The sequence below is a fragment of the Aquarana catesbeiana genome, linkage group LG03 (genome assembly GCF_042186555.1).
Source record: "Aquarana catesbeiana isolate 2022-GZ linkage group LG03, ASM4218655v1, whole genome shotgun sequence".
Classification (NCBI taxonomy): domain Eukaryota; kingdom Metazoa; phylum Chordata; class Amphibia; order Anura; family Ranidae; genus Aquarana; species Aquarana catesbeiana.
Genome location: NC_133326.1, coordinates 607,881,530 through 608,025,708, shown reverse-complemented (window position 1 = coordinate 608,025,708; position 144,179 = coordinate 607,881,530). Strand labels below are relative to the sequence as shown.

Sequence of the window (144,179 nt, the reverse complement as noted above, 5' to 3'; positions counted from 1 at the left end):
GTGCACTTGCAGGATGGTAAAAAAAAGTCCTGCATCTTTGCAGCGCTGTATACACCGCTCCTAAATCGCCCCCTGCCCATTGAAAGCAATGGGGCAGTGCCACCAAACCGCCGACAAAGTGCCGCTGCAGTGGCGCTTTGCGGGCGGGCTTAACTCTTTTTCTGCCGATAGCAGGGGTTAAAACCGCCCCGCTTGCAACCGAATAGCGCCGCTAAAACGACGGTAAAGCGGCACTAAAAAAAGCGCCACTTTACCGCCCCAGTCTGAAAGTAGCCATAGGCTGGTAGAGCATGCTGGGGCGTGTAGTGCACCACAATAGGGAAACCCCAGTGGGCTGCTGTGTTGGTTGAGGGTCTCTGGAGGGGACAACACACTCAGTCCCATCAATGACTGACCCTCCTGTGTGCTGCTTTCTTTTCAGTCACTGAGAAGTTTCATTAGGAAGCAAGGCGATTGGCTGACCTGGAGAGCTGTGGATCCTCTGTGGAGGATTGCAGCATCCATAGTACAAGCTGGCCTTTCCTCCACTATCTACCTGCAGGCTGCTGGAGTTTCTCTTTGCGAAGCATGGAGCTGCGGAGGATTGGAATGTGGGTGGGGCCACGGGGACACACACGAGGGGGGTGGGGGGAGAAGATCCTGCTCTCTGTATCTCTTTCCTCTCCTGTCCGACTTTGTGCGAGGAAGGGGGGCGGGGAGGCCTGTCAGCGCGGGATCCGAGCAGTGTGACAGAGAGTGTAATAGACTCTCTCTGTTTATAACTGCAGCCAGCAACCCCAGAGCCACATCCCGGGCTCTTGGGCCCCCCCCCCCCACATGGGCAAAACTCCAGGGCCAAGTCACAAGTGCGACTGCTGCGACCCTGGTAATTCCGCCACTGACCAGTGCCACTACAGTGCTCATCTTTGCCATCAGTGCCAATACAGTGCACATCTGCCTTACAGTGCCACTACAGTGCTTTTCTGTACCATCAGTGCCACTACAGTGCTCATTCAGTGCCACTACAGTGCCCAATAGTGCACATCAGTGGTCATAAGTGAGTGCTCATTAGTGCCACCCTATCAGTGGATCCTGGCTACTTGCATGTTGGGCATCTGTATGTGGCCAGGCTGTGTAAAAGTCTCACATGTGGTATCGCCATACTCAGGAAGAGTAGCAGAATATATTTTGGGGTGTAATTTGTGGTATGCTTATGCTGTGTGTTAAAAATATCTTATAAATGGACAACTTTGTGTAAAAAAAAAAATGCGTTTTCATTTTCTTTTCACATTTTCCAAATACCTGTAGAAAAAAATGACATTTTCAAAAGACTCATTATGCCTCATAGAATGTAGGTTGGAGTGTTTGCTTTCCAAAATGGAGTCATTTTGTGGGCGTTTCCACTGTCCTGGTGCTCCAGAGCCTTCAAAAGTGTGATAGGTTGTCAGGAAATCATATGTGTAATTTATGCTTGTAGAACACCTGGAGGTGCTACTTGCATGTTGGGCTCTGTGTGTGGCCAGGCAGTGTAAAAGTCTCACACATGTGGTATTGTCATACTCAGGAGAAGTAGCAGAACGTATTTTGGGGTGTAATTTGTGGTATGCACATGCCATGTGAGAGAAATAACTTGACATATTTTGTGGAAATTAAAAAAAAACTTTATTTTGCAAAGAATTGTGGGAAAAAATGACAACTTCAAAAAACTCACCATGCCTCTAAATACATTGAAAAGTCTACTTTCCAAAAAAGGGGTCATTTGGTTGGTATTTGTACTGTCCTGGCTTGTTAGGGCTTCAAGAAATAAGATAGGCCGCTAGTACTTCAGGTGTGATCAATTTTCAGTGATTGCCACCATAGCTTGTAGACTCTATAACTTTCAGAAAGACCAAATAATAGACACTTATTAGGGTTATTTTTACCAAAGATATGTAGTAGTATAACTTTTGACGAAAATTTATGAAGAAAATTTACTAATTTGCAAAATTTTATAACAGAAAGAAAGAAAAGTGCATTTTTTTTTACAAAATTTTAGTCTTTTTTCATTTATAGCGCAAAAAAATAAAAAAACATGTGGTGATTAAATACCACCAAAAGAAAGCTCTATTTGTGTGAAAAAAAGTACAAGAATGTCATATGGGTACAGTGTTGCATGACTGAGTAATTGTCATTCAAAATGTGAAAGTGCTGAAAGCTGAAAATTGCTCTGGTTAGGAAGGGGATTTAAGTGCCCAGTGGGCAAGTGGTTAAAGTAGGTCATTTGCATATGTTTTAAAATATATATATATCTATCAGTCCTATACACTAATTGTTACAAACAATCTCTTGCTGTATCTATCCACCTATCAAAAAATAAAATTAGTAGATACAACGCTTTACCTTACATTAACCATTTCATGGTATACAGCTCCTTAGCTCTCCCCAGATTTGTATGACAGCCAGGCAACTATCATTTCAAGAACTCAATCACCAATAGTTACTTTTACCACAGTCCACAAAATCCCTTTCTCTGGCGCAGTGCGTGTTATCAAGTTTAATCTGACGCTGTCTATGATCTAGTAAAGATAAACAGGACATGACAGTGTGGCATTAGCTTGTGGTTTATTGAATCATTTCTGATGATAATGAAGCGATTGCCAACATCACATCTTCTTTCATGGTTGTTACATGGCAGGAAGTCAGAGAAACTCTCACCAACAGCAACACATACAGAAAAATGAAACCTAAGAGGGCTTTAACTGTTCCCCACTCCCAAAACAAAAGGCTACATTCCCATAGGCAGCCAAGGTGAATAATCTGCTACATTCAGAGGCACTAAACACTGCATTTGGACACAGCAACACCCTGAACCCTGAACGCACACTGGCTTCATCCAGGGTCGGTCAAAGGCTTTTTTCGCACGTCGCCAGGTGAGCATAAAAATGGAAAGAACGCACTCTCCCGACTAGCTTGTGTAGCATAAAATTAATGGGCGGCCAAAGCCTATGTGTCCCTGCCAAAAACCATGCCCTCTGATGCTTACGTCCCCCTTCCTGCCCACTGTGGCTTAGTCATAAGGACCCTAGAACCCTATGACTAAGCCCTGATGGGCAGGGCGAAACATGTCGGTTAGTGTGGTTTTGGTGGACACATATAGGCTGAGGCCACTCCTTTCTTTTATGCTGCACAGGCTGGTCGGTAGAGTGGCGTTTTTTCCATTTATATGTACGTTACTGTCTGGATGAGTACATCTGCGTGCCTGCACCCCTTTTTTGTGGATCATGGAAATAGAGACTGTTCATCTTTAAGTGGCTCGCCAAGTCTTTACTGAGGTTTCAGTTAGGTGAGCTGTTGCACATGAACAGCATCATCACAGCCAGTGTATGTATGCAATGTTTACAAGCTCCAGAATCTACTGATTCTTGTTGGTAGCCGCCCCTGACTGCAGATATTGGGCCTCATGAATGTAGCCATTTAACTCTACATTAACCCCTTGGTGCCAGCTCCCGCCGGCCCTTTAAGGGGATTGGAATGCCAGGGGGCGGGGCTTGTGACCATGTGACCACTGTGATTGGCTGTCATGGCGGTCACATGATCGGAAAACTCCTGATCGAAAGTACCGATCGGATGCTTTCCGTGAGCTGCCGGTCACTGTGGCGGGAGCATGCAGGGTGAATGCTCTCGGCACAGCACTGAGGGCGCTATTTCACACAAATATGCGGTCGCTCTGCGCCAAGGCCTGGGCCCCAAGAGGCCACATATTTGCATGCGCTTGGCACCAAGGTGTTAACATACAACATTTTTTTTCATATGTTAACGTGATACTAAACACACACTGTTTAATTTACATTGTCCCTTCTATTTCTGTATGTGAATGATGGCACTGTAATTATTTTAATAAAAAAAAATCTAAGTACCTTTTCCTAATCTATATGCCGCTGTCACATCACCCAGATCTTTCCCAGCCTGTCTGCAGGGAAACATAAGCAGGAGGAGCTTCTAGTCATTTGCTGCTGGTCACATGTTCAAAATAGAAAAAAACAGCCTTTAGAATACAGAGTAAAAATAAATAAATATTATCAATAAACTGTTTTAAATTGGCATACAAATATATATTTGAAATATTTTTTTTTTAGTTTTGTGGAAATAACATGGTGTGGGTGGATTTCTCCCAGTCACAGGCTCTATCATGCCCCTCCAGCCTGTGTCTTAGAATAAAAGGGAAGTGAAGCCTCCATCAATCTACATGTAATATCCCGTCCCATTGTGTTTAGCTGGTTGGTGGTCACGGAAGAGGAGGGAGGGAGTGGCCTGTCATTTATTACTGTGTATACTCCCACATGTGTGACTCTATAGTCATATGGGCTGCTCAGATGTGATAGGGAGGAAATGCTCAGCAAAGAAACTCACTGAAAACTGAGCATGTGCAGAGTTGCGACCATAGCTGCAAAATCCCTAGATGAATTGGGGACATGGACAGATGGGGGAGATAAAGAGCCTCAGGATCAACCAGTTTTTTTGCAGAATACAGAGTGAGTATGAACAGCATGTAATACACCATTTATTGATAGCTTTTTATGATGTGGTTTTAGTGACACTTTAATGCCCCGTACACACGGTCGGATTTTCCGATGGACAATGTCCGATCGGAGCGTGTTGTCGGAAATTCCGACCGTGTGTGGGCGCCATCGGACATTTTCCATCGGATTTTCCGACACACAAAGTTGGACAGCAGGAGATAAAATTTTCCGACAACAAAAACCGATCGCGTCAATTCCGACCGTGTGTGGCCTGTTCCGACGCACAAAGTGCCACGCATGCTCAGAAGAAATTCCGACACGGGACAGCTCGTTCTGGTAAACTTAGCGTTCGCAATGGATACAGCACTTTCGTCACGCTGCAATGTAAAAAATGGTTTAATACAGCGCACTCTCTTCTTCTTTATAATGTGACAAGAATTAAGTAGTTTTGCTGCTCATATTCACACACACTTCTCACAAACTTTTATTTGTGTTTTTTTAGTGGGATTCCCTCAATATATTGTTATTAGTTGTCACATCTGACAGTTTTATATTTTTTATGTTTTTTTTATTTTGTTTTTAAGCCTTTTTTTTTCTTTAATGTTTGGATTTTTTCCAAGGCTGATCTTTGTTCAATGTTATTTTTATTTTTACTCCAGAATATTTTTGTGTGTGTTTTGTGTGGCAGGAGATTGTTTGTTGTTGGTGTCCCTTGTTCATTTCACATTGTATATTAGAAATGTACCTCAATCCTCACAAACAAACTGTCATTTTTGAAGTAAAACACATAGGAGAGTATAATTCAAAACAAAAATCCTTTATTAAGGGATCAGAACCAAACAAAGAGGAAGGCAACACTGGATCAACAGGAGAAATTAGCGAAGCCTGGGACCCCCACGGCAGACATCAATTCTTCAACATCAAAATTGGTGGCCTGAGGAGTCCATATGTAAGGGAGTGCAGTCTGGTCTGGGATTCGTAGAGATCCGGATAGCAGCAGATGACATCTGTGTCCCCAGGCTGTGGTACCACAAGAGGCTGCATTTTTTGGCCGACCAGACTGGACCCAGGGCAATCACTGTCTGGTCTTCCTTTCACACTTCCTTCCGGGCTGTGGCTGTGCAGTTGGAGATGTGGCAGGAGGAGGAGTAGGACCTGGAGGAGGAGGAGGACTGGGGGGACCTGGAGGAGGACTGGGAGGACCTGGAGGAGGACTGGGAGGACCTGGAGGAGAGGGAGGAGGAGGAGGACCATCCCAAAGCTGTGTGTGAGGTGTAATTTGGCCCCTCATACCTTTCTCCAGAGCCTCTGATATGAGGGCCTCACACATGGCTTTTTGGCCCTCCTCCATCCTCTGCATTTTATATGCTATGAAGGCAGCAATGTTCTCCTGCCTGGTGTGGGGTGCTCCCAGGACCTCTGTAGCCCTCCAAAAGAATCTGATAGCCGCCTCCTCTAGGGCACTCGTCCTACTGCCACTTTCTCTTTTCAGGGGGGGTGGAGGGACCTGCAGATCAGCCAGCCGGCTCGGCCCGGCCACCTCCTGGCTGAGACTTCCCTGTGTATGAAAAAGGGACATAGTTGTAATGTTTTGCATCATCAATCACAATCCTAAATTAGTACTCCAAACTAACATCTAGTTAACATCATTGATTGGACAAGCAGAAATATTTAGAGGAATGCTATACCTGGCTCAATCTGGGCTCCTCCACATGCGGCCTGGAAGGCCCAGGTTGGGCGTCAGAAGCCTCAGCCAGGGGGGAAGGAAGCGTGGAAGGAAGACTGGAGAGTGATGACCTGGGTTCAGTCTGGCCTGCCAGAAAGTGCAGCCTGTCGTAGTACAACATCCTGGGGACATAGATGTCATCTGCTGCTCCGGATCTCTGTGAATCCAGGACTTTCTTGCGCTCCCTCAGATATGTGCTCCTCAGGCCACCAATGAAAATCTTTAAATAAGTGATGTCTGCCGTGGGGATCACCTGCTTCACAATTTCACACAATTGCTCCAGTGCTGCCTTCCTCTTTGCTTGGTTCTTGAAATGGGGGTGGGTAATCTCCCACAGACAGGGCAGCTCACTTAGCATATCAATGAATAGTGACATGAAGTCAGTATCTCTCATTAAGATATCCATGTTCACTGCAAGACACAACACAAGACAAAGCCTAATATCAGACAAAACTCTCCTAATCTTGTTACAATATAGGCCTCAATCTAGAAGCAGTATAGGCACAAGTTTGTCTCTTACCTTCGTTCTTACGATCGGCGCGTCCAATGCTCCTTCCTCCGCTCACAGATCGTACGTAATACGCACGCGTGTTACGCTTTATACACACTGCGCATGCGTGTAACTCCGCCCGCCCCTGACGTTCTTTCTAGTGTATTCCCCGCCCCTTTTCATTCGGCGCAGTGGGTGAAGAGCATGATGGCAGAGTTACAGCAGGTGCATGCTAATTATAGCAACGAGGAGGAGGAGGATGAAAGGCCGGATCCAGGCACGTCCCGATCCAGAAGGAGACGTTTTAAGGCCACAAATATGTCGTTTGGGGAGATGTTGGAGATGGTACACATCATGAGGAAGTCCGACTATGACGGAAAATATGGGCCTTACCCCAACCCCAACATCCGAAAGGCAAAAATCATTGGTAAAGTGGTCAGGAGTCTAGAGCGGAATTTCGGGGTACGAAGGTCTAAAGATCAGCTCAGGAAGCGGTGGTCGGACCTGAAGTTGAGAGAGCCAGAGCAGTACCGAAAGATCCGGAGAGTGCTGCAAAAAAGTAAGTAGTTGTGCTGTGTTCCTATTCTTTCTGTCTTTATTACGTTCGTTCTGCTCCATATGCTTTTATTAATTGTAACGTTTAAAAGGGCAACTTTAATGTTCATGGGCCCATTATTCGTTCGTATCAAACATTTTTATTTCGGCCTCTAGAACACCATTGTTTAGGCCATATGCATTTCCACACATTTTTTGGGGCCTACTTGGATGCCAAAGATTTGTTTGTGTAGATGGGTTTGTTACTAGAATGAAATGACAACTAGATTGTGTGTAAAGAGAGGACACTGAGCAGCTGTTTTCACATCTGGACACTGGAGCACTAGTGTGGGACCCCAGAACACCATTTTTATTAGGGGGGCACACAGGTGCTCCAGTGTATACTATAGGGGGGGCTACATCTGTGAAGCTTGTACCAAACATGTAAAGTATTGCAGCTTGACAAAGGGCAATAAAAAAAATATACATCTTGGAACTCGGCTAAAATAGACAATTGTACCCCACTTCCAAGCAATGTTTCCTATTTCTAGTTCTGCCATCAAATATCTGTGTGCTAATTATACCATTTTTGTTTTACATAGGGGAGAAAAGACTCGGAGGACAGCCCTCATCCGAGGAGACCACAGACCCCCCACCTATGGAAGAAGGTGAAATACCCCCAAACGAAGAAGAAGAGCAGGAGGAAGAAGAAGACGTGGTGGAGATTGGCACCACAACAGGTGAGTGTCTGCGACCACAGGCTCAGGTAAAAGAGATGGATGGTGGCAGATTTTTGAGACCTTTTTTTTGTTCTTTATCTCTTTTTAGGTGATCGTGATGTGAGGGATCCTGAACGCTTTACTTCAGAAAGTGCCCAGATACTTATCGGGGAGATCATGGGGTGTAATCTCCAATTGCAAAACATCCAGAACCAAATCAGTGATGTTATTAAAAAAAATAATAACATCATTGATGTTTTGGGGCGAATTTAAACCCCACAAAATCACCTGTTTTATTAATGTGGTCCAATCTTCCAAAAATTTTTAAAATGTTTAGAAAAGCCAAATTTGGAGGATGCACACAGTGTGCCAACATGTGCTATCTGCCATCACGGGAGATCAATGGACGCGTTTTGGGGGTGCAACACCTTCCTCAATTATAAAGTCGCATTGAGGAAAGGCTTTCTCCCCCAAAACACGTCCCTTGATCCCCCCTGATGGCAGATAGCACATGTTGCCATTCCTAAATTGGTGTGCATCTTCCAAATTTGGCTTTTCCAGGGGTGATTTCCCCCCATCTGAACGCTAGATCAAACCCAGTTCCTAAATACTGATGTCTGATCTAGCCTTCAGGTTTTACCTAATGTGAACTTTGTAAGTTCAAGTTTTTTGGCTTTCTTGTTGGTTTTACACAGGCCTGTTTTATCTGAAATGGATATTTTGATTTTTCATAATGCTACTGCAAACATTGTTATACAACAAACATGTTGGTTTGTTTTAAAAACCTTTGGTAAATGCGCATGTGATTGTGCAGGTATAAAAAAGTGCCTTACTCAAGAATGTGTGGATTATTGTCTCAACACTACAACACTTTTGGGGTGATGTAATTGTTGTTTTATGCACAAATGGGGGTTATTTCCTAAGGGCAAATCCTCTTTGCACTACAAGTGCAGGTTCAGTGCAGTTGCAAGTGCACTTGTAGTGAAATGTGTTTTTGCATTTAGGAAGTACCAGCCAACACTGTTTTTTATAAGGTTACCCAATCACGACATTTTCTGCACTCAACACATTTCTGTCAGGGTCAGCTAAAACAAACACAAGCAGTAAATGTCCACCAAGAATTTCTTTTGGTTGTTTTTTATTTGAAAAAGGTGTCACAGATTGTCTGGCATATTGATAGCCCCCCTACCCGCAAAGAACTCCAGGTATCGTAACCGGACATCACGGGCATTCCGGGGTGAGGGTCCTCATCGGGAATGGCCGCATCAGGTGGTCCCCCAGCGCAAATGCTTCATCAGCAACGAACACAAATGGGAGACCTTCAACATTGTCCTCTGGAGGTGGCAAGTCCAAGCTGCCATTCTGGAGACGCCTGTAGAACTCCGTCTGGGCGATGACTCCACCATCGGACATCCGGCCATTCTTCCCCACGTCCACATACAAGAAGTCGTAATTAGCCGACACCACCGCCAACATCACTATACTATTAAACCCCTTGTAATTATAATAGTACGACCCCGAGTTGGGTGGTGGGACGATGTGGACGTGTTTCCCATCAATTCCCCCTCCGCAGTTAGGAAAGTCCCACCGCTGGGCAAAGTGGGAGGCCACAGTCTGCCATTCCTGTGGCGTGGAAGGAAACTGTTGAGGGAAAAAACAATAAACATTACTATTTTTTCACAGAAACCTGGCAAGCAGATTAGACACAAACATTATGGGTCAACCTCCAGATAGCATTTATTAAGGGGAATTTAACAACAACAAAGTATAAGGTACACCTATCATATTCCCCCTCCCCCCCTCATGGGCCATTTCTAACATTATAGGGGGGGGAACTCTTGGACAGGTAACCCTCTTCACTTCATTGAGAGATGAATGCCTAAATACAGGGTATTACTTGGAACAGCCCCTCCTTAGTTACACTATTGGCAGCCCACTGGACAGGTAAGAAGTGTCATAATACAAAGATATAAATACACACTGTACACATTTGAGCACATTTGGACATTCTGCTATTACCTATCAAGATCATAATAGGATACAAGAACTTTAAACAGTACCATTGGAAAGTATACAGGCAGGCCCTTGCACTACATGCTTTGGGGAATTAATCCATAAATCTGAGCACTAAAGAGATGGGTATAGTGTGTATGGGTTTGGCAAAGTCAGCAGATAGATGATTGAAGATAGAGAATTGGGATCAGCTGACTTAGCAGTTGGGGGAGGGAGGGTTACAAAAAATTTGGGGACACCACAAAAAAAAGCCTCTGCCACTCTGCCTGAATTTAAATCAAAAATAACATTTCCAAACATTTTAGGGGGTGTTTGGGGTAAAGCACTACTATGGAGCTGATAAAATACATTGTTAAGTGACTACATGAGGTGAATATAGGGCAGGAGACACCATGCTGGGGAGGTTATTGAAGGGCAAATATGTATGAAGGACCTAAAATAATAATTACATAAAAATCCAGCATGCATGAGGACAAAGGGGACATTCACAGCATATTACAATCATGGTAATTATGGAATGAGGGAAGAAATACAATATATTATCAAACATTCAATACAATAAAATGTGATATAAAAGGATAAAAATCTTACCTTCATATACTCCTTCTGTAGGACCTGGATGATGGCAGAACAGGTCTCTGGGATAATGATCCCCAGAGCCTGGGGGGAGATGCCTGTCGAGAACTTCAAGTCCTGCAGACTTCTCCCTGTGGCCAAATACCGCAAGGTAGCGACCAGCCTCTGCTCCAGGGTGATGGCTTGCCTCATGCAGGTATCCTGCCTGCTAATATAGGGGGTCAGCGAAGCCAACAAACGGTGAAATACGGGGTCCGTCATCCGGAGAAAGTTCCTGAAATCATCAGGATTATTCTCACGGATCTCACGGAGCAAAGGCATATGACAGAACTGGTCACGCTGAAGCAACCAATTCTTGGTCCATGAACTCCTCCCCACCCTGTTCATGGACTGGACTTGTGTCAAGGCCAGGACCCCAACACCAAGCCCCCGCACAGCACGAACTCTACGAGGAGTACGCATACGAAACATGGCTAGAAAAAGGTTGGCTGCTCAGAACGAAGTAACAGAACGCACTGAAGAACAGCAAGGCCTGTGAAGAGCGACCTGAAAAACAGCAACGAGCAGACAAGATCGCACAGAAAACTCCAATACGAACTGACTGCACGCACTGAAGAGCAGATACAAACCCACAAGCACAAACTGAACGGCAGAAAACGATCTGAAAGCCACGAGTCTGAAAAAGCGCGAATCATCTCTCACCAAACTTTTACTAACACGAGATTAGCAAAAGGAGCCCAAAGGGTGCCGCGCTTGGTTCTGAACTGGCCTTTTCTAGTCTCGTCGTACGTGCTTGACGTCACCGCGTTCTTGGCGATCGGAAATTCCGACAACTTTGTGCGACCGTGTGTAGGCAAAACAAGTTTGAGCCAACATCCGTCGGAAAAAATCAGAGGATTTTGTTGTCGGAATGTCCGAACAAAGTCCGACCGTGTGTACGGGGCATAAGTGTTGTTTTTCAAACATGATACGTCTCCCTGCATGCTGTAATATTTAGAAGCAACTTCTAAATGTACAAAATTCAGGGACGTATATAGTTCTAAGTAGCCACTGTAGATGTCTCCCTCTGGCAGGTTTTTCCAGGTTTGACATGTAGGAGTTTTTAACTTTACATACTGTAAATGATTATTTGCTTTTCTTAAGCTATTTTGCTCTATGGATTTTTTTCTGGTCAATAACAAGGTGCGGCCTTTTGTGTTATGCAATGCCGTATGTCACCATGACCAACGTCACATAGAGCTTTAACTCCTTCACATTTTCTAAAATGGCCAAATGTCCCCATGAGGGTACATGAGAGCATTACAGGTGCTGCTTGTGTCCTAATACAAGGGTGACAGTAACTATATTGTATATGTCAAATTGTTCATTCATGAAAAGCTAACATGGCTGCAGCTGCTCTAAGCAAGTTCTATATTTTGCTTTACATTTGCAGGCCTGGACTGACAATCTGGAATGTCTGAAAAATATCAAAAGGGCCAGTATGTCTGACAATAACTGAAGCCCTATAGGAGCTTGCACACCTCTCCTTAAATCTCGCTCTAATATAAACCATCACTGCAGTTTGGGAATGTGAATTCTCTCTACATTCTATACTTACTGGCCCATTTTCCCACCAGCAGCCTAAAATTTTAAAGTGGAAGTAAACCCTTTTTTGGGACGTGTACCTAGAGGTAAGCCTATGATAAGGCTTACCTCTAGGTACTATGAACATCTCCTAGACCTGCACAGTTTAGGAGATATTCACAATGTATGCAGCCGGTGACATCACCGGCGGATGTGTTCTGAAGGGACAGTATACCCGTGCTGTCCCTTCAGAGCTCTGTGCCACGGTCTGTGACTCCTGTGCGGATGTCATTGCGACTCGGCCAATCAAACAAGGGGAGGACGCGAAACCCAGAAGGAAGACCGGGTGAAGATGGAAGCACCTGTCAGCGGTGACAGCACGGCACTGGAGGGCTTCATTCTAAGGTAAGAATTTCATAGTATGCAAGTATGCGATGCATAATAGCACATTATGCCTTTACCTTGCAGGGTTTAAAAAAAAAAATTGGAGCGGTTCACTATTGCTTTAATAAGTAACATACATTAAAGTGCTTGTGAACCCAAAAGTGTAAAGCTGTGCCAGCCCCTCTATTATAGTTAGGCATAGCACACTGTATAAGTCTTTAAAAAAAAAATAGGCTTGTTAATACCGATTTAGGGCGATCTTCAGACCGGTCACATGACTCGCGGCCGCTGTATACCTCCGATACATGGCTTCTGCAGGAGGGGCCGAGATCTCCCTCTGACATCAGCCAGGGAGATCACATTGCTGCTCAGCCCCTCCTGCAGTAGCCCTGGAAACTGGCCGAAAGTCACGTGACTGGCCTGAAGATCGCGCTGAACCAGTATTTACAAGCCTCATTTTTATAAAAGATGTATACAGTGTGCTTTGCCTAACTATAATACAGGGGCTGGCAGTGACCATATATAAACTTTTATTTCTACTAATGGCGGCTGGGATGGGGGAGGGGGGAGACAGAGACACAGACATAGAGCTGAAAGGCAGGGAGGAGGGGGTGAGGGGGAGAGCTGAGAGCAGAGCTGTGTATGACGGAGGGGCATACACTGACAGCAGCCCTGATTTTCGTGGTCAGCACAGAGAGGAGGATACAGGAAGTGCAGGATCAGGGAGGATTTTACAGTTTAGAGAAGGGCAGATTACACAGCAAAAACTTTAACAAACACTTTAACATGTCCTTGTCAACTCACTCAATTATATATTCATCATTTTATTATAAAAAAATCAGTACTGCATAACACATTTCCATGCATATAGATGCCTACAACTGCCCAAAAGGCAAATCTATTTATTTAAGGATAAGTGCACTGTATCCTTTTTGAATTAATCAATTTCATTCAGTAAAACACTTGCTTATAGCAATGAAATTATTTTTTAAATCAGATTTATTTTTTTTTGGGAATTTTTATAACAAATATAAAATAAAAAAAATAGAAGGAGACCGCATAACATAAAAATCAACAAATCAAACAATAGCGTTGGTGGAACTTTTAGTTCATGTATCGTCTAACCCTCCAGAACTATATAGGAGAGAAAGAAGGAAAGGAAGAGAGAGAAGAGAGACAGGAGAGAAAAACAAAATGTGAAATTCACTGCTATAAACAATCATAATGTGTAAAAAAAAGTATTATGGTAACATTATATATCAAACATGGGGAGATTATATATATATATATATATTTTTTTTTATCTAATGTACCAACTTTCCTAGAATGTTTAGATTTCTCTCTATAGAGTGAACTGTAGCGCTTTAGGTATTAAACATCTGTCGGATATCTAAAATACCTACCCACTGAACTGGCCGCCACGCTTTTCAGGCCAAGTCACGTGAAATAAATTTGCTACAGAATTGATTTTTTATATATCATGCACACTGTGTTTTTGTAATCTTCATTTCTAGTTTTAATACTTTATGTTAATAAAAATATTTTTGATTTTACTTTGAGTATATTGTGTTTCTCTTGGCACCGCCATAATCCCTCTACTCCCTCCCTTTGGCTTGATTCTCAAATTATTGGGATGAGGTGCCGTATTACAATGAGGGCCGCCCAGCCACATTTAAATTATTGTTCTAGTCACAGTGTGTGAAAAAAAAATCATAAAAAAAGAAAAGAAAAGTAATTAAAAAAAAAATGAAATAAAATGATTCATCTTTTTATTTATTTTTATATACTGTCACCAGTCACTGTCCCTGATCACCGCCACACTATATAATGACGCTGTCCTGCACTGGTGACATGGGGGGGGGGGGGTTTACAAAATCCACTTTGCACTACAAGTGCACTGAGAGCGCACTTGGAAGTGCAGTCACTGTAGATCTGAGGAGAAGATCTGAAATGAGTGGAAGCTCTGCTGATTTTATCATCCAATCATGTGCAAGTTAAAATGCTGTTTTTTATTTTCTTTGTATGTCCCCCCTCGGATCTACAGCGACTGCACTCTCAAGTACACTTACAGAAATGTAGCAGAATACACGTTGGCCTAAATATATAAAGAACATACATTTGCAAAATAACATAACAGAAAAAAAAAAACTTTTTTTTCAAAATCTTCAGCCTTTTTTTGTTTATTTAGTAAAAAAAAACCCAGTGGTGATTAAATACCACCAAAAAAAAACTCTATTTGTATGAAAAAATGATAAAAACTTTGTTTGGATACAGTGACCGCGCAATTTTCATTCAATGTGTGACAGCGCTGAAAGGTGAAAACTGGCCTGAGCAGGAAGGGGGTAAAAATGCCTGGTATTAAAGTGGTTAAGTAGCACAGCCATTTACAAAGCGGTGGACACTAACATAAAAGCTGATTAATTTATATCGTTTTGGTACAATTAATTATAAAGGTTTATATATCAGACCTATATATGAATAACTATGGAGGGAGACAGGGCAGAAAGAATTCTGTTGTAAACTATGAAAGGGACATTTGGTCTATGAGAGTGACAATCTACTATCACCCCAGCTATACAGATACACTATGAGCACAGCATAGGTGGTGTTTTCCTAGGGATGAACTACAATGACATCTTGTGGTTAGAATGGTGAACTGCATGTTAACACATCAAATGAGAAAGAGCATTATATAATCCCATCACTTAATATTTAGTGCAGCTTAGAGCACATGATACACAAACCTTAAAATAATAATGAAAACTATGCCATTTTCAGCCATGTTTTGAAATTGCATATATGCCATGATAAAGAGACACATTGCTATGTTTACTCAATTTCCTTCTGAGACTTATTTCCTGGAGATGAGCCAGAGTAAAAATCCTGTTTATACACGTACATTCCCAGGCTTCTCCATAACAAAAATAAATAGAAGAATAATGATTTAAATGTTTTAAAGCTGCTACTGTTTTACCAAGCACAATGTGTGGACCATAAACTTTTGTGGAGAAATTTTTGAACAGGTCACATGACGAAAGAAATATTAACTTACACTATCAGATCACAAAATATCCTTTCAAAGGAAGCCTAGACTTAAAGCGTTTGTAACCCTAAAAACAAAACAAAAAAATGGATCCTGTTCCTTCAAAGCATGTTATACAGCACAGTGCTTGTGCTGTGTCATTTGGCCCCCTGTATCCCCTGAAATACCTGGCTGATCCTGCCTGGTTCTGCCCTCCCCTCTGTAAACTAACCAAAGTTTATCATGGCTGCTGAGCCCTGACACCATGGTCAGTTTACGTGCTTCTGTCATCTGCTGCTCTCTTCTGTCCTCTCCATCCTCCCCTCCCTGCCTGTCAGTGCCGTCCACTCCCCAGCCCTCCCTGTTTGCTGCTATCATAACTGTGTTTTCTTAGACCCCTTTCACACTGGGGCACTTTGCAGGAGCTACAGCGCTAAAAATAGTGCCTGCAAAGCGCCCTGAAAGATCTGCTGCTGCGTCTCCAACTGAAAGCCCCGAGGGCTTTCACACTGGAGAGGTGCGCTGGCAGGATGGTAAAAAAAGTCCTGCTAGCAGCATCTTTGGAGTGATGAAGGAGCGGTGTATACACCGCTCCTGCCCATTGAAATCAATGGGGCAGCGCGGCTATACCGCTGGCATAGCGCTGCTGCAGCAGCACTTTGCAGTGATTTTAACCCTTTCTAGGCCGCTAGCAGGGGGGTAAAACCGCCCCCGCTAGCAGCCAAATACCACCGCTAAAATGACAGTAAAGTGGCGCTAAAAATAGCGCCATTTTACCCCCGCCCCAGTGTGAAAGGGGCCTAACTATAGTTCCCTCTGTTAGATAATGTGATGCTCCCCAGTGTGATTTATAAAAATATGCTGCCTAATACCTTATTTCAGAGCACCAACTCCTCCTCTCCTCTCCTCTTCCTGGCTGACATCAGCGGGGGAACTCAGCACCTCCCCCTGCAGCTGTTAGATCGGGAAAGGAGACCGGCGGGCAGTCATGTGAGCGCCGAGCAGGGCTCTCAAATAAGGTATTAGGCAGCATATTTTTTATAAATCACATACACTGGGGAACATAATTGAAATCCATGCGTCCTGCACCCTGCATGGAGATTAGGGGCCGTGCGCATGGATTAGGGGGGTGGAGCCCCTGCGCCCGTTATGAGCGGCCGCCACCGGTTAGGCTCCTGATTTTATCAGTCACAATTATTTTTACATTATGTTTTATTGTAGCCTTGATGACCCCCCCCCCCCAAAAAAATAGTAGGATGTCTCTTAACACAACATCAATAAATTAACTTGGACACTTATTTTTTTAGTCTGAACTATGGAATAGATTGCCAAAATTACAACAGAAATTGCCCATACTACAACAGAGACTGCCTGAACTGCAACAGAAACTGCCTGAACTGCGTCAGAACTGTCAGAGCTGGAACAAAACTGTCTGAACTACGACAGAGACTGCTTGAACTACGACAGAGACTGCCCAAAATACGACAGGACAGCCTGAACTGTGACCTGACTGTCTGAACTGACAGAGACTGCCTGAACTGCGATAGAACTGTCTGAACTACAAAAGAGACTGCAGAACCTCCAACAGAGACTGTCTGAACTGTGACAGGAGTGCCTGAGCTGACAGAGAATGCTTCCACTATGACAGGGACAGTGATTGTTAATATAATCCAGTGTAATCAACATTGACCTGATACACACCTTCGGTATAGACATAAAAGTATTCAGCTGGGTTCACACCGCAGCATGGAGCGGCTCACAGCTGGGGTCCGGTGCGTCCCTTTTCAGCGTTTCAACCCAAATTTTTGGCTGAATTTGGACCTGAAACGGACCATAAGACACACAGGAGTCCTGTGCAACTCACTTCACAGCCACTCCAGAGATGTGTGAACCGGCTCCATAGAGAAACAGAACAAGGGCGCACACACCGCTTCAGGCAAAAAATGGACACACCTGGTCCAAGGTGCTAATCCCGGCTCATCACCGTAGGCAATATCAAGAAGAGAAGAAAAGATTGATTGCACACTTGAATCCAAAAGATACTGTAGAAATGTCTTTATTGTCATGAGCCAGACAAAATTGCAATGATGATCAGTTGACGCGTTTCACACAAAAAGAACCGTGCTTGTTCACAACAACTGAAATGCTTACAATACAAGCTATTTAAAGGCGTATATCAAATCAAACACCTAACACAAAACACTTGTAGTTAAAGAGCAATCAACACATAAAAACATTTCTTAAATGCTAAAACATCTGATCATAAAATGGTCAAAACAAAAAATAGATAATGTAAACATGTAAGCAAGAAATGTATTAAAAACAAAAATAGAAAAATTAGTGAAAAAACATGTATATATTATATACCAATATAAATCACATATATCACTGTGTAACAAATTGAGTCTGATTGTGTGATTACCATAGAGAGCCGGTCACAATGTCCTGACATGCAAATTGGATGCGGGGAAAGCTGCATCCAATTCACAATAGTGTGAACCCAATACAACAATGGGTAAAAGTGAGCGCTGGGCCCAACACAGTTGTAAATTTAAAAAACAATTAGTAAATAATTGTATATTAAAAATAAGAGTAAAAGCGATATCAATAATAATACTGATAGAAAAGTTATAAAATGGATGAACACTAATTTATTAGAAGGAAAATAATATTATACTGTAATGTCCATGTAGGCTGAAGGTTAGTCCATATATTAGGTAGAGTACTGACCACATTAGAAGGCTGCCTTGTTTTAGGAAAAGAAGCGATCCTCTGGGTCCCTGTAGCATCTCTTATGCGCTTAATGCGGTTGTCCATGTCACTTCCCTATTTATCTACATTATCCATTATTATCCACATTGTTTTTATACAATCTTCTTTTTAAAATTGGTTTTATATGTATTGTTATATTTTAGTAATTTCAGCAGTTGTCTAATGTATCTATACCAGCTAGCTATAATGTCAGCCTGAGCGATTGCAGCAAAATCCAGAGAGCTTTTTCCACCAATCAGCGTCCTCCATTAGCCTCTATATTCCAGCCCAATCACATTACACGTTAGGCCTGAGGAAGGAGCTTAGCTCCGCAAACGCGTCGCCTACACGTCCCGTTACCCGGAAGTGACCTCATCTCACTGGCTCCCTGGTTCTCAGCGTGCGTTCCAGCGGCAGGAAGCGACGGCTTTCACCGCCGAGCCTATCCATCGGATACCAACGCCATCCAGACCGGGACCATACAGACTCCAGGACACTCCGGCCATACTGCAAACATGCTTTTAATCATGTACCTTTGTGAGTACCATCTTTCCTAGTTTTGTAAAATAAACTTTACGGTATCTCTGCACTTAGAGCGGCGCCTTGTGTTTTTCATTTACAATAGAGTGAACCCAGCCTTAGACTTTTGATGGTCATGTGCATACCTCCCAACTTTCTGAAATGAGAATGAGGGACACCTATTAGCAAAAGTATGTAGGCATAGGACACACCCCCTCATGCCCCCTTAAAGAAGAATTGTACAAAAAAAATGATTAGTTAAACTCACTACTGTTCCTTTATACTGACTTATGGAGTTAACAAATAGAGCCATTTAAAAATTGGATGAAAGGTTTAGCACCGGGAAATACTTTTTGATAGATAAGTAAGTCGTACATTTTATATACAACTATATAGATCAGACCAAAATAAGGGACAAATGAGGAGGAACAAGGGACAGAGGGACTTGTTCCGAATGAGGGACATTCCTTCGAAAACAGGGACAGTTGGGAGTAATGTCGTTTGCCCAGAGAAAAGTCAATATCTGAGCCATGTATGGTAATGTTGTTCTGTTCAATCATTTTTGTTGAGTTTTAAGAACAAGATTACCATTATGCCCTGTACACATGACCGGACTCTCCATCAGAATAGACTCCGTCGGTCTTTTCGATGGTGTTCCGACGGAGTTCCACTGAAACGGACTTGCCTACACACAATCACACCAAAGTCCGTTCGTTTAGAATGCGATGACGTACGACGGGACTAGAAAAAGGAAGTTCAATAGCCAGTAGCTAATAGCTGCCCTTGCGTCGTTTTTGGTCCGTCGGACTAGCATACAGACAAATGGTTTTCCCGATAGGATTTGAGTCCGTCGGAAAGATTTGAAACATGTTCTATTTCTAGGTCCGTCAGAATTTTAGAAATAAAAAGTCAGATGAAGCCCACACACGATCGGAATGTCCAACGGAATGATTCCGTCTGACCTTTTCTACCGGAAAGTCCGGTCGTGTGTACACGGCATAAGACATCAAGGATGGGTGACCCATCAAAGTGAACACATTGTTATAGGAAAAAGGTTGCCAGATCTGCATACAGTTAAGTATAGTAAAATGTGAACATGTCCATAGATTGGGTTGCTAAGACAAAGACAATATTTTCCAAGAAATGTATTCATAAGAGGCTGAGTTGCACAAATGTGAAGGGCCTAAAGCAGAGGTTAAAGGACAGGTAAAAAGGAAAGGGGGTAATTTCATTTTTTTTTACTACACCAAAATAGTTAAATGGAAAATGTAGTAACCCAGAGTAATTGGTCAGCAATTATCTGTGTTCTGATGGCACTAAACTGAAGGGAGAAATGTGATCACTAGTTTGTAGCAGTTACTTTCCCCACCAAATTTGCTCTTCCCACTTTGTGTTATTGAATTAAATCAAATTGTTCACTTCCTCCCTAATTCTGATGTTAATGGTAGCAGCACTACACCCACGCTATGTCATGGGTTGTTTTACCCATCAGCCTGCAGTGAGCATGTAATTATCTGGCAAAATGTCTTGTTTGAATTGTAACTAGAGGTGGAAGAGAACAAGCAGGACTAATTAATAACAGCCACTTACAATGTTCTGGTCTCCAGGGGTCAGAGAGGCTAAACAGACCTCCTGCATGAGCTTCTGGAACTAATGGCTTGCAGTTTAAATACACTAACTGACTACTTTTATTACACACTTTCTGGTACGCATTAAAAGCTCCATAAAGGTAGCTGTAGAACAGATTTAGGATATAATGTAAGCGATGTAGAAATGTAACCTGTAAGCGGATATAGCATATAGCTGTAAACCAATTGTTTTCATAGTTTGACTACCACCACCCTCGTGAACCCACTGCTGTCTTGCTGGGGCACACTACAACTTGAAGTCACGATCATATCAGTGCATTTTTTGATGCAGTTGAATGCATGTACAACTTCACAAAAATGCATGATTAGATTTGCATACCTCCCAACTATCCTTCATTTAGAAGGACTGTACCTCATTTGGAACCAAATCCCTCTGACCCACTTTTCTCCTTAGTTGTCTCTGTGTTTGGTCTGATGTACAGATATCTATGAAAATGATAAAACAACAAAAAAAATTTTTAAAAATACTCTGCGCTCACCCTAATTGTTTTTACAAAAATATATCTGTAAAGCCTCGTACACACGCTTAGATTTTCGGACAACCAAACGTCTGTTTTTTGTGGCATGCTAGTCTCATGTCGAAAGTGAAGAGGTTACTCACAATACGAACATTTTTGTACGGCAGAATACAACATCTGAAGTGATGTAATGTGTTGAATAGTTTTGTATGTAATCTTTCGTTTTTGAGCATGCATAGTCTTGCTCTTACGATTTTTTTTTTTTGTACAAAAACCGTACTAATGAAAGGAAAATCAGACGTTGAGTTTACATCCAACAAAAATGTTATAGTCTGCACATCCAGCTTTTGTCTGACGAAAAAAGCGAAATTGGCTGTCGAAAGCACCGTACTAACGATCCGAAAATCGCGACAGTTCGTCGCACAAATTTTTCATGAGTTTTTCATATTGTGTGTATAGGCCTTTAAGGTGCTGCTACTTACTGTATATACACAACTTGCAAATATATATAAAAGAAATAAGTGTGCAACCTGTTATTCAATAATTGTATTATAGTGAATAGCATAAAGTAATGAACCCTCTAGATTCTGAATGCCAAAACAATATAAATTATATAATCAATACAAACACATTCAGTCCACAGTAAAAGCGGTGAAAGTCCAATTGATTTATCCATGCTCTTAAATGAACAGTACGTCATAGACAAGTTCTCAGCTAGGTGCTTTCCCCACATATACGCACGCCTCTTACCAGAAGGATGCTATTATGGGGAAACACGTTGGGTGAAGCCGGTTTGTGTGACGTCACTACGCACGAGCCTGCTGGCAAGGTCCGCAGCTGTGTTGGATATTTGTTTGTATTGCTTCTGATCCATTTGTAACATGTAAGTGCAATGATACTTTTTAAATAAATGATGTTTTTACATACTGCACTATGAAGCTTCTTCTACCTGTTATCCACTATGCATGAGAGAATCTATAACGGCATGCTTTGCTTTAGTCCGGTGGATACTTGGGATACATTGTAACTGTGGAGTTGTGATCATACACAGAGGGAGTATTTTTAAAGTGGCCAAGGAGTGGAATATCTCTGGAGGTTGAAACCAGTTGGAGTGAGTTAGATCTCTATAATTTGAGATCCAATCCTTCTGGTAAGAAGCGTGTGTATATGTGGGGAAGGCAATTGAAAATTCTAGCTTGTATCACCACAGGGTGGTACTGTGGATACAAAAATAGTGCATGTGCCACATCCTAATTATTTGGAGATTATTGAGAGAACATAGAACTTGACTTTTTAGGCACACCAGTACACAATTGTTTAAAAATAAATTACCTTTAATATATCATATAAAAAGTAACAAACAATTGGCTTAAAATTCACGCTAATGTATACTGGCTGTATAATAAAGTATTCACCACTCATACATAAATTATTGCACTACATACAAAATACAAACAACCTATACGATATGATTATTTTCAGAGTGCTTGATGTACTGTAAAGTTGGGGCGTAAAGTATCTTGGCTCGCTCTACATGTTGCGCGCCGAGCGCTTCTTCAGGAGCTTAAGGCAATGTATAGTCATAATGTCGGCAGTTAATAAAAACAAGTAGGGCAAGGCGGCCCTTCAAGCTCCAGAAAAAAAACCTTCAGGAGGTGTGTGCTGGTAAAGAATTCTAGCTATAGGGCCAATAATATCTATGAGATGAAGTATAAAGGGATATTGGTAATCAAAACGCATCCAAATGATGACCAGGGGAATCAATCACATAAACTTCCCATCATCAGTAATAGTGAGAAGCAAAAAGCACAGAGTACATAGAGACAAAACAAACAGCCGCCGCTCAAATGCCTTCTCTGAGTGGCATTTGAGCGGCGGCTGTTTGTTTTGAGGGGAATTTGATTGATTCCCCTGGTCATCATTTATGTATGAGTGGTGAATACTTTATTATACGGGCAGTTTACATAAGCGTGAATTTTAAGCCAATTGTTTGTTACTTTATTATGATGTATTAAAGATAATTTAATTTTAACATTGTGTACTGGTGTGCCTAAGAAGTCCAAGTTCTATATTCTCTCATTAATCTCCTATGTGGGGAAGGCACCTTGCTGAGCACTTGTCTATTAAGCACTGTTCATTGAAGAGCATGAATAAATCAATTGGACTTTCACCTTTTTCACTGTGGACTGAATGTGTTTGTATTTATTTTATAATTTATATTGTTTTGGCATTCTGCACTAAAAACCAACGTACCTGCCAGTTCTTAATCATCTTTTAAATGTTCACTGAGCTGCGCGTGCACAGTGCAGTGTATTATCTCACCAGTTATCAAATATCCGTAATCATAAATCATGTCCACTCAGTGTGCTGGGAGATATAGTTCATCTAATAAACAATTTGTTTGCCTTTTAGACTTTTATGCCAAAAAGACTGAGGCCCTACAACTAACATCCTCCAAACCCACAAGAAGAAGAGGTTGTGACCCAAGTACTTCTCCTATACAAACTAACATACGAGGCTAAAGGCTTCCTCACTAAATCAATGTACTATGTTAATTGATAAATTTTTTTGTGACTGTGAGGTCCATTGTACTCTGTATGCTCTTTTTTAAAGCATTGTAAACTGTGATATATGTGTGTAATGCCCCGTACACACGGTGTGTCGGAAAATCCGATGGAAAATGTCCGATCGGAGCGTGTTGTCGGAAATTCCGACCGTGTGTGGGCTCCATCGGACATTTTCCATCGGATTTTCCGACACACAAAGTTGGAGAGCAGGAGAAAAAATTTTCCGACAAAATCCGTTGTCGGAAATTCCGATCGTGTGTACACAAATCCGACGGACAAAGTGCAAGGCATGCTCAGAATAAATAAAGAGATGAAAGCTATTGGCCACTGCCCCGTTTATAGTCCCGACGTACGTGTTTTACGTCACCGCGTTCAGAACGATCGGATTTTCCGACAACTTTGTGTGACCGTGTGTATGCAAGACAAGTTTGAGCCAACATCCGTCGGAACAAAATCCTAGGATTTTGTTGTCGGAATGTTCATCGGGAGGATATCTATGATGGAATCAAACAGATAATATAATAATCGCAAGGCAAAAAAGTAAAAAGTAACTAAGTAATAGCTTGTAATGCAGCATCATGATTAGAGAAATAATGATAGGGATAAAAGGGGGGAAAGGAGCGAGGCTGCTTACCCATGTCCCCACAGCCACTAGACGCAGAGTGCCACCACCAAAGGATGGTCTCCCGCGGCGACTCGGGGGAGCCACAAATAATGACAACCGGAATCTGAATAAATAAGGTAAAGGCATGGATATGCTGGCAACTTGCTAAACCATGATTATGGGTCAGTGATAAAGTGAGTGAGTGTGGGATTGACATGAAAAAATTATATAAAAAGTGATGAGATAAGGTGAGATGTGCAGAGTATGCATTGAAGCCACGTGAAAAAAATGTGAAAGAAAGGAACATCAAATGGTGAGTGTGAAACCCAGGTGAAAGATAAAAAAGTGTGAAATGGAACATACAGTTGATTGGATGTAAGGTACATGGGGGTAAGAAAGTGAAGGAGTAGTACATTGGTGTGAGTGAGTGTGAAACAAAGGGGGAGAAATAAATGGGATAAAAAGGAAAAGTGAAACAGGATCAAAGAAAAGGGGTAAAAGGAGGAAAGGAAAAGGAAGAGTGAAGAACCAGAGAAACACCAAGAGGGAGGGAAAGGGGGAGGGGGGAAAAAAAGAGAGGTGAGAGAGGGGAGAAAAGGAAGAAAAAGGGCAGGGTGACAAAAGTAATAAAACAGGGGAAAGGGGGAGTGAAAAACGGTGCAATTTAGGTGAATAGGGGGAGCAGCATATACCTGATGGTGATGTAGAAAAATATGTATAAGGGTCCCGGGAGAGGCAAACCCACTGGGGGGGTTTTACCAATATGTGGCCACAGTCTAAAGCACTAATAAATCTTAGGCAAGGGGTGGAGGCATGATAGGGCTGTCCACCAGTGCCAGAGTGATCTATAAAAAAAGGGAAAAGGTATCATAGTTAAACCAGCAAGTGTCGGTGCCTGAAGGATAGGGGGCTTCGCGACATGGCTATAATGAAATTTTGTGGTTAAAATAAATTACTGAAGACTGACTGAGGCAAAAGAGATCCCGGGTGACCGATTCCAGAACATCTGTATACAGGCTGAGGCCTGTTATTTGTAGCTCCCAACCCTGTGACGTAACAACACACGCCGGAGACGCCGGCCCGTGAAGTCGCAGGGTCAGAGCTCCCGCACAGGACACGCGCGAGGCAATCGCGTGCGCGCATGTGCACCAGCCCTATAGCCCAGGGCCAGAGCTCCAGCGCACGCGCGAGGTAGTCGCGTGCGCGTATGCGCACCAGCCCCATGGCCTGGGGACGAAGTCCTTGACAGGGCCAGTACAAGAGGAGGTGGCAGGCCCAAGTAAGGGACCGGCCCATCCACCAGGGAGCTCACCAAGCCACCGCGGAAGGACACAGGCGGAGCGTCCTGCGCCAGCGCCTAACATGGGGCAGGAAGAGGGGAGGGAAGGAGGGAGGGGAAGGGAGGGGAGGGAAGGAGGGAGGGGAAGGGAGGAAAAGGGAGGGGGGAAAAAGGGGAGGGAGGGAAAGGGAGGGAGGGAAAAGGGAAGGAGGGAAAAGGGAGGGGGACGGGGGAGGGAAAGCAGCAAGGCTCAATAATACATATGAGGAAGGGGGTAATAAACAAAATAGAGAAAATAATTAAACCTAATTGAAGGGAAGTAAAATTAAAATGTAGCGAAAAGTAAATATGGAAAAAAGAAGACTTTAAATAAAGGAATTGTCAAAAACTGTCTCTTGTCATTTTTAACATTTTTGACAGTTTTTTTGTGAAATACCATTTCACACAGGGGGGGCCGGGATCTGGGGGCCCCCTTGTTAAAGTGGGCTTCCAGATTCCGATAAGCCCCCCGCCCGCAGACCCCCACAACCACCTGCCAAGGGTTGTGGGGATGAGGCCCTTGTCCTCATCAACATGGGGACAAGGTGCTTTGGGGTTGCTACCCCAAAGCACCCTCCCAATGTTGAGGGCATGTGGCCTGGTACGGTTCAGGAGGGGGGTGCTCTCTCGTCCCCCCCTCTTTTCCCGCGGCCTGCCAGTGTGCGTGCTCGGATAAGGGTCTGGTATGGATTTTTGGGGTGACCCCACGCCAATTTTTCGGGTCTGGTATGAATTTTGAGGGGGACCCCTACGTCATTTTTTTTTTCATTTTGGCGCGGGGTTCCCCTTAATATCCATACCAGACCTGAAGGGCCTGGTATAAAATTTAGGGGGACCCCCACACCAGTTTTTTTTTAAATTTTGGTTCGGGGTTCCCCTGTGGGGAAATCCCATGCAGTTTTTATCAATGAATTTTATGTGTATTGTCGGACCGACAATTCATTAATAGCCGCGAGTAGTTTTAAGTGACTTTTTTTCCTTTGAAATGTCATTTTGCTGTCAGACTGTTCTAAACACGGGAAACATGCGCCCCTTTACAGGCATACTATAGACACCCCCCAGGTACGAAATTTAAAGGAATATTACACTTTTATTGTTTGACTTTAAGCATTTTTTAAAATCACTGCTCCCGAAAAAACGGCCGTTTTTAAAACTTTTTTTTGCATTGATACATGTCCCCTGTGGCAGGACCCAGGTCCCCAAACACTTTTTATGACAATACAATGCATATAAGCCTTTAAAATGAGCACTTTTGATTTCTCCCATAGACTTTTAAAGGGTGTTCCGCGACTTTCGAATTTGCCGCGAACACCCCAAATTGTTCGCTGTTCGGCAAACTGGCGAACAGCCGATGTTCGAGTCGAACATGAGTTCGACTCGAACTCAAAGCTCATCCCTAATTGGGAGGCCTGTAAATGCTGCACATTGCTCTTGATGGTGGTCTGAGGAAGCCTGTAATGCATACAATGCTCTGGACGGTTGGGAGATCTGTAAATGCTACATCATGCTCTGGACAGTGGCCTGAAGAGGCCTGTAATGTACATAGTTCTCGGTACGGTGGTCTGAGGGGGCCTGTAAATAAATGCTGCACAGTGCTCTGGACGGTCTGAGTAGGCCTGTAATGCACACAGTGCTCTGGATGGTCGTTTGAGGAGGCCTGTAATGGTGCACAGTGCTAAGCCACACCACTAAACACACTACTGTCACTACCTTGCTTGCTGGTAGGGGAAACACTCACAGGCTTTACAGGCGGAGCTCAAAGGAAACTGGAAGTTCACGTGGGAAAATGTCCCTCCCTCACATTTTCATTCCGTTTTCATCCTTTGACGGAAATGTTTTTTGTTTTTTCTTCATTGTTCTCGTCAATTTACAAAAATGTGGGGTCATTTTTGTTCATTTTTTGTCACTGGAAACATTCTGCTGATGAAAATTATGACGGAAATATTTTCGTTGATGAAATTAACACTGTTGACTGCATAGCACACCCCAACATTTTACATTACAGGACATCACAAGATGTAAACAAGGTAACAACAATAAAACAAACAGAACTTTTAGCAGGTGAACAGTACTCAACAGCATAAAGCAACTTATCTGGCAGTCTTATTAAACGTAATAGTCCGGGTGCAACACAGCTTCTCCCGTACAGGGTGGCTACTTCGGATTCTGTGAATCACTGGGAAGCAGCTGTCAGGCTTAACTATCTCAACACGGTACATGTAAATATGTCTCCACATGTAAAACTCGTACAGGCGGTGGATCATTGCCTCGATGGGTTAATTTTGTTATCTGAAATTCTCCAGTGTTTGGGTATGTTAAGTTTCTCCCAAGCAGCTCTATTGTACAATTTAGGCCACTCTTCCTCCAGCTGCTGGAAGAATTCTTCTGGGAATATGCAACTGTACATTCACATGACATGCTTCTCCATGTAGCATTGGAGCTGGACTAACCAGGAGATCCTGGCTTGGAAGTGCACCCAACCCTGCGGTAAGTACGCGTCCGGTGGGCTCAAGTACTTCTGCCCCATTCTCTCCACCAATACTGAGTCAGGTGAAGGGGGACGAAGATAAGGCACACGGGGCTCCAGAGACAGTGGTAACTCCTCTTCCAGGTAGAAGATTAGACCATTCCAGGAGATCCCTTTGGGCTGGTCTCAAGAGTGCACGGTTTGTAGGACCATCAGGGTCTCGTCAGGCGGGAAGTAGTCCAACAAATGAGGGAATGCTATGTCCGGCAACAGAGAGTCCAGGAGATAACACTTGTACTGTCCAGTTTTTGCGCTGTTGGTGTTCCATGGGTTGAAGGAGGTGGCAGCTCCTCCATTAGGAGCTTGTGGGGGCTCTGTTCTCCCAAAGGGTTACAGCATCCACAGGTGTGTTGCTGGGTGGCAGCTGGACCCCGGAAGCTGTAGGAGAGGCCATCCCTGATAGCTTGTCATGGCTGGGCCTAAGTTTGTCTAGTCACCTCCCCTACTTTTCTACCTCCCTAATCTGTGTTCCCTCTGCACAGTCTGTGTCATTCGTGATGCTTTCTTCTCTCTGAAGCAACAGTAAATCTTAAAATTGCCTCCATAAATAGTAATCTCAAAAAGTGTAGACTTTCATTCACAAAAATTCATATAATCATTTTAACCATCAACATAAATAAAAGTGCTTCACGTATATAAGTGATATATAAGTGGATAAAGTTCAAAGCATAAGAGTGACACAATACCACAGAATGTGTGATTCTTCCGTGCAAATATATCTTCAAGGGCTTCTTACCAGATCATTAGACCCCACATTCACAGAGGTCTGATAGCACTTACTATTCCCCATATAAATCCTTGATGGATTGATGGATGGATCAAACATTCCCCTATTAAGCATCCAGTATTGGTCTCCAGTTTTCCAAACTTCTCAGCATGGAAGAAACATAGAACAAAACGCCATAGTGTAGTAATTACAAACATCAACTTTATTAGAAAAGGGACAAATACGCACAAGAATACAAAGTCATCCAACGCATCATGAATCCGCTCCACTCTCTCCGGCATGCATGATGGTGTCACCACATTTTGTCACAAGATCTGGGAAGAGCCCCCTGTGTGTAGGTGGCGGAGCACAGGAAGTATTGTTTGCACAGAATAATCAAATATTCTATAATATTATATCACTCACATATCACAGAGCAGGGTGAGACAGTTTGGATTTTAAACAGTAAGGGCTCTTTCACAAGGGGCGGATCAGTGATGATCCGCCCCGTGAACATCCGCTGGCTCAGCGGGGATCGCTCCGCCGATCCCCGCTGAGCAGGAAGATGACAGGTCCATCGCTGCACGCTGTGCAGCGGCGGACCTGTCAGAGCGCCGCTCTCCCCTATGGGGGATCGGATGATGACGGACCGTAGTGTCCGTCGTCACCCGATCCGATCCGAAAACGGATGGAAAAGTAGGTTTATCCTCCGTTACACTTTTCGGATCGGAGCGGGTCGGATGTCAGCGGACATGTCACCGCTGACATCCGACGCTCCATAGGGATGAATGTATGTCCGTTTTTCATCCGAAAACGGAAGGATGAAAAACGGACATACGGATTGTCCGTGTGAAAGAGCCCTAAGTATTAGCTATACCTGCAAAAGAGGCCAGCCTGATGTAATCTAGCAGGACCTCAATTTTCTGACTAAAGCCAAAGTTTTTTTTTTTTTGGTTTGGATAAAGCAGGGAAGGATTAAAACCCCCTGTAAGGTTTTTATCGCAGCCTGCATCCCCCTTAGGGAGATGCACCTTCACTATTTGTCCAGTTTACCATTATCATCAAAAGTGAAACTAAATCCCAAATTTAGGGATGTCACCAGAACAGTAATAGAGGGGAAATCTGACAACCAGGGATTCTCTCACTTTAGAGGGATCTCATCTTGCTTTATGTTGTGTCTATGGGACAGGAAGTGAAGGGGAATATCCCCAGTAGGAAACAGATAAGAAAAATTAAGTGAAAAAAAGTTTAGTTCTACTTTATAGTAGAACTATAGGCAAAACCCTTTTTTATTCATTTTGAATAGAGCAAGGGAGAGTTATAGCCCCAGTGAGATATTTTTCGCCACCAATGTCCCATTGTGAAGATTTGCCTTCACTTCCTGTAGCCAAACAGGAAGTGAGAGGAAATCCCTGCAAATTAAGGGGATTCCTTGGGACCCCCAGGTCACCAGAACTAGTGTCTCCATTGGAAGATTTCCCCACTATTACTTTTCTGGGAACAACTCAAAATTTGGAATTTTCTTTTACTTTTACTTTCAATGATAACGGTAAACAGGACAAATAGAGAGGGTGAATCTCCCTAACCGGGGGGGCACAGACAGCAATAAAAACTGACAGGTGTTCTAATCCCTCGCCACTCTATCCAAAACAAAAAAACATAAAAAGTTTTGCCTTTAGTATAATTTAATGCAGCCTTTTTCAACCAGGGTGCCTTGAGGTTTCATCAGGGGTGCCTTGGCAAAATGCCTAAAAAATTCCCCAAAAATTGTATACAAGCCGGTGTGTGGATGAAGTCTGCCTTTTTAGTTACTCTAAAAAGGCAGACACGGTCGGACTTTTCAACCAGACTTGTCCGACGGACACCGACGGACCAAATCCGGCAGACAATCCGATCGTGTGTGGGCTTCACCGGACCTTCAGTGGACTTTTCCAGTCGCAAATCTGACGGACTTTAGATTTGGAACATGCTTCAAATCTTTACGTCGTAACTCCGCCGGACCCAGAAATCCGCTCGTCTGTATGCTAGTCCGACAGATAAAAACCCATGCTAGGTCAGCTATTGGCTACTGGCTATCAACTTCCTTATTTTAGTCTACGTCACATACGAATCCGTCGGACTTTGGTGTGATCGTGTGTAGGCAAGTCCGGTCGTTAGAAAGTCTGTTGAAAGTCCGCCAAAAGTCCGTTGAAAGTCTGTCGAAAGTCTGTCGGATGGGCTGTCGGACTTTTGTAGCTGAAAAGTCCGACCGTGTGTACGCGGCATAAGTCTCAGTTGATAAGGAGGATGTCAGCCGGCTGCATAGCATCCTTGTTTGACCTTCCCCTGCCTCTCTCCATCAGCGTTGGGTTCACATTAGCTGAGTGAGGGAGAAAAACTGAGGGACAACAGAAACACTGGAATACTAGTTAGTACCAGTTTGCAAAAGTGTATACGCTTTGGAAGAATAAATCCCCTCTAATGTTGGGTGTCCTACTTAGACTTGTAAATGTTGCTGCATTATGTAAAACTATTCAAATAGTTTTTACATTTTAGAATGGGGTCCATCATTTTTAAAGGGTGCCTTTAGATTGTTCATAATTTTTAAAGGGTGCCCTGACTGAAAAAAGGTTTAGAAACACTGCTTTAATGGATGGGTAACATTCTATTACAGCCTTTCTCAACCTTTTCAACACAGAGGAACCCATGAAATAACTTTCTGGTGTCAGGGAACAGCTGCTAAAAATGACTATATCTACAACCCCCAATACATTAGTGTGAAGGTCAGTCGGAAAGAATGCTCCTTAGGCCCCTTCCACACATTCGGACCGTTCGTTTCATCAATGCAGTCATGTTTTTTTCAAACAAAAAACAGATGAAGGCCCCTTTTACACAAGCAGACCGATTGGGACAGCCTGTCCATTTTTCAGGTGGACCCGATCAGACCACCCATTGATCCATAGAGGAGAGCAGGCTGTGTCCTTGTCTGCTCTGCATAGCGAAGCAGACACGGATCTGTCATCTGCCTGCTCAGCGTGTATCAGCGGAGAGTTCCCCCACTGAGCAGGCGGATCCACTTGTATGGATCTGCTCCGTCTGAAAGGGGCCGAAGTTTACATCAGTTTTTCATCCATATTTTTTATCAGTTTTTTACATCCTCCAGCTAGAGTCCTTAAACCATTGAGTCCCGGGGCTATTTTTTCATGCAAAATCGGACCGTTTGTCCATTTACATCCGTTTTTCCTCTGATTCATTTTTTTTCCTTGCAAAATTCTTTTTATTGAGTTTTTAAATGACATACATAAGGCAAACACATATAACAATCGGGGAATAGTCTGATACCAGGCCTCACTCCCCCCCCCCCAAAAAAGAAAACAAACCCCCCAAAACACGTCTTGGTATTGGGCCCTTAGTATAAATCTGAGGCTTGAAACATGAGCATAGTAACAACAATTTATCATTATAGTTGAAAGCAGTTTCATATAAAGACATATTTCTAGCTCCACATAGCTATGCCATACCACCTGCCATCAAATACTAATATCAGACCCGCATATGAAATTCCTAGGTCCACAGCTCACCCCCCCATAACATTAAAGCTTAATGATCATCGATACCCACCCAGCTTCATTAAAAGGTTAATAAGTGGGTGTGGCGCTGTTCTGGGTATTAAGACTATTGAATACCATGTAAATCACATGTAAACCAAATGGCCATATGAAAGGTGATCCACTATGAGTCAGGGTGGGAGGGGAAAAGGGGAACGAGGACAGGAATAGGGAGAGTGTCCGGTTATTGATGTTCAAAGTGACTGTGCTTATATATGAAATTTCAAAACCACATATAATACGTGTCTTAATTTTAGTGCAAATAAGTTATTTGTCCTAAATAAAAATTTTCCAAACATAAATAATATACTGAATCAAATAAATTAAACAGTGACTGGTGCTCAGTGCAACATAAGTGATATTGAACGTTCTTAGCAAAATTCTTGATGTTTTTGTAGACCTACCTACCTAAAAACATCAAGAATTTTACTAAGAACGTTCAATATCACTTATGTTGCACTGAGCACCAGTCACTATTTAATTTATTTGATTCAGTATATTATTTATGTTTGGAAAATTTTTTTTTATGACAAATAACTTAAGATTAAGACACGTATTATATGTGGTTTTGAAATTTCATATATAAGCACAGTCACTTTGAACATCACTAACCAGACACTATTCCCTATTCCTGTCCTCGTTCCCCTTTTCCCCTCCCACCCTGACTCATAGTGGATCACCTTTCATATGGCCATTTGGTTTACATGTGATTTACATGGTATTCAATAGTCTTAATACCCAGGACAGTGCCACACCCACTTATTAACCTTTTATTTAACATTTCGTTTTTCCCACTTCGGTGGGAATCACGTCTGTGGAGGCAGCAGTCCAGTACTTTATGTGATTTTAATCCTTTCTATTTCAATCTTTTGTTCCGTTCCGCGGATACACCACTCATATTTTGTTACCACCCAGCTTCATACCTGACATAACATGAATTTCCCACCAGTAATAGAATATATCCATTTAAACAGACACCGTAGATGCACTATTCATCCATCCACCCCACAATTTATCAAACTTGTGAGGAATTCCTCTACTAGTATACGTGGCTTTATATAGAGGAATGGCTTTAATAATGAGTGCCTTCCATGCCGGAACAGTCGGAGGTGTAGGCTTTTTCTAAGGAGAGCACTATTAATTTCCTAGCATAATGAAACAGTAAAGTCAATAGAGTACGTGTCGCATTTGTCAGCGGGACCCAGAAGGCAAATCTCTACTCCAGGGCTGTATACACAGTGTGGTAATCTCCTCTATTTATTCAGTGACTCCACGCCAAAAAGTTTGGATAGCTGCACAATCCCAAAAGATGTGTAGGAAGTCTGCGCTGGTTGACGTGCACCACCAGCAACAGGGTGACTGGGTAGGAAAAATAATAGCCAGAGTAAGATAGATACGATGTAGAAATTTATATTGGATAAAATGGTCTCTGGTCAAATAATCTCCCAAATATTATCCCAGTCATCCCCATCCAACTGGGGGAACACTGCCTCCCAGGCATTTCTACAGCGTGCAAGTAGCTTACCAACCTCATCAAACAGTTGTTTGTAAATATTGGACAGGGCCTTATCTAAAGAGTCATCCCTAAGCAATGATTACAGATCACTCACTTGAACCTGAAGAGATGACACACCAAACTGAGTGTTATATGCATGCCTAAGTTGCAAATAGTGGAACAGATGAGTATTTGGAAAATTAAATTTGGCTTTTAAAGCATTAAATTGGAGGAGCTTTCCATTGCACACAATGGGGTTGATTTACTAAAGTCATATGCACTTTGCAGTGCAAGTGCGCTTGGAAGTGCAGTCGCTTTAGATCTGAGGGGAAGATCTGAAATGAGGGGAAGCTCTGCTGATTTTATTATCCAATCATGTACAAACAAAAATGCTGTTTTATTTTCCTTGCATGCCCCCCTCAGATCTACATGGACTCCACCTCCAAGTGCACTTGTAGTGCAAAATGGATTTGCCTTTAGTAAATAAATTCCAATATCTTCTACCTTCTTCATGCCAAATTTAGTCCATATATCTGGGTCCTGATATGTGAAAAATTGTGACAACTAGGGATTTTTCCACAGTGGTGTATGTGGAGGAATTTCGGTACAGTCTCCTGCTTCAGCCCTACTGGTCACCGCCCACGCCCTGATAGTTGCACACATAGTACTAGTAATAGGATATGGAGCCCTGCTTCTTCAAAACACTAAATGCATCAGTGCCTCATAGGAGCCAACAATGGCCGCCTCTAAAGCAATGACTGCATCATCCTCCAATATAGTGAGCCACCTATGAGTGAAGACCAACTGACCTGCCAGAAAATAGCGATAAAAATCAGGGACTGCCAATCCCCACTGCTTCCATGGCTGTTGCAGTACCTGAAGTTTTATCCTGGAATTATGCCCCTGCCACAGGAAGGTTGTGACCAATCTTTCTATGCTTTTAAATATAGATCTCGAAATTCCAAACGGGCGATTCCGAAATATATACAAGAAGAGGGGTAAGAATTTCATTTTCAATAAATTGACTTTACCTATGAGCGTAAGAGGGACATTCTGCTAGGCTTGTAGCTTATGACATAACTGCAACAGCAACGGAGTGACATTTAATATATTGAATTCAGATACCGAGTAGAAAATATGGAGACCCAAATATTTGACTCTATCAACCCGTTGTAAGGGGCAGTCTAAGAGGACCCTACATGCTGGAGATGAGGTCCTAAGAGGAACGATTTGAGATTTACCCCAATTAACCTTCAGGCCCAAGAATAAAGCAAAGGTGTTTAAAATAGCTAGAGCTGCCTGTAAAGATGAGTCAGAGACACATAAAAACAACACCATGTCGTAGGCATAAAACACTGTTTTTTCTGCCTACCTGTATCCCTTGTACTTTGGAAGAAGCTCTCATTGTTGCCGTCCAGGGTTCAATGAATGAGGCGAACAGACCAGGAGACATAGGGCACCCTTGTCTAGCCCCCCTGCCCACTGGAAAAAAGTCAGACAACAAATCATTAAGTTTAATAGCCGCACTCGGGTTCAGGTAAAGAATACTGATCCACCTCCTGAACTGAGAACCAAAGCCAAATGTTTCCATCACTATTTTCATGTATTGCCAGTCTATGGAGTTGAAAGCTTTCTCCAAATCTAGAAAAAACAATATCCCTCCATTGGAAATATCTGGGCCTAACTGGGTATGGGTAAAAACCCTGCGTAGATTTATCTCCGTACCCGTTTTGGGCATGAAACCGGTCTGATCAGGTGAGATAAGATGTTGCAGTGCAGGCATTAGTCTATTTGCCACTAATTCGGTCAATATTTTGCAGTCTAAGTTGAGTAAAGAAATTGGTCGATAAGAAGAACATTAAAGGGGGTTCTTGTCAGGTTGAGCCAATATCACTATGTGTGCCTCATAAAAGGAGGGAGGGAACCAGTTTGGAAACAATCTGCGTACAACTGGAGTAGTCTCTGTGCGAGAACCTCCGAGTAATCTTTTTACCACTTAATTGGTTTGCCATCTGATCCGGACCAGGAGTCTTACCAGTAGGGTAGAATCCAATTGCAGAGATCACCTCCTCCTCCTTAAAGGGGGCATCCAGAAACTCTCTAGTTTGTTCTGATAGTTTGGGCAAATGTAAGGGCTCTAGAGTAGCAAGGAGGTCCTCTACACCATACGGTGCTATAGGCGAATATAGCTTCTTATAAAATGGAACAAACTCCTCCAAAATTTCATCCCTGGCCGTCAGCAATATTCCGGCCAAGGAGGAAATACACGGGACCACACCTGGAGGAACCCTACCCTAGGGATCCATGGAACCTTAGTTGAAAAACCCTGTCCTATTACAATAGGAAAAACAAGATAGGTTGGGGTTCTACTTGGGACAGACTTAGACATGTGGTAACTGGTAATTTTTTGTTGTAATGAGAACGTACATAAAATCTGGATAGGTAACCCATTGATATAAGTCAGCCTGCCCTTTTCAAAAATGGCCGCTTATTGCATTCGGCGCCTACATGATGATGCTTCCACAAACCTGGGGCCTATCTCGCGAGATGTAGACAGGTGTCCGGTTGCTAGGGCCGCCTGGTTACCGGGCCTTAGGCTGGGAGGCCGGCTTCCGTACAATAGTGTGCACACACCTCCCTTCAACTCCTCCCCGGGGAGAGCTGGCTGGCTGAGCGCGGTGACGTGTCCTTCACCGGGGAAGAGAGGACAGCCCCGGGGAGACCGGACAGGTACAGGACATGGAGGGCGAGGGGAGGGGGCGCTGACTATGGAGCTCTATGTATGTATGTATGTATGTATGTATGTATGTATGCATGCATGCATGTGAGCTGTCATCTCCTGTCTGTGTGTGAGAGACTTCTCTTCTTCTCTGTGACATCACATTCTACACCGTGTGTGTGTGTATTCCACCCTCTGACCTCCATCTGCCCACCATCATCATCCAGCTCTGATCTACCCCCCCCCCCCCCTCTGTACTATGAGACCAGCTCCTCTCTCTACTTCACCCCCCCCTGTGCTCTACACCTCATACATTACTCTTATCCTTCTTCCTCCATCTATCCTTTCTCCATTCTTCCTTTCCACTTCCTTATTTCATCCTCTTGTTCTTCTTCCTTCCTCTTTTTCATCTTCTTTCTCCTGTCTGTGTGTGAGAGACTTGTCTTCTTCTCTGTGACATCACATTCTACACCGTGTGTGTGTATTCCACCCTCTGACCTCCATCTGCCCACCATCATCATCCAGCTCTGATCTACCTGCCCCCCCCCCCCCCCCTCTGTACTATGAGCCCAGCCCCTCTCTCTACTTCACCCCCTGTATGTTCTACACTTCATACATTACTCTTATCCTCATTCCTCTTCTCTCTTCTTTCCTCCATCTATCCTTTCTCCATTCTTCCTTTCCACTTCCTTATTTCATCCTCTTGTTCTTCCTTCCTCTTTTTCATCTTCCTTCCTTTTTTCCTCCATTGTTCTTCTTTCCTTCTTTCCTTTCTTCTTTCCTTTCTTCTTTCCTTTCTCCTTCCTTCCTCCCTTTCTCCTTCCTTCCTCCCTTTCTCCTTCCTTCCTCCCTTTCTCCTTCACCCCCTGTGTGTTCTACATCTTATACATTACTCTTTTCTTTTCTTTTCTTTTTCCCCCTGTGTGTTCTACACCTCATACATTACTCTTATCCTCATTCCTCTTCTCTCTCCTTCTCTCTTCTTTCCTCCATCTATCCTTTCTCCATTCTTCCTTTCCACTTCCTTATTTCATCCTCTTGTCTTCCTTCCTTCCTTCCTTCCTTCCTTCCTTCCTTCCTTCCTTCCTTCCTTTTTTTTCTTCCTCCAGTACATTTAACTATATCTGATCTTCCTGCACCCTCCATGAACTTTGCTCCCTTTTGTAGTATGTGCCCAGCTCCCCTCTGTACTCCACCCCGTGGTTTACATGTCATAGATCCTTTTTTCTTTCTTTTTCTTTTCTTCCTCCTTCTTTTTCATCTTCTTCCTCCAGCACATCTAACTTTATCTGATCTCCCTGTCCCCTCCATGAATTGTGCTCCCCTCTGTAGTATGTACCCGGCTCCTTTCTGTATGTCACCCTGTGTTCTACATGTCAGATTTAATAGATTATTACTATCAGTCTTCATTATCATCCTCCTCTTCATACCTGTGCTGGCTCTTCATCTAATCCTCCTGCCCCAATGATTCCCTCTGTTTCCTGAATGAATGAATGATTTGTATGGCGCTGCAATTCGAACTGAATCTATGACCTCTCTGATTGTTGTGTTTCTCTGTGCGATACTTAGGATGGTTTTCTGTCATACTGTCTGATCCTCTTCATACAGAACATGAGTTGTTCTTTCCTCTATAGTATGGGCCAGTCTTGTCTCTGTGTAATGGTGTGTAGTTATGGTGATTGCCATTATTGTCATACATGTGCTGTCCAGATCTATGTACTGATCATCCTGGATGAGCTGCAAGGAGCAGGTTACACTGCAGATGTCCTCAACGGTGACAAGATTGCTGAAACTGTAGAGCAATAACTCGCCTGTTTCCATGTAAACTCTTTTACTAGGTGGATGAGCGTGGCTTCGCTCCCTGGCTGTTAGAAATGTTGCAGAATGTCAGTCACCATTGAAGGGGTGATGCCTCACTCATCCAGTCAGAAGAGACACATGGAAAGAGCTGAGTATTTCTCTGACCTGTTTGGGTCTGATGTCACAGGATCACTACCTGTCATTTCCTCTAGGCTCGGGCTACACTAGTGATCTCTTTGCTACTGAGACAATAAAACCCATATACACTTGTGTGATGTGACAACGCATGCTAAAACTCCTGTGTTAGCATTCTTTGGCAGCACTCCTGCGCTATGTGTGATGTGTTGTAGTGCCATTCACTGTGAATGTATCCCAGCACATTGTACAGTAGAGCACAATCCTCCACAGCATACCACAAACATTGTAGTGCGTCGTTGCGTTTAAAAAAAAAAAAAAAAGGTGATGCACATTTTTATATCTGTTCTGCATTAGCAGCTCATTCATAATCGACGCAACACAGGTAAATGCATGTCATAAATAAACATTATCGCACTGCAATGAATCACTTTAATGTAAATGGGTCCTTAAAGTGGAAGTAAATTCATTGGTGGGGGGGCCTGGATGAGGACAAGAGCTGCCCAACTTTTCATATTAAGCAGTTGATTGGTTGCCCTATGTCATGAAAAGTTGGGCAGCTCCCACCCTCCATTCAGACCTGCGACACTTACCACCCTCTGCCCTGCTGTGAGTGTGACGTTGGCAGGGGGGAAGGGAGACCTGGGAGAGGAATCTGGAGACTATGAGTCGGCCAGGTGAAGAAACAGAGAGACGCCCAGGATGCTAAGTGGTGCATGGCGTTCCATGTAGAACTGTCAATCAGTCTAGATCTGGTCTGCGGTCCGCCATTTGGTGATACCTGCTCTAAGTGATGTTTTACTCTTATACTGTATACTATATCCTCATTATCTGTCTTACCAACATGTATGTATTACTTATGTGTAGATTTATGACCTCTTTCACACAGATCCATGGCCTGAGCTTAGTAGAGTTCTCCACTATTGCTTCAATGCAATCATCGTTTTCCCTGATCCATCGCATCTCATGTAAATTTCATTTTCAGAGTAATCAATAATGCATAGTGCATGTTTTACTAAGCAGGTCTGCAGTATAATGCTCAGTATATGCAAATGCCTATGTATTACTTTTATATGTGCAGCTATTAAGGCTTCATTGACAGGAACTTACTTATCCCTACATCCCTGTGGCTGTCTTCACCCACTTGGAATGCACAGGTATTCATGCAGACCCCATGCAGGCGGCCTGTTTAGATCAATGACAGGTGGCTGACTGTAGAGACCTGCATGGATCTCCAAGCGTATCCCCAAGTGTACATCTATGCAGGTCCGTTGCACGGATCAGAAGCAGGCAGAAAACTTTCTAATCTGTGTATCGTGACTCTTCACTCAGGTGTACGGATAGGTACGTTCATGTAAATGAGGCCTTATTGTCAGACTCTGTTTTTTTTTTTTTTTTTTTTTTTTTTTTTTTTTTTACTGATGACAATTCATATTTTTGCAAGTCAGTAACATTTTATTTTTAATTGAAAGCAGCTATGTATTTTATGAGATTTACATGACAATCTGATTTTCATTTCATGCAGGTGGAAGATATGGATGAGATTACTTTGGATAGAACGTGGTAATATAACCACAGTTATGGGTTGAACGTCTCTTCTTCCTCTACGTGTGTACCCATCTTCTCATAGGTCTCCAGAATGGGGCGGTGAGTATTAATGAATAGGATCATGGTGGGTGCATGCCAGGAATAAAAAAAATTTCACAAGAAAAAAATCAAATACATTAAGACTGTCAATACATGTTTATATTCCTATAGTTTTGAATTTTAAACACTTCAGCGCTAGGGACCATACGGAAGATTGATTTATATTGCAGTCAGTATCTGCATTCACCTGCCATTATAAAAAAAAAAAAATGTATAACTCTGAAAGCCAAGACTAATGTTACTATAGTGGATTATTACTAGCTGACAGTAGTCCACCAGGGACTCCTAAAGACAACTCTTCATCAGTTCTTACTTTTTAAAACTGCAAAAAAAAATCTATCAAAATAAACATATAAATGTTGCAGCTGAAATTGAAACTCATCAGACCAGGCAACGTTTTTCCGATCTTCTATTATCCAATTTTGGTAATCCTGTGCAAATTGCAGCCTCAGTTTTCTGTTCTTGGCTGACAGGAGTAGCATCCAGGGTGCTCTTCTGCTGCTGTAGCCCATCTGCTTCAAGGTTTGATTTGTTGTGCATTCAGAGATAGTATTCTGCATACCTTGGTTGTAACGAGTGCTTATTTGAGTTACTGTTGCCTTTCTAACATCTCCAACCAGTCTGCTCATTCTCCTCTGAGAATCTTAGAGATTGTTGTGCGTGAAAAATCCCAGTAGATCAGCAGTTTTTGAAATACTCAGACCAGTCCATCTGGCACCAACAACCATACCACATCCAAAGTCACTTAAATCCCCTTTCTTCCCCATTCTCATCCTTGGTTTGAAAGTCGTCTTCACCACATCTAGATGCCTATGCATATGCCTTGAGTTGCTGCCATGTGATTGGCTGATTAGCAAATTGTTTTACCAAGCAATTGAACAGGTGTACCTAATAAAGTGTCCGGTGAGTGTATATTCATATGGAAAACGGTGGGTTTGAAAGAAGACCCAAAGTAGGGGGCTGTGGCATTTACAGGTGCCTACTGCCCCCTCCCACCAGACTAAGAGCAAAGAGCAGCAGTCGAAGACAGACCCAAAGATGACATCACTGGATTTCAAAAGAGACATTTCTTGAGAATTAAATATTTTGATTGAAAAATTTGAATTGCTAATTGATCGGGGGGGGGGGGGGGGGCGCAAGGGGAAGGTATTATATGAATACATTACACTTCACAGTGTAAGTACCTGATAGTGATAGGTAAGTACCTAGGTGTTGATATCAGCCTTCTGTAATCCTGTGTACAGCAGCACTCAGACTGGGAGAGGAGGAGGCCCTAGAATCTATGTGTAGAATATAACCTCCTGTGGCTATCATAGCACCCCCCTGACAATGGTTTCATATTCTTTTATTCCAAGAAGGAAGGTGCCATCTTTATTCAGAAATCATCCAGGGCCAACATCTCCTTTCTAGACTGAGATTCTGGCTGAGAGATGGCACAGTACTGTAAATCCTGGTGCCTGTGCAGGTCTTTTTTGTGTTCACCAGCATCTGACACAGATCAGCCCACTACTGAAACCTTTCACATTCTGACTTGCGACAAAGTTATAATGTTGCAGTCTGATGAGTGGGAAGAGGCAACTTAGAAAATGTTTCCTCCTGCCTGCAGCAGACTGATAACCTCTCAGCTTTTATATAACTTAATGATAATAGGTGGAGCATCCTTGAAATATTATCTTTGCTGTGATTTTTGTGACAGTTCAGGAATTTATTTATGGAAAGTTGTTAGTGGCAGATCTACTTTCAGATGTGATCTCTGTTGTGAAATTAGCTTTTCTCATATCAGAAGGTATGACAACTATTTTCACAGGAAAATTCCCTCGTAGTTTGAATAATGTGAACTGATCTTAGTTTACATTTCGTCTCATACTGATGTAATCCTTTTCTTGTGTTTGTACAGCTAGTAGCTGTTTTAACAGTGTTTAATCTCTTTTGCACTCCAGGATCAGCATATCTTGCCTCCTTCCGGCTTCATGGCACTTTAGCTTATCTCCCGGTGGGTGCCCACGTGCTCTGAATACCACCTTACGCCAGTTGGTCATAATCGGTATAGTGGCTGCCATCCTCTTCTTGCTGCTCTACTCTTTACTTCTAGTCCGTACGAAGTACAGCCGATCCCAACGAGACCGGAAATATCAAAGGTAAAACATATTTCCTATTAAAGAGCTACATTTGTTTTACATACAAATAGAACTTTGAATTCACAACTCTCCACCTCTTCAGAGAGCCAATATGAGAAGGGAAGCAGCTGTATGTGTGCCTATCCAGACTGAGCAGTGCCAGAGCTCCTTAGTTGTTATATTGCACCTCACAAAGCATCCAGTGTGCCCAGCGATTTGTGTGTGCAAAACGATGCAGCGCAGCTTCCGAGTGCCGACAACGCTTTGGGGATTCGTCATTTGAATAGCATTGTTGGCCCTGCAACAGCAAAAAGGTTGCAAGCAGGAAAATGGCAATACCACCAGGAAATGTATTTATAATGATGTAGCCTGTGATAAGAAACACATTGTAAATGGTCACATAGTATGTGAACCTTGCATAAGATAATTTTTCATTTTTGCATGGAGTGACATTTTACTGTAACTAAATCCACATTGAACATTTTTTTGACCTTTGAGAAGGAAATAAACCGGATTTGGTGCCTCATGGAAATATTCATCTTTGAGAACAAAGACAAACTGGTTAATCGACTAAACCACCAATGTTGTCTGATAACCATAGCCATGCCTTTTTATTTTCTTTGATTAATTTGCTCCTTTCTCAAACCTATTTGGTGGATTTTTAGCCTTTTGCCACTTCAAACATGGATATCTTATTCTATTTAAGACAGCATTTTTCTAGTAAGTGGTGAGAGTACGTCAGTGCTATGCCTGCGCTATTTATTGCAGACAGTCTTGCCGCATACCTAAACCCAAGTATAAACATTTTAATATGTTGCATTTTACCAGTCTTTAAATCTGGTGGCTGTATTTTTGTCAGTTTATTTTTTTGGTTTATTTTTCTTTATTTTGACCCTATTCTGCTGGTAACACTTTCTGTCCAAGGGGGACAACGCTCACTTATTGTATTGTATGGAGGAGCAACGGGGGAAAGTCGGCCATAGATGGTTTGAAACTCGGCCAGTTCAGCAGGGACCAGCCGAGATTCAAACCATGTATGGGGGCAGGCTGAATGTACCCAGGTCAATCGACAAGCAGTATGTCGGATTTTTGGCATGCGATTATTGCTAGTGGCTATAGCCACTAGCAATAATCACTGTGTCCTCCCCGCAGGGACTGGGGACGGCCCTCCCATGAGAGGCGTTCCTCCCTTCAACACTGACTGTGTTGGTGGAGGAATTGAGTGATTTTCTTTCCTGCAACCTGTGTTTGCAGGAAAGAAAATCATACAATCTACTATATGGTCTGCCTAAGTGCTGTATGTGTGAGCTGTAAGAATATTAGATGTGAGTTATAATTCATATTTCTGTTCCTCTGCAGATACTTGGCTCATGTTACCGACATGGAAGCCACAGACACCAACAACCCCAATCTGAACTATGGTGTAGTGGTAGACTGTGGAAGCAGCGGGTCACGTATATTTGTGTATTGTTGGCCTCGTCATAATGGAAATCCACATGACTTGCTGGACATCAAGCAAATGAGAGACCAGAACAGAAAGACTGTTGTCATGAAGATCAAACCAGGTAAAAGGCGGAGATGAGAGATGAGTGTGTGGGGTAGTGATCAGCACTAGTCCAGAAAATCAGCTAGAAAATAAAAAATCATCTTGCTGCATGAGTGTCTTTATACTGTGCTATTGTGTATAATATGTGTACACATTTATTAGGAGACTTCGGTGTAATCAATAGTTTATGGCAGTGTTTTTCAGTCCTAAGGGACCATTAACAGGTCACATTTATAGATTTATAGTTTCAGGTGAGCCACAGTTGAAATGAGTTAAATGCTTGATCCAAATTGTGATTATTTACCACAATAACATAACGATAAAAAACACACACACACGTGTGAAACTCAGCTCTAAAAAACTAATGGTTGCAAGAGTGGTGAAAATTCAACACACTCTTGAATCTAGTTAGTGATAAAAAGAGGACATCAAAGGTTAAAAGGATTTGAAATAAAAATGCAAACGTCAATATAAGAGTCTAGGGGGTGAACCCCTTTAGGTATGTCTCTGGTCTGAATGCTGCAGATAGTTGCGAGGCTGCTTCAGGAGCGGTCTGGGAACCCGGAGGCCAGGGCAATCCTAGTGCAGCATTATAAAGTTTTTTATTAAAAAGTAAAATGGTTACAATGTAATTTGCACTCACATAGTGGGTAATGGGTAGGGGCTGAACCCGTCCATCCTGGGAACAGAACCGCCGCTGAATCCCTGGGATGCTGAAGCCACGAGCGCCTTGTGTCAGCAGGTTACTGAGGCCTCGAGGGACCTCGAGAGGATGCCGGCTGGGTAACTGATACAGCCGGAAGAATTCAGTCCTCTGCCCATTTGAATAGATATCAGTTTCCTTCCTGCACAGGTGACTTCCAGAGCATTGCTGCGGGCTTAACCTTCTTTACCATCACTGGAATGCATTCTGTATATATGCCTTTGCTAGGGGTTCCTTGAGCAACAGCATATTAACCTCCCAGGTGATGGTACCTGCTAAGTCAGGGAAAAAAGTCATGAGGGCCATTGTTCTCTATAAAAGATCTGCTCATCTTTCATTCAGTGTTGCATTATCAAGTATAGTTAAGCAGGAGCCGGACAAATTTCGATCTGTCTATGGGAAGGCTGGTTGTACAGAAGTTGATTCGTCGATCAGCTTGGGTATAACCAACATATTGTGTGTGGTTTTTTTTTTTGTTGCTTATTGGGATCATTGTGGCGGGGGGCCATCCCCCTGCCAGAACACAACAGCTCGGGGGGGGGTTGATCGCTGTACTAATGTCGGATCGTTAGTACAGCGGCTCCAAACGGAGCTGACAGTTGAACGGAAAAACCTAATAGTGTGTACCAGGCATTAGAGTCACTTTGCTTTTCTCAGCTCTTTAATTGCTGCTTAAACTTTGACACTGTTAATCAAACAATGGATAAGGGCTTGGAGCTTTCAGCATAAGTTCACCACAAGTTTACACAGTGTAAAACAGGGTAAAGGCCATGTTATCGTTTAACAGATAGCTAATGTCAGCTTTAAAGTATTATTAAAAATTTTTTTAAAAGGCCACATTTACCCTTGTTTGGGATTTTGAAATATGCACCTGACATTTTGTAGCAGATATTATACAACAAAAGAAAGTAATAGGTAGGGTATTGCATTATCAGTATATGCAGTACTTTACAAAATAATATTATTTTTTTTGCTTTTAGTAGAAGGTATGTTTTATAAATATTCTACAGTGGATATAAAAAGTATACACACCCCTGCTAAAATGTCAGGTTTCTGTGATGTAAAAAAATGAGACAAAGATAAATCATTTCAGAACTTTTTCCACCATTAATGTGATTTATAAACTTAGTTGAACAACAAACTGAAATCTTTTAGGAGGAGGGAAGTAAAAAAAAAAAAAAAAATAATAATATGGTTACATAAGTGTGCACACCCTTAAAATGGTTGTAAACCCTTTATAACCACTTTTTACTACAGGCAAGCCTATAATTAGGCTTACCTGTAGCTACACTGGATATCTCCTAAACTGTCTCTGTATTTGCATGTGCCAACGTCATCGGCACATGCGCACTTAAGCAAACTGAAGCAATGGCACGTACGTGCCGTTGCTTCAGGTAGACCGTGCCGTTACTGGCGGCTCCCGTGCGCGGGGGTGACGTTATCGCGGCTCAAGCCAATCACCGCGCCGGAGCCGCGATACCCGGAAATAACCCCCGGGAGCGATGTTGACCGCCGGAGCGGTGAACGAGGACCACTGCAGGGGCTTTGATCTTAGGTAAGTAATTCATAATGAGCTAGTATGCTATGCATACTAGCTCATTATGCCTTTGTCTTGCAGGTGTTTTTTTTAATTTTTTTTTAGGGTTTACAACCACTTTAAACTAATACTTAGTTTAAGCGCCTTTTGATTTGATTTTATTACAGCACTCAGTCTGTCAGCATGGCACATCTTCACTTGGCAATATTTGCCCACTCTTCTTTTCAAAAACACTCCAAATCTGTCAGATTGCGAGGGCAACTCCTGTGCACAGTCCTCTTCAGATCACCCCACAGATTTTCAATCGGATTCAGATCTGGGCTCTGGCTGGGCCATTCCAATACTTTACTCTTCATCTGGTGAAGCCATTCCTTTGTTGATTTGGATGTATGCTTTGGGTCGTTGTCATTCTGAAAGATGAAGTTCCTCTTCATGTTCAGCTTTCTAGCAGAAGCCTGAAGGTTTTGTGCCAATATTGACTGGTGTTTGGAGTTGTTCATAATTCCCTCTATCTGACTAAGTTCCAGCTGAAGAAAAACAGCTCCAAAGTATGATGCTGCCATCACCATGCTTCACTGTGGGTATCATGTTCTTTTGGTGATGTGCAGTGTTGTTTTTGTGCCAAACCTAGCTTTTTGAATCATGGCCAAAAAGTTCAACCTTGGTTTCATCAGACTATAATGCCGCGTACACACGGTCGGACTTTTCGTCTACAAAAGTCCAACGGACGCTGACGGACTAAAGCTGGCTGGTAATCCGATCGTGTGTGGGCTTCTCCGGACTTTCAACGGACTTTTTTAGCCTAAAATCCGACGGACTTTAGATTTGAAGCATGCTTCAAATCTTTACGTCGTAAGTACGACGGACCCCGAAGTCCGCTCGTCTGTATGCTAGTCCGACGGACAAAAACCCATGCTAGGGCAGCTATTGGCTACCGGCTATGAACTTCCTTATTTTAGTCCGGTGTACGTCATCACGTACGAATCCGTCGGACTTTTGTGTGGTCGTGTGTAGGCAAGTCCGTTCGTTAGAAAGTCTGCTGCAAGTCCGCTGAAAGTCCGCCGGAAGTCTGTCGGACAGGCTGTCGGACTTTTGTAGACGAAAAGTCCGACCGTGTGTACGCGGCATAATATGTTTTCCCACATGCTTTTGGGAGACTTCAGATGTGTTTTTTCAAAATTTAGCCGGGCTTGGATGTTTTTCTTCGTAAGAAAAGGCTTCCATCTTGCCACTCTACCCCATAGCCCAGACAAATATAGAATACGGGCGATTGTTGTCACATGTACCACACAGCCAGTACTTGCCAGATATTCCTGCAGCTCCTTTAATGTTGCTGTAGGCCTCTTGGCAGCCTCCCTGACCAGTTTTCTTGTCTTTTTATCAATTTTGGAGCGATGTCCAGTTCTTGGTAATGTCACTGTTGTGCCATTTTTTTCTCCACTTGATGGTGACTGTCTGCACTGTGTTCCATGGTATATCTAATGCCTTGGAAATTATTTTGTACCCTTCTCCTGACACCTTTTAACAGTGAGATCCCTCTGATGCTTTTGAAGCTCTCTGCAGACCATGGCTTTTGCTGTAGGTTTCAACTAAGAAAATGTCAGGAAAGACCTATTAGAACAGCTAAACTTTATTTGGGGTTAATTAGAGGCACTTTAAATGATGGCAGGTGTGTGCTGACTCCTATTTACCATGAGTTTGAGCCTAGGTTCACACTATAGCGATGTGGGAAACAGCGCAATTCCAGTGTGGGTTCCTGCATCACATCTCTCCCACAGGCAGTTCATACTGCCCTCTGCGAACCGCTGCAGGTGTCAATACAATGTTAATGACACCCCCAGATCGGTTCACAGACCGCAGTGCGAACTGTGGATTTGGACAGGAATCGGATCATGTGGGTGTGAACACCTATGCGATCCAATTCCAGTGCGAGGAAAAAAAAGTCCCTGCACCTTTTTTGTGCGAATCCAATGAGAGTTCAGCCATTTAAACTGTATGGCGGAACTCGTATTGCACAGAAACCGCATGTGATTTCAGTTTGATTTTCAATTGAGTTGTACAGTTTTATAGATCACATTAAATTGGTTGTAAACTCAGAAAAAAAAAATCCTGTAAGACAAAGGCATAATGAGCTAGGATCGCATACTAGGCTTGGAATTTTTTCCTGGGTATTCCCCAGGCCTTGTTTATATAGGATCGCATACTAGCTCATTATGAAATGCTTACCTTAGATTGAAGCTGTTGCAGCAGCCCCGCACACCACTGTGACTGGCGACATGTCTCCCGGAGTTCTTTCCGGGTTCGCGGCCTCCGGCGCTGTGATCGTCCAGAGCCGCGATGACCACACTCCTGTGCGGGAGCCCCCAGGCACGGCTACTGAAAAAAATGGCACGAGCGGGCCATTTCTTCAGTGCGCATGTGCAGATGACGTCGGCACATGCGGATAGAATAAAAATCTCCTAAACAGTGCAAGTTTAGGAGATATTCACGGTACCTACAGGTAAGCCTTATTATAGGCTTACCTGTAGTGAAAAGTGATGTAACAGGGTTTACAACCACTTTAAAGGTGGAAAAAGTTCTGAAATGATTTAACTTTGTCTCATTTTTTTGCATCACAGAAACCTAACATTTTAACAGGGGTGTGTATATATTACCTGTAGAACACAACGGTTCTTGTTCCCAGCCTGTATTCAAATTATTTGGTGGGTCTGTATAAGAGAGTGCTGTAGTACAACTTCTGTCCCTTCCTGATACACTGTGGAATACATAAAATCATAACATTGTGTCAGCTTTGTGTCCTATACATCATACCTGGGGTGGACAAATTGCAACAGAATTTGATTTTAAAGGTAAGGCATTTTTTACCTTAATGCATTCCCTGGATTAAGGTAAAAATTGTCCCAGCATTTGTATCACCCCCCTCACCCCCCTAGTTCTATCTCGATTCAGCGCTGTGCCCCTCTGTAGCAGCACTGATCTCCCTCTCAGTCCTCACAGGGCAGAGAGGCAGCAGTGGGAGCTAATTGGTTCCTGCTGTTGTCAATCAAATCCTGTGAAGACAAAATGGGGCCAAGCCACTCTATGGGTGTCTATTGGCGCAACCAGCCCAGCTCGGGAGTGAGTCCACATGTGCGACCCCACAGCAAGCGGGTTGCTATGATGGCACACACATAAGAAGAGAAGCCAAAAGCACCAGCGGGGGACCCCAGAAGAGAAGGTTCATGGCCACTCTGTGCAATCTCATTGTTTATTATTTTTGAAATAAAAAATTTAGAATTTATAACCACTTTTTAGTAACCAGTCATTCCCCTGGGCAGTTTTTAAGGTCCATACACACAGGGATCAAAGATTGGCCCGCCATTCATTCCTCACTTCTTTTGCTTTCTACAGGATCCAAAAGCAAAGTGTTTGAGCTGACAACCTGGGGATGAGAGTGCAGCCCTTACAGAACTGAAAAATAGCTTCAAATTGCAGTGATTTTTCAATGATGTAGAATAAACAAATAATTAAGGAGTCCAGCCACAAGGGAGTGACACCATCATAGCCTTAAGGGGGGGGGAGGGGGTTAAAGACAAAACCAGTGCAGGAAATTTTCAGAACTGGAGTCTGGAGAAATATTAAAAGGGGACACGCGTTTTAAAACTCACGAGTGCTCGGCCAAAGCAGAAAAATCTATTTTGGATAGAGTTAGTTCTTAAACCCACTTGCATCTACCCAGGTCTGAAATAACAGTAGCCAGCTCAGCTAATGGCTTTATGGGCCTTATTCTTATTCTAAGCTTGAATTTATACACGTTGTTCTCTAATTTGTGAAAAGCTGTGCTATGACAACGTTGACACTATGAGGTTGATTTACTAAAGGCATATATACTGTGCACTGCAAGTGCAGTTGCTCTAGATCTGAGGGAAGCTCTGCTTATTTCTATCATCCAATCATTTGCAAGCAAAAATGCTGTTTTTTTTGTTTTGTTTTATTGTCCTTGCATGTGATTTGGGTAGTCTTTACAAAAGTGAAGCTTTACCTCATTTACTAACCTCCAGGGCAAGTGTACTTGCAGTGCCCAGTATATTTGCCTTAAATATAGAAAATAAACCCCTTTTTATAATTAGAAAAAAATAAATGATATGACTGCAGAACCAAGGGTTACCTTGGTGTGATCTGGGACTATGCCCAAGTGAACCTAAGAACCCATTCACACTTACGCGTTGTGCGCTAAAATGCAAGCTTTGACATGCGTTGCCACAATGCATGGCAATGCACCTGCTCTGTGTGTGGTTCATTGTAGTGCCATTTGCTGTGAATGGCACCCCAATGCAGTGTACAGTGGAGTGCATTGCACAACAAACATGTCATAAATTATGGTGTGCTGCATTTGTTGTGAAAGGTTCATGCCTGTTTTTTTTCTTCCATTGTGGTGTATTGGTAGCCCATTCATAATGAGTGGGCTGGCTTACTGCCACACGCATTATTTTATTGTGTAGCATATCGTACCTAATTGCTTTAGTGTAAATGGGCCCTAAAAAAAGAACCTTCCATTCAGTATTCTGTTGACTGTTTTACTGGCTTTTTTTCATTGAAATATACTCCAACATTTAATACATTGAAGCAACTTCATGCCTCTGTGCTGCATGCAGCACTTTTTTTTTTTTTTTTTTTCTGCAGATCATCCACCAAACCTCTTGTATGTGTTGGCGGATGTTACAGAGTTCTAGGTTAAACAATAACAATAGAAAATAGAAACCTTCGCGCCAGTGGTGTCGATAGCAGATACTATATATGAATTACATATACTGGTGGTACATCTAGTAAGAAAACATTCCCAACAATAAAAAAAATTTGTGGAAATATGTAAACAATCAGTGTAAGCTGCTCCCCAATTTTTGAATAATCAAAAAAAATAGATAATCAAAAAAAGATGTAAGAAAGATAGGGGGCGCTAGATACCATAATAATCAAGTGCTCTAAATAAATATATCTCCTGCATTACCAAGAAAATGGAAATGTAAGAAAGCTAGGGGGCGCTAGATACCATACTATTCAAGTGCTCTAAATAAATATATCTCCTGCATTACCAAAAAAATGAAAATCATAATAATGACAAATCATAATTAGATTACACATTGAAGTGCCCACAATAGTGAAAAAATATATATAGTGATTGATTGTCCACATAAAAAAGTGATAGAAGTAGTTGAAGTGATATCTTTCAATATTATCCCAATCTTATTGCTGAAAACAAAAGGTTTTCCATCACCAAAGAAAAAATAAGAAAGGAAAAACACCTCGAAGTAGTAGATATCTGCTTACCAGATACCAATGACTCCTTTAGTTAAAAAGAGAGTCACTAGCGCTTGTGCAGGGTTGTGCCTGCTCACATGGATGGCCGGACTGTGGTTGGTATTATAGGTATGGATCGTTCCCGTCAAGCTCATTCAAGATAGGATAAGGATACATAGGAAACAAAAACAGTCTCCATAGCGTAAAACCATTTATTAAAAAAGTAAACAAATTAAAAAGCCAAATGGCCGCTTACATTGGTGGGTGCCTACCCGGCACCGGGGCTGCTTGCATGTCAGGGTGACTTCGCAGTCAGAAATAGCCTTTCATGTCTCCTCCACGCTGGCGTGCGTTCCAGCTTACACAGGGGGGCAGCCAAAGGATCCGGATGTTGTTGGGTGATAGGACATGTGACCACGTACCGCTCCGACGTACGTTTCGTAGTAAAACGTCTTCAGGGAAGCAAGGCATCTTTTTGCAGCATTTAAAAGAAATCTGTACTAAAAGGCCATTACTGACTCCCTTCTGAAAATATTAATTCCTTGACTGTCACTGGCTCCACTACTTTGAGTCACGGACTAGGAACAAACATTTACATTAGAGAATTCCAAACTTCTGATCTGTGTACATTCCTCAGAGAATATTAAAGCCATTGGATCAACATGACAGACTATAAAAATAGATTTTTCCAAAGAATGGGTCAGCAATGGCAGCTTCCATACTGGGATTGTGAGGTGTCCCATTTTGGATCCATAGGTCTTACAGTAATGCCCCATACACACGATCAGAAATTCCGCCAGCAGACTTCAGATGTGAGCTTTTGGTCAGAAATTCCGATCGTGTGTATGCTCCATCGGACTTTTGCTGGCAGATTTCCAGCCAGCAAAAGACTGAGAGCGGGTTCTCTATTTTTCGGTCAGAAAAAGTTCCTATCCGAAAATGCGTTCATCTCTATGCAATTCGGAAGCGCAAAAAATCACGCATGCTCGGAAACAATTCGACGCATGCTCAGAAGCTTTGAACTTCATTTTCTCGGCTCGTCGTAGTGTTGTACGTCACCGCGTTCTTGACAGTCGAAAGTTCAGAGAACTTTTGTGTGACCCTGTGTATGCAAGGCAAGCTTGAGCGGAATTCCGTCGGAAGAACCATCCAAGTTTTTTCTGATAGAATTTCTGATCGTGTGTATGGGGCATAAGGCTGCATTGCTGGTGTAGTCAGCAGTCAGCCCCTAGGGTAAGGTAGGGTAGTATATTGGTGAGTGAGATGGCATTAGCCTTGTACTAGGAGTTTTAGGAGTTTGTGACTGCAACTCTTTTATTCACTCAGAACAAGCATGCAGCAAGTAAAGTCAGAGAGAAGTCAGAACTTTGGATCTGTATACTTGTGCTGATCATTGGCTCAGGAAGTACTGAAGTCAGTGGGTCAGGCAGCCAGCACTTTCAGGGTTCAAGTGAACAATGGCAGCTTCCATGTTCAGAAACAACCTCAATACAGGTTTAATTTAAAGGCAAACTAAAGCACATATTTAGTGAGTTCACATTTTTAAATTATTCATTTTTCGTAAAGTAGTTTTTGAAAAACCATTTTTCACTTCTTGTTTAATACTTTAAGGGGGCATTACATAATTCAGAATTGTAGATTCTTCATCTAGTAGCTACATGCATGTCTGACTCATGTAAGACAATGCTGGGTTAAAAGGATAGGACCCCTCTATTTATTTCATACTAAGCGCTATAACTATATATGTACTGAGAAAATATGTACATAGATAATTAGATAATAGGGAACCTGGTCACATCTTTTTTACCTTATAATATTTAAAGCAATGTTACTGCAAAAAGAGATAGACACGCCATCACAGCATGAACATGCATTACAAGCTGTAAACAAAACAAAAAAGAGGTTTTGTCTTAGTTTCCAGGAAAAATATACAACTGCCATAGTATTTGCAATACTGTCTGTTTACCACAAGATGGCAGTAATACCTGGATTTTGTGTGCTCTTCTTCACTGAGTAGAGGTGCTAGAATGTGGTTTGTTTTCAGTTTCCTGCCTATATCTTGTGACTGTAGTGTAGACCATGCAGTAGGTTGTCCTGCAAATGAAATAAGAAAACATAAAAGCAAACCTGTTACGCTGCATATCACATGACCCCTACACGACTATCGGCTACATGACCCCCACATGACTGCTTGCTGTGAATCCCATCAATGTTAAATTGAACAATGCATGGAGCTTGTAGATTGTGCTTGGCACCCCCAGGGATTCGCCATATCTATAGCCCTGCAGCTAAGTGATTATATAAAGTAACACAAGATTTAGAAAAAGGTGCAGTATGGGCAAAATAAATATTTTTTTTTATGTTTTGTTTTTGTTTATTTCAAGTAAATTCACGCAGGTGTTGAAATTTAAAGCAGCCTTTAATGCGCCTATAGTGTTAAGCCCCGTACACATTATAAGAAAATTAGTCGAACAATCAATGTTTCACAGCAAGTCTGAACCGGGGATAGAAATAATGAACAAAAATTCTCGTACAACAAAGGCTTTTTTTTTTTTTGTTATTTGTTTCTAATTATGCGCAGTCTTTTCATAGTTGCATAGTTAGGTTGAAAAAAGACACAAGTCCACCCAGTTCAACCAAAAAAAAAAAAAATCACAAAATCCCATATACACAATCCTTCACCCAAAGTTGATCCAGAGGAAGACGAAATTTCCTTCCTGATCCCCGAAGAGGCAATCGGATATTCCCTGGATCAACTTTTTTTACCTATAAGGCTGCTTTCACACTGAGGCATTTTTCAGGCGCTAAAGGGCTAAAAATAGCGCCTGTAAAGCCCTGAAAAACGCCTCCCCTGCCACCCCAGTGTGAAAGACAGAGTGCTTTCGCACTGGAACGGTGAGGTTGCTTCTAAAATGCCCCTGCCATTGAAATCAATGACTAGCGCCGCCGAAGCCCCCGCAAAACGATTTTGGAAGTGGCGCTTTGCGGGTGCTTTTAACCCTTTTTCGGCCTCTAGCGGGGGTTAAAAGTGCCCCGCTAGCAGCCGATAAGCGATGGTAAAGCGCCGCTGAAAATAGCAGCGCCTTACCGCCCAAACACACCAACAACCCCCCCCCCCCCCCCCGGCCCAGTGTGAAAGTACCCTAAATGTCGGTACCCAGTTATATTCTGTACATTTAGGAAAGAATCCAGGCCTTTTTTAAAGCAATCTACTGAGCTGGTCAGAACCATCTCTGGAGGGAGTCTATTCCACATTTTCACAGCTCTCACTGTGAAGAAACCTTTCCGTACCTTTCCGTATTTGGAGATTAAATTTATTTTCCTCTAGATGTAAAGAGTGCCCCTTTGTCCTCTGTGATGACCTTAAAGTAAATAACTCAACAGCAAGTTCACTATATAGACCACTTATGTATTTGTACATATTGATCATATTCCCCCTTAATCTCCTCTTCTCGAGAGAGAATAACTTCAGTTCCATAGTTGCCAACGTTGTAAAAAAATTTATAGGGAAACTTTTTCGTCTGTGGACCGAGTCTTATTATTAGGGGCGGGACATTCGTTTTAAGGCGTAGTGTAGAAGGAAACGAAAAACGGGCATGGTTTAAACTAAATAGTAGGCGTGGCTCAAGATGGTCCTATTCTGAGATAAACGAGGGATGGAGGGAGAAAGAAAGAGATAGGGAGCGAAGGAGAGAGAAGGAAGGAAAGAAAGAGGGATGGGCGGACAGAAGGCCCATATCCTACACCATAATAGAAATGTGTATGCCAGAAAGTTTATCAGCAGATAAAGATACTCCAAACACCTGGTGTTAGCTCTTCAATCATCCCGGCACCATGGTTGTTATGGTGTTAGGATGATTGAAGCGCATTATTTATATTATTACATTGTAATATAAAATGAAATCGTTCTACTCACCATAATGCAGTGGGAGCCCTGAGCGTGTTGTCACGTCGCCTGCCACCAGATGCCATCAGGTGTCCCCAGCAGATTCCCTCTTTACATCAAGCGTCCCCAGCGGAGTGCCTCCTTGCATCAGGCGTCCCCAGCGGAGTGCCTCCTTGCATCAGGCGTCCCCAGCAGAGTGCGTCCTTGCATCAGGCGTCCCCAGCGGAGTGCCTCCTTGCATCAGGCGTCCAAACCAGTGGTACCATTCCAGTCATCGAGTCCCTAAAAATTAGAAACAATGAGTTTGAAATGACAGAGCCCAATTCTTTTAGGATCCGTGGGTGGATGCTATCTGGTCCATGAAAACTGTACACAATAAACAAAAATCGTTTGTTCTGTTCCCATATGAGAAAAATTTTGGCGTTTGTCCCTTTGGACAAGGTCGGAATCGGCTGTCGAAAGTTGTGTACACACTGTCAGAAAATCGTACGATCGTTCCCCGGACAAAAATGTTCACCCTATTTTGTGTACAGGCAATTAATGAGCTATTCAGATGGGTTGAACAGGTATTAAAGTAGCATAAAGCGAAACTATAAACTCCCTGTGAGAGTTTATTTCACTATGGGATTAGTTGTCCCCAATGCAGTTAGGAATTTTGCAGAGCAGTGGGAGCAACTCTGTACATGCTCGGTTTTCAGTGAGTTTCTATGCTGAGCATTTCCTCCCTATCACATCTGAGCAGCCCATGTGACTATAGAGTCACACTTGTGGATGTATTCACAGTGGTAAATGACAGCCCACTCCCTCCCTTCTCCTCCATGCCCACTAACCAGCTAAACACAATGGGGATAGGATATTACATGTAGATTTATGGAGCCTTCACCTCCTTGTTGTTCTAAGACACTGGCTGGAGGGGCATGACGCAGCCTGTGACTGGGAGAAATGCTATCACTCCATGTTATTGCCAAAATAATAAAGATTTAATTACAAATATATAGTTTGATGATTTAAAATCTTTAATGATATTATTTATTTTTTACCCTGTATTTCAGTCTGTTTTGTTTATTTTTTTTATTTCCTTTTTTTTTTTTTTTTTTTGAACATGTGACCAGCAACAGAGGACTAGAAGCTTCTTCCGCTTATGTTTCCCTGCAGACAGGCTGGGAAAGATCTGGGTCATGTGACAGCTGTATATCGATTTAGGAAAAGGTTACTTAGATGTTTGTTTTTTCATTATTAAAATAATTGCAGTGTCACCATCCATATACAGGAAGAGAAGGGATAATGTAAATTAAACAGTGTGTGTTTGCTATCACTTTAACTGCACTGTAAAGCAAACACACTGCCAGCACTTAAGTGATAGAGAGGGTTATACCTGGATTGGATTACTGTTTATTCTCTAGTCACGGTTCCGTTCACGGCTTTGCAGCTATCATCAGACTGGGGAAACCTTCAGTACTAGGTAACAACTTAGAAAAGACTGCACTGGCCTAGTGCAGTATCTCAGACACAAATGTTTAATAAAAAAATTGGTTAAAATATTCGCAAAAGTGTTAAAAACACAAGCATGTGTCCAATCCAAATCCAAGGTTGCTTGATGAATCACAAGTGCAAGTGTTATCTTTGCTTCACCATAGCGATGCAGCCCTAATGCTGTCATGTGTACACCTCCATTCGCTCCTGATTTTAGCAATTGTAAGTGGTGTTAATAGGCATTTGAGAAGTGGTAAAAATGCAACCCTACAGCCTATTTTCAACACCTGTGTGAATGAGGCCTCCGAGATGAACTCCATGCATGCACACAGTATGATATAACACAAATGTAACCACTTCCCGGCCAGCCGCCATCATTCTACTGCGGCAAGGTGGTTCGTTCCCGCAAATCTCCATAGCTGTACGTCAGCGCGGGAACTCGTTTGGTGGGCACGCTCATGCTCCCATTGGCCAGCAGGGGAAGCCAATCAGCGGATCTGCCTGTGTAAACAAGGCAGATCTCCGTTCTGACAGGGGAGATCACACAGATCTGTGTGTTTCCCCAGTCACACAGTCCCCCATACAGTTAGGAAACACAAACAGGGAACACATTTAACCCCTTGATCACCCCTGATGTTAACCCCTTCCCTGCCAGTGTCATTAGTACAATAACCATGCATATTTTTAGTAGAGGTGCACCAAAATTTCGGCCGAAAGAAAAACAAAAGCTGATACCGAAAGGGGCGGGAGTGTCTTCCTGGAGCACCCAGTCCTCCACTCCCTCCTCCTCCTCCTCCTCTCCTCGCCACAATCTCCGTGTATCACGGAGCTGAATTGCACGGACCGCAGTAACAATGTCCCGCCTCCTGTGATAGACGGCACACTGATCCAATGGCGAGACATTGAATCAGTGTGATGTGATCACAGGAGGTGGGACGGGTACGGGTAGGCTGCATTGATCTCTTGTATCATGTCTGCTAGAGGTGCACCGAATGGAAATTCTGCTAATACTATTAGCAGTGTGTTTAAGTTTAAGTAAGAGATGGTCAGAGACTGAGGACATGATACAAGAGATGGTTAGAGACAGCAGACTGCATTTTTCTTGACCTTTCTTGCACTAAAGGTGCCAATAATGGCCAACAATAAATTCATATTAATTTAAATTGATGGTATTAATTAAAAAGTCGCATATAATACAATTATATATAAAAATATAAATATTTTTTAAAAACTGTAATTTTTCAGTTTTGGTTTTCGGCAAAGTGCATCCTGCGTTTTCGGTTTCGGCAACAAAATTTCCATTCAGCGCACCCCTAATTTTTAGCACTGATTACTGTAATAATTTCACTGGTTCCCAAAAAAAGTTCAAAAAGTCTGATCTGCCAGCCGCAATGTTGTAGTCCTGCTAAAAATCACTGATCGCCGCCATTACTAGTAAAAAAATAAAATAAAAATGCCATAAATCTATCCCCTATTTTGTGGACGCGATAACTTTTACGCAAACCAATCTATATACGCCTATTGGGATTTTTTTTTTTTTTTACCAAAAATATGTAGCAGAATGCTGGTCGGCGTAAACTGATGAATAAATTTTGTTTTTTTAAGTTTTATTTTTTTTGGAAATGTTTTATAGCAGAAAGTAAAAAAATGTTTTTGTTTTTTTGTTTATTTTTTCAAAATTGACACATTTTTTTGTTTATAGCGCCAAAAATAAAAAACGCAGAGGTGATCAAATACCTCCAAATGAAAGCTCTATTTGTGGGAAGAAAAGGACATCAATTTTGTTTGGGTACAGTGTCGCACGACCGCGCAATTGTCGTTTAAAGCGACGCAGTGCCGTATTGCAAAAAATGGCCTGGTCAGGAAGTGGGTAAATACTTCCGGGGCTGAAGTGGTTAAACAATAATATAAATAATACAATACTCACATGAAATAAATATGTAGAGTGTTTTACCTGCCAAAGGATTTGTATTTCTCACTATTCAGTCCTAAGATTTACACAAAAAATACAGCTTAGAGGGTGATGATGGTGTTACATTTTATTCAAGAATCAGCAGTATACCGTTTCTTATTGTATAATTTTATAGCTGAGCTCTGGGAATTACAATTAACCACTTCAGCCCTGGACCATTTGGTTGGCCAAAGACCAGAGCGTTTTTTGCGATTTGGCACTGCGTCACTTTGACAATTGAGCGGTCCTGCGACATGGCTACCAAACAAAATTGACGTTCTGTTTTCCCCACAAAGCTTTCTTTTGGTGGTATTTGATCACCTCTGCGGTTTTTATTTTTTGCGCTATAAACAAAAAAAAGCATCCAATTGTGAAAAAAACGCAATATTTTTTACTTTTTGCTATAAAAAAATATCTCCCAAAAATGTATATATAAAAAAAAATTTTTCTCAGTTTAGGCCGATACTGATTCTTCTACATTTTTTTTTTTTTTGTAAAAAATAAAATCGCAATAAGTGTTTATTGATTTGGTTTGCGCAAAAGTTATAGCGTCTACAAAATGATCACCGCTCCCGATCACAGGGAGCTGTGATCAGTGTCCTGTCACTTGGAAGAATGGGGAAATGCTTGTTTACATCAGCATTTCCCCGTTCTTACTCTCCGTGAGACGATCGCGGGTATCCCCGAGGACATTGAGTCCGCGGGACCCACAATCACACTCAGGGAGCTCGTGGCGCGCGCGCCCACAATGCCATGTCTTAAAGGGCAACGTACAGGTACATTAATATGCCTGTACGTGCCCTTCTGCCGGCGTATATCGGTGTGAGCCTATCGGCAAGGGGTTAAACACAGTGGGGCCACTGTACTGCAAGGGTTAAATAAGTCTAGGGGGAGAAGAATAAGGGGTAATACTTATTAGGCTCCCTCCTATGTGTGACTGGTCCTTCAGATCTGCTTCTTTAAGGTGCTCTCACTGGCCGTTGCACAATGACATCATCAAGTACAGTGCTTGACCAATAACCCTGCGTTGTACATGAGGATGGAAAGGGACTGCCTACAACCCGGGCGTTGAAGAGAGCACTTAAAGTGTTACTAAACCCACAAACCGTAAAATTAGTCTGTATATGCAGTAAGGCATGCTTGTGGAACCCAGGGGCGTTGCTAGGGGGTGGCTATTGGGGCTATAGCCCCAAATCTGGGGCCCATAGCCCCTAGTCTCTTGCCGCAGGGTCCCTGCTTAACCAGCGCTTCAATCACCTTGACACCATATAAACCATGGTGCCATGATGATTAAAGCGTCAACACCAGCCATTGCCCGCGAAATATGGCTTACCACCGGCATACCCCCCACCCCCCCCCCCGCGGGCCTGCAAAAAGGTTAGTGATCACTGCTATGGGCTCTAGCCCCAGATCTTTTGCAGACCTAGCAACGCCCCTGGTGGAACCTAAGGGGTTAATCCTCCGCATTGTGTAAAAAGGCTGTTTGATCGTGTGTTCTTTGACCCTCCAACTATTTCCACTGTCCCCAACCCATCTCCTGATGGAACAAAGGCTAGGGGACAAGCTGCACATGCTCAGTTTGGTTTTTATTGCTAGTTTTTTTTTTTCTTGGGAGAGTGCATGGGATCAGCACAGGGCCAATCAGCACTGTCCAGAGAGAGGGTCAGGGGTCCTGCAGCCTCATTGGACAGTCAGATTGGAATGAAAACTCCTACAAGCTTTAACCCGACACTGATAGAAGTCACAATACTTCTATATATGACTCTTTAGAAAGGTATTTAGCAGTTTATATTTACTAAAATAATTGCATTTCCATGTTCTGTGTACTGTGGGGGACCAAATATAGTGAATGCAGAGTCCTGGGTTTAGTAACACTTTAAATCTGCCAGACTTATAGGCCAGTATTACACCTTATTCTTCTGCTCCTATATGTAACATTCAAGGGTGTTTTTTGTGAAATTTCCAGTTTTTTTTTCAGTTTTTAAGAATGCCGAGAATTTGTGCTTGTATCTGAAATGTCCCCACCTCACAAAACCCCATTGCAGATTCAGAAAAAATTGCAAACCCCCCTCCCCGGTGTGTTAAAAAAAAGGGGGGTGCAGAACAATGAAATGGGACTTGAGAGGACTCAGAATAAACTAAACCCAGAGGAATCTATATTTAGTTTAAACTCTCCCATAGGACTGAAAATATGCACTGGTCAGCGGCAGTTAGCATTCATTGTTCAAAGCCAAGATGAAGGGAAAGTGTTATTGCTCCTAAAATGCATTGGTATTTTTTTTTTTTTTTTTAAGTAATTTGAATTGTGAACAATTAAAAGCATTTTGGGCTTCTGTTTGGTTTGGTATGTAATATGGCTCCACGTCAAGCCCCTCCTGTGTTCCACTTGAGGGAGACCTCTTTGCTTTGGGAGCTGCTTTATCCTAGCCAGTGAGCTTGTTTTGAAAATCTCTGTGCATTTGAGCTTTTGAATGAGCTTTGAAATCCCAGGCCTCTTAGATATTCCATTATACGCAAGTGAACAGGCTGCTTTCCTTTTAAAGTTGAACTACTGGAAAACTAAAGCCCTGTATACATGGGCCGAATATCGACAACAGAAACTGGCCGACATTTGGCCCATGTGTGCACCAGTCTGTCTGACAGATGACGGGCAAATGGCTGGCTTCTGTCAAACGGGCATGTTGGAGAACCAGCATCCAATCGGCGCTGGCAGCAAGTTTGAGAGCACTGACCGGAGTTATCTGGCGGGGGGGCAGTCCCGCTGTCGGAACACAATAGCTCAGAGGAGAGATTGCCGTACTAACATCGGATTGTTTTTACAGCGTACTCCTCCCAAGTTCCTTAGTTTTCCTTTTTTTTTGTTTTTTGTTTTTTTGTTTTTTTTTTTTTCATTCAGCCTGCTGGGTTGAGCAAAACAAAACTGATGGTGTGTACCAGGCATAAGTCTCCCCTTGCAGGCGGGGCTGCACCTGCACTTCAAGGGTTAACTGTTTGTTAAAGCCGAGTTCCACCCAAAAGTGGAACCTCCGCTTATATGCTTCCTCTCCCCCTCCGGTGCCACAGTTGGCACCTTTCAGGGGGGAGGGGGGAATGGGTACCTGTTTTTCACAGGTACCCTTCCCCACTTCCGGGAGTCAGCACTGCGGCACCATCCCTCGGAAGTTTGGTCTTCCTCCGCCGCCTCCGACCAGTTACAAAATGCAGCGCGCTGCCGGTTTCCCTTACCTTGAATGGCGGCGGCAGCACCCGAGAGCCGATCCGAAAATTGGCTTCGGGTGCCGACATCGCCGGATCCCTGGACAGATAAGTGTCCTAATATTAAAATTCAGCAGCTGCAGTATTTGTAGCTGCTGACTTTTTTCATTTTTTCGTGGGGGGGGGCAGAACTCCTCTTTAATGCCTAGGGGACTGGGTAAAGCAGTTTTACTTAGCCGATCCTCTGCTCTAAAAGGCTTCTCTGTGCTGATAGACCAGTTTAGTGGTCCTCCTGATATCCTCAAGACTGATACAGGGCCCAAAACCCTCCATTCGGTTTGGGGATGCCGAGGAATAATCTACTGCCAAGAGCACTGTTTGTCTAGGGAGCGTAAGGTCAGGTTAGAAAAACAAAGTAAAGCAGTTTACGCTCGCAGTGCAGGGAAAGCCCTTCTGCAAGTGAAGACGTATCAAGCTGAATTCTGGGAAATCGAAATCTTTGTTTCTCACAGCCATATCTTCTGTTTCCTTCTGTGACCCTGAACACCACATGCTTTATATTTAACACTGGGCTTTTACTGCGTGTGTGTGTGTATGTGTATGTGTGTATATATATATATATATATATATATAATATATATATATATATATTTATATTATTATATACACACAGTGGGGACAGAACGTATTCAGACCCCCTTAAAGTTTTCACTCTTTGTTATATTGCAGCCATTTGCTAATATCGACAGAAAAACACAGAATTGTTGACATTTTTGCAAATGTATTAAAAAAGAAAAACTGAAATATCACATGGTCCTAAGTATTCAGACCCTTTGCTCAGTATTTAGTAGAAGCACCCTTTTGATCTAATACAGCCATGAATCTTTTTGGGAAAGATGCAACAAGTTTTTCACACCTGGATTTGGGGATCCTCTGCCATTCCTTCTTGCAGATCCTCTCCACTTCTCTCAGGTTGGCTGGTAAACGTTGGTGGACAGCCATTTTTAGGTCTCTCCAGAGATGCTCAATTGGGTTTAAGTCAGGGCTCTGGCTGGGCCATTCAAGAACAGTCACAGAGTTGTTGTGAAGCCAGTCCTTCGTTATTTTAGCTGTGTGCTTAGGGTCATTGTCTTGTTGGAAGGTAAACCTTCGGCCCAGTCTGAGGTCCTGAGCACTCTGGAGAAGGTTTTCGTCCAGGATATCCCTGAACTTGGCTGCATTCATATTTCCCTCGATTGCAAACAGTCGTCCTGTCCCCGCAGCTGAAAAACACCCCCACAGCATGATGCTGCCACCACCATGCTTCACTGTTGGGACTGTATTGGACAGGGGATGAGCAGTGCCTGGGTTTTCTCCACACATACCGCTTAGAATTAAGGGCAAAAAGTTCTATCTTGGTCTCATCAGACCAAAGAATCTTATTTCTCACCATCTTGGAGTCCTTCAGGTGTTTTTTAGCAAACTCCATGCAGGCTTTCATGTGTCTTGCACTGAGGAGAGGCTTCCGCCAGGCCACTCTGCCATAAAGTCCCGACTGGTGGAGGGCTGCAGTGATGGTTGACTTTCTACAACTTTCTCCCATCTCCCGACTGCATCTCTGGAGCTCAGCCACAATGATCTTTGGGTTCTTCTTTACCTCTCTCACCAAGGCTCTTCTCCCCGATAGCTCAGTTTGGCCGGACGGCCAGCTCTAGGAAGGGTTCTGGTCGTCCCAAACGTCTTCCATATAAGGATTATGGAGGCCACTGTGCTCTTAGAAACCTTAAGTGCAGCAGAAATTTTTTTGTAACCTTGGCCAGATCTGTGCCTTGCCACAATTCTGTCTCTGAGCTCTTCAGGCAGTTCCTATGACCTCATGATTCTCATTTGCTCTGAAATGCACTGTGAGCTGTAAGGTCTTGTATAGACAGGTGTGTGGCTTTCCTAGTCCAATCAGTATAATCAAACACAGCTGGACTCAAATGAAGGTGTAGAACCATCTCAAGGATGATCAGAAGAAATGGACAGCACCTGAGTTAAATATATGAGTGTCACAGCAAAGGGTCTGAATACTAAGAGCCCTTTCACGCGGGGGCGGAGTCGGTGGTAAAACGCCGCTATTATTAGCGGCGTTATACCGTCGGTATTCGCCCGCTAGTGGGGCGGTTTTACCCCCCGCTAGTGGCCGAGAAAGGGTTAAATACCACCACAAAGCGCCTCTGCAGAGGCGCTTTGCCGGCGGTATAGCCACGCCGTCCCATTGATTTCAATGGGCAGGAGCGGTGAAGGAGCGGTATACACTCCGCTCCTTCACCACTCCAAAGATGCTGCTAGCAGGACTTTTTTTACCATCCTGCCAGCGCATCGCTCCAGTGTGAAAGCCCTCGGGGCTTTCACACTGGAATGAAAGCAGCGGTACTTTCGGGTCGGTTTGCAGGCGCTATTATTAGCGCAATAGCGCCTGCAAACCGCCCCAGTGTGAAAGGGCTCTTAGGACCATGTAATATTTCAGTTTTTATTTTTTAATAAATCTGCAAAAATGTCAACAATTCTGTGTTTTTCTGTCAATATGGGGTGCTGTGTGTACATTAATGAGGAAAAAAAAATGAATTTAACCACTTCGCGCCTGCGCTATAGCCGAAAGATGGCTGCAGCGCGGACGCTAACTGCTGGATGGCCGTTGCTGGACGTCCTGCTGTTTACTTCCCCGATGCGCGCTCCCGCGGGCGCGCATCAGGGAAGTTCTGTGCTGGCCGTGTCCCTTGGACACAGCCAGTCACAGATCGCCGTAAACGGCCAATCACAGCAGCCGTTTACAGTGCGATCGGCGGTGCCAATGAGAGATGATCTCATATGAGATCATCTCTCATCGCTGGCTCTCCCTCCTCACACAGAGACACCGTGTGAGGAGGGAGAGCGAACCGCTGCAGCGGTGAGTGTAAAAAAATGAAAAAAAGTCACGTCACTGCCATCTGTCCCCACTGTTGTCAGTGTCACGTGTCATCAGTGCCACATATTAGTGGCATCTGTCATCAGTGTCACGTGTCATCAGTGCCACGTGTCAGTGCCATCTGCCATCAGTGCCACGTCAGTGCCATCTGCCATCAGTGCCACGTCAGTGTCACATGTCATTGTCCTGGTGCTCCAGGGCCTTCAAAAATGTAATAGGTAGTCAACAAGTTAGATGTGTAATTTATGCTCCTAGAACACCTGATGGTGCTCCCTGCATGTTGGGCCTCTCTATGTGGCCAGGCAGTGAAAAAGTCTCACACATGTGGTATCATAATACTCAGGAGAAGTAGCAGAATGTATTTTGGGGTGTTATTTGTGGTATACACATGCCATGTGAGAGAAATAACCTATTACAATGACAATTTTGTGGGGAAAAAAATAAAAAAATCTTCATTTTGCAAAGAATTGTGGGTAAAAATTACAACATCAAAAACCTCACCATGCATCTTACTAAATACCTTGGAATGTCTACTTTCGAAAAAGGGGTCATTTGGGGGGTATTTGTACTTTCCTGACTTGTTTGGGTCGCAAGAAATGAGATAGGCCGTCAGTACATCAGGTGTGATCAATTTTTTATGATTTGCACCATAGCTTGTAGACTCTCTAACTTTCACAAAGACCAAATAATATCCGCTAATTTGGGTTATTTTTACCAAAGATATGTAGCAGTATAAATTGTGGCCAAAATTTATGAAGAAAAATTAATAATTTGCAAAATTTTATCACAGAAACAGAAAAATGCGTTTTTTTTCAAAATTTTCGGCCTTTTTTCATTTATAGCGCAAAAAATAAAAAACCCAGAGGTGATCAAATACCACCAAAAGAAAGCTCTACTTGTATGAAAAAAAGGGAAAAAAATCATTTGGGTACAGTATTACATGACTTGAGTAATTGTCGTTCAAAGTGTGAGAGCACTGAAAGCTGAAAATTGGTCTGGGCAGGAAGGGGGTATAAGTGTCCAGTAAGCAAGTGGTTAAATGATTTTAGCAAATGGCTGCAATATAACAAAGAGTGAAAAATTGAAGGAGGTCTGAATACTTTCCCCACTGTGTATATATCAATATATTATATCATTTTTTATATATATATATATATATATATATATATATATATATATATATATAATAAAAAAAAAAGAAACATTCACCAGCCACTAATATAGAGGCAGATGCGCTCTTTTTGGCCCTTTAATTATTACAGACATGATTACATATATTATAGTTATGGTTCAGAGAATTGCCAAGCACCCAGTTGGTTTACCACGGGCTCTGGCAGATGGCTGCAATCTGGCTCGGGGTGTTTTCGCTTCACTGCTGGAAGGCCCATTGATGCCTTTCTTCCTGACATCACCTCCTATGGCTTTTTTTTTTTTTCAGGTCTGAGCCTTAAAGGCAGTTTTAGCACGTCTCCCTGTATAGTAACTTTGAGTAATTAGAGGATGATCCTCTGTGCCTGCTGCAGTCTCCATAGTTGTCTAGGCTGCCCCTCTCCAGTCCCCGTGGGAAATGTGGAAGGGGTGAGTGGCCTGAGTGAAGAGTCCTGTGAATATAAATAAGCACAGGTAGTGATCTCTGGGGAGAGTGCTCTTTCATCTTTCTACATTCCACACACATGCCTGATTAGCCCTTAGGAATCCTAAACCCCTCACCTCCCTGACAGGTGACCCTGGAGGCCCCATTACACGCACCTCTCTAGATAGCTGAGCCTAATGTTTTCCTAATGTAACTGACTCTTTCCTCTGGCACAAGTGCAATGTCAGGAATCTGCACTCTGGAATGTTACTTAAAGCAGTATTAAACCTGAACGCAAACCTTTATTATATTGCAGCTTACCAATTCTTAGATATGATGGCTGCATTTGTCTTTTACTACTTACTTACTTTTTACATTCCTTCATTTATTTTCATCTGGTGATCCAGCTGGTAAGTCTGTTGTTTTGAACAAGCTCTCCAAAGCAGTTTTTTTTTTTTTTTACTTTTTTTGGCATAAATGTTTTACATAAATGGATAAAAGGTGATCATTGTAAGCACCCCGTCAGTCGTAAATGTTTTGTCCCAACCTTCTAACTGCAACTTTTGTTGGAAAGCTTGGACTGTTAAAGGAGATGAAGAAAACAGAATACGGGTTGGGTCATCAGTTAATAAGACTGTATTACAGGAAGTCCAGAAGAACTTACTCACAGGCACTGGGAACATTCAAACTTGTACATAGTTATATGGAGGAAAACTTCAAACAAGCGCAAAAGCTGGGTGTGCAGAGTCTTATGGGAATCTACAGTTCCTTATTAGATCTGCTCGCCTTGTGTCAGATGGTCTGCTATTGGCTATAGAATCTGCCCACTGCATTCTGTCAGTCACAAGGAGAGATCGGATATGATTGTGTCTCAGCTTTCCCATGAGGCTCCACCCACTTTCAGCATCACTGGTTGCTAAGAGGCGGTCAGCTGTAAAGCCAATCATGTCCTTAATAACCAGTGACAGATGGAGAGGGGAAGAGATAGTGATGGAAAATATGCCACGTGCTACACAGCGTACAGAGACGGGCACTCTACCTGTAAGCAACAAGTGTCCAAAAAGGTTCAGTCTTTTAAAGATGAGTTCCACCCAAAAATGGAACTTCTGCTTATTCGTCCCCCCCCCCCCCCCCCCCGTGTGCCACATTTGGCACCTTTCAGGGGGGAGGGGGAAACGGGGACATGTTTTTGACAGGTCCCCTTCCCCACTTCCGGGAGACCGGGCAGTGGTGAAGTACGTCGTCAGCTCAGCCCCCCTCCTCTTCCCTCCCCTTCTGCCGGCCAGTGAGAGAGCATAGCGCGCTTCGCGCATGTACAGTAGGGACACGACTGTGAAGCTGAAAGGCTACACTAACGGGTTTTCTTACCAACAATGGCAGTGACACCAGCCGCGGTGCGGTGTCGACATCGCTGGACTCCAGGACAGGTAAGTTTCCTAATGTTAAAAGTCAGCAGCTGCAGTATGTGTAGCTGCTGACTTTTAATTTTTAAAAGGACGGGCGAAACTTCTCGAAAGTCGTTTAAACTGCCCTCATTTGCAGACTGAAGTTCATCCCTTTGATCTAAAAGAACCAAATGATACAATATGGGGGTTATTTACGAAAGGCAAATCCACTTTGCACTAAAAGTGCAAACTACAAGTGCAAAGTGCACTTGAAATTGCACTGAAAGTGCACTTGGAAGTTCAGTCGCTGTAGATCCGAGGGGGACATGCAAGGAAAATAAACAACATTTTAGCTTGCACGTGATTGGAATGAGAAAATCAGCAGAGCTTCCCTTCATTTCAGATCTACTCTTCAGATTTACAGCGACTGCACTTCCAAGTGCACTTTCAGCGCAATTTCAAGTGCCCTTTGCACTTGTAGTTTGCACTTGTAGTGCAAAGTGGATTTGCCTTTCGTAAATAACCCCCTATATCTCTTTATCTCAGCGCTGTTGATAAAACATTTGCCAGCTGAGGTTTTTTTTTTTTTTTTTTTTTTTTTTTTTTTTTTCCCTGACAGCTCTGAACAAAGAATGGCTTGTTTAACATGACTCGTGGAAATGACAAATTAAAATTGCGAGGGGGGGTTGAATCAAGATCACAATTTTTTAACGATTAATCGTGCAGCTCTACCCTGCATGCATCCCAACACAATGTAAGGTGCAATGACCTATAGCAGTCTGATTTTAGATTACCACAGTCAGATCAGTGAAAGATGATTATTTTTTTAAAGTGTTACTAAAGGATCATTTATTTTTTTTAAATAGCAAACATGTCATACTTACCTCCACTGTGCAGCTCGTCTTGCACAGAGTGGCCCAGAACATCCATTTCTGGGGTCCCTCGGTGGCTCTTGCGGCTCCTCCCCGCATTAGATAACCCCCTTGGACAAGCGCTCTTCCCGAGGTGGCTACCTTGCGGGCTCGCTCCTGAGTCCAGCCTTCGGCATCCATAGAGACCGAATGCAGGACTCGGCCGCTCGCGTCATTGGATTTGATTGACAGCAGCGAGAGCCAATGGCTGCGCTGCTATCAATCTAATTAAGAGCCGGGAACTTGTGGAGAGAGGGACGGTGGGGACGCACCGACAGAAATTCAGGGCTCAGGTAAGTAAAACGGGGGGGTTAGGGGGCCGGTGACTGCAAGGTGTTTTTTCACCTTCATGCATAGGATGCATGAAGGTGAAAAAACACGAGCCTTTACAACCCCTTTAATAACTCCATAACAAGTTTGGTGAGGTGGTGAACTACACCATTGCTTGAATTTAGGGCTGCAACTAACGATTATTTTCATAATAGATTAGTTGGTCGATTATTGTTTCGATTAATCGATTAATCGGATAATAACCTTAAAAAAAAAAGTGTGGTGTATAATTTAGTTAATATGTAAAGTTTAAAAAAAAAAAAAACAATTTATTCTTAAATCTCTCTATGCAGTGGTAAATATAAATAACCAACTATATGGTTAGGGAGAAAAATATTGAATCCACTCTGAGAATAACAGACAGAAGTAATATACTGTATATACACTATTAGAGGAGAAATACAGTTTCTTGGCCAATTTGTTGTCCGGCAGGTTAAAAAATACAAATTGCTGCAAAAACGCATTACATGCTTTTCAGCATGCTTCTCCATTGAAGTACCGTATATTAAACCAAAAAAGCACTGCTTTGCGTTAAAAAAAAAAAAAAGTCCTTGAACCTTTCCAAATACGCAGCGGCTAAAAAAAGCATAGATGTGAACGTGTCCCATAGGAAACCATGTTAAATGAACTGTAGTGTGTTTCTGCAAAAAGCACCAAAAAACACAAAGATGTGAGCCAGGTCTAAGACGTTTAGTAACATGATGGGGTAAAAAAACTAAAATGAGCCCTTTATAGTACAAAAAAGCAAATAATCGCTACTGTAAGGGGTTCATTTTTTTTACTGTAGAACTGTGAAAGTAATATTTACAGTAGCGATTATTTGCTCTTTTTGTACTATAAAAGGGCTAATTTTATTATTTTTAACCCCATTATGTTACTGGCCGATTAATAGATTATGAAAATAGTAATCGATTAATTTCATAATCGATTAGTTGTCGATTAATCGATTAGTTGTTTCAGCCCTACTTGAATTAAAAGCAGGCCGACTATACTCCTTGTTTATATCCCAAGGTTTACACTCTAGATAAAAATGGAAATCAACATTAATCAGGCTGGATCAGTGTATATGAGTGCATGTTAAGCCATGCATAGACATATGATTACATGATCTCATACCTTAGAATCCTATAATCGGCTGTCAGCCAAGTACTCTTTTGAGGTACAAACACCTGAGGTTTGAATCCCATCCTAATTGTTGTCCTACCTTAGATTCTTTGTTTTAAAGCTATAGCAATGAATGGTGGAATATTCTTCCTGGTATATTATGTCTGCTATATACATGAAGGAAACCAGTAACTGCTTTGTGTTTTATAGACACACGACTGTTTTCTACATTAGCCTGCTCTGCTCCCTGGTGACATACACAGGAAAACAGAAGTAATAGGATGTGCAGGTTTACATGTCCTACATCCGACTTCTCCACTGATGTATTCAGGGGGCCCAGAGGCGGTCTGGGGGGACGTAATGGGGCACTAGAGTACCACAACTTATTTATGCTATTCTTAAGAATTGCGTATGCTATATTGTGTGGAAATGGAATCTATAGTCTGTTTTTAGGAGCTACAGGTTTTAAATATTTATTTTGAAGTTTTCTTAAAATGTATAGGCAGGAGGGAGGGTTGCAGGAGAAGATCTTGTAATAATGTGTAAGTGTGCAAACTTACCCTTGGCTTTTACATTGGTATGTAGGTACAGTAAAACCTTGGTTTGAGAGCGTTTTGCAAGATGAGCAACATTTTAAAATAAATTTTGACTTGATATACAAGTGATTGTCTTGATATACAGGTAGCGTCATGTCACAACGGAGTATAAAACAGAACAGAGGCGCCTCTAAGTGTAGCAATATGGTTTACATTAATGAAGGTACAACATTTAGCAAGTCACATGGTTGATTAAAATAGGCACTTCTAAGTGTTTTAACCAATTTTGCTTCACTTAGAGGCGCCTTTCTTCTCTTTTATACTCTGTAGCTCCTGCTGGATTTTGCTTCTAATCCCCTTGTGGAGGCTGCTATTTGTGGATGGACATTTTTTGGTTACACAACCCATCACATTGCTATAATCTTTTTATATGGACTATAAACTGAAGGACTTATAAATAAATGGTTGTGGAACGAATCATCTGAGTCTCCATTATTTCTTATGGGGAAATTCACTTTGATATAAGAGTGCTTTGGATTACAAGCATGTTTCCGGAACAAATTATGGTCGCAATCCAAGGTTTTAATGTATTTGTTTTTTTTAAACAGATCTCTCACTCCATTCCCAGTTATCCTCTCAATGTTTTCAGACTGCTCTACAGAGGGGCCATTTTACACATATGGTGGGACTGCCCAGAGGGTCAAAGTTTCTAGACCTAATTCTATCTGCTTTATTACTCAATTACTGGCATCTCTTTCCGCAAGCACCCCTATGAGGACCTTAACAAAAGCCTAAGGTCTGTAAAGTCACTTAATTTAAGTTTATTATCATCACAGCTGCAAAAAGTGTGATTACCCAGGCATGGAAGACCCCAACAACTCCCTGTTTTTTTCAGATAATGTTTTATGAAAAACTCACAGAACATACTTTGTCCACATTTTGAAAAGTATGGATGCCATGGATTGAGTGCTTTTATATCTTCTACCTTCCACTCATACTCTCTAACAATATAAGTTAGAGAGCACAAGAATGCCTACCACTTATATGCAGCCCCCATACTCCTTTAAAGTTACAAACTAAGCATAAGTACAGGGAGATAAAACAAGAAGAGGACCTATTTATCCAGAATCGTGCTTCATGTAAATCAATGTCTGTGTTACCAAATGAAATTATAAGTATTTTAAAATCTTTCAAAATCCAGAAATGTGGGGGAGGGCGGGAGGCTCCCACTAATGCCTAGGCAAGTCTCACACGGTATCTGCCTTTTAAGGAATTTTTATTAGAGATTACAGAGTGCCTGTTTGTTCTGTGTATTTTTTTTTGTCCAATTGGCTTGCACAGAGAGGGGATAAACAAGAAAAAATCATCATCCTCCGGAAAGCAGAGTCTGCATTAGTAATGTACAAATATGGTGACTCGCATGCATACCTCCCAACTTTCTGAGACGGGAACGAGGGACACCTATTTCAAACCAATCCTATTTAATTTGTTCATAAACGACCTGGAGGATGGGGTAAACAGTTCAATCTCTGTATTTGCGGATGATACTAAGCTAAGCAGGGCAATAACTTCTCCTCAGGATGTGGAAACCTTGCAAAAAGATCTGAACAAATGAATGGGATGGGCGACTACATGGCAAATGAGGTTTAATGTAGAAAAATGTAAAATGATGCATTTGGGTGGCAAAATATGAATGCAATGTATACACTGGGGGGAGAACCTCTGGGGGAATCTAGGATGGAAAATGACCTGGGGGTCCTAGTAGATAGCAGCAGCTTGGCATTGCATTCCATTGCTGAACCTAACAAAGTAAACAGAATATTGGCATGCATTAAAAAGGGATATTAACTCCCAGAGGTAAAGCGATAATTCTCCCGCTCTACAAGACTCTGGTCCGGCCGCACCTGGAGTATGCTGTCCAGTTCTGGGCACCAGTCCTCAGGATGTACTGGAAATGGAGCGAGTACAAAGAAGGGCAACAAAGTTAATAAAGGGTCTGGAGGACATTAGTTATGAGGAAAGGTTGCGAGCACTGAACTTATTCTCTCTAGAGAAGAGACGCTTGAGAGGGGATATGATTTCAATTTACAAATACCGTACTGGTGACCCCACAATAGGGATAAAACTTTTTTGCGGAAGGGAGTTTAACAAGACATGTGGCCACTCCATTAAAATTAGAAGAGAAAAGGTTTAACCTTAAACTCGGTAGAGGGTTCTTTACTGTAAGAGCAGCAAGGATGTGGAATTCCCTTCCACAGATGGTGGTCTCACCGGGAGCATCGATAGTTGCAGAAAACTATTAGATAAGCACCTGAATGACCGCAACATACAGGGATATATAATGTAATGCTGACATATAATCACATGCATAGGATGGATTTGTGGCTTTTTTCAACCTCACCTACTATGTAACTATGTAATATTGATCAAAAGCTCACTAAACTAATAAAAAGGAGGATCTTTGGTTTATTATAATTACGGTATTTTATTAGTGTGTACAATTGGTTGTTTAACACACACAGACATTCATTTGATCAGTCAGAAATGATTAATAAAATTCCATGGTGGGCGATTTTAGGGCATTCAGAAAACATCCTCTAAACTCCCCACTATTAAAACTCCTAAAAACACATGGACACATAGGATACCATAGAGGGGAGTTCAAGGGCAGAAACAAAAAACACCTAAATTCACAAAAATGTGAGTCTAACAGCAGCAGAATGCATGAGGTCTAAAGCTATTAATTTATTGCCCAGTTTAACTGTACAATTGAGTGAATTCTTGTGGTCCATCAAATTTGTACACCCCTTACTTAGGGGTGTATTTATAAAGCAGTGAATCCAGCATTCACAAAACATTTACTGCAATTGAATCTTCCAGGTGCATGTGGTTTGAATGAGAGAGAATGTTTGGTGAAATTCACATTCTCTGCTTTATAAATGTCCCCAAGTTTTTGTCAGTTAACTTGCAGTTATATGTGCGATTCCCATTGGATGAAAACTGGTTTAAATTGACTGAAGAATGCTACATGTTTGTCAGTCTTCACAGTTGGATGCCCATTATTGCAGATGCAGGATTTGCAGACCTACAAAAAGGTTACATATCCTTTGTTAAGGTATAGCCAAGAACAAACATGTAATATCTTGTGCTTTTGTTAGTTTTCATTCATCGTGCCAAGTCCTTTTTTTGCAATGACAGATCAATATATTACATTTTTGTTTTTGGATTCAGATACACGTTAAATGAGCGTCGGCTTGATTTGCACTTGATTGGTATCTTGTTAATTTTATCACTTGCTAATTCTTTATCTCAGCAGATGTAAGTGATTCAGTTGGTATACAGATATCACTAGAAGGTCAACCTAAAAATCTGTATGTAACACAATAATGAAAATATGGCCCAGTAAGCACATAGTTTGTATAAGTGAAATCTAAAATGACTTTAGGTAAATTAGTAACTCCAAATATGTTCTACTCTAAATGTTAATAGTAAATTCAATTTTTAAGATGTTTAATGCCTCATATCTAATTTTTACACAACAATAAAGTCCAATTTTTGTGAATATCAAACTCATTAAAAGTAATAGGAAGACATCACCTTCACCCATGCACAGTGCATTCGGAAAGTATTTCCAGCGCTTTTGTTATGTTTTGTTATGTTACAGCCTTATTCGAAAATGGATTAAATTCATTATTTTCCTCAAAATTTTACAAACAATACCCTATAATGAGAACGTGAAAGAAGTTTGTTTGAAATCTTTGCTAATTTATTAAAAGTAAAAAAACAAAAAAAAAATCAAAAGTACTTAGGTATTCACAGCCTTTGCTTAATACTTTGTTGAAGCACTTTTGGCATCAATTACAGCCTCTTTTTGAGTATGATGCTACAAGTTTGGCATATGTATTTGTGGGCAGTTTCTCCCATTCTTCTTTGCAGGACCTCTTAAGCTCCATCAGGTTGGATGGGGAGCATCTGTGCACAGCCATTTTTAGATCTCTCCAGAGATGTTCAATCGGGCTCAAGTTTGGGCTCTGGCTGAGCCACTCAAGGACAGTCAGAGTCCCATAGCCACTCTTTTGTTATCTTGGCTGTGTACTTAGGGTCGTTGTCCTGTTTGAAATACGAACCTTCTCCCCAGTCTGAGGTCCAGAGTGCTCTGGAGCAGGTTTTCATCAAGGCTGTCTCTGTACATTGTTGCATTCATCTTTCCCTCATTCCTGACTAGTCTCCCAGTTCCTGCTTCTGAAAAACATCCCCACAGCATGATGCTGCCACCACCATGCTTCATTGTGGGGATGGTATTGGCCAGGTGATGAGTGGTGCCTGGTTTCCTCCAGACATGACGCTTGCCTTTCGGGCCAAAGAGTTTAATCTTGTTTCTTCAGACCAGAGAATGGTGATTCTCATGGTCTGAGAGTCCTTCAGGTGCCTTTTGGCAAACTCCAGGTGGGCTGTCATGTGCGGAGTGGCTTCCGTCTGACCACTCTACCATACAGTCCTGATTAGTGGAGTGCTGCAAAGATGGTTGTTCTTCTGGAAGATTCTTCTCTCTCCACAGAGAAATGCTGGAGCTCTGTCAGAGTGACCATCGGGTTCTCTTGGTCACCTCCCTGACTAAGGCCCTTCTCCCCCAAATGCTCAGTTTGGCCCGGGCGGCCCGCTCTGTTGATTCCAAACTTCTTCCATTTACAGATGGAGGCCACTGTGCTCATTGGGACCTTCAATGCTGCAGAAATGTTTCTGTACCCTTCCCAAGATCTGCGCCTCAATACAATCCTATCTCAGAGGTCTACAGGCAGTTCCTTGGACTTCATGGCTTGATTTGTGCTCTGACATGCACTGTTAACTGTGGGACCTTATATAGACAGGTGTGTGCCTTTCCAAATCATGTCCAATCAACTGAATTTACCACAGGTGGACTCCAGTCAATTTGTAGAACCATCTCAAGGATGATCAGTGGAAAAAGGATGCACCTGAGCTCAATTTTGAGTGTCATGGCAAAATTGATTTTTTTATTTTAATAAATTTACAAAGATTTCAAACAAAAAATCCTTTCACGTTGTCATTATGTATGTGGTATTGTTTGTAGAATTTTGAGGAAAATAATGAATTTAATCCATTTTGCAATAAGGCCGTAACATAACAAAATGTGGAAAAAGCGTTGTGAATACTTTCCGAATGCACTGTATCTAGGTCAAGGTACAACCACTGTGCTTGTACAAATGGTTCTATGTAGGTATGGGCCTGTGCAAATATTTAGGTGTGTGTGTATGTATGTATATATGTGTGTATATATATATATATATATATATATATATATATATATATATTAGTGTGTGTGTATGTTCATTTATATATATATAAACAGTTGTGCTCATACCCTGGGCAGAATTTATGATTTCTTAGCCATTTTTCAGAGAATATAAGATAACACAAAAACATTTCCTTCACTCATGGTTAGTGTTTGGCTGAAGCCATTTATTATCAATCAACTGTGTTTACTCTTTTTAAATGATAATGACAGCAGAAAATGCCCAGATGACCCTGATCAAAAGTTTACATGATTTTGGCCTGATAACATGCACACAAGTTGACACAAAGGGGTTTGAATGGCTATTAAAGGTAACCATCCTTACCTGTGATGTGTTTGCTTGTAATTAGTGTGTGTGTATAAAAGGTCAATGAGTTTCTGGACTCCTGACAGACCCTTGCATCTTTCATCCAGTGCTGCACTGACATTTCTGGATTCTGAGTCATGGGAAAAGCAAAAGAATTGTCAATTGATCTGCGGGAAAAGGTAGCTGAACTGTATAAAACAGGAGAGGGATATAAAAAGATATCCAAGGAATTGAGACTGGCAGTGTTCAAACTCTAATCAAGAAGTGGAAAATGAGGGTCAGGTAGACCAACTAAAATTTCAGCCACAACTGCCAGGAAAATTGTTCGGGATGCAAAGAAAAACCCACAAATAACTTCAGATAAAATACAGGACTCTCTGAAAACATGTGGTGTGGCTGTTTCAAGATGCACAATAAGAAGGCACTTGAAGAAAGATGGACTGCATGGTCGAGTCGCCAGAAGAAAGCCGTTACTACGCAAATACCACAAAGTATCCTGCTTACAATACGCCAAACAGCACAGATACAAGCCTCAAACCTTCTGGCACAGAGTCATTTGGAGTGATGAGACCAAAATTAAGCTTTTTGGCCACAACAATAAATGTTACATTTGAGGGGCGTCAACAAGGCCTATAATAAAAGGTACACCATTCCTACTATGAAACACGGAGGTGGATCGCTGATGTTTTGGGGATGTGTGAGCTGCAAAGGCACAGGAAATTTGGTCAAAATTGATGGCAAGATGAATGCAGCATGTTATCAAAAAATACTGGAGAAACATTTGCATTCATCAACAAGGAAGCTGCGCATGGGATGTACATGGACATTCGAACATGACAATGATCCAAAACACAAGGCCAAGTCATCCTGTCATTGGCTACACAGAATAAAGTGAAGGTTCTGGAGTGGCCATCTTAGTCTCCTGACCTCAATATCATTGAGCCACTCTGGGGAGATCCCAAACGTGCAGTTCATGCAAGAGAGCCCAAGAATTAACCCAGAGGAATGGACAGCTTTACCATCTGAGAAGATAAAGAGCCTCATCTACAAATACCACAAAAGACTTCAAGCTGTCATTGATGTTAAAGAGGGCAACACACGGCATTAAGAACTAGGGTATGTAAACTTTTGATCAGGGTCATTTGGCTAGTTTCTGTTGTCATTATTATTTAAAAAGAGTAAACACAGTTGATTGATAATAAATGGCTTCAGCCAAACACTAACCATGAGGGAAAGAAAAGTTTGACCAAGAAATCATAAATTCTGCCAGGGTATGTAAACTCATGCGCACAACTGTGTGTGTGTGTGTGTATATGTATATATATGTATGTATATATATATATATATATATATATATATATATATATATATATATATATATATATATATATATATATATATATATATATATATATATATATATATATATATATATATATATATATATATATATACACAATGTATGTGTTTGTAAATGTGTGTGTGATATCGATCTGTTTTCGAGGGAGCAAAGTTTAGCCGTTAGGACATTGTGCACTGACACAACCAATTCTAAATTCCGTGAAGTGTCACTTGCCAAGTGGTTTCCTTCCAGCAAACCATACATATCCAGAATACATTGGCTGTCACACATTGCTGGAATAACTTGAGGAACCAGGCTTCCCAGACAGACATATTTCACCTGCCAACTGTCTTCTTCTAGGTATTTCAGAGCTTGCCACCACCCCGGAGAAAGCCAGTGACTACATCTCTCCACTGCTCAATTTCGCTGCCAGCCATATACCGCGGGATAAGCACAAAGAGACCCCACTTTATATCCTCTGCACAGCAGGGCTCCGAATCCTGACTGAGAGGTGAGAATAGTAATTTTATCTGTAGTCTGAATTAAGGGTTTTTTGGTCCTATTGCAAACTAACAAATAAACTTTACCCATTGGTCAGAAGGCAGCTTATCTCACTATATCCTCACAGTAATTGAAATATCATCCAAGACTTTATTTTCCTCCGGCATGTGAGTGGGCTGGCAGCTAAAGAGCAGCATATCTTCTGCTGTTATTCCAGAGGATAGCAAGGAAATAGACCTTACCAGTCATAGCTATCTTGTATCCATCAGCAATCAATCAGTCTTACTGATGTGGTGAGTGCCATGCATTGCTCTTGCTTTCGGAGACCTTCGAAAATGGGTACTGACTATATAAATCATCATATGCCACAGATTAATTTGCTGAGTAATACAGATATTAGTGTGCAGTTCCACCTATAAACATACCTGGCAGAATCATAGCATTTATTAGAGCTAAAGGTGGCCATACACCAATTGGATGTGGGCCCACAAACTAATTTCTAAATGTAATTTCTCCTTCAGATAATAATTTAGACATGCTTGCTCGCATTTTCAGAACATGCATGTTTATGCACCAAGCAGAAACAGCCAATGCCATTTTCAGGAAATGATGATGCTAGTAAATCCTAATTGGCTGATCATCATTTCCACGCACATTGATTTGCAGTAGGTGTAGGCTCTGATGTTCCCAAAAGCTCATAATTTGTGACAAGAATTGGCCTAAAGCCACCAAATTAGGCAAGGACGTCTATCATACAAGATACAGAAGTGTCCTCTCTCCTGACCACCCTACTGTGAACTGCTGTTTGCAGTTAGGTAGGTCTTTTTGTTTTGTTGGATGTAGTAATGAAAGCCTCTAATTCAGCCTTTCTCAACCTTTTTAGTTCCAAGTGAATCCTTGAAACAATTTTCAGTTCTCAGGAAACCCTTGTAAAAATTAATTAAAAGTGATCGATGAGAAGAATGCCCCCCTTACATTGGTGGTCAGAATGTCACCCTTGAAGACAACTACAACTATCTTTGGTGTCCAGCTACTGACCCTGCCAAGTGGCAGTGGACCCAGAACTATGAAGGCATCATCTGATTGGAGGTCAATCAGCCACAGCACAAGGAACCCCTAACAACCACTAGAGCAGTGGTTCCTAACCTTTTTCGAGTCACAAACCCCTTATAAATAAGATAAACTATGGACTCTCATGATGATACAAATTTTAAACATCGGCCAACAATGACTTATCGGTCTGCGCTTTAAGCAGTGGGCAGGGTGCATTTTCTTTCATTTCTTTCAATGGGAAACCTTTGGGACAAGGGGAAGGGTTGTTTAGTGTTTGTAAATGTTATTTTTTATCTAACCCTCATGGACTCCCCGAAACCCATCAACACTTAGGGGTCCATGGACTCCAAGTTAATAACCTTTGCACTAGAAGAACCCTAGGGTTCCACAGAACCCTAGTTAAGAATGGCTAAACTAATTGGTAATTTATATCAGGAGCCTCTGAACATTGTTCTTGCTTTAAGTGGGTTATCAAAAGCCACCAAAAGCACAAGTACAATTTGAAGCAAAGCTACTTTTATTGAATTACATTAAACTATAGTTAGCCATGCATAGCGGGCATCTAGAGGTCCTTGCACACAAAGTCAAACACCAATTAGAGGTCGCTTTTAGACCTGCTCTCTCCTGCTTCATGTCCTGCTTCATGTGCCTGACTATTGTGGATGATGGGAGAAGATATAACCAAGTACACCTTAGGAACTGATGTTGCCGTTTGCATTTATGAGCTATCCAAGCAGTAAGCTCCATATCTGTATGTCTACCTGCAATTTAGGGGGATTAAAGCCCAACTCCAGTCTGAAAAGTTCCTTTAGGACCCTGAATTAGTTCTTTGCTTTTACCATTCATGAAGGCTCATTTAAATTCGGACCAATGATTGGGAAACGGTCATACACGCATCAGTGTTGGTGCTGCGGTGTGTTTGGCGCCACACTGCCATACGTTTGTATGGTGTACTCTTTGAATAGATTACACTGATCTGCAGTTTTCAGTGTAGAAGTCTGAACAAGCCCATATGACAGACATGCTGGTAAAACGTTAAAAAAAATATTTTAAAACTGTAACAAATAAAATATTTGCATATCAGCAGAGGCGTTCCTTTCTATTTCTGAAATGCGTGAAGATATCCTGCTAAATTTACGGCTGGCTGTACTGTGCTGTCTATAGCTTCTGCTTTTGTGTGGCTTGAGGTGTACATATTATGGTAAAACTGAACCTGCCCCCTTCCTTATCCTCATATCTGCAGCCTGCATGTACTTACTGCATTTATTTGTTTCAGCCAGCAGGAGGCCATACTTGAAGATTTGCGGACTGATATCCCAGTACATTACGACTTTCTGTTCTCTGACTCCCACGCAGAGGTCATCTCGGGGAAGCAGGAAGGTATGTGTAGCAGACAACCGCACAGCAATCAATGGAAGTCTTAAACACCCACACAATAGTATTATTTCATGATCCTGAAGGCTTCCCTTTTACATAAAGGGAATTGATGTATGAACACAGGACCCCTTCTGTAGAACATACAGTATGACTAGTATTTTATCAGATGTGCTGTCTGCACATAATGCATTGCAGCATTTAGCAAACTTCTGGAAGGAGGAACTAATTTGGTCTGTAGTGACCAGATTCTTCTTCTCATAATGCTTTTGGAGAGTGAGGAGGAGAATTTGGTTGCTGTTGGCAAAAACTGTTCCTTCACTATCTTGTATTAAAAAAAAAAAAAACCATTGATGTACAGCGAGTTACTCTAGATATGTCTGACTTGTTTTTGTTGGATTTTGCAGGAGTTTACGCCTGGATTGGCATCAATTTTGTCTTGGGGCGCTTTGATCATTTAGATGAGGGTAAGTTTTTAATTTTTTTAATTTTTTTTTTTTCCCCCATCTACAACTAATTTTCATATCACTGGAGAAGGGACCATTCTCCCTTTGTTCTTACAGCACAAACAGAGACATCGCAATGTGGTAAAATAGGGTAAGAAAAAACAGAAAACAAACATAGTCACCACGGCTAAGTCACCTTTTCATGAAGATTTGCTCTCCTATGACTTTAGGCCTCGATCATGTGGTCTGGTTACATAGTTTGGGTGTTTCACAGGATACACTTTAGAGACTAGCTAATTTTATACAATTATAAAATTATGTTTTTAAAACAATAATACACATTATTCGGTCTTCAGATTAATTCCTGCTTGCTCTCACAGCCCATCGATTGCTGAGCCCCAGGCTGCAATTTGGTCCTAACATCTTCCCACATTGAGACTAAGCCCCGCCGTCTGCTGACACAACACTCTTCCATCTTCTATTCAACTATCTAATGCCTGAATATCTACTGTCCACTGAAGTTCTGGCATTTCAGTCTCCCTTCACACCTAGGCGTTTGTTTTCAGGCAGATTTGTGCCGCAATTTTGTACAGGTCAAAAGGTCACCAATGTAGGAATCAGAAAACGCCTGTAATCTGCCAAAAAAGAAGCTCCTGTGCTTTTTTGAGCTTCAGGCGTTTTGCTTCAGATGACAAAACGCTCCGATGTGAACAGGTGCTATTGAAATAAATGGGATTCCTCTTGTTGGCCATTTTTAGAGCTGTGGCTTAGAGTAGAAAAACGCCCAAAAACCCCTATGTGTGAACAGAGCCTAAGAGTTGTATGAGGGGGTGGTGCTTAATCCTGACTTGGCAGAATTCAGTTCAATTAAATGATGGCTAGGCAGTGGCTTTCTTATTCTGGATTCTTATTCAGAAAGCGCAAATTGTGGGGCCGTGCAGCGATCTGTCACCAGCCGTGGCCATGGGACACAGCCAATGACTGATCAAAGTGCAGGCTCGCTGCTGGTACCATGCAACCGCCATGACTAATCACAGCTGATCACATGACAGTTGTACACAATGGATGGCTTCCTTTCATGGCATCCATTGTGTACAATTGTCATGCTAGCTGTGATTGGTCAATTTGCTCACATGGTCAGACCGGGCCAATAACAGCCCTTCTGTACCATGTGATTAGCTTTGACTAATCACAACAAAACAGACTGATTCAGTAAAATGCTTGCTTATAACAATGTAATTCACTGCTATAAACAAACATAATGTGTAAAAATAAAATCCTAATCACTTCACTTACTATGGTAACATTATATTGCTCTGGTCACAGTGTGTTAAAAAAAATTGTAAAAAAAATTAAAGATGACAAAAAACTACAAATTAAAAAAAACGCTGTGCCTCCTACTAAATACATTGGACTGTCTACTTTCCAAAAAAGTGGTCATTCCACCAGGATTGATGCCTTTTTAGCTATATATCCTAGTTTGTGGACTCTATAACTTTCACACAGACTAAATAATATACACTGATTTGGGTTATTTTCACTAAAGAAATGTAGCAAAATAAATTTTGGGCTAAATTTATGAAGAACAATGACTTATTTGCAATGACTTTTTTTTTTAATTTTCAGTCTTTTTTCGTTTAGCAAAAAAAAAAAAAAAAAAAACAGTGCTGATTAAATACCACCAAAAGAAAGCTCTATTTGTGTGAACAAAATTATAAAAATGTAGTTTGTGTTGCATGACTGCACAATTGTCATTTAAAGTGCAACAGCGCTGAAAGCAGAAAATTGGCCTGGGCAGGAAGGGATAAAAGTGCCCGGTGTTGAAGTGGTTAACCACTTGCCCACCAGCCACCGCAATTTATACTGCGGCAGGTTTGCTTGGCTGCGCAAATCGCCTTAGCTGTACGTCGCTCCTTTAGGATATATCAGCAGGCATGCGCCCGCCGTGTGTCCCTGGAGCCAATGAGCTTGCCAGGCAGGCGCGATGAACACCGGGCACCTGTGATCGCTCATGATAGAGCGAGAACTGGGATCTGTGTGTGTAAACACACAAATCCCGGGTTCTCTCAGGGGAGAGGAGACAGATTGTGTGTTCATACTAAGTATGAACACTGATCTCTCTCCCCCCTAGTCAGTCCCATCCCCCCAACAGTTAGAACACACCTAGGGAACACAGGTAACCCCTTGATCGCTTCGTAGTGTTAACCCCTTCCCTGCCAGTGACATTTATACAGTAGTCAATGGCTATTTTTAGCTCTGATCACTGTGTAAATGTCAATGGTCCCAAAATAGTGTCAAAAGTGTCCGATTGGTCCGCTGCAATGTCGCAATCCTGATAAAAATTGCAGATTTCCGCCATTACTAGTAAAAAAAAAAATTATAAAAATGACATAACATAACATAACATAACATCTATCCCCTATTTTGTAGACTCTATAACTTTTGCGAAAACCAATCAATATTCGCTTATTGCGGTTTTTTTTGTTTTTTTTTTTTTAAATTTGGGATATTTATTATAGCAAAAACTACAAAATATTGTGTTTTTTTTTTTTTTTTTCAAAATTGTTGCTCTTTTTTTGTTTATAGCGCAAAAAACAAAAAAACGCAGAGGTGATCAAATACCACCAAAAGAAGGCTCTATTTGTGGGGAAAAAAAGGACATCAATTTTGTTTGGGTACAGCGTCGCACGACCGCGCAATTGTCAGTTAAAGTGACGCAGTGTTGTATCGCAAAAAATGGCCTGGTCAGGAAGGGGGCAAATCCTTCCAGGGCTGAAGTGGTTAAAGATCCTTTAATGAAGTTGTCCATCATCATTTATATTCCACCCTCAGCCTCAATCCAGCAATCTTTCCTTAGATATGTCCTAAGTCTTACTGTACTCTGAGGGATTGTGAAATGCTACCATAGGTTGACAGTGGCAGCTGGTGGTCAATTGGACATTGGCAGCTGGTGGTCAATTTTTTTCTGGGGGGGGGCAAACAGTGCACCCTGGGACACCAACACGCGCACAAACACACACCCTGGTCCGGTTGATGGTCGGTCGTGTCATCAGGAGCACTTACCCCATCTATAAGGCTTCTCCTTCCCCTACTTTCCTCCTCAGCATCACGACAGCTTCCATCTCCTCCCTTCTCCTTTCAGCCAATTGGAAAACGGTTTCTGATTGGCCAGGAGGAGAATCAGTGTGAAAATAGCAAATTTTAATTCGCTATTGTCACACAACTGTGTGGGCTCGGCGCGCAGTGCTCTGCGCCCCGATCCCACCCTTTTTTGAGGCCTACTAGAGCCTCTGGCTCTAATCACGTGCTTCAAAAACACACACACAACCCCCCATTGGAATACATGTGTATGTAGATCAGGGGGCCAGACGCATGGGGGGGCGGGGGGTGGCGCCCGTGCGCCCCTAATGAATGGGCCACCACTGGGTATGGATTACCCATAGGAATAAATGGGAATACACCACACAGAGAAGTGGGTCGGGATCATGCCAGTAAACAGATCTCAGGTTCAGGGCTGAAAATTGGTATTATCCCAGGTGGAATGTACTCATGGAAGTGGGGGACAACTTTACTAAGAGGTGAAGTCCTTTTAATATCACCAGGAACACATGAGTGTTATTTGTTTGTATATATTATTTGTTCGCAGATTATTATGTTTGTACTTTTTATTATATTTGTGGAACTCCTTTCTCCCCACAGAAGATGAAGCACTGGTAGAGGTCAATGTGCCTGGCAGCGATCACAAGGACGCCATCATACGTAAGCGTACAGTGGGAATTTTGGATATGGGCGGAGTCTCCACCCAGATCGCATATGAAGTACCTAAAAGTGTAAGCTTTGCCTCCTTCCAGCAGGTCATTATCCGTTCTATATTACTCCTTTTTTATTTGCTCCTCTTCTTGCTTTTCTGTCAAAACCAGCTATAACAAAAGTAAATGAAATTGAACCCAATAGTCTGCAGATTTCTGCTCCTACCACTATCACTGAGGCACAAGGCATTATATACCCCTCTTTTCAGAGATGTGTGTATTTTCTTATGAACTGCTTAGCTCCTTTATTAACCCACAGGATAGTTGTGCTTCCACTCTGTAATTGTACACTTTAAAGGGGCACCATGCACTCTTTTAGCAGTTCTTTTTGGTTAGGTTATGTGATCAGATTAATGTAAAGAACGTTATCACTGAGTATGTATTAGTCCTCATGCACACGGACGTTTTTACAGCCGCTTTTTTGAGCGTTTTTTGCAGCTTAAAAACGCCTGTCTATGTTAGTTTATGGCTTCATGCCCACCTAGGCGTTTTTGAGCTGCAAATGGCATAGGCGTTTTTAAGCTGTAAAAAAAAAACTAGGACCAGTGCGTTGCGCGGTGCTAGAGCTGTAAAAACGCGGAAAAACGCTCAAAAATGCCGATGCGGTGTTTTTGAGCTCTGGCGTTTTTTTACTCCAAAGGTAGTGCATATAGCTGAGAGATGTGTTTTTCTTTAACGCTAAAAAACACGTAAAATTGCTAATGCAAAACACGGTAAAAATCGCGCTTTTAACGTCGCTTTTTCCAGGCATCGGACCTAGCTTTATAGCACGTTTTTTAACGTCTATGTGCATGAGGCCTTAATGTTCTAGAAAACATTGTTTCTGTGTATAATTTGTAAATATGCACATACATAGGGGCAGCCAGTTTTCGTATTGATTGAACATGAGTAGCCTCCAACTGAGCGACCTCAACAGTTCCTAAAGGAAAACTCTGCTAAGAAAATTTACTTGGGCTGCCACTGCTGACTATTTTTCTAAAATGCTCGTTAACTGTTATTTGTGCAAATCCTATATCTTCTATACTGACCATAAACCAGATTAAAATCCACATCTAGACACTTGCTCCAAATCCATGGTTTAAAGGGCATTGAAGCCATTAGATCAGTATTACAGCCAGGAAATTAATGAATGACAGCCTTGATGTTTCCTAGATGTTATGCTAAGAACATCCCCTGCTATTTAGATAACTGCTAGGGGAGCATTTAAAAGTATTGTATTGTACAGAGTGTCCCTGAACCTCTTCTTCCAGAGTCACCTGCCAGCGCTGTTGGCTTCTCCTTTTCTCCTATGGTGGCACACGTGGAGGCACGCCCCCAAGCCTTGCTCTGTGTGTTCATAGACACACACAGCATGGCTCAGGCCTGCCCCCATCTCTCTGCTCTCAGGATTTGGTTGACCGCAGCAAGAGCCAAAGGATCCTACTGCTACCTCTCTATCCTGGAGAGAACTGCTGCAGACGGGCACGGCGCAGGATCGAGTTAGTACTCAGATAAGTATTTAGAGGGTGAGGGGGCAATACAAATAATGGGACTTTTTTTTTTTACCTTAATGCAGGGAATGCATTAAGGTAAAACATGTTTTCCCTCTATAACCAATTTAACACATCTACATACAAAAAATCTAAGTATGGAAAAGCAAGAAATAAAAATGGTAAATAATTTTAAATCACTTTTTGGGTAAATGCTACAATAATAAAAATGTGTACCTAACTCTGAATTCCAAACAAACAGCTAAATACACAGATGAAATGCCTAAAAGTGTTTGTATTTTTGCCCATGCAGTTTTGAGATTTACACAATTCTGTCCTACAGTACAGTCCTGCCTGGCATGGCAGGGGACATGATCTTTTGCTGCTGCAGGTTCACTTTCTAATACAAGCCCATTCCCATGTCCACCTGGTAGCTAATCAGTGAAATGACAGGCACCAGCTAATGAGCTCATCTCTATGCCACTCTACTCTCTCCTCCTTTCAGCTTGCTTCTTGAACTGCAGCACAACTGATTAGCTCCTTGCACTGCTTCTCCCCTACTCTCTTTGAGCTCTCATGTGCAGATTGCACAGTAGACTGCAATAGGCTAATACCAACTTAATTCAAGTACCCGCACTGCTTGCATTAAAAAATACATTTAATTATGTATTAGTGATTAACAGAGCTGCATTCATTTTTATGTGCCAGGAGTTCAGCTTTATTGGGGTTCAGTTAAAATGTGGAAGCCATTGGGCAGGAAAGGCAAAGGGCTAATCATCAGTCTCACCTGTAGGATCCCTAATGACTGGTAGGTTCAGATTAAAAAAGCAGCAGGGAAGGTAGAGGAAGCACTGTTTCACTGAATTCATTCATCAGATGTAGGAAGATCCTTGCAGTGTAGGTCGTCGGGTGCAGCTTCCTCTCCAGCATGGAGAGCAGTGAGCAGCACAGTAGTGACATCATCAAATCTCACTCCAAATCTTCTGAGACTAGCAGTCAGAGGCAGCAGTGCCTTATATTTGCACGACACAGCTATGAGGATACAGAATAGGAGTTCCTATAACATGATATGACACACATAAGGAGTCTGAAAGGCTGCACACCCCGAATAACAAAATGCTGTAGAAAAGGTAAATTTCCGCATGGGGTTTTTGAGCAGCAATTGTGATTCAATGAATTTCTAAAAGAATATAAATGATTTTATTATTAAAAAAAAGCAAATAGACAATATAAACACATAAGTTAAAACATGAGCTCTGGGTATATACAATGCAAGACTAATATATTAGAAAAGGGGAAAAATCACAATATTGGCAATACCATAAAAGTTGGAAAAGGGATGAAATTATCTAATCTTGCAACCTACAATAATTGAATTGTGGTTGTGCTGTCCGATTTTTGGACAAAGCCCCAATGCATATATTTATGGTCTTCCTCAGGGGGTTCTTGTGTTTCCTCTTCATCAAATAGGCTTGCTTATCCAGAGACTTCTTATTGAAACAAACACACACAAATTAGATTAGATTATTTGATTAGATTAGTTGATATTCCCACTGGTGGTCTTGAAGGCTGCTGAGGAGCCGTCCCCACCTCGACACTGTAGAGGGCCACCCACGGCCGCGGGCCTTACAAGTGGTCACGGATTATTGGGCACCCCAAAAGGGGGAGAGTGAGGGCCATAGGCACCTGACTATATGTTTAAATTGTTAGGACTTTAGTCCCTGTGATAGGAAACATCAGGTCCAAAATGTATATCAGTATAAGTCACTACAAATAGCTAAAGGCTCTGCTGGCCAGTAGGTGTGGACGCTCGGTTGATCCAAAAACAACTGTTGTTGTTGACACAGTTGAGACCACCAGTGGGAATATCAACTATCTAATTCGTGTGTGTTTGTTTTAATAAGAAGTCTCTGGATAAGCGTGCCTTTTTGATGAAGAGGAAACGCGAGAACCCCCTGAGGAAGACCAATAAATATATAGGTCGAAATGCATTGGGGCTTTGTTCCAAGCATCAGACAGCACAACCACAATTCAATTATTGTAGGTTGCAATTTTAGATACTTTCATCCCTTTTCCAACTCTTATGGTATTGCCAATATTGTGATTTTTCCCCTTTTCTAATGTATTAGTTTCGCATTGTATATACCCAGAGCTCATGTTTTAACTTATGTGTTTATATTGTCTATTTGTTTTTTTTAATAATAAAATCATTTATATTCTTTTATAAATTTGTTGACTCACAATTGCTGCTAAAAAAAGCCCACTGGGAAATTTTCCTTTTCTACAACAGAATAGGAGTTCCTATGCACAGTCACATCTTAGGAAGTGCACTTTTATTTTTCTGGGGGCATTTAAGGGAAAGGGTAAATTTTACGTTTAGGTCCACTTTAACTCTTACTTATGCCTTGGCTGATACTGATTTTTGAAAGTTGGAAGAAGGAAAGTAGGGGTTCCATGTTTTCCTGCAGTTTTTATAAATGAGCCAAACTGTCACTTCTTCTCCAGTATTTGTGACAGGTGCACTTTTAATTTACTGTTGTTTTTGCTGGGTTTCTAGCAAGTATTTTCTCATCTAGGCTTTACTGCTGTTGCCTATGTGTGTCTCCTTTGTTTTCATACATTGGGTTCCAGTTGTATTTATTGTGCTCACCGCAGCTCTTATTTCCTGCATGCGCTTGTCATCTAGTGCTTTTCTATGATTTGGCCTCATGCCTGCACAGCTCCAGACATCGGGACCACATACAGCCCAGACTGTCCACACACACTATAAGTTTGCTTGATTATGTCAACCGTATTTTGTCTTTGGCAAAAAAAGGTGACTTGAGCTGATAGAAATACCTGAACTGTGATTTCCCAGCTCTCCTTCCGCACAATAATAGACAGTCAAGCAGCTCTGTTTTCAGGAGTTTGAGTCACTAACCTGGAACAAGCTTGCAGCCACCGAAATTAGATTACAGTCCAAATTTCTCATCTTCATTGACTCAAACTATTGAAGCTCCTCGATCAGAATGGCAAATGGGCAACTAGCAATTTTAGGGCTGCTTTTTCTCTTTAAGTACTCATCAATTAGTTATCAAAATCCTGTCCCTTAAGTGCTGGAGCTGTTCTCTCTTATAATTTATTATGTTATTTATTTTATTTGATGCTTTTACACTTTGTGGCAGTGCTTTTATTGGAAAGTTCATATCCATCCCTGCCATTAGCAATTTTTCTAATTTCTCCGTTATACACATAATAGGACCAGTCTGATCAGTTAAAGCAAAAACTAAGGAAGTTAGCATATCAGTATTTGCTTTTATGTGTCTCCCTCTGTAAAATAAAAAAGTTCTTACAGTTGATACTGCAAGTTAATATGTACTATTTCCACTTCTATAATAGGGTGATAGAACTGTAGTATTCTAGAGAGAAGTTACTCAGTACCATTGTCACCCTGCAAATAGGGTAGTTTTAGTTGGACATGTAGTTAAGCCCAGGTTCACATTGATGCGATTTGGCACGCGATTTGACTTGTCAACCCCCTATATAATCCCTCCCCTTCCAGGGATACCTCAGTTTTTACGCCAGTGTCTTAGGTGATGAACGTGTAAAGATGTCCTATGCTAAAGCTCCAAAGGGAATATCCTGATATCCTATACTGGGGCAAGCCAGGCGAACTGGATCCATTGAAAGTGTCTTTTTATGGCCGAATTGGATGGTACCCGGGCCTCGTGTCCGAAGAAACGAGGTTTTACCTGTAATGCTTCTCTTTTTAGAGAGCTGGACCCCGCAGATCAGAAAATGGCTTTAAACCTCCTAATTTCTGGTGCTTCACAGGGCCAGAACTGCAGGATCCCCCTATTCGTAGGGGGCCCCAATCTCTGACATTTTTTTCAAACGGAGCCCACCGTGAGAGGTGAAGATTGGATCTGTGTATACAGCACTCTGCGGCTGGATAAGGTAAGAGGAGATTCCACAGAATTTTGAATTCTAGTAGGTTTTCTCCTTTAAGGTAGATGCATGCTATGCCTAGTGTGACCACCGGGGGCTGCCAAGAGCACATACCTTCTCATGCTGTTTCTGTCTCAGCCACAGCTCTTCCGACCGGCTCCAGGTAGGATGGGATGGGGGGATTTCTTCTTAGGAATGTTCCCCCCAGGCCAAGGGGAGGCCGCAGGTGGGCTGTAAGGCGGTTTTTATACCGCGCTGCCGCCGCCAGGCCGCCATTGCATCTATGCAGGTCCCATCGCTGCCGGCCTCTCTTCTTCCTCCTCCACCCCCAGCCTTCCTCCATGCTTACTCCGGAAGGGTCAGGCTCGCCCGGGAAGCGGTCATTTTCAAAAAAACGAAGGGGGAGGCGGCGGGGGGGGGGGGGGGGGCGGGGCGGCAGCACAGCGGCAGCTCAGCGTGCTCAGACATCCACAGTGCCAGAAGCATGGCTACTTAAAGCACACTCTGCAGGTGCTCTGAGCCTTGGAGGGGCCCAACCTGCAGTAGCAGCGATTGGAGTCTGTCAATACTTAAGAGACCATGTTAAGCAGGTCATTAAAGTATTACCTGAACAACAGGCCCAGGGGTTTGCTAACCTTCCAGTGGCCTTATGTTGTTGACGCCATCAGAGATTCTATCATGCAAACCTCTCGCCTTTCACTTGGGTTGGTGCATATGCGTAGAATCTTATGGTTGAAAAATTGGTCAGCCGAAGCACCATGTAAGAAGCTCTTGGCTGGGTTTCCTTTTCGTGGTGCAAGGTTGTTTGGAGAAGACTTGGATAACTATATCAAGAGAATCTCTTGTGGGTAAAGCACTCTCTTACCTGTTAAGAAGAAGAGTAAGCGTCCCTCTTTCAAACGGACTCTTTCCCCAGCGCCAGGGGCTTCAGCCTCCAGGCAGTCACGACGGCCTCCTCCGTCTGGGGCAAGAAACATGAGTCAACCCCAGGAACAAAAGAAGTCCTGGGGGATGAAGTCTTCTAGACAAGACACTAGGATCCTCTTCATGAAGGGGCGCCCCCGCTCGCTCGAGTGGGGGAAGATTGCTACAGTGCTACAGTTCTCAAAGCTCTGACAGGAGGACTTCCAGGACAGATGGGTAATCTCCACGGTAACCTTAGGGTACAAGCTGGAGTTCCAAGAATTTCCCTCTCCTCGTTTCCTCAGCTCAAGTATTCCCCTAGACCCAGAGAAGAAGCAGTCGCTCCTTCTAGCGTTAGAGCGACTTTTGTCGCAAGAGGTCATTATGGTGGTTCCCACAAAGGATCAAGGATTGGGCTTCTATTCCAACCTTTTTACGGTCCAAAACCAAATGGGGATGTCAGACCCATTCTGGATTTAAGGGATCTGAATCGATTCCTAAGGATTCAGTCCTTCCGCATAGAATCAGTTTGGACAGTAGTCTCCATACCTGCAGGAAGGAGAATTTTTGGCATCGATAGACATGAGAGATGCATATCTACATGTGCCCATATTTCCGGCTCATCAGAAGTTTCTACGCTTCGAGATAGGAGGGCGCCATTTCCAGTTCGTGGCTCTGCCTTTCGGGATAGCCACTGCACCTCGAGTGTTCACAAAGGTCTTGGCCCCTCCTCTGGCCAGAATAAGGGCTCAGGGTATAACTGTCATAGCATACCTAGACGACCTGCTCTTAATAGACCGGTCGGTTGCTTCCTTGAACGAGAACTTGAGGACCACGGTCAAGTATCTGGAACATCTAGGTTGGATCCTCAACCTAGAAAAATCTTTCCTAAAACCAGTAAGAAGACTGGAGTATTTGGGTCTGATCATAGATACAAGCCAGGAGAAGGTATTTCTTCCTCAGGCAAAGATCACTGCTTTAAGGGAGCTGATTCTGACAGTCAGGACCAAGAAGGGTCCTTCTGTCCGCCTTTGTATGAGGCTGCTGGGAAAGATGGTGTCTTCATTCGAAGCAGTTCCCTATGCTCAGTTCCATTCAAAACTACTGCAACACAGTATTCTGTCGGCCTGAAACAAGAAGGTTCAGGCATTAGACTTTCCGATGCACCTGTCACATGCGGTGCGTCAGAGCTTCAATTGGTGGCTCATACCCGAAAACCTGCAGAAGGGGAAATCCTTTCTACCGGTTACCTAGACGGTGGTAACAACAGATGCCAGACTTTCAGGTTGGGGAACAGTTCTGGAACAGTCTGCGATCCAGGGGCTATGGTCCAAGGCCGAGAGGACCTTACCCATCAACATTCTGGAAATCCGGGCGGTATACCTAGCCCTAAGAGCCTGGACTATCAGGCTACAGGGTTGCCCGGTCAGGATCCAGTCCGACAATGCCACAGCAGTAGCTTATGTCAATCATCAGGGAGGCACCCAGAGCCGAGCTGTTCAAAAGGAGGTGAACCAGATCTTAGTCTGGGCAGAGATGCATGTGCCATGCATATCGGCAGTTTTCATTCCAGGGATAGAGAACTGGCAGGCATACTATCTAAGTCGCCAGCAGTTACTCCCAGGGGAATGATCTCTGCATCCCTACGTCTTTTTGGCCATATGCCAAAGATGGGGGGGTCCCAGATGTAGATCTCTTTGCATCCCGATTCAACAAAAAGATAGACAGATTTGTGGCAAGGACGAGGGATCCTCTTGCATGCGGGACGGATGCGTTGGTGATTCCGTGGCATCGGTTCTCACTGATTTATGCATTCCCGCCTATTCTGCTACTGCCACGACTCCTTCGCAGGATCAGGCAGGAAAGGAAGTCGGTACTTCTGGTGGCCCCCGCTTGGCCCAGAAGGACTTGGTATGCAGAAATAGTAAGGATGACGGTGGGTTCCCCGTAGACCCTACCGGTACGCCCAGACCTGTTATCTCAAGGTCCAGTGTTCCATCCTGCCTTACAAACGCTAAATTTGACGGTTTGGCTATTGAGACCCACGTTCTGAAGAGTCGTGGGCTTTCAGGTCCTGTCATATCTACCTTGATCAATGCAAGGAAGCCAGCTTCCAGAATGATTTATCATAGAGTCTGGAAAGCTTATGTATCCTGGTGTGAATCCAGGGGTTGGCATCCCAGAAAATATGTCATGGGTAGAATTCTTGATTTTCTACAATTAGGATTAGAGATGAAGCTGGCCTTGAGTACCATCAAGGGCCAGGTCTCGGCTTTATCAGTATTGTTTCAACGGCCACTTGCTTCGCATTCTTTGGTCTGAAACTTTATGCAGGGGGTGATGCATCTTAATCCTCCGGTTAAGGCACCTCTAAACCCCTGGGACTTGAACTTGGTTCTGTCAGTGTTACAGAAACAAACTTTTGAACCAATACGTCAGATTCCTTTGGTCTTGCTGACAAGGAAACTAATTTTTCTGGTAGCCATCTCTTCTGCTAGAAGAGTATCAGAATTGGCAGCTCTTTTCTGTAAAGAGCCTTATTTGATTATACACAAGGATAGAGTGGTATTGCGCCCTCATCCTAGTTTTTTATCGAAGGTGGTTTCAGATTTTCATCTAAACCAAGGCATTGTTCTGCCTTCATCCCTGTTCTTCAGAAGAGAGGTCACTACATTCTTTGGATGTAGTAAGAGCAGTCAAGACCTATCTGGGAGCAACTGCTTAAATTCGCAAAACGGATGTTTTGTTCGTGCTGCCAGAGGGTCCCAGTAGAGGACAGGCAGCATCAAAAGCTACCATTTCTAAATGGATTGGACAATTGATTATTCAGGCTTACGGTTTGAAACAGAAGATTCCTCCGTTTCAGATCAAGGCACATTCCACAAGGGCTATTAGTGCTTCTTGGGCAGTGCATCACCAGGCCTCTATGGCTCAGATCTGCAAGGCCGCAACCTGGTCTTCAGTTCATACATTCACCAGATTTTATCAGGTGGATGTGAGAAGGCATGAGGATATCGTCTTTGGGCGTAGTGTGCTGCAGACAGCGGTACAGGGTCCTCAGGTCTGATTGCACCCTACTTGGTTGTGATCCCCCCCCTCAGTTGGCATTGCTTTGGGACATCCCATCAGTTATTACTGTGGCTCTGTGTCCCGTGATGTCTGAGAAAGAAAATAGGATTTTTTATAACAGCTTACCTGTAAAATCCTTTTTATTCGATGGACATCACGGGACACAAAGGTCCGGCCCCTCTTCTAATACACTTATATTGCTTTGCTACAAAACTGAGGTATCCCTGGAAGGGGAGGGATTATATAGGGGGTTGAACTTCCTGATTAGGGTGTGACCAGTGTCCAATACCTAAAGGTACCTACATAACCCATCAGTTATTACTGTGGCTCTGTGTCCCGTGATGTCCATCGAAAGAAAAGGATTTTACAGGTAAGCTGTTATAAAAAATCCTATTATTCGACTTTGCATGAGGTTGTTGGGAAAGATGGTGGCTTCATTCGAGGCCGTTCATTATGCTCGGTTTCATTCGAGGCTGCTGCAAAACAGTATCCTATCGGCTTGGAACAAGAAGGTTCAAGCTCTAGATTTCCCAATGTGTCTGTCTCCAAGGGTGCGCCGGAGCCTCAGTTGGTGGTTGATAACCAAGAATCTGCAAAAGGGAAAATCCTTCCTACCAGTTATCTGGAAGGTGATAACAAATGCCAGCCTTTCAAGTTGGGGAGCAGTCCTGAAAGAGGCGACTGTCCAAGGGAAATGGTCCAGATCAGAAATTACCTTACCCATCAACATTCTAGTGATTCGAGCAGCGCGCTTGGCCCTGAGGGCCTGTACCTTCAGGTTATGGAATTGTCCTGTCAGAATCCAGTCCGACAATGCCACAGCAGTGGCCTATATTAATCACCAAGGGGGCACAAGAAGTCGTGCGGCCCAGAGAGAGGTGAATCGTATACTAGCTTGGGCAGAAAACAATGTACCTTGCCTATTGGCAGTCTTCATTCCAGGAATAGAAAATTGGAAAGCGTACTAATTGAGTCGCCAGCAGTTGTTTCCGGGAGAATGGTCCCTTCACCCCGATATCTTCCTGACAATATGCCAAAGATGGAGGATCCCAGACGTAGATGTGTTTGCGTCCAGGTTCAACAAAAAGATCTACAACCTTGTGTCAAGAACAAGGGATCCACTAGCATGCAGAACAGATGCCTTGGTGTTCCTGTGGAATCAGTTCTTACTGATTTAGGCATTCCCTCCTATTCTGCTGCTTCCACGACTTCTTCGCAGGATCAAGCAGAAGGGGAAATCTGTTATTCTTGTGGCTGCAGCGTGGCCCAGAAGATCCTGGTATTCAGAGATCATAAGGATGGCGGTAGTGGACCCATGGACCCTACCATCACATCCAGACCTTCTCTCGCAGGGTCCGGTATTCAATTCTACCTTACAAACGCTAAATTTAACGGTTTGGCTATTGAGACCCACATTCTGAAGAAGCGCGGGCTGTCAGGTTTAGTGGTATCTACCTTGATTAATGCAAGGAACCTGGCCTCCAGAATCATATATTATAGAGTTTGGAAGGCATATATATCCTGGTGTGAATCCAGGGGTTGGCACCCCAGGAAGTATGTCATAGGTAGAATCCTTGAGTTTGTGCAGATGGGGTTAGAAATGAAGCTGGCCTTGAGTACTATCAAAGGCCAGGTCTTGGCCTTATCGGTATTATTTCAACGACCACTCGCTTTGCATTTTTTGGTCCGTAGCTTTATTCAGGGGGTAACGAGGCTTAATCCTCCAGTTAGGTCAACTTGAACTTCGTTCTGTCGACATTGCAAAAACAGCCTTTTGAGCCAATACGGCATATTCCCTTGGTTCTCTTGACAAGGAAACTAAATTTTTCTGGTAGCCATATCTTCTGCAAGAAGGGTATCAGAATTGGCTGCTCTTTCTTGTAAAGAGCCATATTTGATTGTTTACAAGGATAAGGTGGTATTGCGTCCTCATCCTAAGTTTCTACCGAAGGTAGTGTTAGGTTTTCATCTAAACCAGGATATTGTTTTACCTTCATTTTTTCCAGAACCCTGTTCTACGGAAGAGAAGTCACTACATTCTCTGGATGTGGTGAGAGCAGTCAAAGTCTACTTGAGGGCCACTGCTCAGGTTCGAAAAACTGATGTTTTGTTTGTGTTGCCCGAAGGTCCTAAAAAAGGACAGGCATCATCAAAATCTACCATTTCTAAATGGATTCGGCAAGTAATTGTTCAAGCTTATGGTTTAAAGAGGAAGATTCAACCCTCTCAAATCAACGCGCACTCCACTAGGGCTGTTTGTGCTTCATGGGCAGTGCATCACCAAGCTTCCATGGCTCAAATCTGCAAGGCCGCAACTTGGTCTTCAGTCCATACATTTAACAGATTCTATCAGGTGGATGTATGAAGGTGTGAGGATATTGGCTTTGGGCGTAGTGTGCTGCAGGCAGCAGTAGAAGTCCTCTGGTCTCATGGTGCCCAACTTTTGTTGTGTCTCCCTCTCCTCAGTTGGCATTGCTCTGGGACATCCCACATAGTAACTACTATGGCTTTGTATCCCTTGATATACGATAAAGAAAATAGGATTTTTATAACAGCTTACCTGTAAAATGCTTTTCTTGGAGTACATCACGGGACACAGAGGTCCCTCCCCTCTTCTAATACACGTATATTGCTTTGCTACAAAACTGAGGTACTCCCAGTAGTGGGAAGGGTTATATAGGGCGTGGACTTCCTGTCTTGGGGTGTACCAGTGTCCATCACCTGAAGGTGGCTTATAACTACTATGGCTCTGTGTCTCGTGATGTACTCCAAGAAAAGGATTTTACAGGTAAGCTGTTATAATAATCCTATTTTTCAGCTTTCAGCGCTATCACACTTTGAATGACAATTGCGCAGTCATGCTACACTGTAACCATGTGAAATTGTTATCATTTTCTTCACACAAATAGAGCTTTCTTTTGGTGGTATTTAATCACTCCATGGGCTTTTTATTTTTTCCTAAAAAAAAAAAAAATAGACCAAAAATTAAAAAAAAAAAAAAATGAAAGGTTTTCTTAGTTCCTGTCAGTAAATTTTGTAAATAAGTAATTTTTCTCCTTCGCTGATGAGGCGGCACTGATGGGCGCTGATGAGGCGGCACTGATGGGCGCTGATGAGGCGGCACTGATGGACACTGATGAGGCTTCACTGATGGGCACTGTTTAGATGGCACTGATGATGCATGGATATGCCGCACTTATGAGCACAGATGGGTGGCACTGGTGGGCACAGATGGGTGGCACTGGTGGGCACAGATGGGTGGCACTGGTGGGCACAGATGGGTGGCACTGGTGGGCACAGATGGGTGGCACTGGTGGGCACAGATGGGTGGCACTGGTGGGCACAGATAGGCGGCATTGATGGGCAGCAGTGATAGCCAGCACTGACTGGCATCACTAATGGCCACTGATTGCTGGCACAGGTTGTGGGCACTGATTGGCAGTGGTGGGCAATCATTGCTGGCACTGGTGGGCACTGATGATCAGTGCCTGATTACATACCTAGCTATCCCCTGTGAGGAAATGCCACTGATCGGCTCTCCTCTCCTCACGCTCTGTCAGTGTGAGGCGAGGAGCGCCGATTACCGGCATCTCCGTGTTTACATGTGACTGGCTGTGATTGGACACAGCTGATCACATGGTCAAAGAGCCGCGGCTCTTTGCACAGATCGTGGTCGTGCTGTGTCCTAAACACTTAAAGCTGCTGACTTTTAATATTAGGACACTTACCTGTCCAGGAATTCAGCAGTCTTCACCCGAGTCATTTTTTTAAAATCAGCGATCGGGTGCTGCTGCCACCATCTCCACTAAGGGAAACCAGCAGTGAAGCCTTACGGCTTCACAACCGGTTCCCTACTGCGCAAATCGCGCTTTGCTCTGTAAATGGGCCCGGCTGCGGGGGAATGAGGAAGGTGGCTAAACGTCCGCCTGAGTTCGCTGGGAAACTCAGCTGGAACCTGTGAAATCGGGTACACGCAACCCCCCCCCCCCCCCTCCCCAATAGGTGCCAAATGTGGTAGCCGAGGAGGGGAGGAGGCAGACGAATGGAGTTTCCCCTTTTGGGTGGAGCTCCACTTTAATGCATTCTCTGCATTAAAGTAAAAAAATTTTCTGCACGCTGTTCCACCCCCCAGCCCTGTTCACACCACAATGCTGGAGCAGTGCAGAAAAATGTCACTGAGCACAACACTTCAAATAAAGTGGCCAAAAAGAATGCTTCCTGACGGAGCCGACACTGAACTAGCATTCATGGTAAAACACTGCATTTTATCATGTGGGACAGTGTGAACATAACCTTAACCTCTTTGCATCTGCCACACAGATACCTGCAACTGCAGAAAGGTGGATTTTAAAGTCCGTTCCACAAATACAGTATTCATCGCTGGGTGGCCGATGTTTATGTGTTGAGCACGCTCACTGCACATGTGAATGAGCCCTATTGGTGTAGAAATGTAAACACAAGATGTAACAGACCAATCTGATGTGTGTATGATGGTTGACTGTCCTGAATTTTTTGAGCCCATGCAGCTTCCCTCATGCACTAATTGGTCATTCAGTGGCATTATTCCCTCTGGGTGCTCAAGTCTGCCAAATCACATACCAGATTTTAATTCTCCGGCAAGAGATAATACATCTACATGGGAAACTAGAATATCCCACACATGCTGATATTAAGACCCTTCTACAGGAAGGAATTTTCAGATAATCTCCTGTGACAAGTCATCAGCCATGTTCTCTGCAGGCACTTTTTATTTTCTTTCCTCAAGCCTTGTGGGGTAATGTGTTATGTGACAGCTGGAATGAACTAAATCTAAGTATTACAAACAAATCCTTGTTCCTGTTATTAGTAGCATAGTAAAAAGAAACCTCAGCAACATTACACCTAATAGGATAGAAAAGTCCTGTATTATTTATGGCTTTAGTGTAGCAGCAGATTGGTAACCGGCAAAATATTTGCAAAGTGTTGTCTACATGTATGAGAATACATAATGGTTTATAAGTAGATTAAAAAAGAACCAAAAAGCCTTACACAAATCCGCTGTGAAGCACAGTAAAGCCTCCTTAAATCAGAAGTTTACATGTCATCTGTTCACCACAAATCCACAAAATAAGGAATTTAGGTCTCATTTTAGGGTAGTGGGCAGGACCATGCAAATAATTCCTTTATGCTCTTGTGGTTAACTTTGCATCCAGAGCTGCAGGTCTTAGCAGAAACAACCTAACATTATGGAGCTGTTTACTCCAGACTGCATATGGCTGTTTCAGATAAGTTGATCATCATCAGTGTCATGCATGGAATCCATCGCTTCTGTGGAGTAGGGCTTGCGGGAGCAATAGGAGAGGATAACCTAATATATATCGAGGGGGCGAAAAGGAACCAAAAAATCAATAAGAAATTATAATCAAACGGGTTATGGCATTGTTCCTTTAAGCGGCCCATAGATGATTTTGATTTTCTTTCTTTCTACCATGGGTGGAATGCCTCCCGCAGTGCTTTTGTGCTCTGCCGGGGGGGGGGGGGGGTGACGGGGCAGGTGGTTCACGGGGACCCGGGGGCCTTACCGACTGGCAGAACACAGTGATTTCTGCTAGTGGCTTTAGCCGCCGGCAGTAATCACATGTAACAAATTTGACAGGCTGGTTGTACCCAAATCAATCGATGGATTAAAAGAGAAGTAAAGGATGTTTTTTCCCCCCAATAATACTTCCCTAGGTGGACACAGTATCGGTCAGATTGATGGGGACAAGGGCCAGTGGTTGTGGGGGTCTGCGGGCAGGGGGCTTATCGGTATCTGGAAGCCAAATCCAGCCCCCCCATGTTTGTTTTTTTTGGGGGGGAGGGGGGGCGGTAGCTTTCATTGTGATTGACGCTGGATCTACACTGGGGGACATTGTTTTTGTTTTGTTTTTTAAATAAAGGAATTGTCAAAAACTGGCTCTGTTTTTATTTTTGAAGGGAGCTTTCAGATTATGATAAGCCCCCCCACCCGTAGACCCTTACAACCATCGCCGGGGTTGCCCCCTGCCCCAAAGCACCCCCCCATGTTGAGGGCATGTGACCTGGTATGGTTCAGGAGGAAGGGCACCACTCAGCAAAGGTAAAGAGGATACATACCTTGATCAGAAAGCAAAAATGGATCATAAAGTAATTTACAGTGTATTGCAAAAGTATTCACCACCCTTGTTTTTTTTTTACCTATTTTGTTACATTACAGCCTTTAGTTCAATGTTTTTTTAATCTGAATTATATGTGATGGATCAGAACACAATAGTCTAAGTTGGTGCAGTAAAATTAGAAAAATATATACATAACACTATTTTTCAGAAATACAAAAATGATAATTGGCATGTGCGTATGTATTCACCCCCTTTGTTATGAAGCCCATAAAAAGCTCTGGTGCAACCAATTACCCTCAGAAGTCACATAATTAGTGAAATTATGTCCACCTGTGTGCAATCTAAGTGTCACATGATCTGTCATTACATATACACACCTTTTTGAAAGGCCCCAGAGGCTGCAACTCCTAAGCAAGAGGCACCACTAACCAAACACTGCCATGAAGACCAAGGAACTCTCCAAATAAGTAAGGGACAATGTTGAGAAGTACAAGTCAAGGTTAGCCAAATCTTTGATGATCCCTAGGAGCACCATCAAATCTGTCATAACCAAATGGAAAGAACATGGCACAACAGCAAACCTGCCAAGAGATGGCCGCACACCAAAACTCACAGACCAGGCAAGGAGGACATTAATCAGAGAGGCAGCACAGAGACATAAGGTAACCCTGGAGGAGCTGCAGAGTTCCACTGGAGAGACTGGAGTATCTGTACATAGAACGACAATAAGTCGTACGCTCCATAGAGTTGGGCTTTATGGCAGAGGCCAGAAGAAAGCCATTACTTTTAGCAAAAAACAAAATGGCACGTTTTGAGTTTGCGAAAAGGCATGTGGGAGACTCCCAAAATATATGGAGGAAGGTGCTCTGGTCTGATGAGACTAAATATGAACTTTTTGGTCATCAAAGAAAACGCTATGTCTGGCGCAAACCCAACACATCACATCACCCAAAGAACACCATCCCCACAGTGAAACATGGTGGTGGCAGCATCATGCTGTGGGGATGTTTTTCACCAGTCAGGACTGGGAAAATGGTCAGAGTTGAGGGAAAGATGTATGGTGCTAAATACAGGGATATTCTTGAGCAAAACCTGTACCACTCTGTGTGTGATTTGAGGCTAGGATGGAGGTTCACCTTCCAACAGGACAATGACCCCAAACACACTGCTAAAGCAACACTTGAGTGGTTTAAGGGGAAACATGTAAATGTGTTGGAATGGCCTAGTCAAAGCCCAGACCTCAATCCAATAGAAAATCTGTGGTCAGACTTAAAGATTGCTGTTCACAAGCACAAACCATCCAACTTGAAGGAACTGGAGCAGTTTTGCAAGGAGGAATGGGCAAAAATCCCAGTGATAAGATGTGGCAAGCTCATAGAGACTTATCCAAAGCGACTTGGAGCTGTGATAGCTGCAAAAGGTGGCTCTACAAAGTATTGACTTTAGGGGGGTGAATAGGTATGCACATTGACTTTTTTTGTTATTTTGTCCTATTTGTTGTTTGCTTCACAATAAAAAATAAAAAAATCTTCAAAGTTGTGGGCATGTTCTGTAAATTAAATTATGCAAATCCTCAAACAACCCATGTTAATTCCAGGTTGTGAGGCAACAAAGCATGAAAAATGCCAAGGGGGGTGAATATCTTTGCAAGGTAATGTATTTAGTAAAATATGCAGGAAATCGTGTACAAGCCAATAAATTTAAATCATGAGCTGAAAACCCCTTTAGGTAAACATTACTCTGACCTAAAGCGTTTCACTTACATTCTGTAATGTGAAGAACCTGTTCTTAAAAGATGTCCAAGAAGGAGATCATATTTTACCTTGTCAGCGCTCCACTTTACACTGAAAAAAATAACCTATTTTCAGGAGTTGAAGGATTCATACAATGACTTTAATGTAGAGAAGTTTCTGTCTTAGGGCCGGTTCACACTGCTGTGTGGTGCGAGATCACATTTGATTTGCATGGAACTGCAGTGCAAATCACATACGATGTTTGTGCAATGCGAATTCAGCCATACAGATAGTATGGCTGAATTCACATTGCATTTGGCCAAACTCGCACAGAACCCTTTTTTTGATCCGCAGCAATCCTGTCCGAATTTGCAGATCGCACTGCAATATGCAAACTGATTTTGGGGTGTCATTAAATTTTAATTGACACTCTCAGCAGTTCGCATAGAGCAGTGTGAACTGCCGCTGGGAGACATGCAATGTGGGAGACCGCAGTGGATTCACAGGGTTCCTGCATCGCTGCGGTGTGAACCAAGCCTAACTCCTATATACAGTCAGGTCCATAAATATTGGGACATCGACACAATTCTAATCTTTTTGACTCTATACACCACCACAATGGATTTGAAATGAAACGAACAAGATGTGCTTTAACTGCAAATTTTCAGGTTTAATTTGAGGGTATTTACATCCAAATCAGGTGAACGGTGTAGGAATTACAAAAGTTTGTATATGTGCCTCCCACTTTTTAAGGGACCAAAAGTAATGGGACAGATTAACAATCATCCATCAAACTTTCACTCTTTAATACTTGCATAACATTCCACTTCTTTCCCTTAAAAAACTCTTTGTTTGCTTTCGCAGTATGCTTCGGGTCATTGTCCATCTACACTGTGAAGCGCCGTCCAATGAGTTCTGAAGCATTTTGCTGAATATGAGCAGTTAATATTGCCCGAAACACTTCAGAATTCATCCTGCTGCTTTTGTCAGCAGTCACATCATCAATAAATACAAGAGAACCAGTTCCATTGGCAGCCATACATGCCCACACCATGACACTACCACCACCATGCTTCACTGATGAGGTGGTATGCTTTGGATCATGAGCATTTCCTTTCCTTCTCCATACTCTTCTCTTCCCATCACTCTGGTACAAGTTGATCTTGGTCTCATCTGTTCATAGGATGTTGTTCCAGAACTGTGAAGGCTTTTTTAGATGTTGTTTGGCAAACTCTAATCTGGCCTTCCTGTTTTTGAGGCTCGCCAATGGTATACATCTTGTGGTGAACCCTCTGTATTCACTCTGGTGAAGTCTTCTTTTGATTGTTGACTTTGACACACATACACCTACCTCCTGGAGAATGTCATCCACCAGGGTTGTTTTTCGTGGTCTTTTGGTGTTGCTGAGCTCACCGGTGCGTTCTTTCTTTTTAAGGATGTTCCAAACAGTTGATTTGGCCACACCTAATGTTTTTTCTATCTCTCTGATGAGTTTGTTTTGTTTTTTCAGCCTAATGATGGCTTGCTTCACTGATAGTGACAGCTCTTTGGATCTCATATTGAGAGTTGACAGCAACAGATTCCAAATGCAAATAGCACACTTGAAATGAACTCTGGACCTTTTATCTGCTCCTTGTAAATGGGATAATGAGGGAATAACACACACCTGGCCATGGAACAGCTGAGCAGCCAATTGTCCAATTACTTTTGGTCCCTTAAAAAGTGGGAGGCACATATACAAACTGTTGTAATTCCTACACCGTTCACCTGATTTGGATGTAAATACCCTCAAATTAAAGCTGAAAGTCTGCAGTTAAAGGACATCTTGTTTGTTTCATTTCAAATCCATTGTGGTGGTGTATAGAGCCAAAAAGATTAGAATTGTGTTGATGTCCCAATATTTATGGACCTGAAAGTACAGTAGTGACCAGGATGTTATCATGAGATTTGGCCTGTACAGTCTAACAAGGAAAACAAAATGCTACAATTCTACGACTGAACACTGCACACAAAATTCTTCACCCTAAGACATTTCTCATACAAAAAAAAAAAAAAATCAGTAGTTTCCAGGTGGGTCTGACAGTTCCACAGGCATACTACTACTGTCACAGGCCAACTGGTTATGGAAAACAGGACAGCTTGTATCCTCCACCTAGTATTAAGGGTTCTCTGGTACTGTAATGCAAGCCTGTCTGTGAAGATTCTCATGTGTCCAGGTCATGTCGCATCTAGTAGTATTAAGTCACATTCAACTGGACTTTTGAAAACTTTAGTTATTTTTTAATCCGCGGTGGTGCACAAAAACCCATAAGTGAACAAAAAAGGTGCATATGGAAGCACACACAAAAACGTGCACTTCAGGGTTTGCTTTTGTCCACCCCCCCCCCCCTGAAGGAGTAGGACCTTACCCTAATGCCCTGGGATGCAAGGCTCCTGACAGGAACAAGGTTTCGAACTTGGACTTGGTCCACCTAGCCAAAAGGCCTGGCGGATCCCTCTCCTCATGGTCAGCCAAAGCCAACCAACGAGTACTAAGTCGGTCGAGGGACTCTTCTGAAGAGAGACCCCTTAGTTCAAGGGTAGAAGGAGCCTAATGGCCACACATCCTGCCCCTAGATTTCAGGATAGGCCCAAGGACCACATTCTCCATCCAGTAAAAAAAACAAACACAAAAGTGAAACATGACAAATTGAAGGAGAAAATAATTAATTAAATAGTGACCGTGCAATGTGCACTGGCTAGGCCCTGAGGCCTAATTTTTTTTTTTTCCAAATAGCGAATTTTTTTATTATGAGTTTTAGTGATACAGAATAAAGGAACATGAATAATCACATACATTGTTCAATGCATCCATAAGTAGTTTTAAACATATATCCTGTATGGCTTAGCTGTCTTTAGTTCCTATGATAAACAAGATAGCAAATGCAAACTTCATTTAGTTACTAAATGGTAATCCAATCTTCTTGACTGGAATAGAACTAACAAAAAAGAAAAAAGACATAAATATAAAACAGATATTTGTAGTTGAAAACAAAGTTGCGTAAACCTGTGGTATATAGGGATTAGAAATAGGATAGGAAGAAAAGAAAGAAAGAAGGGGGAAGAGAAGAAGAGCCTTCTAGTTGATTTTATTACCTGGTCATGGTGGGTCCTCCCGGAGGCGCCACAACTCCCAAACCCTGTTATGTGCCTCTAGTCTATCTTGGATTCTAGCTGTCATTTTCTCCATCAGCTCTACATCTCTGATTCTAGCGTATAGGTCCTCAGCTGAAGGCGGGGTAGTGCGTTTCCAATTTAAGGCTATTAGGCAGCGCGCTGCCGTAAGTATGTGTCGCACTAATTTTTTGTATGGTCTACAAATTTTAAGTGGTGATAGTCCTAATAAGAAGAATTTTGGAGTCGCTTGTACTTCGGTTTCTAAGAGGTGGGCGAGGAGGTGACTAACCGTCTCCCAGTATTGAGCTAGCAGTGGGCAGGTCCAATACACGTGTAAAAGAGTGCCTTTAGCTCCCTGGCAACGCCAGCATTTATCTGAGCTATTTGGAAAGATTGTGTGTAGCACATCTGGGGTCATGTACCAGAAGTAGAGGATTTTATATGTGTTTTCTTTACATAGCGTGCACATTGAGCTCTTCGCTGCCTGGTTCCATATTGTCTGCCACTGTGCTAATGTGATGTCTTCCCCTAGGATCTTTTCCCACTTGAGCATGTAGTAATGCTTACTTTGTTCCTCTAGGGGGATGGTATTCAAGATTTTATAGATCTCTGATATAAGTCCCTTCTGTGTATTGCCTGCTAGAATACTGAGGCCTAATTTTGAAGACCGCTCATAGCTTATCCAAGCTATACGTTTAGTTTCAATGAGTTTCTGGAAAATAATCCAGCATATTTATATCTACACAAGTAGCATGGAGGCCTTGATAAAATCACAATGCAAAATGCAGATGAGACTTTGACAATTGTGGAAACACCTTGTTGTAATTACATTATCCAATCCGTGGTGTAAGAAAGGCTTCTTGGTGTTATGCCTTCTATTTACATGGCTGAAGGTGTTAATGATCTACCATGCCAGGGTAGATGTATTAAAAAGGCATTATATGTGGAGTACATATGGTGTTGAAGCCCTCACTCCTGTTCAGAGATGGTGTAACAGTTTCACTTAAATGGCCTCTATTGTGAACCACTTGTCCTCTCCTTTAAGGACAGTGCCATGTCACCGTCTTTAAAGGAGTATCCACAATTTCCCAACTCCCATCCTGTTCTTGGACAGTAATGACTGCCTTTCATGGCTGATGCAAAGTGATTGGATCGTGGTGTCTGTGCTACCTGTGTCAGTGTAAATGATGGTGTATGTTTTTTTTTTTTTTTTTTTTTACACTCATTAAAACTGAAGACATGGCTTGGATAAGTTACCAAACATCTTCAACATTACAGTACAAGTTCAGTTGAATGTGACTACTACTAGATACAATTGTCAAGCAGTGCTCCTGTCTTCTTATCACTGTGTCCGGAAATAAAGCCACCAGTCCTGGGTACATGTTATGGTGTCCAAGAACCAACATGCTAAAGTCCTTCCTACCCAGGCTTGGGTACATATGGAAGTGTTGGTTCCCACCCAGGCAGTGCAGTTGTGTCAAAAAATGCAAAATGGTATAGTTACACTATACAGGCTATGGAGAGGAATTAATGCTTTTTACTTTTTAAGTGTTACGTTCTCAGTTTATACATTGGCAGAATACAGGCTGCCTTATACAGTGGAGTGCAGTTATTCTTATATGTGCATAAAAAGATCAGTGGGATCGTCTTGAAAATGTGGGTGTAGGTGTTCTATGGGTAAAAGCATGAACATAAACCAGACACCAGAGAAGAGATGAACAGAAACACCAATAACAAATGTATACTCTGTATTACTTATGTAGGTGATTGGAGAGTGGAATTGTTTTTCTAATACTTTGGTGCAAGTAGGTGTGAAGATTATAACCGTGTTTGTGTCAGTGTTGCTAAGAATTGCATCCTTGGTTCCAAAGGCTTTTATATATGCGCTGTGCCCTCTGTGATTTGTGCATGAGCTGTTTTACTCTTTCCATTTGACAACTGTCCACCTTTCCATTCTTCTACAGGAAGAGATGGCTAAGAACCTGCTGGCAGAGTTCAACCTTGGCTGTGATGCCCACGAGACACAGCACGTGTACAGGGTGTACGTGGCCACTTTCTTGGGCTTTGGGGGCAATGCTGCTCGACAAAGATATGAGGAGCACATCTTCCTCAGTACAATGGAAAAGAACAGGTTAGAAACACAGCCACATTTTTATTGTTTTATACATTTAAATGTAGTTTATTTGAATGCCTTCATTTGGCAGTGCGTTCCAAAAATGAAATGTTCGTGAACCTGCCTACAGTACATCTCATTCACAAGAGTCAGAAGCTGCCCGATGCTCTCTTTTGCAAGAGAGACAGCTGATTTCATTCTTACTACAAGCTAGAGTTTTTATAGTGATTTAATTTTTATAGTAATATGTTTGCCTTTAAGCTCCACAATGCAGGAGAAATGCAAGAGCAATATAAACTTTCTGTTTGCAAAGATGGGTCTATCTAAATCCTAAACTTGTTTTTTAGTTTTGCATAGTGAAAGTAGAGTAGGAAATGGCAAATCCCTTGTCAGTTTTTTTAAATTATTTTGCTTTCTGTGTCCCATTGAGGAAATTTTCCTTCACTTTCTGTCCTATAAATATAAGGCTGCCCATATATTATGCAATTTTCTTTCCTTCAATCACAGATTGAAGGAAAGAAAATTGCTTGATTCTCATATCAACACAGTCAGGCAGACTATACATTATGCAGTTTTGTTCCCTTCAACCACATGTTGAAAGAAAGAAAATTGCTCAATTTCCCCATTAACACATTCGGTGTGAGTGGGGGAATCCCTCTCGCTGTGCTATTGTATTCTGACAGCGGGAGGTTTCCCAGCTGTCAGAATACAATGATCGCTGCTGGCCGCTATAGCAGCCATAGTGATCGAACAAAAAAAACCTGACAGGTTGGTTGTACTGAAGTTGATCAATTGATCAATTTCAGTATAACCTGCCTGTCCATAGGTGGATTTAAACTGGCTGGTTCCTGCTGAAACGGCTGAACTTCGATTTGTCTATGGTTGTCTTTACAGAGCGAGAAAGAGAGGAAATCTCTCCAAAGTAATGGAAATCCCCTCATGGGAGCATATGTCCCTATTAGAATATTTGCCCCTCTACTCCTTTATGGGGACAACTCACGAATTTGGATTTTCCCTTATTTTTGCCCTTCTAGAAGTGGTTACCGGGGGAAATGGAGGTTTTCAGCGCATCTAATTCTCATGACATGTGAGTGTGACCGGCTCTCAATGTAGCCGGTTCACACATGTCCAGGGCGGCCGCGGTGCAGTTTCCAGAAGGGGCCTGTGCGTTTTTGGGTCTGGTTCAGGTGCGAATTCAGGCAAAAAATGCACTGGACCCCAGGCTGAAAACCGTGGGCGCACATATGTGAACTCGGCCTTTAAAGTGGTTCTAAAGTCAGAATATGATTACTGTCAGCCCTTCTGTTCTACCAAGCTATACTACATAGTGTAAATGTTTGTATAAAATTATGCCTCTAAATACCTTCTTTCAGGTCATTTCTGTTCGGTCACGTGACCCCTGGCCACTCTCCTTCCCCGATCTAAGGGCTACGGTTGTAGCCCTTTAGATTGGGGAGAAGAGCGACCAAAGGTCACGTGACCGATCTGAAAGAAGGTATTTAGAGGCATAGATAATGTAAGTAAGATCCTTCGCGCTATCAAAGTGAATATATGCTAATTTGATAAGTGGCAGCAAGATCTAAAGTGTATAAATGCACTTAAATGGTATAAAGTAAATAATGATCAGCGCAGCTTGATAATATATATAAAATAAACGATAAATGATGTGCAAAATCGCTAATTGCGATTATGCAAATTGCTAATGGTGCTGTGCAAAATAACTGAAGCAACAGTAGCCCTATGTTCAGTGTAGATGAATACTGAAGTGCCTATGTTGTAACTGTGCAAAACCGCATAATGATGCTGTGTAAAAATCGCCAAAAAACAACAATAAACAGTGCTGAACAAACCAATCTGAGTATGTGCATATAGTGTTGTGCAAATGCAATAGTGATTCTGGGTATTAATATACTAATGTAAATGCATAGTATATATTAAAGTGCCAATAGCCCTATGTTCAGAGTACATAAACATAGAATGGCTAAGTTGCAACTGTGCAAAAACGCATGATGCTGCTATGTAAAATCGCTGGGTATATGCTAATTAGATAAGTTGCAGCTAGATCCAAAGTGTGTAAATGCACTTAAATGGTATAAAGTAAATGATGATCAGCGCAGTTTGATGATATATATGAAATATTTAACAATAAGCGATAAATGATGTACAAAATCGCTAATTGCAATTATTGCTAATTGAGATTATGTAAATAAATAAATAATGATGCTGTGCAAAATAACTGAAGCAACAGTAGCCCTATGTTCAGTGTAGATGAATACTAAAGTGCTTATGTGCAAAAACGCATAATGGTGCTGTGTAACAATAACAATAAACAGTGCTGAACAAACCAATCTGGGTATATGCACGTATAATAGTAATTCTGACTATGTTACAACTGTGCAAAAACGCATGATGCTGCTGTGTAAAATCGCTGAAAACAATTGTCAGCTCACAGTCACAATTTTTAACACAAGCATTGTGTTATTGGTATTATACATCATTATTTATTTATTTTACATATTTTGTGGTTACACTGGAATTAGGGCATTAATATCTAGGATCATTATTGCATTTGCACAGCGCTTAGTGCACGCACTCTGATTGTTTTTGTTTAGCACTGTTTATTGTTGTTTTCAGCAGTTTTACACAGCAGCATCATGCGTTTTTGCACAGTTGCAACATAGTCATTCCATGTCTATGTACACTAAACATAGGGCTATTGGCACTTTAGCTGTTTTGTACATAAATATATACTATGCATTCACATCAGTATATTAATACCCAGAATTACTATTATACGTGCACATACCCAGCACTGTTTATTGTTGTTTTTTAGCGATTTTTACACAGTATCATTATGCGGTTTTGCACAGTTACAACATAGGCACTTCAGTATTCATCTACACTGAACATAGGACTACTGTTGCTTCAGTTATTTTGCACAGCATCATTAGCTATTTGCATAATCGCAATTTTGCACATCATTTATCGTTTATTGTTAATATTTTATATATATCATCAAGCTGCACTGATCATTATTTACTTTATACTATTTAGAGGCATAATTTAATACAAACATTTACACTATGTAGTATAGCTTGGTAGAACAGAGGGGCATGCAGTAATCATACTCTGACTTTACTGACTTTACTTTACACAGCGGGGAAGAGATCGCTCACACACAGGACCTGACAGGCAGGGGAGAGGGGGAGAGTGGAGAGCAGCAGGATAACGGAGGCATGTAAACTGACCACGGTATCATGAATTGGCAGGCATGATTACTGTGATCAGTTTACATAGGGGGACACAGGAACAGGCAGGATTAACCAGTTTTTTTACAGCATAAAAAGGGACAGATTAGACAGCACAATCTCAATACTGTTTATCCTGCTATAAGGGAACAGGATCTTTTTTTTTTTTTTTCTTCTTATTAGGGTTATAACCTCTTTAACACCAACAAACACATAAACCTGGTTTTGGCCACAGTTCTAAGCCTAACTATAGAGCACTGAATTATAAAAACCATAATCAAGTTGTCAGCACAAAAATTTGTGGTTCAATAAATGTTGGGGTCGGTGACAGTTCTCTCTCCCTTAAGACTTCTAGGGAAGAAGTTGGGACAGTCTCCAGACATGCCATACCTGGATCCATGCCTTCCTTTGGACATCCCAGATAAAATACAACAGGGGGCACAAACCATGTTTGTACGTGGAACAGGTGACTTTCATCTCTGCCATCGAATCATCCAGCCTCTTATGAACTTATCCAATGAAACACAGACTACTTTAAATGGTATCTACCAGCCACCTCTGCCATACCACAACAGTGAGTTCTATGGCTTCTCAGAGTTCTATTACTGCACTGAAGATGTGCTACGTATGGGTGGGGACTACAACTCAGCGCGCTTTCTGAAGGCAGCACAGGTAAACTCATGTCACCTGCCATTTACAAACCAATGAGGGTTAGGTTAATATTTCTAACAGCTTCTGTGTTTGTTCTCAGGATTACTGTGCCACTAAGTGGTCTGTTTTAAAGGAGAGATTTGACCGTGGTCTGTATGCTTCACATGCTGATATGCACCGACTTAAGTGAGTATTAAAAAATAATGTAGTAGTAAACAATAGCAGAACTTTACTCCTTATTTGTATAACCACTTCAGCTCTCATACCTTTCTACCCCTTTTGGACCAAAGCAATTTTTAAGTTTCCATTATGGGTCTGTTTACTCGTACACAGGGCATTTTTTCAGCTGGAACTTGGTGGAACTCAGTTCCACCACCTCTGGCTCAGGCCTGGCTTCTGTGTTTACAAGTGACAGCTTGTCTCCCAACGGTTCCCACAGATCTGACCTGCTGAGCGGCTCCCACTGAGTGCAGGATGGGGACAGGGGAGATGCAGGTGCCCGGGGCATAGTGCGGATGCCTACACCTCTACTGGATGATTTTCCTGCAAGTGAAAGAGGTGATCATCCAGCTAATAAAGCAACAAAAGTAAGACTTGTGGAAGATGGTGGAGTTTTAAAGGAGGGGGAGAAGATGGGACGGTGGTGGTGGTGGGGGGGGGGGGGTTGCAAGCAGAGGTCACAGCTGATGAGGGGTGAATGTGAGATGTGGATGGGGGATGCAGGGGTAAGCAGCTGTGGAAGAAGGCTGAACTCTGAACTCTGCACTCTGTGTGCAGCGCACCCCTGAACTCCATAGTATGTACATAGCGCACCCCCGAACTCTGCACTCTGTGTGTAAACCCCTCCCCCAAACTCTGCGCTTAGTACCTAATGCACTCCTGGTATTTAGTGCCCCTTTAAGATCCTGCCACCGTAAGTGAAATTTGACCACACCCACTATTTGATACAAAGCCTCAGGCCAGTAGAAGGAGCTGATGCTCCAAGCTTGTAGCCAATCCAATGCAGTGTTCCCGGCTGTCTCCCCACTTCCGGTGACGTCATTTCCGTGCATTCCACGCTGGTTTTGTTGGACTTCCTGGTGGACACAGGACGGACTACAGACCTCCCTGTACCCCTACAGGGAGGTCTGTAGTCCGTCCTGTGTCCACCAGGAAGCCCTTGAATACAGTGCGAGGACGTTTAGGAGAGACCTAAGTGACACTCTACTACAGATGAGCATTTTTTAAATCTATATCTTGTGAGTGTTTTGTATCTTGATCATTAAATTGTTTACACTAAAATGCGATCGGATTGTGTTGTTGGAAATTCCGATCGTGTGTGGGCTCCATCGGACTTTTTCCGTCGGAATTTCCGACACACAAAGTTTGAGAGCAGGATATAAAATTTTCCGACAACAAAATCCGATCGTTTAAATTCTGATCGTGTGTACACAAATCCGAAGCACAAAGTGCCACGCATGCTCAGAATAAATTAAGAGGAAAGCTATTGGCTACTGCCCCGTTTATAGTCCCGACGTACGTGTTTTACGTCACTGCGTTCAGAGCGATCGGATTTTCCAACAACTTTGTGTGACCGTGTGTACGCAAGACAAGTTTGAGCCAACATCCGTTTGAAAAAATTTGCTGGGTTTTGTTGTTGGAATGTCCGATCAATGTCCGATCGTGTGTACAGGGCATAATACTACTCAGGTGGCGCTTCCTGTCTTTCCCTCTTTTCCCACTATTTGATACGGTTTGGAGGGTGTGTGGGGGTCGTGGTTAAGTTCCTGCACCTATTTTCTGAAAGAAAAAAACCCTGCTCATAGAAAACCTTGTCATTCTTTTGACATAACAAAGTAATACATAGTCTTTTTGGGGGGCAAACTAGGCTTGCCTTGCTCAAATTATTTTCTATTTCATCCATAGTCAAAAAGACCAAAAAAATGTATATATTTTTTTTGACCAGTATGGGTTAAAAAAAAATGTTTTACTGTAAAAAAAGAAATAAAAATAAAAGGATATATTTTATTCTCTAATGTGTCTCATTAACAATGATCCTAAAAAGATGTTTTTGATGCAAAAGCCTAGCAGTTGTTTGCAAATGAAAGAAAATAAAAAAAGGAAAATAATAATGGAAAAAAATAGTAATGAAAAAAAAAGGGGAGGAATTTGATCTTATATTATGCTGGCCATACACTGTGAGATTTCTCTCATTCAGCCCAACAATTTCCTTGTCCATGCTAAATAAAGTGGATGGAGGAACCTTTCCTGCCGACTATTGTTCTGTAAGCCCTATCAAGTAGGACCGTCTGGTCACACTTGTATTCACTTGTATGGAACTGTACTGTTTCCCTCCATTTTGTAAAGCGCTCTACAAACTATAAATCCTGTAAAATAATAATATCTACACAGTGAATGCATCTGATTGTATGCAGCCTCTTATTTGGCCAACAGATTTCTGCCATGCTCTGTAGATTTTCAGATGGAAGGATATCGAGCCAGATTAAATTCAGTCCATGTAGTAAAAGCATAATTCCCCTGCAAAGTAAAAGCATAATGGGCTAGTATGTATTGCACACTAGCCCATTTTGTGCCACTTACCTGCACACAAAGTCTGCTATCCATCTTCACCCTTCTTCCTTCTGGGGCTGCCGACTCCGGCTCTGTGACTGGCCGAAGCCGCGTGACATCACTGTCGTGCATGTGCACGGGAGCCGCCAGTCACGGCACACGCTGTGGGAGAAACGGCACGGAGGGCCGTTTCTTCACTGTGCATGTGCCAATGACAGCGCAGTGTACATAAAATATCTCCTAAACGGCACACGTTTAGGAGATATTTTCAGTACATATAGGCTTACCTATATGTAAAAATAGGTCAGGGGGGTTTATAACCACGTTATGGGTTATTGAGGCTTAAAAAGAAATACATTTTTAATGTATTTTTTAACTTGTAAGGTTTCTTTAAAGCCCAGCTGTGGGCAAATAAAAAATGATCTACAACTGTAATTTTGCACAGGAGCAGTTGTATTTTGACTGCTGTTCCTGTTGTGTAATGCAAAGCAATCCCTGGCTGCCATTACGGACAGTAATTGCTGGTAATAGTGGCAGGGGAGAGGAGATGAATGTAGAACTTGGGAACTTTGTTGATGTTGTTCAGGACACATGGCCTACATCTATGCCTAACATCCTCAATTGATTATAGCATTTTTAACTTTGTGTGAAAACATTTATTTTTGTTAACCCACTTGCCTGTACTTAAATTAGAACCATAAACTCCAATTAAGAAAATTTTGCTGCAGCACCTAATTATAAGTTCATCTGCATTTTCAGTTTTCTTTTAGCCCCCCCTGCAAAGTCCCACAAATACCTGTTGGTTCAACCAGTGCAGCTTCCCATGATGGTATGACAACAATGCTGCACTGCTAATGAATTCAGAGAAGAGTTGCTATTCTCATATAGTCTTTTCCTGTACTACAGTGGGATAAAAGGATGTTGCAGCTATCAACATTATCATTGCGAATTCAGAAGTCTGTAGTATCTGGCTGTTCCTAGCACTCCCTACTGCTTTCTGGATTGGCAGATCTGCTTCTGTTTACTGTAACTCTCCCACTATAAGCTGCAGTGTCTGTGGGGGGGGGGGGGGGGGGGGTATTGACTGTCATTCAGGACTTTAGTTGTGGTTTAGAAAACTAAGTGCCATAACCTATAGCAACCAGTTATAAATACGTAGCTTAAAACGCCCACTATGCCATCCCCAATGCACACCTTGTCGATCATTAGGTCTGATCTGTTTTCATATTTCTTATCTAGTTTCATCCATGTCATTATGATGGAATTAATATAAGCACTATACACTTGAAATTATTTGAATTGGTCCTAAAGTGGTAGCTGAACCAAGATAAGCTTTTACATAATAGCGAGAAGTTCCCTTATGTCTGGGTAAAATAAAAATAAAATTAAAAAAAATTAGCAAATCTCTGCAATACATGCACATTTTCCCATGTTCTGTTTAAAATACCTGTTGATCCTGCCAGAAATTAAGTGAGCTCCAGTGAATTTCCTATGTAAGCTGACAACAAAATGCTACTGCTGCACTGATATCCCAAGTAATATTTTCAGCCCTGCCTAGTTCTCCCCCTTCTGGATGACAAAACTGACTCTTCTCTCCATAACATAAAGATGGAGTGTTATGTAATCCCCCAGAGAAGAACAGGGTGGAGCTGGCAATGTTGCTTGGGATTTCAGTGCAGCAGAGGCTTGTCAGCTCACTAGTATCCTGCTTTTTTTGCTAAACATAGTCCTCACAATTTGTGTGTCTTGTCTGACACACACTTGAAGGGTTTTGGTCATCGGGTGGGATTTCTGTGCATTGATTTAAATGTGTGATTATTTTTAGGTTTAATGTTAGAACCTCTTCCAAAAACCCTTGTCCTGTTTTGCATACAGGTACCAGTGCTTCAAGTCAGCTTGGATGTATGAAGTCTTCCACAATGGTTTCTCATTTCCTGCTAATTACAGCAGTCTAAAGACTGTGCTGCAAGTGTATGACAAGGAGGTGCAGTGGACGCTGGGAGCCATCTTGTATAGAACACGATTTTTACCACTGAGGTATAAAATACAAAAAAAAAAAAAAAACAAGTTGTGTAGCAATGAAGATGCTTACTACTTCCAATTATTTCAGGTACTTGTATAGCGCCATTAATTTACACAGCGCTAGTAGAGTGCGGAAAGGTTAGAGACTCTGAGTATGGCTTTATCGCTGTCTCTGCCTTCCCGTTCTAGGGACGCTCACACCCTTCCTTTTCCTGTACAGGTGTCACAGGGGCTGGAAATAAGGGAAAACCTCCCCAAAAAAAGCACAGCTGAAGTTTTAACTCTTTCACTCTCAATCCAAATCTGAAAAAAATTGTTTTTCTTTATTGTCCATTGAGGGACATAGGAAGTCTTAAAACTTTTGGTTACGCTGTCGCCTACAGGGGAATTTGACACTGGCAGACAGAATAACCCCTCCTACTACCAGCATGTCTCAGTTCTTGTCCAGTGTCCCAGGAGGATATATGTCTTTTCTTGCTGTTGTAAAGACTAGCCTATTATTTTATGAACAGTTTCACTTTTTGTTAGATGCAGGAGAGATAAAACCCCTAGAGCAGGGGGTGTGGCTAATTAATTTTCCCAAAGGGCCACATGAGAAGCTGGGACTGTTGAGGGCTGAACTTAATTCTGCTCAATATGAATTTTGGACCTGGGAAGGTCCGTGAGTAAAATATACATGTAAAAAACAAACAGCTGGCACTAGGAGTCATAGATACAACTGCTCAAGAAATAGGTCTCTTTCAGATGGTGGGTAGTCAGGGGGTGGTGAAGATGGATGGCTGCCCACCCAAACTGTAAAATTACAGCCGGACAGGGCTTTTTCACATGCCGCAGCCACTGCATTTTTGCCTTGGACTGTAGAGTTTGACAAGCAGCACCACTTGTCATACCTTCCCATTGAGTTCAGCGGAGCCGTGCTGCAACCACGTGCAGTGCATGCAATTGGAGTGCGGCATTATAGCGTTAAGTCAGGCAGTGAGGAGGCAATACAAGACTTGCTCACTGCCTGTAAAATGTTCTCTGAAAAGCATTGTGATTGGAAGGAGAGATCCTGAGATTGGTACAGTGGGGATTTCTGCAGATCCTGACCTGGAGTGAAGAACAGGTGCACGGCTCCTGGGATTTGCAGTGTGCAGGCACTAACTCTGGAAGAACTTGGCCTGGCAGCAGAGTAGCAGGAGAGCATTGAGATGTCTCCTAGACTGCACTCTCCCACCAGAACCAATCCTCCCCACTGTACTAATCAGATCTCCTTCCAGTTCCTGCAGCTCTCCACACGGACATCTGTCAGCTTCCTCAGTAAGTGGAGGCATCCAGGGACTGATGTAGCCCTGGGGCTGCAAATTGCCCAGGTCTGCCTTAGAAAGTTTTATATCTTTTTTGGACTTGATTGAAGAGATCTCTTCACTAGAGATGGGCTCAGGCGTGTTCGGGACCCCACTTGTCCAATCCCGCCAGGAAGCTGACACTGCACACCCCTAATCACAGGCAATGAGACATTTCTCAATCTGTGCAGCTGCAGAGTGGGAAATGTCTCACTGCCTGTGATTAGCGGTGTGCAGTGTCGGGTTCCTGGCGGGATCGGGCATGTGGGATCTGGGAACACACCCAAGCCCATTCTTACTCTTCACTTGACTTCCTGGCCCTGCACACCTGCTGTGGTCATAGGGAGGGAGATCCAGCTCTCTGTTAATATTTTTTATTATTATTATTATACAGAATTTATATAGCGCCAACAGTTTATGCAGCGCTTTACAACTTGAGGGTAGACAGTATAAATACAATACACTTGAATACAGTAGGAATCAGAGGGCCCTGCTCCTTAGAGCTCACAATCTAAAAGGGAAGGTCAAGAGATACAAGAGGTAATAACTGCGGGGGATGTGCTGATGGAGAGAATAAATGTACAGTTGTTAGGTGGGGGCCAGATAGGCTTCTCTGAAGAGATGAGTTTTCAGAGATCGTCTGAAAGTGGACAAAGTAGGAGAAAGTCGGACAGATTGGAGTAGATATCTTGAGCTCGGTTTTGGATAGGTTGAGTTTGAGGAAGTGATGTAACATCCAGGCTGATATGTCTTCTAGTAAGTTGGTGATGCGTGAGGAGACAGAGGGAGACAGCTGGGGGGTGGAGAGATAGATTTGGGTGTCATCAGCGTAGAGATGATTTTGAAAGCCATGAGAGGCAATCATTTGACCCAGGGAGGTGGTGTAGATTGAGAAAAGGAGAGGTCCAAGAACAGAACCTTGGAGGACATCCACGGAGAAAGGAAGAGGAGAGGAGGAAGTAGAGTTGTAAGTGACACTAAAAGAGCGGTGGGATAGGTAGGATGAGAACCAGCGATGAGTACAGTCACGGAGACTGTTGAATCCTTTATTTTATATTATGGATATATGAATGCAGCAGGAGCTTAGGTGGGCGAAGGTGGACAGGAACACTTTAAACATTAAATAAGTGGTATGTTTTGTAACCTCAGCACCAGATCTCTGTAAAGCAATCGCAAAAAATAGAAAAAGATGGGACTTTGATGGAGCTAAATAGCACCATCTTTTTCTATTTTTTGAGATTTAACACTTCCAGATGAACATGAGCAGGATTTATAAAATCAACACTCACTAATATTCAAGATATAGAAGGATCTAGGGTCTGATTCAGCCCACTATGCTTCACCTATAAATAAAATACCACTTTTAGTGGACTGAAGACAAACTTTTGTTTAGATAGCCAATAACAAATCCATAAAAAATATGCAATTTAGGTGTATTGAACATAACTAAACTTCAAAAACACTTAGAATCTATTAATCAACAAATACAGGCAGTGGTCTGCCAATAGTAAATGAACAGAATTAATTCCACATCTATAGCTGACCTTTACATAGGGGTTCCTTGATGTAAGCCTATGTATACTATCTATATCTTTACTGCAGTCTTTGTCATATATTTTTTATCTTATTTCTCATCTACAGGGACATTCAGCAAGACCAGTTTCGTGGCAGTCATCCACACTGGCGTGGAGCGTCTTTTGTGTACAACCACTACCTGTTCCTGGTGTGTTTCATGGTGGTCCTGCTGTCTATTATGCTGTACCTGCTAAGGCTTAGACGTATTCACCGGCGCATGCAGCGGAACACATCTTCCTCTGCACTTTGGGTGGAGCAAGGACTGCAGCCATCTGGGCTCCCTGGCACCTTGTAAAGAACTGACAGCAATATGTTGCACATCCTCACCACCCTGTTTGGTGGAATGGGTTAGCTAAGAAGGACTTTGTGAACCGTCTAGTGGCTCCCTCTGCTGGAAAGAGAGGAACCTTGGTGAGGATGACCTTGGCTCCTGCAATGCCATCCTGGATGGGAGGAAACAGATTAAAGCCATGTTTTATGCCTCAGGGTCCCCTACCTGTTAATAAAAAGGGGTGCAAGATGTGTTCATGTGACCTCTATGGAGGACACAGCACATACATTTCCACTTTAGGGTTTCCCGCAACAGGGAGAACACACTGTCTTCTGTAATAATGCTTACCTTGCACTTTACTCCATGGCAACAGACATTTGTTTTCTATGAGCTCTGCAAGGTTTAAATAGAAGTTGTGTTTCAAAATATGATCTCAGTACTGTAAGATGCACAGCTTATTGTTTGATAGGAAGAGATATGAACTGTTATGTATTGTGATGTTTACTTGTATCTGCTTCCCAGAGGCCTGCCATTTTGAGAGCTGAAAGAATGCTCAGTTTATTATTAAATATGGGGCTGACTGGTGCCAGCCTCCTTCCAGGAAAAAAAAAAGATGCTGTTTGTCTTACCTCAGTTTTTCTGGACCACAAACCAGAAAGTGTTAGAGTTCTTCACCTCTGCCCTTTTTCTAGGGTGGTGAGGCATAAAGGCATCAGCATTGCAGACAGGCAACTAGCATTTTCAGGAAGAGAGGTCATTAGTGGCCGCCCACATATTTCTTCCATGACCGATTTTCTTTTACATGGAAAACTCCGATCTGACTTTGACCTCTGTATGTAGCAAAACAAGGAACCTACCAGAACCTCCAGGTTTCATCAGAAGCTGAAGTTGCAGATTTTATTTGCGGCTTCATGTGTTGGGGAAATCTTGCATTGTGGTACCACCCATTACATTACATAAATCATTGCCACTATATTAAAAAGTTACTAAACCCAGGACCCTGCATTCACTATATCTGGTCTTCCACAGTCCAAAGAACATGGAAATGCAATTATTGTAGTAAATATAAACTGCTAAATACCCTTTCTTATCAGCAGTATATAGCAGTCTTGTGGCTTCTATCAGTGTCTGGCCGAGCACTAGTTAAAGCTTGTAGGAGGAGTATTCATTCTCCTCGGACTGTCCTATGAGGCCGCATGACCCCTGACCCTCTGGACAGTGCTGATTGGCCCTGTGCGGATCACATGCACCCTCCCAAAAAAAAAAAACTCTCTAGCAATACACAGCATGTGCAGCTTGTCCCAGAGGCTCTGTTCTATCCGGAGATGTATTGGGGACAGTGGAATGAGGGGAGGATCAGAGAAGACAGGATCAAACAGCCTTTTTACACAATGCGCGTGATTAACCTCTTAGGTTCCATAGTGAGTACAACAAGCATGCTTTACTGCATATACAGACTGATTTCACTGTTGTGGGTTTTGGAACGCTTTAACTGTATAATTGTGTATTAGTTTGCTCAGCCATGTAAAACATCCAGACCTCTTCATATTAGGACCAAGATGGGGACCAAAGTGCGGTCAAAAACAGGTGTAGAAACAACATTTAGGGATCGCTGTGCTTAGATCTGTAATATATATGGGTTTGAATACATCAGTATTATACGCTATTGACCCATGCACACAGCTTCATTTTGGTCTGTGACGTTTAGCTCTGTAAACCAAAACAAGAAGAGTCTGCATCCACAGTCCGGGGTTTGACTGTATGTTACGCTGTACGCATGCAAAGGTATGTGGATGCACTCTCCAGTTTTAGTAAATCAACTCCTATGTGTAGTAAGTGGGGGTGATGCAGGTTTAGAATGACTAAAGGCTGAAGTCCTGCTCTACCACCATGTGAATGTCTCCTTAGGGGCAAAATTTCAAAAAAGTTTAGACGGCGCATACATGGAATTACTTTAGATAGTACACATCTCATCTCATGCGAACAAACAAGTGTAGACTGTATGAGCTGAAATACAGTACAGACCATTTTTTTTTAATGCAGGATCTTGCTGGCAGCAAGGAACTGTATATGGCTGTGTACATGTGTGGGGCCTTAGTGTGGCAAGAGTTACTGTCCACAGCTAGCTAGATTTGTGACACAATTGCAGAGCCTCAGTGCACTAGAAAGTACCAATATAAGGAAAGATATTGTGGTTCCATCTATAAAAATGGCTGCCTTTGTTGGGTTTTTTTTTTTTTTGTTCAGTAAACTTCTCCACACTGGAGTGGATGTAACACAGCATCCAGCACTTTACTTCCTGGGTTGGAGAAGTCATAAAAGACTTAACTCCATAGAAAACATAAATCTATAGAAGTAGAAATAAGTCATTCAAGTTAGTACACATTGTTAGACCTGGTATTTGCAGGGCGGTTGTCAGAGGTCAAAACCACCTGCCAATCATCAGCAATGTGTCAGAGAATTGCAGTGGGAACAATCCCTATTGTCTCTGGTTTTCTTTCAGCTCTCAAAATGGCCTCCTTGTCTATGTTCCATGCCTCCATGCCTTGCTAATGTTGTCAACTCCAAGTAAATCGGTACTATTGGAATATTGGTTCATTCCACAAAATGGCTGCCTTTTCTACATAAGACGACAGGTCAATGGGTAAGTTCACATTTTTCATAAAAAAATGAAAAGGTGAACTAACTCTGAAAACCTACCTTACCCTCCTGGTCCCCTCTGCAGTTAGCTGGTCCCACACCACTGTCCCACTGCCTCCACCAGTAAGGGGCCACACACTGAGAATCTTCACTACACACCTCCGGTGGCTGTGTAGCGGTAATTGGTTAAGGCAGCCACATTACCGCATTGACCAATGAGAAGCTCTTCTGTCCTCTGGAACCAGGTCCCAGAGGAAAGAAGGCTCAACAGATTTTCATTGGTCACGTGGCCACATTGATGAATCACCGTTCAACATTGCCTGCATTATGATGCTACACAGCCACCAGGGCTGTGTCTCGTTAGGATTCTTGGTGTGCATCATTATAGTGACTGGCGGAGGCGGTGGGAACTTGGCATAGAGCAGTGGGGACTGGGACAGTTTTTAAAGTGAATTCATCTTTTCATTTTTTTTATGGAAAGGTAAGGTTATCCTTAAATTATCTGTTCACTCCAGTCTCTGTCCTTAGTCTTGCTGTACTATCCTCAGTGCTCTGAGTCTCTCCCATGCTGCTCTATGATGAGAAATCATAACGTGTCATTTAAAGGAGTAGTTGCTGCTATCTTTGTGCCCTTCAGAGCTCTCAAGACTTAAACTGCAGAGGTTATATGAAGGTTATGGTTCTATGAATTCAAATGTTTTCTGAAGACACCTGTTCCCTAGGGACATAGTGTGTTTAGGTTTTCAAATAAATGCTTACAGATGTCGTCTGCCTGTCCCGCTAATGAAACCAGATTCACACGTGTCAGTCTCATGATATGTGACATGGCTTACAGGGTAATGTCCCACGTTAGAGACATGATAAAAACTATATGAATAGAGACATTCCCTGCATGTCTGCATGTTCATGTTTTCAGAGCCTGGTGTGAATGTATTATTGTACACATTGTATATAGTGGGTGCACAGTTTTCAACAACTGAAGAACGGAAAATTGGAGGTGTTCTCCCTAAACACCAGACATCTTTCGGCTGGCGTTCTTTAAAGTGAGTATTTGGTTAAGTGCAATGACCAAAAACTCCACTTTTTCCGTACTGCTTTTTTTTAATAGAGAATACCAAATAATTATTGTCTTTTAGGTTAAAATTATCTTTTTTTTTTTTTTAATTGAGTCCTATTGTAGGGGAATCATATTGGTTATAAATGATTAGCTTTCCATTTCCAAAAGGGACACATTGCATCCTCTTTTTGAGTTTTAATGCCTACATACTTAAATATACTATATGGCCAAAAAGTTTGAGGACCCCTGATCATACCACCTACCACTATATTATCAAAACTACATAGACACCGCTCCAAAATAATAAAGTAGAACTATGGGCAAAATGTTTTTTTCATTTTGGATAGAGTAGGGAGGGTTATAACACCTGTTGGTTTATTTTTTGCCATGTATGCCCAATTAGGGAGATTTACCATCACTTCCTGTCCCATAGCTAAAACAGGAAGTGAGAGTAAATCCCTGCAAAGTAAGGGAATCCCTTGGGGGCCCCACGCCATCTGAACTAGTGTCCGCATTGGAAGATTTCCCCTCTAATACTTTTCTGGGGACAACCCAAAATTTGTGATTTTCTTTTACTTTCCATGCTAATGGTAAACCAGACAAATATAAATAATGACTCTCCCTAATGGGAGCACAGACGGCAAGAAAAACTGACAGGTGTTCCAATGCCTCTCCGCTGTATCCAAAACTAAAGAAAAAGTTTTGCTTTTTATTATAATTTAAGTTCAGGTGTTTAAATTTGCTTTCAAGTTTAAGTTCACTTCTCGGCCTTTTGGCTAAGATCAAATGTAGTATCTGTTCTTATCAGTTGCCAGAGGAGGAACTATGGGAGGGCAGATGCAAATCCAATGGTGTCATTGCACCTGGAAGGGCGGTTTTGGTAGTGGCTCAGATCTGATCATCCTTGTTGGTGTCAGCGGGGTCGAGTCTGAGCCGTCCAGAAGGGTGCTCCTGGTGAGGATGGGTGCTGCATCTGGGTCTGACCCAGAGGGTCGGGTCCCTGGCCTTCTGGCCTAGATTGGGGTAGCTCTAGCTCTGGTCAGTTTTTCGTGAGAGAGCACAGGCTCCTCTCTAGCTGGAGGGGGAGGAGCAGTTAGTATTCCCTGAATGTAATTAGGTAGGAGTGATGGGAGCAACGGTGGGGCCTGATGGTAAAGGGCTCTTACCAAGCTCCCAGAACTTCAGGCCTTTCTGGCTGGGGTGGGGGCTGCTGTGGTCTGGGTTGTTGGTCAGGGTTGGTACCGAAAGCCTATGGTGTATGTGCCCCTGGAGTGGCAGTCCAGGGGTGTCATAATATCACTGAGAGCGAGGGTCACTTTGATTTGTGGCACCATGGTCACTGCACCATTACATGCTTTTTTAGCACCTGCCTCCTGGGTCGGGCCTTTTGGCTGGGACCGGAGGAATTTTCTTATTCCTGGCCGGAGGGCCTGGTCATTGTATTGCACAATGGCCACCTTTTCACTCTCCTCTCCACTTCCTTGCTCCCCCACTTTATTTTATTTATTCCTTTTGTGTGTCACTTTTTGTATTTTTGCATTGTACATGGTTTGTTGCACTGTGTGACTGGTAGGGTTGCAGGTCCTCGGGCCTGCCCTGAAAGTCTTGGGAGGGGGTGGACATGGCCTTTTGGCTTAGTTCGCCCTTGACCCCCACCTAGTACTTGGGTGGGTCTGTTTCGGTAGGCCCTCCAGAGAAAGGGGTCCCTCTGGTTTCGGGCCAAGATGGACCAAATGTAAGTACCCTTGTCCCCATCAGGAGCCTAATGCACCGGGGGATTCAGGGCAAGGCCCTCTGATTTTAGAGGGCTTGTGTACTCGTTGCACTTTTTAGTGTTTCACTCTCTATGTGTGTGCACATTTTTTTGGCACCGGTGAAGTTTTTGAGTGTGTTTCACATGCCATGGGCTTTCAAAAAAAAAAAAAATTAAGTTCAGGTGTTTCCAGTGAAGGGTACTGATAATATTACAGCATATAAAACATTTTAGACAATTGTGCACTTCAAGCCTTGTGACAACAGTTTGGAGAAGGCCTTTTTCTGTTCCAGCATGACTACACTCCTTTGGACGAAGGCAGCTCTATAATAACGTGCTAAACATTCCACATGGCACTCAAAGTGAGATTAGACTCCACGCTCCATAATTACTTCTCAGGTGCTGGCTTGACTCATCTCCACGGATGAAGTCAATTATACCAGCAACAGGAACACGACATACTGAGATGCAAAATGATATTCTTCCTTTATTAAAATAGCCAGCAGGGACAAGTCCCATGGAGGAATTCATGTGGCCTTTACAAAACCATGACCTCATCCCTATTGAAAACTTTGCCTTGGGTGCTAAAGCACCTTGTCTATCTACACAGACCTATTGAACGCTTTTGGGATGAAGTGGAATTTTCATTTGAACCAGGTCTTATCATCCACCATCTGTACCTGACCTCAAAAATGCTCTTTAGGCTTAATAGGTACAAAATCGTGTGGAAACCTTCAAGGGTAAAGGGTGTTATAGCCACAAAGTGTGCGGCAGTGGGGGAAGGATTCCATATTTTGAAATGGAGTGTCCTGTAGGTATGATGGTCAGGTGTCCACAAACTCTTGGCAGATATCTCCTCCACCTCAGCTGTGTCACAGTTCCAAGTTGTTTCATGTATTAATGCCCATTAATTTCAGTTGTTTCATGTATTAATGCCCAATACATGTACTGTATATTTTTGGGTTTGATATCCTTTTTGAAAAATTATTTGGCAAAAGAAAACACCTACACCTACAAAACATAAATCATTGAATTTGTGCACAATACACATCAAACGCATTATGGGACCATTTTGTACAGCTTGGTCTGGTAAAACAGTAAATTGGGTCTTTCCTGATTTAATATTCCATCAATCCAGTAAAAAAAAAAAAAAAAAAAAAAAAAAAACTCCAGTTGCATCTGATTGAAAACTTTACAATGCATTCATTAATTGGACAAATAAATTAAAGTAACTAAGTGTTGAGAGAAATACGGGGCTTGCCATTACTGACCTTCTGAAAATTTCAATTTACTGGATGTTGCGTTGCACCCCTGGCTGCCTCCCTATGAACTTAACATTAACCTGTGCTGTATAAAACCTTTAAACAAAGATAACTGGTAGCTAGGTGGCAGCAAGAGTTTTCAGGTCATACCTTTAAACTCCTTTATAGTAAGCACCCTCTAAACTCCACCAGAACCCCTTAAATTTTATCTTCAATTACAGGATTTCTAAATGTTCTTATTTGTATAGGCATGCCTAAATATCCAGAGATTGGAGATTTTAGGGGGCTCAGACAGCACTGTATGGTTTCTATAGCAAAGCAGCACCCTATGGTGCCTCCTATTTATGTATGTGACCTTGATAAAGGGGGACCTACATGTCCTAAAAAACATCACAGCAATTTTGTTTGTGTGTGTGACATGAATCTCTAAGTTAAAGAGACCCTGTCATAAACTTAAAATAATGCAGTAACCGCATAGAAAAATCAAGTATTTTAAAAGCTTAATTGCAGCGCTTTCCTGTTCTGTAATGATTTTTTTTTTTTCTTTTATCCACTAGCAATGTGCTCTTGAACTTACTTTAAAAAATGACTAATCCATTCGATAGCACTGCCCCTCCTTGCAGAGATCATAGCTTTCTCCTCTTCTTGAAATTATACTGCCAGGGGTCTGCAAACTTTCTAAACAAGGGGCCAGGTAATTGTCCTTCAGACTTTAGGGGGCCGGACTGTGGCCAGTGGTAGTAGAAAATGCCACAGCATCAGTGAGAGCAACAAAGCCTCAGGCTTGGGAGTAAGAAATTACATAGCAGTAGTCAGTAGAAGGAGAAATTGTACCCCATCATGGATATTATTGAAAGACTAATGCCTCATCATTGGTGATAAATTGGAGGAATAGTGCCCCATTATTGGTGTCAATAGGAGGAATAGTGCCATTAGTATCAGTAGGGGGAATTGTACCCCCCCATCATTGATGTCAGTGGGTAAAATTATGCCCCATTGTTGGTGTGGAAGTGGAAGGAGTTATGTGCCACTCTTGGTGTCAGTAGGAGAAGAAATGGAGCCTAATTGTTGGTGTCAGTAGAATAGTGCCTTGTATCATTGGAAGAAATGGTGCCCCAAGGGTCGGATAAAGACAAGCAAAGTGCCACATCTGGCCTGCAGGCCTCAGTTTGGAGACCACTTCTCTGTGTTGGCTTAACTCATCCATCCCTCCCTACACAAGCAAGGCAGGGGAATATTATACAGTGTCAACTGAGTGACTGCTTGGGAGCTGCTGACATCACATCGGGGATGGTGACACCCAGCAGCAGTCTCAGGGCTTTTAGAAGCTCACACAATGAAGGCTTTTACAGGTATATAACATGCCTAATATATGTTAAATGCATATATAATCCTAAGGGAATATTGTTGAACTAAATGGTCTGACAGGGTTTCTTTAAGCAGGTGACTTCACTAAACTTCACAATGTGCTGCCCCCTTGTCTGCATTCTTATCCAGCAGTCAGAGACAGAGACAGTTTTACAGGGTTTTAGTACGACACAGGTTTACCTTAAAGCACAACAGCCTACAAATTTTTTTAGGTGTCTGATAGAAGGGGATAAGCAAGTCTCACAAACAAATTAAGGTCAGACTTAAAGCACTACCAAAAAAACTGTGGAAGGGCATCAAACCCTAGCAGAGTCCACAACAATAAAATTGTTTTTGGTGGAGAGGTCTTCCAAGTTATGCTGGCCAATCCATTTGAGCCCATTACAGCTTAACATATTTATTGAGATTGGAAAACCAGTAGTCCATCTGATTGATTGTTATGCTTCTCTGCTGGCACACAAAACAGAACATGTCCCATAAACTGCCTCCTTTTAATAACCATGTATGGGACTTGATCCATCTGTTAAAGGTTGATGTCAGCCCAGAGCCTGCTGGAAAGACACGTTCCAGCAGAGGAGTGATGAGAAGTCTAAGTCATGCCAGCTCTGTCTGAGTTATCTCATGCCCAGTCCTTGCTGTCCTTCCTTTTCTTCTTCCTGCTCTTGGATAAACCTCTCTTCGGCTCTATTCCCCCTTCAATGACCCAGCAGCTCCACTCTACATTCTGCTTGCCTTCCTTTCTGCAATTTCTCTTCCCAGCTCCACTTAAAGTTCATGTGCAAGTTTTTCTTAATTTTTTTTTTTTATGTCTTACGCCTGTTAATTTATCATTTTATTTAAATAAAAAACTGAATACTTGCAATTGTGGGTTTTGTTGCTGTAGACTTTGCAGGGAATTATTCCTGTTTCCAGCTGGATGTGTGATCCATTTTATTAAATCAAGATGTCCTCGGTCTTTAGAACTAGTCTTCACAGCCTCTCACCATCCCTACTGATCATCTGTAACTTGGTAGCCACAGGGTGCCGGAAATGGGAGCAGTGGGGGATGACATGGTCTAACTGAGAAGATACAATGGCATTTTTAAAAGTACTAAAGGCCCCCTAGGAATGTAATAATAGTGTCTGATCCTTTAGTAGTTAATGTTTTGGAACAAGATGCTTATGTGTACAGTTTGTTAAGGACATGAGTATCGGTTACCAAGACACATGTGTCATCATTCATCCATCTTTTTAGGATCAGTGGCGTTTAAAGGGACATTTTTCTTGGCTTTCAGAATTTTGTGTGTATAGCTGTTTTTCTCTCATCGTGTTTTATGATATGTTGGTTCTTTTGCTCAAAAACTCATAATAAAAACCCTGTTTGGGATCAGCCGACTCCAATGCCATAAAGGGAATAAGGAAAAAAGGAAAGGAAATACACAGCCCACTCTGCAAGTACAAAAAGTCATATCAAAAACACATAAATGTAATAGCCAATGATGAAAACTGAATCATTCACAACATGTCAATCATACTGTGCTAAAAACTCAATGTCCACCATTCTTGCCCCTATCCAGTGACAGTAATATATATATATATATATATGTATGTGTGTGTGTGTGTGTGTGTGTATATATATATATATATATATATATATATATATATATATATATATATATATATATATATATATATATATATATATATATATATATATATAGTGGGGCAAAAAAGTATTTAGTCAGCCACCAATCGTGCAAGTTCTCCCACTTAAAAAGATGAGAGAGGCCTGTAATTGTCATCATAGGTATACCTCAACTATGAGGCTGGGTTCACACTGGTCCGACAAACGCTCCGACATTGGGAGCTCATGTCGCATGACGTGTGAAATTTAATGTTTCCCTATGGGAGCCGTCCTAACTGGTCCGACACAAGTCGTTCCGACTTTAGAAATGCTCCCTGTACTACTTTGGTCCGACTTTGATCCTACTTCAGTCTATTGACTATCATTGAAGTCGGATCAAAGTCGGATTGCCGTCTTGCATGATCCGACTTTGGCACGCGACTTGTGCTCAGATGTTCTTGAGGGGGAACTCCGCGCCAAATTTTAAATAAAAAACCGGCATGGGTTCCCCCTCCAAGAGCATACCAGGCCCTTGGGTCTGGTATGGACCTTGAGGGGAACCCCCTACGCCGATAAAAACGGCGTGGGGGTCCCCCCCAATCCATACCAGACCCTTATCCGAGCACGCAGCCCGGCCGGACAGGAATGGGGGTGGGGACGAGCGAGCGCCCCCCCCCCTCCTGAACCGTACCAGGCCGCATGCCCTCAACATGGGGGGTTGGTGCTTTGGGGGAGGGGGCGCGCTGCGGCCCCCCACCCCAAAGCACCTTGTCCCCATGTCGATGAGGACAAGGGCCTCTTCCCGACAACCCTGGCCGTTGGTTGTCGGGGTCTGCGGGCGGGGGGCTTATCGGAATCCGGGAGCCCCCTTTAATAAGGGAGCCCCCAGATCCCGGCCCCCCACCCTATGTGAATGAGTATGGGGTACAGCGTACCCCTACCCATTCACCTAGGAAAAAAGTGTCAATTTAAAAAAAAAACACTACACAGATTTTTAAAGCATTTTATTAGACAGCTCCGGGGGTCTTCTTCCGACTTCGGGGGTCTCTCCGGTTCTTCTCCACGCTCTCCGGATCTTCTGCCGGGCTCCTCCGCTCTCTTCTGCTCTTTTGCCGCTCTTTTGCTAAAGCGGAGGAGCCCGGTCTTCAATCTTCTGCCTTCTGCCTTCTGCCTTCTGCCTTCTGCCTTCTGCCCTCTTCTCCTGATGTTGACACGACGCTCTCTGGGGCTAGAATGCTCTCTGTGCGCTCTGCTCTGACTTATATAGGCGGTGACCCCGCCCCCTTATGCCGTCACAGTCCCTGGGCATGCTGGGACTGTGACGTTTTAGGGGGCGTGGTCATCGGGTGATGACCACGCCCCCTAAAACGTCACAGTCCCAGCATGCCCAGGGACTGTGACGGCATAAGGGGGCGGGGTCACCGCCTATATAAGTCAGAGCAGAGCGCACAGAGAGCATTCTAGCCCCAGAGAGCGTCGTGTCAACATCAGGAGAAGAGGGCAGAAGGCAGAAGGCAGAAGGCAGAAGGCAGAAGGCAGAAGGCAGAAGATTGAAGACCGGGCTCCTCCGCTTTAGCAAAAGAGCGGCAAAAGAGCAGAAGAGAGCGGAGGAGCCCGGCAGAAGATCCGGAGAGCGTGGAGAAGAACCGGAGAGACCCCCGAAGTCGGAAGAAGACCCCCGGAGCTGTCTAATAAAATGCTTTAAAAATCTGTGTAGTGTTTTTTTTTTAAATTGACACTTTTTTCCTAGGTGAATGGGTAGGGGTACGCTGTACCCCATACTCATTCACATAGAGTGGGGGGCCGGGATCTGGGGGCTCCCTTATTAAAGGGGGCTCCCGGATTCCGATAAGCCCCCCGCCCGCAGACCCCGACAACCAACGGCCAGGGTTGTCGGGAAGAGGCCCTTGTCCTCATCGACATGGGGACAAGGTGCTTTGGGGTGGGGGGGCCGCAGCGCGCCCCCCTCCCCCAAGGCACCACCCCCCATGTTGAGGGCATGCGGCCTGGTACGGTTCAGGAGGGGGGGGGGCGCTCGCTCGTCCCCACCCCCATTCCTGTCCGGCCGGGCTGCGTGCTCGGATAAGGGTCTGGTATGGATTGGGGGCGACCCCCCACGCCGTTTTTTCGGCGTAGGGGGTTCCCCTCAAGGTCCATACCAGACCCAAGGGCCTGGTATGCCTCTGGAGGGGGAACCCATGCCGGTTTTTTATTTAAAATTTGGCGCGGAGTTCCCCCCTAAAGATTCATACCAAACACAGTGCCGGCATTGGCGGGGATCCAAGTCGGATCCCCGTTCATTGAAAGTCGGACACATGCCGGCTTCATGTCGCAGGGCAAAGTCGGATCCAAAGTAGGACGGCTGTCGTGTCGCACCAGTGTGAACCCAGCCTGAGACACAAAATGTGGAACAAATCCAGACAATCACATTGTCTGATTTTTGAAAGAATTTATTTGCAAATTATGGTGGAAAATAATGTATTTGGTCAATATCAAAAGTTCATCTCAATACTTTGTTATATATCCTTTGTTGGCAATGACAGAGGTCAAACATTTTCTGTAAGTCTTCACAAGGTTGTCACACACTGTTGCTGGTATGTTGGCCCATTCCTCCATGCAGATCTCCTCTAGAGCAGTGGTGATGTTTTGGGGCTGTCGCTGAGCAACACAGACTTTCAACTCCCTCCAAAGGTTTTCTATGGGGTTGAGATCTGGAGACTGGCTAGGCCACTCTAGGACCTTGAAATGCTTCTTACGAAGCCACTCCTTCGTTGCCCGGGCGATGTGTTTGGGATCATTGTCATGACCCAGCCACGTTTCATCTTCAATTCTCTTGCTGATGGGAGGAGGTTTGCACTCAAAATCTCACGATACATGGCCCCATTCATTCTTTCATGTACATGGATCAGTCGTCCTGTTCCCTTTGCAGAGAAACAGCCCCAAAGCATGATATTGCCACCCCCATGCTTCACAGTAAGTATGGTGTTCTTTGGTTGCAACTCAGCATTCTCTCTCCTCCTAACACGACGAGTTGTGTTTCTACCAAACAGTTCTACTTTGGTTTCATCTGACCATATGACATTCTCCCAATCCTCTTCTGGATCATCCAAATGCTCTCTAGCAAACCTCAGACGGGCCCGGACATGTACTGGCTTATGCGGGGGGACACGTCTGACACTGCAGGATCTGAGTCCCTGGCGGCGTAGTGTGTTACTGATGGTAGCCTTTGTTACTTTGGTCCCAGCTCTCTGCAGGTCATTCACTAGGTCACCCCGTGTGATTCTGGGATTTTTGCTCACCATTCTTGTGATCATTTTGACCCCACGGGTGAGATCTTGTGTGGAGCCCCAGATCGAGGGAGATTATCAGTGGTCTTGTATGTCTTCCATTTTCTAATTATTGCTCCCACAGTTGATTTCTTCACACCAACGCTTCACACCACTGCTTGCCTATTGCAGACTCAGTCTTCCCAGCCTGGTGCAGGTCTACAATTTTGTTTCTGGTGTCCTTCGACAGCTTTTTGGTCTTCACCATAGTGGAGTTTGGAGTGTGACTGTTTGAGGTTGTGGACAGGTGTCTTTTATACTGATAACAAGTTCAAACAGGTGCCATTAATACAGGTAATGAGTGGAGGACAGAGGAGCCTCTTAAAGAAGAAGATACAGGTCTATGAGAGCCAGAAATCTTGGTTGTTTGTAGGTGACCAAATACTTTATTTTCCACCATAATTTGCAAATAAATTATTTCAAAAATCAGACGTGATTGTCTGGATTTGTTTCCACATTTTGTTTCTAATAGTTGAGGTATACCTATGATGACAATTACAGGCCTCTCTCATCTTTTTAAGTGGGAGAACTTGCACAATTGGTGGCTGACTAAATACTTTTTTGCCACAATATATATATATATATATACAGCCAGGAATGTGAAAATACAATATCTTCAATCCTGAGCAGCAATAAATAACTTGAAACAGAGAAATTGCATGCATGTGAATAGGATGTGGAGCTAAGTTGGCTCCCAACAGGATATGGATCCTAGGAAGATCAGACCTTGATCCTGGGAAAGAGGCACGCTGGCATATTGTGGTAAGTGTTGTTTTTCCATCACCACCTGATAAGTATCGATTGACTCTTTCTACTTTGGACTATATGCTTTGATCCATGTATGGTCTATCATGGACCAGGACTGTCAACCTGCATGCACACTCTGGATATCAAATTATGGTTTGCAACAGTGAGAGGGAGTCTACAGGACACTGGGGGTTATTTACTAAAACTACATATCTGGTGCAGCTCTGCATGTAAACCAATCAGCTTCCAGGTTTTATTCTCAAAGCTTAATTGAACAAGCTGAAATTAGAAGCTGATTGGCTACCATGCACTGCTGCACCAGATTCTGAGTGCTCCAGTTTTAGTAAATTTACCCCATTGTTTTGCATTTAAATCTCTGTCATTTCATGCCACATACATATTGTATCTCTACCTTTCAATTCCATATGCCTCCTCTAGACCACTGTTGACCCAGGGTGTCATCCCTTCCCCTTTCATATCTCAGCAATTCCCCCCTCTTGGATACATCAAGGAATTAACAACACCTACCACAATATGCCAGCGTGCCTCTTTCCCAGGATCAAGGTCTGATCTTCCTAGGATACATTTCCCGTTGGGAGCCAACTTGGCTTCACATTCTATTCACATGCGTGCAATTTCTATGTTTCAAGTGTGTATGTGTGTGTGTGTATATATATATATATATATATATATATATATATATATATATATATATATATATATATATATATATATATATATATATATATATATATATATATATATATATATATATATATATATATATATATATATATATATATATATAATTACTGTCACTGGATAGGGGCAAGAATGGCGGACATTGTCATTGGAGTCAGTTGAGCCCAAAGAGGGTTTTTGTTATGAGTTTTTGGTGATATGATACTGAGAGCTCCCACGCCAATCCTTTTCCCCATCTCCCCTTTTTGCAGCTTCCAGCGTATAGGGGTTTATTTATATATGTATAGATGTATTAATTACTGGCATTAGCAGGGATTTGCACCTTGAGGGATCCTTTTTTTTTTTTTTAGTTCTTAGTACTTTTGCTCCCACATTTGCTATTCTGCTGTAAAGCAGTGTTTGTCAACCTTAACAAAGTGTATTTCCAGACTTTTTTTTTTGGATTTTGGACAGGTTGGCTGTTTGTATAATAAGACATGCCTATCCTATATTAAGACACGCATTTAACAAAGATAACACCATTGCAGGAAGCTCTATCCTCACATGCCCTTCTGCTCACCTGCTTACTGCCACTGTATCCCCCTTTCACACCAACCTATATGCAGGGCCGTCTATATAGCATCATGCCCCCCCCCCCCCCCCCCCCGATCCCAGGAAAAGTATTGCTCTGGGGACCCTACTAGGGAGATGGTGAGCTGTGATGAACAAAGAGCGTCACAGCAAAAGCTGGGTGTGGCCAAGTTATGCTAATTATTGGGTGTAACTTTTTAATCTGCTTAGAAGCAACAAAAAAACAGCCAGGAACCTATCCACAAATTAAAGGTATAAAAATGTGCATTTACTATTTTTTTTTTTTTTTTAGGAGCCTGGAAAGAATGTGAGACTCCTGCAGACTATCACTGTAAGCTGTTTGGCCATACATCGTACAGGCAGGCAGTTTCACACTGACAGGAAGAATCAATGAACTGCCACAGCGCTCAACATCTGCAAAGGATGTCAGTACTTGTAGTTGATTCATTCACAGAACACTGTAAATGAATGATGCAGCCGTGTTGGCGGAGCCCCGCACAGCTGCACTGTTTTCAAAAAGTGACAGCTAGTACGGGGACCTTCTCCCCATACTGCTGTCACACCACCTTCCTCACTGTACGTTACTGTTAGTGCGAGGGCCATGTTTGCCTGCATGGGCATGAGGATGCACAGGTGTTTAGTGCATCCTCATTAAGGCAGTCCCATTTATGTCAGTTAGGATGCAGTGGCTGCATGGACACAGCTGCTGCTCCCTATCTGACATTCATGTAGGTATGGGTCCCCAAATTTGATTTTGATTTCTATTCTGTTCATTTACTTTCTCATTTTGTTAATTGATAAAAATAAACTATTATCACTTCCATTTCTGAAAGTATTCTTAATTTACAGCATTTTTCCACACCTGCCTAAAACTTTTGCACAGTACTGTGCATGCATATACAGTTGTGCTCATAAGTTTACATACTCTGGCAGAATTTATGATTTCTTGGCCATTTTTCAGAGAATATGAATGAGGACACAAAAACTTTTCTTTCACTCATGCTTAGTGTTTGGCTGAAGCCATTTATTATCAATCAATTGCGTTTTCTCTTTTTTAAATCATAATCACAACAGAAACTACTTAAATGACCCTGATCAAAAGTTTACATACCCCAGTTCTTAATACCCTGTATTGCCCCCTTTAACATCAATGACAGCTTGAAGTCTTTTGTGGTATTTGTAGATGAGGCTCTTTATCTTCTCAGATGGTAAAGCTGCCCATTCCTAGGGTTGCCACCTGTCCAGGATTCACCCGGACAGTTCAGGTTTGGAATCTTGTGTCCGGGTTTCAGTCTGCCTGAAACCCAGACAGATTATTTAGACTGGGCTGTGGCTCCCCAAGTAACTGAGATAGTCACACAAAAATCTGTTGCCATCCGGGAGCTGCGGGCCGTTGTCTGGGGGCAGGTTTGGCATCACTGGGGGGGGGAGATAATGTTAGCAAGAGCAGTTTGGCCACACCCATTGTTTGCCGCAGCGTGCTGCATTACCACTCTCCTTGAGGCACCCAAAAGGTGTCCCGGGTCTTTTATAATCCTATACTGCATATTACAGAAAAAAAGTGCCCTGTAAAGTGTTCGGGTTTGGCTTGAAGAAAAGGTGGCAACCCTACCCATTCCTCTTAGCAAAAAGCTTCCAGTTCCTGTAACTGTTTGGGCTGTCTTGCATGAACTGCAAGTTTGAGATCTCCCCAGAGTGGCTCAATGATATTGAGGTCAGGAGACTGAGATGGCCACTCCAGAACCTTCACTTTATTCTGCTGTAGCCAATTACAGGTCGACTTGGCTTTGTGTTTTAGATCATTGTCATGTTGAAATGTCCAAGTACAACCCATGCGCAGCTTCTTGGCTGATGAATGCAAATGTTCCTCCAGTATTTTTTGATAACATACTGCATTCATCTTGCCATCCATTTTGACCAAATTTCCTGTGCCTTTGTAGCTCACACATCCCCAAAACATCAGCTATCCACCTCCGTGATTCACAGTAGGAATGGTGTACCTTTCATCATAGGCTTTGTTGACTCCTCTTCAAATGTAGCGTTTATGGTTGTGGCCAAAAAGCTAAATTTTGGTCTCATCACTCCAAATGACTTTGTGCCAGAAGGTTTGAGGTTTGTTTCTGTGCTGTTTGGTGTATTGTAAGCAGGATACTTTGTGTCATTTGCGTAGTAATGGCTTTCTTCTGGCGACTTGACCATGCAGCCCATCTTTCTTCAAGTGTCTCCTTATTTTGCATCTTGAAACAGCCACACCACATGTTTTCAGAGAGTCCTGTATTTCACCGGAAGTTATTTGTGGGTTTTTCTTTGTATCCCAAACAATTGTGGCTGAAATTTTAGTTGGTCTATCTGACCGTGGTTTGGTTTCAACAGAACCCCTCATTTTCCACTTCTTGATTAGAGTTTGAACACTGCTGCTTGATGAAAGATGCAAGGGTTTGTCAGGAGTCCAGAAACCCATTGACCTTTTATACACACACTAATTACAAGCAAACAGATCACAGGTGAGGATGGTTACCTTTTAATAGCCATTCAAACCCCTTTGTGTCAACTTGTGTGCATGTTATCAGGGCAAAATCACCAGGGTATGTAAACTTTTGATCAGGGTTATTTGGGTAGTTTCTGTTGTGATTATGATTTAAAAAGAGTATACACAGTTTATTGATAATAAATGGCTTCAGCCAAACACTAACCACGAGTGAATGATAAAACAAAAACATTTCTTTCATATTCTCTGAAAAATGGCCAAGAAATCATAAATTCTGCCAGGGTATATAAACTTAACTGTAAATATATGTATGCACTCACATACATACTGTACATACCTAAACTGATACACACGTACATACAGTGCCCTGAAAAAGTATTCATACCCCTTGAAATTTTCCACATTTTGTCATGTTACAACCAAGAACAAAAATGTATTTTATTGGGATTTTATGTGATAGACCAACACAAAGTGGCACATAATTGTGAAGTGGAAGGAAAATGATAAATGGTTTTCAATTGTTTTTACAAATAAATATGTGAAAAGTGTGGCGTGCATTTGTCTTCAGCCCCCCTGAGTCAATACTTTGTAGAACCACCTTTCACTGCAATTACAGCTGCAAGTCTTTTTGGGGATGTCTCCCAGCTTTGCACATCTAGAGTGACATTTTTTTGCCCATTCTTCTTTGCAAAATAGCTCAAGCTTTCTCAGATTGGATGGAGAATGCCTGTGAACAGCAAATTTCAAGTCTTACCACAAATTCTCAATTGGATTTAGGTCTTGACATTGACTGGGCCATTCTAACAAATGAATATGTTTTGAACTAAACCATTCCATTGTAGCTCTGGCTGTATGTTTAGGGCCGTTGTCCTGCCTGCTGAAAAGAGAACCTCCGTCCCAGTCTCAAGTCTTTTGGAGACTTTAACAGGTTTTCTTCTAAGATTGCCCTGTATTTGGCTCCATCCATCTTCCCATTAATAAAGAAATGGATTCTGGACAGCCGCACTCTGATAAAAGCCTTTATTGTAATGAATAGTCAACTTTCATGTGACAACAGGAGTCATAGCAGCTCTGACTAAGCAACAATGATGTTGAGAAACGCGTCAGAAGATTGTCCTGCTTTCTGTTGTTTGTCCTGCTTCTGTTGTCACATGAATGTTGACTATTCATTACAATAAAGGCTTTTATCAGAGTGCGGCTGTCCAGAATCCGTTCAATATTGCTCGTGCTGAGCCTGCACCTGGCTTCCACTTTAAGGAGGGCGTTTTCTTCGGTACACCACCTGGAGCGGTTCACCCTTTTGTCATCTTCCCAGCTTCCCTGTCCCTGCTGAAGAAAAGCATCCCCACAACAAGATGCTGCTACCACCATGCTTCACGGTGGGGATGGTGTGTTCAGGGTGATGTGCAGTGTTAGTTTTTTGCCACACATAGCTTTTGCTTTTAGGCCAAAAAGTTCAATTTTAGTCTCATCTGACTAAAGCACCTTCTTTCACATGTTTTCTGTGTCCCCCGCGTGACTTCTCGCAAACTGCAAATGGGACTTCTTATGGCTTTTTTCTTGCCACTCTTCCATAAAGGCCAGATTTGTGGAGTGCACAACTAATAGTTGTCCTGTGGACAGATTCTCCCACCTGAGCTGTGGATCTCTGCAGCTCCTCCAGAGTTACCATGGGCCTCTTGGGTGCTTCTCTGATTAATGCTCTCCTTGCCCGACCTGTCAGTTTAGGTGGACAGCCATGTCTTAGTAGGTTTGCAAATGTGCCATACTCTTTCCATTTTTGGATGATGGATTGAACAGTGCTCCATGAGATGTTCAAAGCTTGGGATATTTTTTTTAACCTAACCCTGCTTTAAACTTCTCCACAACTTTATCCCTGATCTGTCTGGTGTGTTCCTTTGCCTTCATGATGCTATTTGTTCACTAAGGTTCTCTAACAAACCTCTGAGGGCTTCATAGAACAGCTGTATTTATACTGAGATTAAATTACACACAGGTGGACTCTATTTACTAATCAGGTGACTTCTGAAGGCAATTGGTCCCATTAGATTTTAGATAGGGGTATCAGAGTAAAGGGGGCTGAATACAAATGCGCGCCTCACTTTTCAGATACTTATTTGTAAAGAATTTGGAAAACCATTTATCGTTTTCCTTCCGCTTCACAATTATGTGCAACTTTGTGTTGGTCTGTCACATAAAATCCCCCCCCCAAAAAAGTTTACGTTATTGGTTGTAACATGACAAAATGTGGAAGATTTCAAGGGGTGTGAATACTTTTTCAAGACACCTTACTGCACTGCACTGTAGTTTATTGAAAAAACATATTAAAAAACCACAAATCATATATATACAAAAATACTTAATGAAGTTGTTGCTGTACAAAACCATCTATATAGTTGAAAACTTGGACATGGGGATGAACCATCCAAGGTGGGTAAGTGTCCAAGAATGTGGCTGGACAGCAGATCAACAATAAGTTATTGCATATCAAAGAAGTGCTAAACATGTTGCGCGTGCCTTCACTCTTCTTCAGGAGAAAAAAAAATTGTGGCTAACGAAATAAATAGAGTCATGAGTATACAATAATCTAACAGCAAGGTAGGTACAAGGGACATAAAGACAATCCAAACAGTTAAAAAAAACATGCTGGCCAGACTGCAACGGCAAGGACTAGGCAACCAAACGGGGGCAACGAAAAGTCACCACGGGGGCGTGCAGAACATGGTATACGAGTATGTGTGGGGGAAGGGATACTGGATAAGTATTTGAGATAAGCTGCCTATGAATGGCCGGGTAAGAAACTGATATCTATTAAATCTAAAATCTTGGATCTTCTGCAGTTCATAGTGACACATAATTGCTTCACCTTCAAAGAGTCCCACTTCCTCCAGGTGCAGGGAGTGGCCATGGGCACTTGTTGTGCACCTACTTACGCCAACCTGTACCTGGGGGGGGTGGGAATGTAGCATTTTCTCAGACGACATGTTATTGCAATATACGAGCCAGGCGTTATGCTGGCTATGCTATATTGATGATATTTTCATCATCTGGTCTGGTACTGCGGACAGTTTGAACACCTTTATCGAGATACTGAACTGCAATTCTTTCAACCTTAAGTTTACAGCCTCCAGCGACATGTCCAAAATTACTTTTCTTGATCTTACCATCTCTAAAGACAGTAATGGTTGCCTGGCCTCCACGCTCTTCAGAAAAGAGACAGCAGCCAACACACTTTTGTATGCTGACAGTGCTCATACACACACTCTCATCCGCAGCATGCCATATGCACAATATTTAAGACTTTGTAGAAACTGTACCTTTACTGATGAATTCAAAATACAGGCTAACTTACTCCGTGATCGGTTAAGGGTGAGGGGTTATAGCAAATTCCTTCTTCGCCGTGCATATAACAATCGCACAACTCTCTGCTTTATAAAACCAAGACCCCCAAATCCAATCAAGTTGTGAGATATATTACCAGATACTCTCAACACCACGCTGAATTGCGTGATGTTTTGACAGCACATTGGTCTCTGCTGCAAGATGACCCTATTCTCGCCAAATATGTCAGCCCTACTCCTGACATCACTTTCCGCAGGTCGAGTACCCTACGGGATAAACTCACGTCGAGCCACTACCTTAACAACTCAATATCTCAACATCATCCCAATGGTATCACCAGGTGTGGGAGATGCACTTTTTGCCCTTGGATCTGAACAGGCACTCGTTTTACACTACCTAATGGGGAAGTGTTTACCCCACTTTCCATGCCGATTGCGAGACCCAAGGTGTGGTCTACTTAATGACATGTAAATGCAGAGCGTTTTATGTCAGGAAAACCATTAGGCAGTTCCGTTCCCATATCAGAGATCATATCTATTATTCAGGAGGGGGAAAAATGGTTAACTCAGTAAGTAGACATTGAGACTTATACCATAAATTTGACACCTTGGTGGTCTCCTTTATTGCTCTTGCAGTGATTCCCAAAAACCCACATGGTGGTAACTGGAATAAACAAATACTTCAAAGAGAGACACTTAGAATAGAGTGTCCGGATGCTATCCATGCTCCTGGCATTAATGAGGCCCAATCTTATAAACCGTTCCTATAATTTAATCGAATTTCCCCTTATTATTTTCCCTCCTTTGGCTTAGACAGTTTGCCACAATGAGATATTCTAGTTCTATCTCTGTACACACATCACTAGCCTACGTCCCTTTTCTTCAGTCCCAATGTGCGATTCTAGTCCATTTGTGTATGTACATATTGTGTATAATTGTATTCGGTTCACCGATTTATCAGTGTTCGGCTCCTATTTTTAGGCACCGACTACTGGTGCTATGGTCAACTATTGATGTTTATTTGTTATATTTTGTCCATACAATTATTTAATTTGTAATATATCTTTACTGCTCAATTGTTTGCTTTTCCCTTGCTGGTCTGACTGCTTGGCTCGGGCGGACGCCCTCTGGGGGCGAGTTCTTAGTCACTACGCGGCCGCCCAGCGTCACACCATTTCTCCACCTGATGTTGTGACGCACACATTGGCCAGCGGGGGAGCTTGTCGTTCTCCCCTTGCTGACTAGTGTTATTCCATGCTGCGTGCACCCTCCCTCTGGACGAGAGCGTCGTCTAATTCTAGATCTCAGCTGAGTGGTGCGCATGCGCACTGGAATCTTTTGGCTGGGCCGGATGACGTCACGTCGGCTACGCCGATTCGTTGACAACGGGCGGGACGTGCACTCAAATAGGACAACGTCCTGTTATTGTGCACTAGCCGACACCACAGACGGTCGCTGCGAGACGCTGGTCTATTCATTCCACGCTACTCAGGTAATACCTGTCTGCCTTTAGGAACTGGCCTTATCGATATATAGGCCACTTCATTCATTGCTATGTCTCAATTACCCATTTGATCTGTGTTTTACGTGGATGGAGTACTAATTCCAGATTCATTCTGTGTATCTATACACGCTTTATACATAGTGTTTTCTACTTATCTACGCTTTCTTGGACCCCTTTTCTATTAATGGATCTGTGTTAACCAGCAATACCTCTAACGGGACCCTCCGTTCTTAGACTATACTATATATAGTCTTCAGAACAACCCATCCACAGGTGAGTTGTTCTGTTTTACTTGAGTTACCTGGTTTATTGCCACCGTTCACTTTTCAAATGTGTTTTATATATCTCTCTATAGGCAGTGTGAATTTTCATACCCATTTTGGACTACACGTTTTGTAATTTGTCCAGTTTTTGTCTACCGTCTTTTCCCAACAATTGCGTGTCTGTATATGACTTTACATATATCTACCACAGTAAGTACTTTATACTTTCCTTTTCTCCCCCCCCCCCCATTGTCCCCTTCCTCTCCCTTTCCCCTTCCTCCCCCCTCTTTTCTATTTTATAGATATCAGATTCTTACTCGGCCATTCATAGGCAGCTTATCTCAAATACTTATCCAGTATCCCTTCCCCCACACATACTCATATACTATGTTCTGCAAACCCCCGTGGTGACTTTTCGTTGCCCCCGTTTGGTTGCCTAGTCCTTGCCGTTGCAGTCTGGCCAGCATGGTTTTTAACTGTTTGGATTGGCTTTATGCCCCTTGTACCTACCTTGCTGTTAGATTATTGTATACTAATTTCATAACTTATTTCGTTAGCCACAACTTTTCTTGCTCCTTAAGAAGCGTGAAGGCACACGCAACATGTTGAGCACTTCTTTGATATGAAATAACTTATAGTTGATCCAGCCACATTCTTGGACACTTACCCGCCTTGGATGGTTCATCCCCATGTCCAAGTTTTCAACTATATGGATGGTTTTGTAAAGCAACAACTTCATTAAGTATTTTTGTATATATATGATTTGTGTTTTTTTAATAATCGGTGTTTTATTTATGTTTTTTCAATAAACTACTTTTGTAACATATTTGGTGTCACTGTGCCTAGTCCAAAGTCCCTCCCCTCTTCTTTTTGCTATCCCATAATACTTTTCTCCCAAGGCAGACAGACACAATGGAATACAGCTACACCCCAAATGACCCAGCAAAGAGTCCACAACAGTATGAGACAATATACAATATATAAATATATTGTGGCAGAGCAAGGCTCTGTCCCTATGAAATTGGAGGTAAAAGAGACACAGAGTTTGCATATCTGCGGACTGCAAGACTACAGAGTGTAGAGTTTAATTGGAGAAAACTGTTCTGTCAGTTTTCTCCAGGTTTTGCTAGTTCCGGATGGGATTCTGTAGTTTGGAGATCCCAGAGAGTCATGGGTGGGACGGAATTTTCCAACCCTGTGTCCGGCTCTTGAGGATAGCAAAAAGGGTGTGTGCCTGGCTGCACACAGCCCATATAACGAGGGGCTGGTGAGAGCAGAAGGTGGATGGAAGGTGGAGTTGGAGCAGTGGCTCCTATTGAGTGTCTCTGTGTGAAGACAGAAGCTGTGTGCATTTAGGGGCTTGAAGCCCGTGTGTGTTTAAGAAGCCCGAAGCTGTGTGCATTGAAGACTGTGGGCCTGGAAGCGCTGGTGGTTTGAGGGACCAGTACCTGTAGCAGCAGTGCTGTTGAAGAGTAGCCAGGTGGGCTTGTATTTTCAGTTGTGTCTGAATGACGTTTAAACCCCTGCGTGGGATTCCTGAGGGGACTTTTGTTTCATTTTTATCATTTAATAAATGTGGGCTACCAGACCCTTAACTATAAATGCCTGTCTGATGTGGACTCACTACATGAAAACACATCTACCACTGAGCTGAACAATCCCCCATGCCACTATATATATATATATATATATATATATATATATATATATATATATATATATACACAACATTCCAGTGTGGTTGTACAGTGAGTCCAATTAGTACAGATCAGACTTGGGTTCTCTGTCACCCTGTGCCCCTAATATACACAGGGTAACTTAGACATAGGAGGTGCATGGGGAGCTGAAGCGCAAAGGAATCCCAACCTCTCCAAGGAATTCTGGGTTCCACCAGCCAAACTCCCGTCACACTATCCGTGTCATTTGGGGGTTTATTTATTAAAGATAGAGAAAGCAAAAATAGTCACAATTCTGCAGAGAAACCAGAGAAATCATCTTCCGGGTTTAATTGCTAAAGTCTAATTAAAAAAGCTGAGGTTAGAGGCTGATTGGTTTCTCTGCAGAATTGTGACTGATTTTGCCCTCTCTAGTTTTAGTAAATAAATCCCTTAGTGTCAGTGTGTTTTAGGTAGGATAAAAAAAAAAGGCAAAATGTGCACTATTGTTTCTGGGCTGCACTACGGGTTAAAACAACAATTAACATACACATATGTGGTATTATCGCTGCAATCGTTAGGAGCAGGAGAATTTATTTTGTTATTTGGTGAAAGGTTATGGTAGTAGCAAGAAATGTACTATTTTGGGCCAGCTTTGATAATAAAAAAAAAAAAAAATCAGGAGATATCCATAGCCACTTACCACCAAATGAAAGCCCAATTTGTCCTGTAAAAAACACTTTATAATCCTGACTGCACAAAGTAGTTGTGATGATATGTACAGTTTTACTAACACATATCAAAGTTGCAAAATTTTGCTTAGACATTAAGATTTGTTTTAGGCTGGGTTCACACCGCAGCACGCTCCGGCTCACAGCAGAAGTCCGGTGCATCTCCATTCAGTTCCAAAAATTCGGGCTGAAATCGGACCTGAAGTGGACCAAAAGACGCACAGAACTCCTTTGCAATTCACACCAGAGCCACTGCAGAGATCTGTGAACCAGCTCCATAGAGAGCCGGTCACAATCTCCTGCTATGTGAATTGGATGCGGCCCTTACTCTTAGGGGCAAAGGGACTAAAGACAGCTTGCTGTTGAGGTTGTACTGGAATACTACAAAAAAAAGTGTCTGCCTTCTCCTGCCTGGCTGCATTTTTCAAGACTAGGCGGCACTGCTATGCTTCTCCCAA

At 42.6% G+C, this 144,179-nt stretch overlaps 1 protein-coding gene and 1 non-coding gene across 4 annotated transcripts; both read left to right on the top strand.

Annotated features, from left to right (window-relative positions):
• Window positions 1-36,213: 36,213 nt before the first annotated feature.
• On the top strand, window positions 36,214-127,653 carry ENTPD4 (ectonucleoside triphosphate diphosphohydrolase 4). Of its 3 annotated transcripts, none has more exons than XM_073622213.1 (13): window positions 36,214-36,416; window positions 39,866-39,987; window positions 41,928-42,125; window positions 43,464-43,669; window positions 77,761-77,911; window positions 80,231-80,334; window positions 80,736-80,795; window positions 84,474-84,604; window positions 106,921-107,087; window positions 110,665-110,989; window positions 111,069-111,154; window positions 115,394-115,555; window positions 118,507-127,653. In XM_073622213.1, exons 2-13 carry the CDS (start codon window positions 39,980-39,982, stop codon window positions 118,733-118,735), a joined length of 1,827 nt encoding a protein of 608 aa, XP_073478314.1. In that variant the 5' UTR covers window positions 36,214-36,416; window positions 39,866-39,979; the 3' UTR covers window positions 118,736-127,653. The 3 variants fall into 3 exon arrangements, with proteins under 3 accessions (XP_073478314.1, XP_073478312.1, XP_073478313.1); XM_073622211.1 differs by having other exon boundaries at window positions 84,474-84,628; XM_073622212.1 differs by lacking the exon at window positions 36,214-36,416 and adding an exon at window positions 36,422-36,466 and having other exon boundaries at window positions 84,474-84,628.
• On the top strand, window positions 123,165-123,346 carry LOC141135872 (U2 spliceosomal RNA). The gene has a single exon (XR_012243650.1). It is a non-coding gene; the product is annotated as a U2 spliceosomal RNA (small nuclear RNA).
• Window positions 127,654-144,179: the final 16,526 nt, after the last annotated feature.

Coding starts and splice junctions, on each gene's coding strand:
- ENTPD4 (XM_073622211.1), top strand. Junction 43,670..77,760: donor TGTCATGAAGATCAAACCAG/GTAAAAGGCGGA, acceptor GTCTTCTTCTAG/GTATTTCAGAGCTTGCCACC. Junction 80,335..80,735: donor CATCTCGGGGAAGCAGGAAG/GTATGTGTAGCA, acceptor TGGATTTTGCAG/GAGTTTACGCCTGGATTGGC.